General features: G+C 36.1%; 1 protein-coding gene across 5 annotated transcripts; it reads left to right on the top strand.

Annotated features, from left to right (window-relative positions):
* Window positions 1-40,263: 40,263 nt before the first annotated feature.
* On the top strand, window positions 40,264-126,150 carry LOC114275033 (disease resistance protein At4g27190). 5 transcript variants are annotated; one of them, XM_082879350.1, is made up of 13 exons: window positions 40,265-40,407; window positions 40,605-40,729; window positions 40,940-41,013; window positions 52,342-52,406; window positions 56,616-59,374; window positions 78,645-79,031; window positions 79,907-80,293; window positions 81,166-81,552; window positions 82,430-82,816; window positions 89,073-89,459; window positions 122,591-123,307; window positions 123,457-123,535; window positions 125,911-126,150. In XM_082879350.1, the coding sequence occupies exons 5-12, from the start codon at window positions 56,732-56,734 to the stop codon at window positions 123,532-123,534; spliced, it is 5,373 nt and encodes a 1,790-aa protein (XP_082735476.1). In that variant the 5' UTR covers window positions 40,265-40,407; window positions 40,605-40,729; window positions 40,940-41,013; window positions 52,342-52,406; window positions 56,616-56,731; the 3' UTR covers window position 123,535; window positions 125,911-126,150. The 5 variants fall into 5 exon arrangements, with proteins under 5 accessions (XP_082735478.1, XP_082735476.1, XP_082735475.1 ...); XM_082879349.1 differs by having other exon boundaries at window positions 40,868-41,013; XM_082879352.1 differs by lacking the exons at window positions 122,591-123,307; window positions 123,457-123,535; window positions 125,911-126,150 and adding an exon at window positions 118,605-118,863 and having other exon boundaries at window positions 40,264-40,407; window positions 40,868-41,013.
* The last annotated feature ends 18,029 nt before the right edge of the window (window positions 126,151-144,179 follow it).

Below are 144,179 nucleotides of genomic sequence, written 5' to 3'. Positions count from 1 at the left end.
TTTTATTGATACAGCACTAAAATGTGTATCAAACTGGAAGTATGAAGTGTTTGATTTGAGCCTGAGTCTCATCTGTTTGTTGACACGGGATGAATGTGAATATATTATGTATGGTTCACTGTTGTAAGATTGGCCAGGTTCTGAGCCATATTGATAATGTTGGAAAGTAAAACATGTCTTAGACATTAGTGTCATGAAATTGTATAATGATGTAATTGATTATATTGGTTAACCATCTATTGAATACCTTAGCTTTATTCATTGCTTATAATTGGTTTAGTATATTTCTACTGGGCTGTGGCTCACCCTTTATGGGAACATCATTTTCAGGTCCAGGTGATAAGCTGCCTCCAAGGACTTAGCTTGGAAGGATTTGATATTTGGAATTTTGAAGATTTATCTTTAGCTATTTGTTTTATTTTTGTTATTTTGAGATTACATGTAACTATTCAAGCCTGGGGCTTAACTTGTAAATGAGTTAGTACTCATCTTTTTTTTTGTATCCAAGTGCTAGCTTGGAAAGATGTAAGCCCTTAGGGCATTTATTTTGATGTTGCATGTGATGTCTTTCAATAAGAACACTCTGATGTATGGTACAATGGTTGGTTTTCTTGATTAAAGTTATGTATGCAATGGGTTTATTTTGAGGGCGTTACAATATTCGATCAACATGATTTTTTACAGGCATATGATACTCGACGATTTCTACACATTGAACAGTTCTGATTATCAAAATGAGATCCGTTGTCACGACCCAAACCCGGCCCTATGGGTTTAGCACCGTAACCGGCCAGTAATCCGAGATTACCGAAGGCCTGCAGAACAGTAGTACAGTAAAACAGAGTACAGGACCTGGCGGAAGCCAATACAGTAGTTAAACAATGCCCAATGAGCTGTGACAGTCTGTATGCCAAAAAGATTTTTCATGCATATATATAAACAGTACAGAACAGTATGTACAATATTTACATTCATACAAACTAGGGACTCAACCCTAGATAACGGTACAGTGAACAGTCAGTCTATACAAAACAGGGAAGCAGTACAAAAGGGGAAATTCTTAAAACACCCTTAAGCCTTAACAGATAGGCTCAGAACCTCGCAGTGAGGCACATAGGCTGGCTTGACAAAACTGGAGTAACCCCGACGCTCCTAGCCGCGGTCCGGTGCCTGAACACCTACATATATATATAAGCAGTGAGCTAAAGCCCAGTGAATAACATAAAGCGTAAAGGGGTTAGAATGAATGTCCTTACAGTAATGAAAACAGTTCAATTCAATCAGTATTTCAGTTGTTCAGTACAGTAAATAGTCATATGTGGTACATCCATTAGCCTAACAGTAACAGTAGGTCTTAAAAGACCGAACAGTGATGATGGCCATCAGTCAGTAAACAGTAGTGGCTCCACGAGGGAACCGACAGAGATCTCTGTAACAGTAACAGTAAACAGTAGGTGCTAAGGATGCCACAATACAGTTCAGAATATAGGACATACATTCATTCAGTAAACAATATCAGTTCAGTAAACAGTTCAGTTCAGTATTCAGAAGATAATCTTTTTGAACATATCTTTACACAATTGTTACTCACAGAGTTTGGGCTACGGTATGCTAGAGCGTGTCTCTCCAGTCGCCAACCCTACACAGTTAACAGGTTAAACACACTAAGCTACACAGTTGGGAAAATAACATAACTTAATCCCTAATTTGCCTCGGTGTGTTCTATATCGGTATCCTCATTAAGATGTCTTAAACTAGGCCTAAGAATGCCTAGGATGGGATGAGGATGCAAAAATACACTTAGAAAACATTTTGCAAACTTTGCTGAAAATAGGAGCCTCGCTCGAGCGAGACTTTCTTTGCTCGAGCGGGCTTCCAAAATCAAAGGCTTCGCTCGAGCGAGTAATCCTTCGCTCGAGCGGTCTGTCGAAACAGTAAAAATACTGGATGCTGCGATTTTACGCGCGATGGTCGCTCGATGGTCGCTCGAGCGGAGCCCTGGACAAAGGTGCTCGCTCGAGCGGGGAATCCTTCGCTCGAGCGAGGAAACCAAATCTGGAATTTCCAGATTTGCCTCCCAAGCTCAAACCAAGCATTCTACCACTCCAAACTCGACCTCTTGGGCCCAAATTCTGGAAAACATTTATAAACACATAGTATAACATGGTTCAAAGCTCAATTTGAGAAATCAAAGCCCAAGGGTGTTTAATTCAAACTCAATTTCAAATCATTTTCAAGAACAATCTTCAAACATGACATGCATGATCTTTAAATAACTTTCAAGCTTCAAAACATGCTCTAGTGAGCCAATTAATTCACAAACTAGATGAAAACATGGACCATTACAAAATTATGGACATGCATGTGACAATTTGCCATGAATTCAACTCAAAATACAACAATACAACCATGCATGCATGAATTATGTTCTATTTCAGCATGTATGAACTAAAACAAGACTTAGCTCCTTAATTTGACATGAATCATGCAAGAACAAGCTCAAACCACAAGCAAGAGGGGAATTACTCTACCTTAGGTCTTGAATTAGAAGACTAGGAGCTCAATTAGCAATCTACACTTCAATTCTCTTCAAATTCTAAGCAATATGGAGATGAACTCAACTCCTCAAGTCACTCTCTCTCTATGGTCGGCTAAGGGTCTCACAAATAGGCTAAAGAATTGTTTGATTCAATGTATAAGGCTCAAGTGTGTGTGTGAGATAGTGGTCCACTAGGGGTGGCAAATTGGTAATTAAGCCTAACTCTTTAATTAGCTCATTTTAATCTAATTTAATCATACCTAGCCAGTTTTCAGGTAAATACACCATAAAATCACATTAATTACGAGGGTCACGGAACATCAATCGGTTCCTAATTCGGCCGCCGATAAGGCCTTCAATTAGCAGTTTAAACATATAAGCATAAACAGATAATCATACAGTCAAACAGATAGAATGCAATTTAACTAACACATACTCAATCAATTCGGTTCCCAATTTCAGTCAGTCAGTTCAGTACTTTAGTCAGTTCAATTATCAGTCATAACCAATTCAGTTTAACGGTAATCGATCATTAATCGGTAAACAATCAGTCATTAATCAGTAAACAGTACGAGGATTGTTACAGTCTCCCCTCCTTATAAAGAGTTTAGTCCTCTAAACTCGAGTTACCTTCATTCTGGAAGAAAACAGGATTCAGTGGAAACAGTTCAGGATATCGTTTGGCCATGTCATCTTCCCTTTCCCAAGTGGCATACACGCCACCGTGGTTTTGCCAATCAACTTTCACTAACGGGATCTCTTTGTTTCTCAGTTTCTTGATCCGCCTGTTCACAATCTGTATAGGCCGTTCCTCGTAAGTGTAGTCATCACTCAACACTACCCGAGTAGGCTCAATCACATGGAAGGGATCCCGGAGGTAGTCTCTTAACATAGAAATGTGAAAGACGTTATGCATATGCTCCATTTCAGGAGGGAGCGCAACTTGATACGCCACCGGATTGATTTTCTCGATAATCTCATACGGTCCGACATACCTCGGCGCTAACTTGCCTTTGACTCCAAAACGAGTCTGGCCTTTCATTGGTGTCACTTTCACAAAAAACGTGATCACCCACTTCATACTCTCTGTCTCGTCTTCTGACATCTGCATAACTTTTCTGTCTACTCTGTGCAGTTTTCAGTCTTTGCTGTATCAGTTTCACTTTTTCAGTGGTTTCGTAAACAATCTCGGGCCCCAGCAAAGGCCCGTCTCCAACTTCTGCCCAGCAAATCGGAGATCTACATTTTCTGCCATACAATGCCTCGAAGGGTGCCATACCAATACTCGAATGGTAGCTGTTATTGTAGGCGAATTCAGCTAAGGGCAAGTGACTTTCCCAGTTTCCCTGAAAATCAAGGACACACATTCTCAGTAAATCCTCCAAAGTTTGGATGGTCCTTTCTGACTGTCCATCTGTCTGAGGATGATAGGCACTACTCAGCCTCAGTTCGGTACCCAGTGCAGTCTGTAGGCTTTGCCAAAACCTCGATGTAAACTTCGAATCCCTGTCAGAAACAATAGACACAGGCACTCCATGCAGTCTTACAATCTCATCAATATAGATAACAGCCAATTTGTCCGCATTATAGATTGTCTTGACAGGTAAGAAGTGAGCAGATTTGGTTAATCTATCAACAATAACCCAAATTGAATCCATACCTTTACTGGAGCGGGGCAATCCCACTATAAAATCCATGGTGATATGCTCCCATTTCCACTCCGGTATTGGTAAGGGCTGCAATAAGCCTGCGGGTCGTTGATGTTCAGCTTTGACTTGTTGGCAATGAAGACATTTAGATACAAAATCAGCAATTTCTTTCTTCATTCCCGGCCACCAGAAATTCTGTTTCAGATCTTGGTACATCTTCGTATTCCCCGGATGGATAGACAATTTCGAATTGTGGCCTTCTTGCAGAACTCTTCTTTTCAGTTCAATATCATTTGGTACACACAGTCTTTCTTGAAATTTCAGTACATTGTTCTCAAATTTGAATCCCGGTTTCGGTTTAGAGTCTCTTTCTTCGATGATCTTTTTCAAGAAATCATCCAGTTGCTGTTTCTCTTTAATTTCTTCAATCAGTGCCGGTTGAGCAGAAATAGCAGCTAAGGTTCCACCTTGTTCTCTCAAAACAATTTCAATTTCAGATTTTTCAAGGTCACAAAGCAACTCTTTCTGTCCTGTAAGCAAACACGCTAAGTTTCCAATCGATTTCCGGCTCAATGCATCGGCAACGGTATTGGCTTTTCCCGGATGATACAAAATCTGTAGGTCATAGTCTTTAATCAGTTCTAGCCATCTCCGCTGTCTCATGTTCAGTTCTTTCTGTGTGAAGAAATACTTTAAACTCTTGTGGTCGGTGTATACTTCACATGTCACTCCGTACAGATAGTGACGCCAGATTTTTAGTGCAAATACCACTGCAGCAAGTTCCAGGTCATGGGTCGGGTAGTTCTTTTCGTGCGGTCTCAGTTGACGGGAAGCATAGGCAATTACTTTCCCATTCTGCATTAAAACACATCCCAAACCCTTATGAGAAGCATCACTAAACACAGTATAACCATCCGTACCTGATGGTAAGGTCAAAACCGGTGCAGTCACAAGTCGAGTTTTCAACTCTTGGAATGCTGATTCCCTTTGGTCAGTCCAGTCAAATGATGTCCCCTTCTGAGTTAACTGAGTCAACGGTAGGGCAATCTTGGAGAAATCTTTGACAAATCTTCTGTAATATCCGGCCAATCCCAAAAAGCTTCGGACTTCAGTCACATTTGTTGGTCTAGGCCAGCTCACTACAGCTTCAATTTTCTGCGGATCAACAAAAATTCCATCTTTGCTAACAACATGCCCCAAAAACATAACATGGTCAAGCCAAAATTCACATTTAGACAGTTTAGCATACAGTTTCTGTTCTCTTAAGGTTTGTAGGGCAAGTCTCAGATGATGTTCATGTTCTTCTATATTTTTGGAGTAAATCAATATGTCATCAATAAATACAACAATAAAGTCATCGAGGTACGGTTTGAAAATTCTGTTCATGAGGTCCATAAAAGCAGCTGGTGCATTCGTGACTCCAAAAGGCATAACTAAAAATTCGTAATGTCCATACCTCGTTCTAAACGCGGTTTTATCAATGTCTTCCGGTCTAACCTTCAGCTGATGGTATCCCGATCTGAGATCAATCTTGGAAAACACTTGTGCACCCTGTAACTGATCAAATAAGTCATCAATATGTGGCAATGGGTATTTATTTTTCACAGTTACCTTGTTCAATTCGCGGTAGTCAATGCATAGTCTCAGTGAGCCATCTTTCTTCTTTACAAACAAAACTGGTGCTCCCCATGGTGAAGTACTGGGCCTGATAAACTTCTTATCCAGCAGTTCCTGCAATTGTACTTTCAATTCTTTCAGTTTAGTTGGGGCCATTCGGTACGGAGCTTTAGAAACCGGCTGTGTTCTGGGAATCACATCAACGGTAAATTCAATCTCCCTGTCAATCAGATCCCCTGGCAAATTGTCTGGAAAAACATCTGGGAATTCCCTAACTATTGGGATACAATTCACATCAGTCTTAACACTATCATCAGTAGACATAGTCAATACAGAACACAGATATCCCTTACACCCCTTTCTAATCAGTTTAATAGCTTTCACAGATGAAATCAGATACGGGGGAGGTACTACTCCAACCCCATTAAACACAAATTCAGGTAGACCAGGTGGACGGAAAACTACTTGTTTCGTTACACAGTCTATGGTGGCATGATATTTTTGTAACCAATCCATCCCCAATATAACATCAAAATGGTCTATGTTCAATGGCAGTAAATCAATAAACAGATGCATATCCCCAACAACAATTTCACATGCGGGGTACATATAAGCACATGTCATGGATCCCCCTACGGGTGATGATACGGCTAACAGATAGTTCATAGGTTCTAAGGGTCTATTCAATTTCCGTGAGAAAGCATGCGATACATAAGAATGTGTAGACCCCGAATCAATCAATACATATGCATTTTGCGTACAGATAGAAAGGATACCTGACACAACGGTCTCGGTATTCTGCACATCTCCCGGTACTAGTGCGAACACTCGGCCTTGCCTCACAGGCTCTTTCCCGGTAGCTCTGGGGTTAGGCTTTGGTGCTACAGTTGATGCTGCTGTGCTTGGTGCAGCCTTATTACTGGCTTGTGGAGCAGAGGGGCAGTCTTTAACCATGTGGCCCACCTTGCCACACCTATAGCAGGCTCCAGATATTTTGTAGCAAACCCCTTTGTGCTTCTTGCCACACTCGGAACAGGGTGGTATAAATCCACTCCCCTGACTGGGGCTAGTTGTCGACCCCGTATTCTGTTTCTTGTTGGCTGGGTTGTGCTTGCCTTTCTTGAATTTGAAACCCTGCCTTTTACCATGCCATTCAGTTGTTGGTGTTTCAGATTTCAGTGCTTCAATGTTCGACTCGGCCATCAATGCCCGGTCGAGAATGCCCACAAAAGTCGGTAGTTTCAAAACATTTATCCGATCAAGTATTGCAACATTAAGGCCACCTTCAAATTTTCTGGCCTTCTTATACTCAGTATCCACCATATGCGGTGCATAACGGGCAAGTTCAGTAAATTTGGTTTCATATTCGGCAACAGATGTGGTGCCCTGTTTCAGTTGTTCAAATTCAGTCACTTTCCTGTCCCTAACACATTGTGGAAAGTACTTTTCAAAGAAGGACTCCTTGAACTGAGCCCAAGTCATAACAACATTTGTATCACGGATCAACATCCACCACCTTCTAGCCTCTTCTTGTAAGGTAAAGGTAGCTAACAGTACTTTATTCGCTTCTGAGCACGGGAACACTTCAAATAGCTTTTCTGTTTCAAGCACCCAAGCTTCAGCCTTTAATGGTTCGAGGCCTCCCTGAAAGGATGGCGGTTTCATTTTGCTGAACTTCTGGGTTAAAGCAATTATGTCCCCATCATTCACATTAGGTTCCGGCTGTACCGGTGGAGGAGGAGGCTGTTGGTTCTGTTGTTCAAGTCTAGCAGTTATTAGTTCCATCATTCTTTCCATTCTTTCCATTCTTGCCTCAGTAGATGAGGACTCAGGTTCATTTGCATTGTCCATTTTCACTATAAGCAGTTATAACAGTTTCAAACATAAGCAGTCATTTGTTTAACAGTTTACCACATTAGCATGTATTCAGTCATAACATAGCCACACACTTTTCATGCTCATGAGATGCCCTAATTACATTCTAGGACACCCTATAGCTCATTTGGACATGTGTGTGCGGTATAACTCGTGGTTAAGTATCGCTCTGATACCACTCTGTCACGACCCAAACCCGGCCCTATGGGTTTAGCACCGTAACCGGCCAGTAATCCGAGATTACCGAAGGCCTGCAGAACAGTAGTACAGTAAAACAGAGTACAGGGCCTGGCGGAAGCCAATACAGTAGTTAAACAATGCCCAATGAGATGTGACAGTCTGTATGCCAAAAAGATTTTTCATGCATATATATAAACAGTACAGAACAGTATGTACAATATTTACATTCATACAAACTAGGGACTCAACCCTAGATAACGGTACAGTGAACAGTCAGTCTATACAAAACAGGGAAGCAGTACAGAAGGGGAAATTCTTAAAACACCCCTAAGCCTTAACAGATAGGCTCGGAACCTCGCAGTGAGGCACATAGGCTGGCTTGACAAAACTGGAGTAACCCCGACGCTCCTAGCCGCGGTCCGGTGCCTGAACACCTACATATATATATAAGCAGTGAGCTAAAGCCCAGTGAATAACATAAAGCGTAAAGGGGTTAGAATGAATGTCCTTACAGTAATGAAAACAGTTCAATTCAATCAGTATTTCAGTTGTTCAGTACAGTAAACAGTCATATGTGGTACATCCATTAGCCTAACAGTAACAGTAGGTCTTAAAAGACCGAACAGTGATGATGGCCATCAGTCAGTAAACAGTAGTGGCTCCACGAGGAAACCGACAGAGATCTCTGTAACAGTAACAGTAAACAGTAGGTGCTAAGGATGCCACAATACAGTTCAGAATATAGGACATACATTCATTCAGTAAACAATATCAGTTCAGTAAACAGTTCAGTTCAGTATTCAGAAGATAATCTTTTTGAACATATCTTTACACAATTGTTACTCACAGAGTTTGGGCTACGGTATGCTAGAGCGTGTCTCTCCAGTCGCCAACCCTACACAGTTAACAGGTTGAACACACTAAGCTACACAGTTGGGAAAATAACATAACTTAATCCCTAATTTGCCTCGGTGTGTTCTATATCGGTATCCTCATTAAGATGTCTTAAACTAGGCCTAAGAATGCCTAGGATGGGATGAGGATGCAAAAATACACTTAGAAAACATTTTGCAAACTTTGCTGAAAATAGGAGCCTCGCTCGAGCGAGACTTTCTTCGCTCGAGCGGGCTTCCAAAATCAAAGGCTTCGCTCGAGCGAGTAATCCTTCGCTCGAGCGGTCTGTCGAAACAGTAAAAATACTGGATGCTGCGATTTTACGCGCGATGGTCGCTCGATGGTCGCTCGAGCGGAGCCCTGGACAAAGGTGCTCGCTCGAGCGGGGAATCCTTCGCTCGAGCGAGGAAGCCAAATCTGGAATTTCTAGATTTGCCTCCCAAGCTCAAACCAAGCATTCTACCACTCCAAACTCGACCTCTTGGGCCCAAATTCTGGAAAACATTTATAAACACATAGTATAACATGGTTCAAAGCTCAATTTGAGAAATCAAAGCCCAAGGGTGTTTAATTCAAACTCAATTTCAAATCATTTTCAAGAACAATCTTCAAACATGACATGCATGATCTTTAAATAACTTTCAAGCTTCAAAACATGCTCTAGTGAGCCAATTAATTCACAAACTAGATGAAAACATGGACCATTACAAAATTATGGACATGCATGTGACAATTTGCCATGAATTCAACTCAAAATCCAACAATACAACCATGCATGCATGAATTATGTTCTATTTCAGCATGTATGAACTAAAACAAGACTTAGCTCCTTAATTTGACATGAATCATGCAAGAACAAGCTCAAACCACAAGCAAGAGGGGAATTACTCTACCTTAGGTCTTGAATTAGAAGACTAGGAGCTCAATTAGCAATCTACACTTCAATTCTCTTCAAATTCTAAGCAATATGGAGATGAACTCAACTCCTCAAGTCACTCTCTCTCTATGGTCGGCTAAGGGTCTCACAAATAGGCTAAAGAATTGTTTGATTCAATGTATAAGGCTCAAGTGTGTGTGTGAGATAGTGGTCCACTAGGGGTGGCAAATTGGTAATTAAGCCTAACTCTTTAATTAGCTCATTTTAATCTAATTTAATCATACCTAGCCAGTTTTCAGGTAAATACACCATAAAATCACATTAATTACGAGGGTCACGGAACATCAATCGGTTCCTAATTCGGCCGCCGATAAGGCCTTCAATTAACAGTTTAAACATATAAGCATAAACAAATAATCATACAGTCAAACAGATAGAATGCAATTTAACTAACACATACTCAATCAATTCGGTTCCCAATTTCAGTCAGTCAGTTCAGTACTTTAGTCAGTTCAATTATCAGTCATAACCAATTCAGTTTAACAGTAATCGATCATTAATCGGTAAACAATCAGTCATTAATCAGTAAACAGTACGAGGGTTGTTACATCCGTGGTGGACCCCCACAAGCCAAACAGCACCGTCCAATCCGATCTCGAACTGTAGGCAATCTGCTCCTATACATGTTTGCTGCCCACTGTCTGGCTTCCTGAACAGTCCAAGTCAGTAGGCATTTAGATATAGTACGGGTAAAATGATAATTTTGTTATTTTATACAATATTTGAATACATATTTTTTCGTAAAAAGTTAAAAAGTTATTCCAAAAAACCATCTTCTTTCTCTCTACTTTTTTGTTCAAAAAGTCAAAAAGTATACTTATTTAGAACATTCTAAACAACCCCTAAATATAGCTAGTAAATCATAAAATTCTTCCTCCACCAGTCTCAACAAATTATTTATAAATTAACTTTTGGTTGAATTTGCTACAGTAAATTTGTTGAGGTACTATTCATTAGTTATTCAATAGTTTATTTTTTTTTTTAGACAGGTTAATTTATTTTTTATTATATTTTCTCATGCACCAAACGTCCTCCCAAATGTCCACCGGAATGTCCCTACAGAAAAGGAAGTTTTGTTGAATTTTGGCTTGACCGGTCGACCATCCGGCCGGTCGACCGACCCTCAGTGGGTTTGGCTCCTTCGACTGCTGCTATCTGTTGCTGCTATAGTGCATTGGAAAAAATATATTTAAATTGAAAAGAAGAATAAAAATAATATTTTAATAAAATAAAATTTTAGAATAGAGAGTTTGAAGAAGTGTGTATATAAAAAGATGTTAGTTAAAATACAAAAGTGAATTTTGAGTTATAATTTGACTCAAAATTTGCTGAAGCTGATGCGGATACTCTAAGGCACTAGTGTATGACTGTGACTAAAGGTAAGGTACAATTAATAATAAGATCAAAATATAAATAAATATTAAATTATTAAGTTAAAATGTAATATATCTTGTTAAAAAATTGAGATCAAAATATAATTACAGGGTTGGTTTCAACTTTTAAATAAATTTTGTAAAATTAGCCGAGCATAAATGCACAGGCTGCTTATGTGTTGTGGGTTTTGCATAACAAAGTTATGTTAAAAAAAAAAAGAAAAAAAAGAAAAAAAAGAAAAAGAAAAAACAACTCTTCTTTTCAATTTTAAAACGAATCACACTACCCCACCACTATCTCTCGTCTTTCTGTCTCACTTGCCTTGCCTTTCTTTCTCACTTACCTTCTGAAAAGATTCCGTAATAGTAAAACATAAATCACTTTTGTCACTTTTACTTTTTTTTTTTTTTTTTTTTTTTTTTAAACAGAATCTAATTTAAATTTTGAGTTCAAATTTATCCCCCCAAAAAACAACATTTTCCAAAAGAAAGTGGATTTAAAATAAAAACAACATTTAAACCCACTTTTTTTTTTTTTAAATAATGTTACATTTCTTAATAAACAACATTTTTTTTTATATTCTTAAAAATTTTGAATTCAACATTGTCAATCAAAAAATATATATATTTTCCACAAATATTTTTTGATATAATCACATTCACAATTCCATTTTTAAATACTTTTCTTCTCTACATCCCCCCCCCAAAAAAAAAAAAAACATAAAACATTGGACATTGGCTACCAGACTATTTGGTAGTATTTTTTAAAAAAATTTCTTCCCTCAACTTGTTTTTTTTATTTTTGAAAAATATTTTTTCAGCAAGTTGGATGAACTGGAAAAAATTACCTAATCTCGTGTGATATGATATGGGTGTTTAAAAAATTACTATTTTAATAAGTTATCTTAATAGATTAGAAATTTTATGTTTAGAAAGATAATTACAATTTTTTTTTAAGTAAACTATGTGTGCATGGATAAAGTATGTGTATATAAAATAAAAGAAAAATGTTTGGAAGTTCTAAATTGGGAGCATTAAAAGAACTCTAGAGAGTGGGTCCTACTGATTGATGTGATGTTTTGACCTTAAGGTTTTTTTTTTTTTTTTTGAATTTCCACCTTATTAGTGATCCATTAGTGCTCCTAAATTAGTAGGATGTATCATTGTTAAAAATAAAAGTATATATATATGTATATATATAAAATATATATATATTTGTGTGGGTGGGTGGGTGGGTGGGGAGTTGTTGTGTCAAGTGGTCCGCGTGGTACAGAACCCACATGGGTTGTCCAGTGGGTTAATTGACTCATTTTTTGTATTATTATTATTATTTTTCCCATCTTTTCTGCCACTGTCCCCTGCACCTCTGTCTCTCTCTGTGTCTAACGTCTAGAGAGAGAAAATCCAACTCTCACTCTTTGGCAATAAATTTGTGAATTTGTTATTTTATTTATAGAATCATAAAATACAATCTAATCTCTACATTTTTTTAGTTTTTTTTTTTTTTTTTTTTTAATGTTGTGTTTGGTTGGGGATTTAGGAAAAAATTAGAAAAAAAAAAGTAAGTAAAATATAATATTTTACCTAATTTCATACATTTTTTACTTTTCTTTTCAAATTTTTTATCAAATCTCCCAATAAAACACAGCATAAAACTTATAACAGATTACAATAAAAATATAAGGAAAATGTTCTGAATCTCAAATAATTTACAAAATATTTTATTAAATCTCTCACATGGGTGTAGGACCTACACAAATCCACATGTGTGTAAGTCCTATACCCATATAAGTAATTTGATAAAATATTTAATAAATTATTTAGGATTCCTAACATTACTCAAAACATAAATACACACATTAAATGCATCACAAAAATCAAAAGTTGAGAAATCAAAATTGTTAAATCAAAGAAATGGTCCCACCACGGTTCTCACTTTTTTTTTTGCACCCTTTCGGCCATCTCTAACCGTTTACCAAATCCAACATCAAATTCAAATTTGATGAAAAAAGGTTATTTTTTGTGCTCCAACGGTTGCACCAAAACAGTATCAAATTGAGAAAATAACAAACGTTTCACCAGAGGACGGCTTGCTCCTTTCACCAATTCACTGTGCATAGCCGTTAAAGCTGAAATTTGTGAAAATTCTACACTACGGGGTTGACCACCCGGTTGACCAACCGATCGACTGGCTCATGCAAAAATTGGCCTGCGAACTTGTTCAAATGTTTCAAATTACTGGTTCAAACGGTTCAAAAAAAATTTAAACCGGTCGACCCACCGGATGTCCCTTTCCTTTTTTGATGCACACTACAGTAACCATAACCATTGGAGCTACGCGTATTAGATCAAGAAAATCAACTTTTTTTTACTCAGATTTGGTGAAAATTTTGCCAAACCGTTGGAGATGCTTTTAGTGTCTTTGTCTCCCACTCATTCTCTTTCTATCTTCCATCACTCATTCGCCTCGTTTGGAAGTTAGCTATTTTACTAGATTATTTTAATTTTTGACTATTTTAATAGGTTAAAATTTTTATATTTAAAAAGATTGTTGGATTTTTATAATTAGATGTGATATTTATGAGAAAAAATGTAAAATAATTATAAGTTTTATGTGATATTTTATCTTAGATTAAATTACAAATACACCCTTGAGGTTTGCTTAAAGTATTAATTGCCCCATGTGGTTTAGAAAATTACAAATACCTCCTTGTTAGCATTTTTTATTTAACAGAATTAACTAAAAAAAATAAAATTCATAATTGCTCTTCTATACAATAATAAAATTATCTAAATTATTAATTGAAACATATTTCTAACATCATGAAAAGCTGTTAATTGACTTGATGATTTATTAATAAAAGAACCGATTTGATATGGAATTAAAAATCTCAAGGGGTGAAATGTAATTTCCAAAACTATAGAGGTGATTCTTATTTTAATCAAATCTCAAGAGATGTATTCATAATTTACCCTTTATCTTATTAATTATTTTAGCCTATTTTATATTTTTGTAAATTTTAACTTTAAAAAAGTTAAAAATTCACTTCCATTCTCTCTACCTATTATCTATCCATCTTCTCCACTCGTTCTCTCTCGTCTCTCCAGTCTCTCTCTCTCTCTCTCTCTCTGCTCATGCACAAGGGGTGTGCATTACACTTGAAAAATTTTCCGCTTGTATTAATCTGAAAATACGCAACAAAATAGTCCAAAGTACTATCTTGTATTTGTCCTAGGAGTGAGCAGTGAATTTACCGATTTGTCCAAATCGACTGAATCGAATCGAACCGATTTGCCGCACTTTGGATGGATGGGTGATGATGAGCGGACGGATACTGATTGATTTTTTTCCAATTCGCCTAGTTTTGGACAGATGACAGATTTGAGGTTCCTTTGGCCGCAACCGAACCGCCAAACTGAGAGCACCCCTAGTAATTTGTAAGACTTTGTATTTTCAATTTGTTTAGATATTTTGTTTGCGTTTTCAATTGAAAAAGAATTTAAATATTCTGTTGAATATATTTTCATTGAAAAAGAGTTTTCAACTTTAATATATATTTTTTGAATTGAAAAAAATTAATGTATTATTTATCTATATTTTTTAGTTTTTAAATCTAACTCTAAAAATAATAAATAAAAAAGATGGTATATGCTGGTTGGTTTTTGTTTTCAAAAATAGATATAGATGTAACAATACAGAGACATTCAATCTCTACTGCTGCTCTGTTTATGGTTTTGGTGGTTTGAATTGTTTTTATATTTTAAGAACTACAAATTGTAATACTTTATGTAGATGAGGCATGTTGTGATTGTAATATGTGGATGAGTCATGCAGTAATTGTAATATTTTAAAGTTTCAAACTTTCTTTCTTTGGATAAGACATACAGTGATTGTAATATTTTTTTTTTAAGTTATTGACTGTAATATCTTTTTTTTTTTTAGGAAGTGCACAAGTTGAATTATGTTAAAAATTTATAAAATTTTAAATTGTCAAACCGATTCGCATCCATCCTCCAATCTACTCAATCCACATCCATCGGATTGGTCGACGGATACAAATTGATATTTTTTAATCCACAAATCTAATAGATAGATAATGAATTGAAAATTCTGTGACCGCAATCAAATCGCGCCCACCCCTAATTGTCGCGACCCAAATTATTTTAAATATATTAATTTTTTTATCTCATATTTTAACTAAAAAAATTAAAAAATTACTAAGATGGCATGTTTGTAAACGAAGCCTAAGTTAGTTCTCTGGCACCATTATTCAAAAACACTAACATGAATCTATTTTTACATCTAACTTCATAATAAAAAAATATATATTTACAATCAATCTTTTTCATAAATACAAAAGATAAAATTACATACTAGAGTGACCCTGTGCATAATCTCAAATACAAAACGCCCACATTTGATTCTCTAAAAAATCAAAGCTTCCAAATTATGGCGAGCTAGTTATAGTCTAGGATTCTAAAAAAAAAAAATTAATTTAAAAATAATGAGTAGAGTGCAATAAGTATACCAATCTCATGGAGTTATAAAACTTGTTCATTCCAATTGGGGTCAATAATAAGAATAATAAATATAAGAGCTTGATTGGACTGAATACATAGTGAAAAATTCCATAAACCATTATCAAGATTTTTCAAAGAATATAATAATGAGAAAAAATACATTTGAACAAGGAAATCAAAGCAAAAATATAATTTTTCGGTACACTACGTAGCCTTAGGGTCGCTTAGCTCGCGACTTAGATGATGATAGTACCGTTACCCAAAATATATTCATAGGAACATAACTCATGTCATCAAAATATTTCAATTCTTATTTCAATTTTTCGGTCTCCGTGACCCTTTATATACAACAACCCTTATGATCCTTAAAACATTAAGGTTCAAGGACTCCAAAACATTTCGGCTCTTACAACCCCATAGACTATATAATATTTGGTTACATAATTAACAAAAAGAAGTATTTTCGTATAATGTTTCATTACCATTCCATCATCATCATCATAAAATTTGAAAGACTCAACTTAAATAAATTTTCATAGAAAAATTGACGTTTCATTATACAAATGAAATCCTATATTTAAACTCGATTTTTGACCTCATTAAATTGATAGATTTTTCAATACATACTAATATCATGATAACACATGTAATTTAATTCATTCTCAAACTTTGTATTTCAAATAGAGGTAATGTTTTCCATGGTAAAATATATTCTCCTCCAAAATAGCAAAAAGTACAAATTTGAAACTCTATGAGTTAATTCTCAAGAGGCGTAGAGCCGCCTTCCTCCAATCTTAATAATTAGTAAATAAAATCTTAAATTAGGGACATACTTTCAATGAAAACTACAACATCTATCAAATTAATAATTTTTATACATGCAAAAACATCCATAGAAATTAAGAGTGTGTTTGGTATAATGGAATAAAATGAAATAGGAATGGAATGAGAGCGAAAATGGAATACAAGGTTAAATGGAATAGAATGTACATTCTCACTTCATTGTTTGGTTGCCAACATAGAATGATATAGGAATATGATAATAATTCTCATTCTTATGTTTGGTTATGTCTATTATCTCATGGAATGGAATAAGTTTTTATTATTTATTTATTTTTATTTTTTTTAACAAGCTAGTAACAAATAAATTTTATATAGATCATGATAATGTTGATAGTTGTGGAAGTGATGGTGTGAGTTGTAGTGGTGGTAGTGGTAGCGGCGGCATCGGTGGTGGTGATAGCAATGATATAAAGTACAATGGGGCTAGTAGGTTGTTGTGGCCTTAGTGATGGTGGTAAGGTGGTATTATGGTTGCGATGGTGGTGGCAGGGACGGCAACCAATGGTAGTAGAGTGATGGTTATTGCGTGATGGTGATGGTGGTAGCAGAAGTGGTAAGGTAGTAATTGTAGCAGCAGAGACAACAGTAGTAGTGGGGGCGATGGTAGTATAGTGGTGTGGTGGTTGAGGTGGCGACTGTGGTGATAGTAATAGTAGTGTTGTGGTGGCAATAGGGTGGCGGTGACAGTGGCAGTGGTAGTGGTAGGAGAATGAAATTGTGGTAGTAGCAAAATAATAATACATTTTTTAAGTGTCAACAACAAAAAATAAATAAATAAATAAATAAATAAAATATTAATTCCATGATAGAATGGAATGAGCATTCCTTAAATTGGAAGAATGAATAGGTATTTTCACATTTTGTTAGAATAGCCATTCCAATGGAATAACTATTTGCTTAGGGAAAGTGAGTGAGAGCACTAATTAGTGCTACCACTAATGATGTGGCAGTGGACCCTACCATGAATGATTTGATGTTTGGCCTTGGTGTTGTATTTTTTTTCTTTTTTTATTGAGTGTCATGTCATTAGTGGTCTTTTTAGAGCTCCAAAATTAGTTGTATCTATCATTGTTGTTTACTTAGATAAGACATACCAAATAAGGGAAAAAGAATGCAAAGCTAAAATGGGCATTCCATTGTAGCCCATTCTATCGTATCAAATGTGTTCTATTTTGTTCTTTCAAATTAAAATTTTTCTACTTATGTGGAATCATGTTTCTTGCAAGAAATATTTTTTCGGTCTACTATTTATGAAGAAAAATCTTTTTTATTTGATTTTATTCGAAAAAATATTTTTTCATATTTTTGGCCAAAATTTGTTATGATTTTTGTATCTGCCAAAAAATATGTACCCAACTCTTGAATAAAATTAAGAAAATTTGTAAATATTTTTTTTAAAAATCATTGGAAAATATAACTCAATTTTTTTTTTCAAAACTCTTAAGGAAACTTATAACCAAATAAATTTTCTCTTAAAAAATCATTTAAAAACTTATTTTTCAAAACGTAATTCCATACTCAAAATTTCAATTCAAAAACCAAACCGAGCACAAAATATATATATATATATATATAACATATATTTGTTCACTTCAATTATTAATTTTGTATTCCTCGCTTGACATAAAAAAGTTTCTCTATTGGTGTTGTGTTGAGCCCATCCCTCCCTTTACTAATCCATCAATGGTAACTTAAATAAGGGGTAAAGAGGTCATTTTACCAAACTTGTTGTAGACCCCACGTGATTTGAATTTTGTAGATAAGTTTATAGGGAAAAATAGTTAGGCCTCGCTTGGAAACTATGGTCTTGTTTGATTTGTTTTTTAAAAAAATTTTTGAGAAAAATTTTTTACAAATAAATTTTTAAGAGTAATCAAATAAAAAAAAATATTTCAAAAAAAATCTCAAAATTTTGTTTAGTTACCTACTTTTCAAAATCATTCTCTCTGTCATACACATCAAATCAATCAATTTTTTTAAAACTCTCTTCTCAAAACAATTTTTCAAAACCATTTCTGAAAAAAAACAAACCAAATAAGTTTTCGTACTTTTTATCTCAAAAATTACTCTACAAACACAAACCAAACACACCCTATTGTTTTAGTCAAAAAATTAAAAAATTATTATAAATTGTTACATCACTCTCTCTATTTTTTTACACATCTTTTCGTAAAACGTCAAAAAAGTACTAAAATAACTTGTTCCAAACGAGTTCTAAAAGTAGTTTTTTGACTTTAGGCTAAAAAGTTGTATTGTCAAACGAGGCCTTAGAAATTATTTAGAATAATCTAAATAAATATATTTTTTGATTTTTTATGAAAAAATATGTGATCCAAATAAATACATTTATTTAGTTTATGCCAAATAAACCCTTAGGCCCTGTTTGATTGGGGAATATGAAGATTGGAATTGGATATTATATCCGGTGGGGCCCATATATCCCATGTTTGTAATTTTTTTTGAAGGGGATATAATATCCGGTGGGATTGTATATCCCCTAAAAGTGGAGCATATACAATACCACCCCCCATTATATCATATCCCCTTGGTTGGGATATGATGTAAAAAGTCCAATTTACCTTTTTGTCTATCTAACATAATATAATTTAATATATTTTTTTGAATTTAATATAATATAATTATTGAATTTAATTTAATATAATATAATTTAATACAAATTTTGAATTTAATATATTATAATATTATTGAATTTAATTTAATTTAATTTAATATAAATATTATTGAATTTAATTTAAATAATATAATATTATTTAATTTAATTTAATATAATATAATTATTGAATTTAATTTAATATAAATATTATTGAATTTAATTTAATTTAATATAAATATTATTGAATTTAATTTAATTTAATATAAATATTATTTAATTTAATACAAATTTTGAATTTAATATAATATAATATTATTGAATTTAATTTAATATAAATTTTGAATTTAATTTAATTTAATATAAATTTTGAATTTAATATAATATAATATTATTTAATTTAATTTAATATAATATAATATAATATTATGAGGGCAATCTTGGAAATTACTTGTTATATCGCACAATATATTTTGTAAAACAAACATGCATAACATATATCCAATCTTATATATCAAGTCAACAAACATGACTTGGGGGATATACCATCCAATACTTATATTCTATTCATTATATATCCTAACTAAATCTCACATCATATTATATTCTCCATTTTATATCCAGTGAAACAAACGGGGCCTTAGTGTCTTTGTCTCCCACTCATTCTCTCTTCATCTCCCATCACTCATTGGCCTCATCACAAAAGTTAGTTATTTTAATAGGTTATTTTAATTTTTAATTATATTTATTTAAAATTTTTATATTTAAGAAGATAGTTAATTTTTTATAATTAGATGTGATATTTATAAAATAATTATAAATTTAATATAATATTTTATTTTATTAATTATTTTAATTTATTTTATTCTTTTATAAATTTTAACTTAAAAAAATCAAAAATTCATTTCCTAAACAAGGCCATTGTCTCTCTACCTATTATCTCTGGGAAAGGGGTCACTGCTGTGGTGCCTTTGTTTGAGGTGTATTATGGCCTTATTTTTATGATCCAAACCGTTATTTTATAGGGTTTGTTGAGTAATTTATGCCTACAAAAAATCATATTAATCGGATATCAACAACTAAATGATCGATAACTAAAAAAATAAATAATAATTTTTTTTTGAGAAATAACATAAACAATATGCAATCCAAATCATATAGTTATTGATATCCGATTAATATGATTTTTGGTAGGCATGAAGTACTCAACAAACCCTATAAAATAAACGGGTTGGATCATAAAAATAAGGCCATAATACACCTCAAACAAAGGCACCACAGTCACTACTGTGCTTTGAGCACAGCAGTGACCCCTTTCCCATATTTACATCACCAACAGTGTTGAATCTTTCAATCAATCACAATCACCTTATATTAATTGATACATTCAATTATCAAATATAAAAATGACACACACCTCTAATTTAAAAAATTTAAAAGAGTATTGATAATATGAAAAAAAATTAAAAAAAAATTAAAACTAAAATGTCACATCATATGAGACTCACACACTAATTAAAACTGTTCTTAATTTAGAGCTTCTAATCTTTTTTTTTATAAAATATTATCGTGCCACTAAAGTTTCGTTTAACAATTTAATATTTTAATTCAAAAATTAAAAGTCAATAATTTATATTAAAAAGTTAAAATTTTATTTTTATTTTTACTTTTTACACATTTTTTATAAAAAATTAAAAAGTCATTCTATACTATTTTTTTACCTCAAATATTAGCCAAAAAATTAAAAAAAATACTAAAATAGAATGTTCCAGCCAAAGTTAGTTCTCTTGCACCATTATCCAAAAACACTAACATGAATCTATTTTTACATTCGGAAATGAGCCGTAGCTCGAATCCAATGGCTCGAATTGGCTCGAAAGAGGGAGAGAAGAGAGGAGGAAGAAGCAGAGGAGAAAGAAGCAGAGGAGAAAGAGGGAGAGAAGAGAGGAAGAAGAGAGGAGGAAGAACAGAGGAGAAAGAGGGAGAGAGGATCGTCGCTGCTCGCCTCGCCTCGCCTCGCCACCGCCACCGCCACCGCCACCGCCGTCGCCTCGTTGCCGTCGATCGTCGCAGCACCAGCGATCGCTGGCTCTGCCTCGCCTCCGCCCCCCGGCCCCCGCTTCCAGCCCCAAATGTTGGGCCCCCTCCAGTCCCTCCTCCTCCCTCCTTTCTTCTCCTTCCCTCCTCTTCCTCCTCCTCTCCTCCCTCCCCTGCTTCTGGTTCTGCTTCACCTTCATCTCAAAAACGAGGCCATTTTTGAATTCGAGCCATTTCGAGCCGCTCGGTTTCGAGCTACCTATCACTGCTGTTTTACATTTGATCCTCCAGAAAATTAGGAATCTAAAGAAAAAAAAAATTTAAAGCAAAAAAATTTCATAGACCATTATCAAAAATTTTCAAAGAATATAATAATGAGAAAAAATACACTTGAACAAGAAAATTAAAGCAATTTTTTTTTTTTCGACACACTACATAGCCTTAGGATCGCTTACCTCACGACTTAAATGGTAACAGTACCGCTACCCAAAATATATCCATACGAACATAACTCATGTTATCAAATTATTTCAATTCTTATTTCAATATTTTAGTCTCCATGACCCTTTATGTATAACGATCCTTATGGTGCTTAAAACATTTCGGTTCTAGGACTTCAAAACATTTCGGCCCTTGTGGCCCCATATACTACATTTGGTTATATGATCAACAAAAAGAAGTAATTTCGTATAATGGTGCTTTGGGAACATTCCAGAAAACCTAATTTTTTGGCTTTTTAGTTTTTTTTAACTAAAAAAGTCACAAAAAAACCGCAAAAACTAGCCTTTTTAGCACAAAAAAAGCTAAAAAGTTGACTTTTTACCAACTTACCAAAACACCACAATGTTTCATTACCATTCCATCATCATCATCATCATCGTCATCACCATCATAAAATTTGAAAGATTCAACTTAAATAAATTTTCATAGAAAAATTGATGCTTCATTATTCAAATGAAATCCTTTATTTAAACTCGATTTTTGACCTCATTAAATTTATAAATTTTTCAATACATATTAATATCATAATAACACATGTAATTTAATTCATTCTCAAATTTTGTATTTCAAATAGAGGTAATATTTTCCATGTTAAGATATATTCACCTCCAAAATAGAAAAAAAATATAGATTTGAAACTTTACGAGTTAATTCCCAAAAGACGTAGAGACGCCTTCCTCTAATCTTAACAATTAGCAAATAAGATCCAAAATTAGGGAAATACTTTCAATGAAGACTACAACATCCATCAAATTAATAATTTTTATACATGCAAAAATATCTATAGAAACTAAGAACACGTTTGGTATGATGGAATGAAATGAAATAGGAATGGAATGAGAGTGAGAATGGAATACAAGGTTGAATGGAATGAAATGTACATTCTCATTCTATTGTTTGGTTGCCAACATGGAATGATATAGTAATATGATGATAATTGTCATTCTTATGTTTGGTTATGCCTATTATCTCATAGAATGGAATAAGTTTTTATTATTATGATTTTCTTTTTTAACAAGCTAGTAACAAATAAATTTAAAATATATATAGATCATGATAATGTTAATAGTTATGAGAGTGATGGTGTGAGTTGTAGCGATGGTAGTGGTGCAATCGGTGGTGGTGATAGCAATGATAGTAGAATGGTGGTAGTAGGTTGTTGTGGTCTTAGTGGTGGTGGTAAGGTGGTATTATGGCTGCGATGGTGGTGGTAGTGATGGCAACCAACTGTAGTAGAGTGGTGGTTCTCGTGATTAGAGGTGTACGCGGTGCGATTCAAGCGGTTTGAGAGTAAAACTACAAACAGAATTGCGGGTTAGCAAATTAGTGGATTGACAAATTGCGATTTGGGCGATTTTTGACAGATTGGAGGATTGAAAAATATTCTAACTAATTATCAAACATTTGCATAATATATAACACTAATTTGTATAATATTTTTTAGATATATAACACAAAGTAATTTTACATAATATGTTTCATATATATAACCACTAATTTGTAATAAATTTCATATTTTAAATCTCTCTCATACTCATTTTTACATTGATATTTCATTGAAAGTTAAATATATATATATACATATATATCTATTAACTATAGTGGAGTGGAACGGTTCGGTTAGCGAATTATAAATTTTAAAGTTTAAACCACGTTTAGCAGTTAGAGCGATGTAGATTGATGCGGATTGTTTCAATATTAGTGGATTAGGCGGTATCTTGCACAGCCTTACTCGTGATGGTGATGGTGGTGGTGCGATGTTTATGAAAGTGGTAGTAGTAGTGGTAAGGTAGTGGTTGTGGCGGCAGAGGTAGTAGTAATAGGAGGAGCAGTGGTAGTATGGTGGTGTGGTGGTTGAGGTGACGACCGTGGTGATGGTGGTAGTGGTGTTGCGGTGACAGAAATAGTAGCAGTAGTAGGAAAATGGAATGGTGGTAGTAGCTAAATAATAATATATTTTTGAAGTGTCAAAATTATTATTATTATTATTTTTATTAATTTCATGATAGAATGGAATAATTATTCTTTAAATTGGAGGAATGAATAGGCATTCCCACATTTTGTTGCAATAGTCATTCATATTTTCATTTAGATAAGATGTACCAAGTAAGAAAAAGGGAATGCAAAGCTGTAATGGACATTTCATTGCAACCCATTCCATCGTACCGAACTTGCTATTTGTTTGGCATAAACTAAACAAGTGCACTTATTTAGATCACATTACCTCTATACTTTTGTATACATTTTTTTATAAAATGTTAAAAAGTATACTTATTTAGATCATTCCAAATAACTCTTAAAATCTCGTTTGACCACACAACTTTTTAACCTAAAAGTCAAAAAATCACGAAAAAACCAAAAAAGCCTACTATCTTACCCTATAAACCTATTTATAAAATTCAAATCACATGGTGTCTGCAACAAGTTTGATAAAATGACCTTTTTACCCCTTATTTATGTCAAAACCTACAATTGATGGATTGATTTAAGCAGAGTTCAGCTGCAACACTTCAACAAACTTGTTACATGAAACAAGATGAGCAAAGAGAGGGATGGGCTTCATAATTCATTTAACAAGGCAACAAAACACTAATAGAGAAACTCTAGTAGCATTTGGCAGAATTTTCTAAATATAATTTGAGAATACAGTTGTATTTTGAGTTTGTGAGTTTTGTAATTATGATTTGAGTGTAGAAAATTTGTTTGATTATGAGTTTTGAAAAGAGTTTAGAATTGAGTTTTTAATGTTTGATGTGACATGTAAAATAAGAAAATTTGTTTGGTTATGAGTTTTGAAAAGAGTTTTCAAAACTTAACTCAAATTGTCATAATTCATAACCAAACACACTACTTAAAAACTCTATTGAAAATTCTGATCAACATTCATAACCAAACTTTTTTTAAAATTCAATTAAAAAAATTAATTATTAACGAAAAATAACATTAATCAATTTTTTTAATTGAAAATATTAAAAAAGCATCAACATAACCAAAAAATTATAAAATAATTATAATAAATACATATAAGAAAATCATGCATTAACAAAGCTATTTCATTATATTTTTTTATTCAAAATGTTTTTAATTTAATTTAAAAAAAAAATGTTCATCCGATTTCTAGTATTTTGGTCATCCGATCTATACTATATATTAAGCAAAAAGGGGTTTTTAACCCTAAGTCTTGTGGGAGCTCCAATCTCCCAATCTAAATTTCCTAATTTTTTGATTTAAAAAAAAAATCTTAGCATTTATTAACTTCTTCCAACTTCCAAGTCTTACCCTCATAATAACACTTTAATGCATTAAGAACAAGCATAAAAAAAAATATTTGAAATCCAACACATATAAATTTCTTGAAAAGTCCCAACACATATGATTATTATCTCTCATAATAATACTTTAATGCATTAAGAACAAGTATAAAAAAAAAATTCTTGAAAAGTCCAACACATATGATTATTATCAAAATATTAAACTTTAATATAATATAATAAAAAAAAAGACATTTAATTCATTGAAAAGTCCAAAACATATGATTATTATCAAAATATTAAACTTCAATATAATATAAAAAAAAGAAAAAAAGAAGACATTTAAATAAATAAATAAATTTAAAAATCACAATTCACATAGAGCTCCAATCTCCCAACCTTAATTTTCTAAATTTTTTATTTAAAAAAAAAAACTCAGAATTATTGATTTGGTCAAAATCTTCTGATTAGCATTTATTAACTTTTTTTCAATCCACATGTCTTTCCACATATCTGCATTTATTGATTTGGTCAAAATCTCTAATCAGCATTTAAAATCTCCTCATACAAATAATTATAGATACAACCTGTGCATAGTTACTGCAGTAGCCTTTTTAATTTCTCATATACACCATGGTTAGTGATAAGATTGTTAAATTATTTTTATAAAAAAATCTTAAAAAACGTAATTTATATATTAAAAAAAATTTAAAACAAATATAAATATCTATAATTATTTCGTGCATAGCACCGGTGATAGGCTAGTTTCAAATATAAAATTGTGGGCTCTCTGCCCAACAACACACCCATTGTCTCTGACTCTATCTCTCTTCAAAGTGTTGATGTGCTGTTAATATAAGAAAGAGATATATATATACATATATAGAGACAGAGAAACAGAGAGTGCCGAGCTTCTTCAGACAAGGCAAAGTGTAGAGGGGTTTGAAGTTTTCCAAGTACCAGAATAGAAGAAGCGGAGTTGGGTTATGAATGAGTGAGACTTTACACCATTTCTACTACTGTACTCTCTCTCTCTTTTGATGAAAGCTTCAGGGACTGAAGACATGCTTGTTTATCATCTATCAAAGAGTGGCGGTTGATCGGCCGGAAGTCCGCGTGGACGACCGGCTCAGCTATTTTTGCTTAAATCAGAAAACTCATTCCACATTCTTAGTTATTCCACACCAGATCTATTGAAGGATATACGTATCAGCTCTGAAGCATCTTCAACGCGAAGTTTGTTAGAAATGGAGAAGACTAAAGAGAGAGAATATGTACGTTGGGAAGAGTGGAGAAAATAAAACGGAGAGGAATCTGCCAAACGGGAAAGAGAATTACATTTTCAAATGTGTAGTGAAATTACATTTTGAAAACTCTATCCATACATAAAATTGAAATGGAGGGGTGAAAATACATTTACAGAATACAACCAAACACAGTCTCTATTTTTTTTTATAAATTTTTTAATGTCAAAACCAATATAGAGGAATACAAAAATAATAATTAAAGTGAACAAATTATTTATTTATTTATTTATTTATTTTGCTCTCCGTTTGGTTTTTGAATTGAAATTTTGAGTGTGGAGTTATATTTTAAAAGATAATTTTTCAAATGATTTTTTTAAGAGAAAACTTGTTTGATTATAAGTTTCCTCGAGAGTTTTAAAAAAAGTTTTGAATTATATTTTTCAATAATTTTTTTTAAATATTTACAAATTTTCTTAATTTTATTCAAGAGTTGGGTACATATTTTTTGGCTAATACAAAAATCATAACAAATTTTGGCCAAAAATAAGAAAATATTTTTTTTGAATAAAATTAAATAAAAAAGATTTTTCTTCATAAATAGTAGACCAAAAAAATATTTCTTGCAAAAAACAAGATTCCACAAAAGTAGAAAAAAATTAATTTGAAAGAACAAAATTAAAATTATAGTTTTTTTACTTCTTTTTTTTTTTTGGGGGAAAATAGAGTATTGCAGAGAGTTTGGTTATGAGTTTTGAAAAAAGTTTTGGAATGGAGTTTTGAAATATTTATTTTGAATGAAATTTTGAAAAAAATTTAGTTATAAATTTTAAAAAGAATTTTTCAAATAAATTTTGAATAAAATTATTACATTCCAAAAATTGGAACCTGAATAAAATTGTAACACATAAACTGCCTAGGATTTTTTGGGAATAAAAAAATGGCGAAGTCCGATATTTATGGTTTGTCAACAACCGAAGTCCCACTTGATGCATCCCATTTCAGTCTATCTTGTCAATTTACCTATTTTTTGATTTCATAAAATATTTTATTTGACTTTTTTTTTTTAAAAGTTAAAATATTATTTTCAATCATATTAGTGTTTTTTTTATTCTCATATTTTAGTTAAAAAATCAAAAAATTATTAAAATAGCACATTTCAAATGAGGCCTAAATACAAGTATAAAACTCAATAACTAAAACTAAATCACCATAAATCTAGAAATCACCATTTCAAACTCTAAAAATGTAAAACATTAAATTAAACCTTTTAGAGAGATATTCTTACCAATTAAAGGGGTATTTAAGATGATTTAAATAAGTATATTTTTTGATTTTTTACAAAAATATGTGAAGAAAAATAAAGAGGTGATGTGATCCAATAAGTGTAGTTATCTAAATAAATATACTTATATAGTGTATGCCAAATAGCCCCTAAAAACCTCTAATCCCTCAAGAAAAGAAAATTCAAGCTTTGATCCTTCAAGAGGTTAAGAAAATTTTAGAGTTGGAACTTCTATTGTACTATTTTTGAAGAAAGAGAAGTGGTGATTAGAGCTTTTTCCGATGAGGTAACATGGCCGGCCGTGGTAGAAACGGTGGGTTGAGGTGATGGTGTAAGGGTGGAGCAAATGTGGGGTGTTTGGCCAACAAGAAAGTAAGGGAAAATAAGAGAAAGGTAGAGAGAAGTTAGAGAGAGAAGAATGAAGACAAAATAAAATAAAGATCTGCATTTTTTTTTTTTAAAAGGTGGTGTTTGGTCACACCTACAATCAAGTTTGGAATTGAGTTTAGATATCCTAAGTGAAGTTTAACTTAGGAGCGTATTTGGCTTTAGATAAATGTTAAGTATATCATGGTCCCCTTTTTTGGGGTTATAGGAAGTGAGATTGGATTAAGATGGATGTGGGGTCCACTAATATTGTGTTTGTTTACGAAATGGGAAAGGAGATTCACAATACTTTGGGACTATGATAGGTCTCTATGGATGAGATTAATAATTTTTCATGAGAGATGATATTAGAAAAACAATTCCTTGGAATTAGAGGAGGATTTACTATTTTGCTCTCTATTATCCTACCTAATTTACTTACTCTACTTGATTAATTTGGTCTTTTCTTTACTATTTTTTTGTTATTCCACTATTTTTTACTCCATTCTTTATATAAAAAAAATTTTTAATATAAAAATATAATAGTATAAAATAATATTTATACCAAAAAAAATTATATTAAAAAATAATAAAATAGTACCCAAAAAAATATATTTATGAAATATAATTTTTAATATTAAAATATTTAATGCATTTATTAGTTGGTATAAATCCAAATTTGATAATAATACAATAAGGGTATTTTTAAAATTTTACATAATTAATCTTATTCTTATCTCTCAAAATAAATAGAAACTATTATTAATCTACTATTTATCAAATAAACACAATTTTTTTAACCTCTTCCAAACAATCTCAGTCAACCTAAACGTGCGATATAGAGGGTAATTTCTGGGAAAAATTGGGCCGAGCTGCGAGTTGGGCTTTGAGGCTCAAAACGCGAAGGACTAAGTAAAAAGGCCGTAATGGATACTCCAGCCTTGGGGAGACAAAGTTACTCCGACCCAAGGAGGTGAAATTACTCCGGCTCAAGAAGAGATAGTTGCTTCGGCCCAAGGAAGAGTAAAGCTACTCCGGTCCGGAGGCAACTTGGAGTTAGGCCGGTCTCAGAGTTAGTCCGGTCGCAATATGTTCTGGGTAGGCCGGTTTCGGAATTAGTCCGGTCGTGACATACTATGGTTAGGTCGGTCAGAACTTGCTACTTGGAAGTTTGATCTAAACACACCAAGGTTGAACAGGGGCAGCCGAGGTAAGGAGTTAGAGGGGATGACCGAGCTAAGGACAGTTCGGCCCTCTGTGGCTCAGCATAGCCAATTTTACTTCGGTTACATGGAAGTTCGGCCATATAGAAAACCATTCCACTTGGTTTAAGCAGTGGGGGAGGGTGTAAAAGGATAAGCATTATCCTTAGGAGTATGAATCCTAGGAGGACTCTGCATGGAGAAATACAAGTCCTACTAGGATTGTGCCACGGGAAACTTATAAAAGCCCACAAACATCACCTTGGAGGAGGTAATTGAACATAATTCTTTCTGAGAACATTGAGCTTTGTCTATTTGTCAAGTTTTCTGACTTAGGCATCGGAGAGGTTTCCGGCACACACCCGCCGGCTAGCTCACGTTTGTGTTTTCAGGTAGTAAAGCGACGTCGTACGGAGGAGCGTGGACTTGGTCAACAGGATTATACGAGGAGAACTATTTCCTCCCCGTACAATTGGCGCCGTCTGTGGGAAGAACAGACAAGAACAAAAACCTCTTGACTAAGCTTCTCCTTTTTTCTCAAATCAATGGCACACATTGAAGAACTACCGCAGTCCACCGTCGACGGGCTAACTCCAGACGGGGGCGCAAGGCGAGAGGGATTACCCTCTGTCCCTCCTATGGCAGATCTGGAGCCCCAACAACATAACTCCAGGAGGAGTGGCAGGGGAAGGCGGAATAGCAGCCCTCATCACTCTCAAAGTCCTGACAGGCAAGGGAGGAGGATTGATCCTCAAGCCCTGGAAGACCGCGTAAAAGAACAAGATGAATTGATAAGAAAGATGGCGGCGGACATGGAGGCTTTGAAACGCCAGATGAAGAAAAAAGAAGTGGCGACAGGAGAGGGGCGCAAGAACAAAACGCCCCCTCGTCACTCAGAAAACCGTAGTAGGAATACTACACCCTCTCAAGGAGAGAGTAGAAGCCTCAGGACAGGCGACACTCAATCCTGGTCTTCCAGAACTCGTCACTCCAGGCCCGAGAGGACGAGATCTGAAAGGTCATATACAGAAGAAAGCACATATTGGCCCTCGCATTCGCACCAAACCAGATCTAGACAAACAGAATTGCCCCGGTCATCCGACTTACGAACCGTGTTCGAAGAAAAAGCACGATGCAAGGAGGACGCCAGGGCAAGGGATCCACACCGAGTTTCGGCCTTACAACGGTTGGCTCCTCGGACGCATGGAAGCGTCGAGGTTGGAATGCCAATACCGCGACCGGCCTACGAACCAACGGACAAGGCATTGGCAAAACTACAGACTTCGCCGTTTGTTCCAGCAATCGAAAGCGCGCCCCTACCATCAGGCTTCCTTCAGCCGAAATTCACAACATATGAAGGGAAGACGGATCCGTATACACACTTAAGCCACTTTCGCCAAGTCATGGCTGTGTACAGACGAAACGAGGCCTTAATGTGTATACTCTTCCCATCAAGCCTTGGCGACTTGGGCCTGACCTGGTTTGAAAAACTCCCAGAGGGCAGCATAGCCTCTTGGGCTCAATTGGCCGAAGCGTTCGTAACAAGGTTCCGAACAAACACTAAAACACCAGTGGAGATCGACCAGTTGCTCTCCATCGACATGGGAGACAAAGAGACCCTCAGATCCTACAACAGTCGCTACTGGGAGACATTCAATCAAATTGGGGATTGCCCCACCAATCTCGCCATCGCCCAGTATAAAAGAGTCCTTCCAGTCGGGAATAGACTGAGGGACTCAATCACTATGACACCACCCCTCACTATGGAGGCCCTGATGGAAAGAGTACACCAGCACATCAGGGTAGAAGAAGATGGCGCACGTGCCAAAGCAAAGACCAGTGCGACCGCAGTTCCAAATAAGAAAACCTCAGCAAAAGTTAATTCGGTGGATCGTCAGAATAGAAACGGGCGTGGCAAACGAGATAACAGAGAAGACCCAGACAAAAGATGGCTAAGAATCCGCACTGCGATAACAACAGTATTCAAAAAACCAATATATCGGATTCTAAGCGAAATCAGAGATGAGCCTTTCGTAAAGTGGCCAGCCAAACTGGGGAAAGCTCAGAAGGATTATGACGACAGATCAAGGTGCACCTTCCACAAAGAAAAAGGGCATCGAACTGAAAATTGCACTCCGTTGAGACAACACTTAGAAGAACTAGTGGCAGTAGGCCACTTAGACAAATATATTGAAGGAGGGACACAGCCAGCCCCTCAGGATCATAATAACCCCAATGGGATGCCAATCGACGCCCCACCACAAGGCATCATCAATGTAATACATGGAGTTGTAGAACCCGAGCGTGTATGCGAGCTCAAAGGTTCAATCAAAAAGGCTGAGCACTTCAAAGAAGTACGAAGCGCCCAACCAGCCATCAAGAAAGGGAAGACTGAGACAACCAACATAATGTCCTTTTCGGATAAGGACTTGGATCGAATTTACTGCCCCCACAATGATGCCTTGGTCGTCACTCTCCGAGTCAAGGATTTTGATGTCAAGCGGATTCTGATTGACCAAGGTAGTTCATGTGAGATCATGTACTACGAAACATTCAAACAGCTCAAGTTACAAGACAAAGACTTGGCGCCTGCTGTATCTCCCCTGATTGGATTCAACTCCATGCCAGAATGGCCCGTTGGCAAGATAATTCTTCCAGTCAGAGCAGGAAGCGTAACAAAACAAGTAGAGTTCTGGGTATTGAAGGTCCCCTCCACCTACAACATCATCCTGGGCAGAACATGGCTGCATGCCATGAGATCGGTGGCGTCATCTTACCACCAAGTAATGAGATTCCCCAACGACGCTGGTATAATTGAAGAAGTTTATGGGGATCGAGTCATGTCAAAACAATGCTTTGCCACGGCGAATGGCAGCCGTGCTGCTAAAGGATACGTTCATTCAGTGGAAGAACCAGAAAGTAATGAGCTATTCGCAGATGTCGGCAAAGCGGCAGATCAAAAAGCAGTGGAGGACTTGGTGGAAGTAAAAATAGATGAAAAGAACCCGGATAAGTTCTTTTTACTTGGTTCGTCGTTGTCCAGCACTGAGAGGTTAGAGATCTTGGAATTCTTGACCTCTAACATCGAAGTGTTCGCCTGGACGCCCTACGACATGCCAGGCATTAATCCAAACTTCATCTGCCACCAACTCAATGTCCACCCATCCGCCAGACCAGTCATTCAGCGCACTCGCAGATCGGCACTCCACCACGCCGAAATAGTGGCAGAAGAGGTAGGCAACCTGTTGGAGGCAGGAGCAATAAGAGAAGTGCACTACCCAAGATGGATCTCCAACACGGTCGTAGTGCCAAAAAAGAATGGTAAATGGCGAGTCTGCGTCGACTACAAAACAGTCAACAAGGCGTGCCCAAAAGATAGCTTTCCTCTACCCAGGATAGATCAACTGGTGGACCTAACGGCAGGACATAACCGACTTAGCTTTCTGGATGCATACAGAGGCTACCACCAAATCGCCATGCATGAACCAGACCAGGAGGTCACATCCTTCACAACACCAAGGGGGTTATATTGCTACAAGGTCATGCCCTTTGGCCTAAAAAACGCAGGGGCAACATTCCAAAGGATGGTCACCAAGATGTTCGAACCATTGTTAGGCAGAACAATGGAGGCTTACATCGACGACATGGTGGTCAAAAGCAAGGATGAGAATGACCATCTTAAAGATCTAGGCGAGATGTTCCAGATCCTGAAGAAACACAAGTTGCGCCTCAATGCGTCCAAATGCGCATTCGGAGTTGGATCTGGCAAATTCTTGGGCTTCCTGGTGACCAACCGAGGTATAGAAGCAGACCCCTCTCAGATCAAAGCAATCCAGGAGTTGGAGAGACCAAACTCAGTCAAAGAAGTGCAGCATCTCACTGGTATGGCGGCTGCACTCAACCGGTTCATAAGCAGGTCATCAGACAGACTACGACCATTCTTCCAAGCTTTAAAAGCCAAGTTTGAGTGGGATGAAGAATGCGACTGAGCTCTGGAAAGCTTGAAGGAGTACATGTCTTCCCCACCGCTACTTGTTACTCCAGTACCTGGTGAAGAACTCTTTTTGTACTTGGCAGTCTCTCAGCACGCAGTCAGCGCAGTGTTGGTTCGTGCAGAAGGAATACAACACTTGCCCATCTTTTATGTCAGCAAGACATTGTTGGGAGCCGAAACAAGGTACTTGCCCTTGGAGAAACTCGCATTAGCATTAATGATGGCCTCAAGGAAATTGGCACACTACTTTCATGCCCACACCATAGTTGTCCTCACAGTTTTTCCACTAAAAGCTTTGTTTGAGAGGGCGAACTTTTCTGGACGAATCTTGAAGTGGGCAGTAGAGTTGGGACAATTCGACATCAAGTTCCAACCCAGGACCGCAGTAAAAGCCCAATCCTTGGCAGACTTCGTCGCAGAGTTTACTCCTGGCAGCCATCGTGTCTGCCCAATTGATCTAACTGACACAACCGAACTAGGGATAGAAGTTGACGCCGGAATAGCGCAACCCCTAGCAAAAAGCACTCAGTCAGACTCGAAGGCAGACCAGACTAAAAACAGCAAGGAAGGAGCAAAACAAACAAATCAAGATTTACCAACGGTCCAATCAGATGCTGAGGGGCAGACTGCAAGCGTGGACATGGAAGAAAACACCACTCTTGACCCCACGACATCTTCTGATCCCTCCATTTGCTAGAAGTTGTTTGTTGGAGAGATGTGGAAGCTCTTTGTGGATGGAGCATCCAACCGGCATGGTGCAGGACTTGGCATAGTCCTCATCTCTCCAGACGGCCTGGTTGTAGAGCAAGCAATCAACCTTGGCTTCCCAGCATCCAACAATGAAGCGGAGTATGAGGCGCTTCTCGCAGGACTCAAGTCGGCACACTTCATGAAAGCAACCGAACTAATGGTGTACAGTGACTCTCTGCTGGTGGTAAACCAAATTTCTGGCGAATACGAAGCAAAGGACGACAGAATGGCCAAGTACCAAGAGTTAGTCAGAACAGAGATCAAGAAGTTTGATGTGGTAAGGATAGATCAAATTGGCAGGGAGGAAAACAGCCGAGCGGATGAGCTAGCAGGCCTGGCCTCAATGGCAGATACATCAATCCCTCATCCATTACTCATCGACTTCTTACCAAGACCAAGCATAGAAGACCCCGAAGCAGAAGAAGTATGTTGCACAGAATTAGGCCCTTCTTGGATGGATCCCATCATCCTGTTCCTAAAAGACGGCATCCTACCAGAAGAGAAAAAAGAAGCCAACAAAATAAGGGCAAAGTCGCAGCGATTTTGGCTATCTCCATCTTTGGCATTATACAAGAAGTCATTCTCTGGGCCTTACCTCAAGTGCGTTCATCCCAGCAAAGTAGAAGCATTCCTGTTCGAAATACACGAAGGGGTATGTGGAAGTCATCAAGGGGGAAGGTCGCTCGCTTACAGGGCTATTTCGCAAGGATATTGGTGGCCATATATGCAAGCAGACTCAGAGAAATATGTGAAGAAGTGTGAAAAATGCCAGAAATTCGCGCACCAAATACATCAACCAGCAAGGGAACTCCTACCCTTAACTAGCCCATGGCCTTTCGCAATGTGGGGCTTGGACATAGTAGGACCACTTCCAACAGCACCCGGGGGCAGAAAATTCTTTCTCGCAGCAACAGACTACTTCACAAAGTGGGTGGAAGCAGAAGCATTGGCGTCAATCAAAGAAAAAGATGTGAAGAAGTTTGTTTGGCAAAATATTATCACTCGGTTTGGCATACCAAAAGCACTAATCTCAGACAATGGAACTCAGTTCGACGGCAGAATCTTTAGAAGCTTTTGTGAAGAATACAAGATAGAGTTCTACAATTCCACACCGGCATATCCTCAAGCAAATGGGCAGGCTGAAGCATCAAATAAAGTCGTCTTGGATGGACTAAAGAAAAGGCTAGAGAAAGCAAAGGGCAAGTGGGCAGATGAACTTCCTCACGTCTTATGGGCTTACCGCACCACGCCTCGGCGATCAACTGGAGAAACACCATTCTCCTTAGCCTATGGAATGGAAGCAGTGATCCCACTAGAAGTTGGCCTCCCCACAATTCGAAGCGAAAATTTTGATCCAGACTTAAATGGAGAAGCCATAGCCTTAGAACTCAACCTTGCAGAAGAAAGAAGAGAAAGAGCACTAGTCCACATCGCCTCATACCAACGAGAGTTAATCAGAAAATACAGCAAAAAGGTTCATCCAAGGCAATTCAAGATTGGGGATTGGGTACTACGCAAAGTAATGGGAAACACCTTGATCCCAGGAGACGGCAAGTTAGGCCCAAATTGGGAAGGTCCTTATAAGGTGGTTGGGTTAGCAGGCAAAGGGGCATACCACCTAGAAGACAAGGATGGCAAGGCAATCCCTAGGCCATGGAATACGGCCAATCTCAAGTTATTTTACTTTTAGCTTTTCTTTTTCAAACATATGTACTTTTCTCTTCCTTCAATAAAACGAGAAATTCTTTTTAACACAAATTATTCTTTGTAAAAGTTAGCTTTAAAGACTAAGTATATTGCAAGCATTCTATTCTAAGTTAGCTTGAAAAACTAATTCGGAGGTTGGCTGGATTAAACCAACACCCTTCCTAAGCCCAGGATAAGGATCCAGGCTGCAGGACATTTGGTCGGAATAACCAAATACTGTAAGTTAGCTGGAAAAACTAACTTCAATAGTTGGCTGGAATAAACCAACTCTTGTTACTCTTCAGCCGAAGTAAGGGTATGGCTGAAGAGTGGTTGGCTGGAATAAACCAACACTTGTTACTCTTCAGCCGAAGTAAGTGTAATGGCTGAAGAGTGGTTGGCTGGAATAAACCAACTCTTATTACTCTTCAGCCGAAGTAAGTGTATGGCTGAAGAGTGGTTGGCTGGAATAAACCAACTCTTGTTACTCCTCAGCCAAAGTAAGTGCATGGCTGTAGAGTGGTTGGCTGGAATAAACCAACTCTTGTTACTCTTCAGCCGAAGTAAGTGCATGGCTGAAGAGTGATTGGCTGGAATAAACCAAACACTTTGTACTCCTCAGCCGAAGTAAGCATATCGGCTAAGGAGTGGTTGGCTGGCAAGCATAGTTTAGAAAGCCAAAACCGAAATAACAGTTGGAGTAATAGAAGACATTACAAAGCACTGGTATACATATCACAACCGGAATAAGAGAAGTAAAATTTTCATTCAAAAGAGAAGTCTTTACAAAGGGGCTTAGTTCGGTTACAAAGAAAAGAGTACAAAATTAAGAGAAAAGTTCATCTATCTCGGTGTCAAAAGCCGCATCATCACCAACTCAAAGACTGGTCTCAAGAGGAAGCTCACTCTCGGCTGCCATGATTCCTTCGGTTGGAACCACGTCTTCATTCGGCTGCTCGTTAGGAAGGTCCTCTACCATGGGTTCCAACCGAAGTGATGGGTCGGCACCAACAACCGGAATGTCTTCAGGAGCAGAGGAGTCATCAGTATCTGAGTCCTCCAGAAACTCTTGTTGCAAAGCGTCTGCATACGCCGCAAGGGACTTCGGTATAAAGTAAGCTGGAGGGTCGAAGACCTCGGTCTGTTGATCATGATCGAGCTTCTCCACAGCCGCCCTCCAGCCACACTTGAAGAAAAGCTCCTTGGCGGCGTCGCATTGTTTGACATAGGCCTCCTCTGCCTCCTTGTAACCTCGCTTATACCCCTCCTTTTCGGCAGCCTCCATGTTCTTTTTTAGTTCGCTTATTTCGGCGTCTTTTCTCTTCTCAAGCTTCAGCAGCTCACGCAGATACTTGTCTTTCATTACAACGGCCGCTTTTTGCCTCTCTGCTTCAGCCGAACTAACCAGATCGGCAAGCCGGCCGTTCTCAGCTTGCATTTCGGTCAGTTTCCTTTCGGCCTCCGCTAGTTCGGCCGCCTTTGCCTCAGCTTCCGCCATTGCTTGCCTTGTAGTTTTTCTTAGTTCTTGAACTTTCTTGTATGTAATATTGTTCTTTTGTAAGGCCTGGCAAAACAAAGATTTCTTTTCAGCCGAAGTAAAAGTTGGAAAAACTTAGGCAGAAAAGACAGACAGAGCTACTTACCAAGATCATGGACTTAGAAGCAGACCGAATTGACTTCATTTCGGTGTTCAGCTGCTTCAAGTGGTGCTCCATGTCCTTGGGGAGGCACACACTTTTGGCCAGGTTAAAGGCCAATTGGTGGTCTTTTTCAGCCACGACCGAGTCAGTAGCTTTGATGTCTCGGTCATTGAAGGTCAGCGGCGGAGCCCACTTCGGAGATTCAGCTCGGTCAGTTTGCTCCGGTTGAGGGGAAGGTTGAGGACTCTGGGGGATGGATTCAACCTCATCGACAAGTTGCTGTTCGGTCGATGTAGGTCGGGCGCGTTTGGAAGGGCGAGATGAAGAAGGCTGCTGAGAAGGGAGGGCCACAACGGCAAGCTGCGCCTCGATGGATGGCTGTACTTCGGCTCTGGTTGTTGAAGTTAGAAGGGCCCTGACTCTGCTCTTCTTTGCCATTTCTTCCTCAGCAGTTAATGGAACAAGTCTTATTTCGGGCAAAGTTGGGTCCGGTTCTGGTGCTTCCTCAAGCAGGAAATCGGTTACTCTTGCTTTTCGGCGACCGCTATATCGGTAGGTCAGCTCAAAATTTAGAAGCTTGGCCCAACCTCTTTCTTTAACCCGTAGTGTGGCTCACAAAACCCCAAGGTTGGGATAGCTATACAGGGAATGGAGGTGGGCGAAATCTGCAAAAAAGAGAAGTGTTAGTTCGGTCAATAGACTAGAAAACCGAGATAACATACAAGAAAGAAGACCGAAGTTAAATTACCAGGCTCTCCCTTTTTCCAATTGATAGGTCGGCCAGGAATTTGGGCTTGAAAATCCTCAAAATTCCCAGAGACCCAGAAGAAGTCATCATCATTAAGGTCTTTGTCCGGTGTGTGCTTAACTATCTTCTCTCGGCGGCGGCGGATCCTAAGGTAATAGACCCACCCAGCATCTTTCGAGCCGATGGAATATTGATGGAATATTTCGGCAAGGCCAAGGTTTAAACCGGTTTGGTGGTTTAGTGCGGCTATTCCCATAATAATACGGTATGTATTGGTGGACAGTTGGGTGGGGCATAACCTAGTCTGCCTAAGGAATTCGCAGATCAACGGTTGGACAGGGAACCGTAGTCCGGTTTCTATTATTGATTGAAGGGTAAAGGGGACGAAGCCTTCATTTTCCCAAGGAATAACATTTTTCTTGGCCAACACCAGTTGGACATCATCAGGGATCTGGTAATCTTGCCTAAATTCGGCCATGCCACCAGGGGTTTCGACTAAATACCTATACTTACCCATTTGTTGTATAATTTACGAATAAATTATTTCGGTACAAAAATTTGGCTCAGTAGCTCGGTTGAGCACACGCAGGAGTGCCTGGGCAACCTAAGTCTGCAAGGTAGAAAACAAAGGGGTTAAGCACAGATCGTTAGACCGCGCTACAAATTATAAGCAAGATATACAAATCCTACTTCGGCTTAGTGGGCTGGTTCTACCTCGGTTCATCAGAAGGTTTGGTAGCTCGGTTTTGAGCAGATTAGACTGGTTTAACGTCTAGGGGCAGCTTTCTGAGTTCGGTCTAAAAAAACTAAGAAAGCTGGTGCCCATGGCCTAAATTGGTTGCAGTGTGAGGAGAGTTACTTCGGTTGAGCCCCTAGGGGCGGCTTTCTGAGTTCGGTTTAAGAACCAAGAAAGCCGGTTTGGCCCCGAAAGCTTAGCTCGGTTATAGACCGAAGTACCTAGTTCGGTAGGTGCAAGCTTGTTCAGTGATCTTATCTTGGCTAGAGTGGTTCAGAAGAAACTACTGATATTCCTACAAGTTCTAGTTCGGTTATTTTTTTGAATCTATCTACATACATAACACAAACAGTATCCTAGTTCGGTTGGGACGTGATTCTGGATCAAAATCGAGTTTTCTCTAGGGTATATGACATATACTCATGGGCTTTACTGATTTTTCCATAAAAGTACTAGAGTAACATAGAACTGGAAGAAAAATGTTTTGCAAAAGCAAGCAGAGCGTGGAAAACAGAATATGAAAGCAAAACAAAGGAAAGGAAAAAGGATTGCTTACCAGGAAAAGATGAAGCAGAGGGCAGGAGCAACGGCACCAACAAAGAACACAGACTGAGGAGGCTCAGAGGCTGGAGAAGCAGAGGCACAGAGAGAGAAGAAGGTGAATGGTTCAAAGGTAGAATGATCGTTTTGTGGAAGAAGAGAGAAAGGGCGGGAACTGTTCAAAAATTTCGTACTACGAGGGCGGCGTGACAGCTGCTCCCAGCCAATCAGAGCTTGCCACGTGTCATAAGAATGGGAAGCGTTACAGACATTATGATTGAAGAGACGTTTTTGACCGGACAAAACAGGGCCCGGAGTAAAATCAGCTCGGCTTAAAAGTTCGAGAGTTTTTAGCTCGGCTGGAGAGGCTAAAGTATTTTTTAGCTCGACTGGAAAAGCTTAAAACGACGCCAGCCCGGCTGGTGGACTGGTAATCCCAATCATGCTATGCAGATGGAATTAAGGGGCAATTGAGAGGGTAATTTCTGGGAAAAATTGGGCCGAGCTGCGAGTTGGGCTTTGAGGCTCAAAACGCGAAGGACTAAGTAAAAAGGCCGTAATGGATACTCCAGCCTTGGGGAGACAAAGTTACTCCGGCCCAAGGAGGTGAAATTACTCCGGCTCAAGAAGAGATAGTTGCTTCGGCCCAAGGAAGAGTAAAGCTACTCCGGTCCGGAGGCAACTTGGAGTTAGGCCGGTCTCAGAGTTAGTCCGGTCGCAATATGTTCTGGGTAGGCCGGTTTCGGAATTAGTCCGGTCGTGACATACTATGGTTAGGTCGGTCAGAACTTGCTACTTGGAAGTTTGATCTAAACACACCAAGGTTGAACAGGGGCAGCCAAGGTAAGGAGTTAGAGGGGATGACCGAGCTAAGGACAGTTCGGCCCTCTGTGGCTCAGCATAGCCAATTTTACTTCGGTTACATGGAAGTTCGGCCATATAGAAAACCATTCCACTTGGTTTAAGCAGTGGGGGAGGGTGTAAAAGGATAAGCATTATCCTTAGGAGTATAAATCCTAGGAGGACTCTGCATGGAGAAATACAAGTCCTACTAGGATTGTGCCACGGGAAACTTATAAAAGCCCACAAACATCACATTGGAGGAGGTAATTGAACATAATTCTTTCTGAGAACATTGAGCTTTGTCTATTTGTCAAGTTTTCTGACTTAGGCATCGGAGAGGTTTCCGGCACACACCCGCCGGCTAGCTCACGTTTGTGTTTTCAGGTAGTAAAGCGACGTCGTACGGAGGAGCGTGGACTTGGTCAACAGGATTATACGAGGAGAACTATTTCCTCCCCGTACATATATATATATATATATATATATTTCTTCTTCTATTCATTACTTATTTGCAAGATCTGCAGATAGGTGAGCAAAAAGATAAGGTGAGCTATTCTTTGCTTAAATTATTGTTGTTTCGTCTCATCCTTCGTTTAAACAAACCACTACAAACTTTTACATCAAAGCTTTGACTGATAGTTATTGTTTCATTTCTCTGTTTTCATGGGTTTGATCATGTTCTGTTTCAATTTGATAAATACACTTTGCAAAAGCTATAGTTTTCAATTTTTTTATTGTTAAGGTTTGGTAAGACATTAAGCTATGCAAAGCTGAAGAATACTGATTTGGAAATTCTTGTGAATCTTGTTGGTGACAAGGAAAGATATTTAAAATCTCATATGGTGCTAAAATCTTGAGATCTTAGAGGTATTTCTTTTTATTTTGCGGACTTATTTATTTAAATTATGTACTCTTTTCTATGAATATTTTCATAGATCTTCTTGGCATCAATACATGATTAAAGTAAAGTGTTACCTCCTTCATGATTTTTTTATATTTGTGCAGAATTTTCTTTTCTGTACACCCTTCATTCAAAGTTGAATCTCTCTATCTCACCATGACTCAATATGACTCCAGATTGAGCAGGATTGATGGTGTTGGAATTTTGTCATTCATATCTAGATCGGGTTATTCTTGACATCATTTGAGAGGTAAAAATCTACCTAAGTTCCTTTTTCTTTTTCAAATCAATCTCTTTGAATCATAGATTTAGGCATGAATTTAGAAAAAGAAAAAAAAGAAAAAAAGGAAAAGGTGAGACAATTGTTAATAAAATATAAGCTAATTTTTTTTTTTTTTATTTCTCTTTTATTTTCAAATTTCTATTGAAATCTATATCCAAATACAGTGTTATTTCCTTGTTTGAAATTTGCATTCATTCAACGAAAGCTATGTTAGTATATTACATTGATAGTATGAATATGGGTGTCGTTGTGTGTCTGGACCGAATAATACTATAAATATATACTCAAAATTTAGTTGGGAAATTTATTAGGAAATCTTATTTGAAGTATTTGTATTCTAATTAATACATAACATATTCTTGTATTCTAAGTCTTATTATTTGGACATTTGATTCACTAAATCATAATTCTCAAATTTAAGGTATTTTTTGAACAATTGTACACTTGCAAAGATTTTTTAAACCCTTAACAAATTAGTGATGTGAACATTTATATTTGACAGTGTGAATAGTGTGAATATTTACATTACGGTACATTCACACTGTTAACATTAATGCACTTTACCTTATTATTATTAAGAATATTTTAGTAATTATGTCATTCATAAAATTTATTGGAATATAAAAAAATAATTTAAAAAAAATAGATAAAAAAAGAAGTTGTGAATAAATATCTCAATTTTATTCAACATTATTTAAATTTATTTTATGCATGGACCTAAAAAAACACCTCTTGAATCTCCATCGCAGGTTTGATGTATGGACAAATTTCTTTTTACTTTTTTGGACAGTAGCTTTAGTGGTCCTGCATCTCCTCAAATTATGAGATTAAAATATAATTAAAAGTACAATTATTAAATTAAAATGTAATTTATTAAATTCGTTGTTAAAAATTTGAGGTCAAACTAAATATAGATCTTCGACTTTTAAATGAATTTTGTAAAATTACCTGATAAAATGACACCCAATAAAATTAAAGTAAAAATTGAAAAAAAAAATTTATTGTAAAAATGTCTCTCATGGGCTTTTTCACTAAGGTGGATAAAAAAGTTCTGTAAAAAAAAAAAAAAAACTCTTTTTTTAGTCTTTAAACAAATCATGCCACCTTCATTATCTCTCTTTCTCTCTTTCTCTCACTTGCCTTGTGAAAAGATTACATTTTAACAGAACTCAATTTAAATTTTGAGTTCAAATTTGTCTAACCCAAAAAAAAAATATTCTCCAAAAAACAAAAACAAAAAAACATTTTTCACATAATCACTTTTTTTTTTTTTTTTTTGTGAAAATGATAGTTATGTGTTTTAATAAATATAAACATTTCTAATGATGTTACGTTTCTTAATAAATGTAAGCATTTTTTTTCATTTTTTTGTAACTTTGAGTTCAACTTTGACAATCAAAATTTTTTTTTGCCACAAATATTTTTTGACATAAAATTATTATGATTTATGGTGAGATAAAATTATGATTTATGTTATAAAATTTTAGGACATTATAAATTTTATTGTAGCAATTAGTAAATTGAATAAGAAAAATGCTTTACACCTCTAAATTGTGAGCTCTAGAAGTGCTCTAACCTGTGAGCCCCACTGTATGATTTGATGTTTTTGCCTTTGTTTTGTTTTTTTTTTTTTTTTTTAAGTTGCCATGTCACTAGTGCTCTTATTAAAGCTCTATTATTAGAGCTCTTAATCACCACCCATTGAATAATATAACATAAAACATTTTGGAGGGAGACAAACTCCCGTGGGATCTGTCACCCCCACCACACATTGCTCGAAGTCATGCTTGCATTATTGCTTTGGGCTTTGTACATTGAACTCTTTGCTTCCAGCAGAGAGTTGAAGCTTCAACTTTTCAAAAGTTGGTGGGACAAAAGTTGGGGTAAATATGAGGAGACAAAAGTAGGTGAATAATTTGTCCAAAAAAAAAAAAAAAATGGTGGGATAAGGTGATTGAGTTACATACAAGTGGTAATTGCCCGGGTTATAGAAATAAAAATAATGACTCGTGAGAGATGAGTCCGGACCCTCTCTAGCTTTTCTCTCTTACCTCTATGCCGGGCAACGGTCCAGAGTGGACCACAACATCCCATTCAAAATGTGTGAATGAGATTAGCTTAAAAAATAAAAAAACAAATTAACTCACTAACAACATGTCTCACCATTCTCTCACTAACATGTCCCACCATTCTCTCACTAAGAACATGTCCCACCATTTTATTAACCAAACAAGTTTATAATTTTTTTTAAAAGAAATAAAAAAACACACAGATTCAATCTTTGCATAGGTGCAAATCAAATATGTTTTTATTTTCTTTAAAACACAAATTTAATCTATGTATAGGTGCAAATTAAATACACTTTTTCTTTATTGTATATTTTCAATGATACTAATTTTATAAAATTAGAATTTTATATTAAAAATTATATATATATATATGTTTTATGAAAATAAAATGAAAACGATTAAAACGGTTTTTGAATTTTTTATTAGAAATGATAAAAGCAAAATTTCATATTAAAGATTATATATACTCTCTTCGTTCCAAAATAATAGTTACTTTTGAAGAATTTTATTTTTTTTGATAGTACAATTATTGCACTTTAAAAAAATTAATTTTTCAAAATTGCCCTTTGATAGTATAATTTTTTTAGAGAATATTAATTGTCATAATTATACTTTTTATATTATTAATGAATTTAAAAGAATGACAAAATAGAAAATTTATATTATTTTTGTCCTTAATTTTTGAAAATAGACTAATATTTTGAGATAATAAAAAATAAAATAAGGGACTAAATTTTGGGACAAAAGAAGTATATCTTATGAAAACAAAATAAAAAAATTAAAATAGTTTTTTTAATTTTTTATTAGAAATAAGAGAGAGAAAGAGAGAGAGAGAGAGAGAGAGAATGGTGGGACGTGTTGTCAGTGAGTTAATTTTTTTTTTTATAACTAATCTCAGCCGCACATTTTGAATGGGATGTTGTGGCCCAATCTAGACCGTTGCTCGATAGGGAGGCATGAGAGGAAAGCTGGAGAGGATCCGGACTCGTGAGAGATATGCCTAGGTGGGGTGAAGAAAAAAAAAAGAAAAAAGAAAAGGTTGAAATATTAAAAAAGTGTTGTGGGTTTGAAAGAGGTAGCGCATCTCTTGGCGCTTGGGTCTTAACTTGGATAGATAGAAAAAACAAATGACCTGTAAGAGATAATGAGATGAGTGTGGTGGGAGAGAGAATGACATGAGTGTGATTAAAAAAAAAAAAATTGGGAAGGGTGATGGGTTTAATTAATCAATTGTGGAGGACGGGTTGTGATTAAAAAAATAATTATGGATTTGGGAGAATGGAAATTTGAGAGAGAGAAAATGAGATGGGGAGCAAATAAGATGGGTTTAATAAAAAAAATGAAGAGTGGTGATGTATAGGGAGAGAGATTAGATTTCAGAGAGAAAAGAGAGAGAGAATGGGGATGAGGCCATTTTCATTTGGCCGGATGAACAGAGATGAGAGGCGGTGGTGGTGGGGTGGTTGGTGGTTGTGGTAGTTGGTGGGAGCCTCGCAAGAGGAGAGGTAGAGGAGAGAGAGGTTTGGGCTTAGATTTTGAGGTGAGAGAAAGCAAAGAGGTTTTGTAGAGTGATGATTTAAGAGGAGAGAGAGTGAGAGCATTTGGGCGAAAAATAAAGACATCTCAACGATTGAATTTTGGATGAGACAATCTGAATCATTGAAACAAAATATATCTCTGGTACATTTTGGACATTTTCAAAAACTTTCTTGCTATATTAGGTTTTGTTTGAGATGTGGATTGACTTTTTGGCCTCGAGTTAAAAAGTTTAGTTTGGGATGGACTTTTTGATTTTTTTGATTTTTGTGAGAGAAAAAATGAAATGATTATAATTTGGATGTGATATTTTGTTTTATTGATTTTTATAGTCTAATTTTTTTTTTTGGTTTGAGACTATTTTAGCCAAAAATCCAACCCAACTATATGCCAAATGAGTGCTATATAGATTTGAGGTCCTGTTTGTTTTTAGAGATAGAATGGAAGTGATTGATAGTGAGGGGATTAATAATGAATGGATTAAGTAAAATTATGTTTGTTTTGATGGTAGTTGTTAATGTGGGGATTGTTAAATTATTACCCTATAAAAGAAATATAAAATATTAAAACAAATAAAATTATGATTTTTACTTAACAAAAAATACAAAAATATTGAATATTAATGTTTAAAAAAAATGCCCAACATGTAAATAAAAAAATAAAAAATAAAAAAATCAAATTCCATGGGACTAATTTTCTAACATCATCTCCACTTCTTTCATCTCAATCCCAACACCCTAATTTTTAGAGGTAGAATGGAGGAGATTGATAGAGAGGAGATCTATACTATATATATAAACAAATGTAGTGGAGTATGGGAATTCTCCAAACTCTTAATACTAAATTCTTATGGATTCTCTCTCCTACGTGTCACTTCTCAAGTCTCCCCTCCCACTTTTCCTAATTTTTAATCATTTGTCAATTATCTAAATCTCAAAAGCCAAAAGGATTATATATATTTAAATAAAATGATAAATATTTAAATATGAACAACAAAGAGGTAGAGATAAAAAATATAAAATAAATAAAATAAAAAGATAACTATTCAAATTTCAACTACAAAATAATATAAAGAGTCAAATAAAAGGCAAAAAAAAAAAAACTAAAAAAAAAATATTACGAGTCAATTAATTATAAAAATAAAAAGTTAACTATTTATATATGAACAATTAAAAAAAATTTAAATAAAAAAATATTACGAGTCAAATGATTTTTAAAATAAAAAGGTAATTATGTATATATGAATAACAAATAAATATAGATGAAAAAATATACAAAAATAAAAATATAACTATTTAATGAAAATTCAAATAAAAGATAACAAAATATTTATATAAAAAAAAGAATAAGATTGGGATATAAATATCCGAAAAATATGACAATTTTTTTAACGATCCATATTTATCTTTTGTTAGTTTGTTATAGAATTTCTATATATTTCAACTTAATCTTTTTAAAATTTATCTTTAAGTGGAACTTAATATTTTATCATAAAAACTATTACGAGTCAATTAATTATAAAAATAAAAAGTTAACTATTTATATATGAACAATTAAAAAAAATTTAAATAAAAAAATATTACGAGTCAAATGATTTTTAGAATAAAAAAGTAATTATGTATATATGAATAACAAATAAATATAGATGAAAAAATATACAAAAATAAAAATGTAACTATTTAATGAAAATTCAAATAAAAGATAACAAAATATTTAAATAAAAAAAAGAATAAGATTGGGATACAAATATCCCAAAAAGATGATAATTATTTTAACGATCTATATTTATCTTTTGTTAGTTTGTTATAGAATTTCTATATATTTCAACTTAATCTTTTTAAAGTTTATCTTTAAGTGAAACTTAATATTTTATCTTTTAAAATTATCAATTATTTATCCATAAAAATTTTAAACATGATAGAATTCCATATATATTTTTTGTTTAAGCATAATTTTTTTAATATAAAAACAAGCTCCTGCAAAAGAAACCATGAATAGAAAATTGGGGGGGAAAACAATCAACATTGAGTCATTTCTGATCCCTTTTCAGTGCCTAAAAATCTTAAATATTTGTTTTACATTTGAACTGTGTACTTGCATGAGTTTTTACATTTGTAAGAAAGTGAGTTAATATAAATGAATATTATTATTTTTAATTTTTTTTGGTTACAATCTGTATTTTTCCTTATTTTTTTCTTTTTGTTAATAATGTGTCATTTAATTGAGATTTTATTCTTTTTTTTTTATATTTATAAAAGCACTGTAATTATCAATTTGTAACTCTCTCACTTATTGATTATTTGTGTTTAAATTTTTTTTTGGGTGTAGATGTTAGATTGAAAATGAAGAACACATCAAAATTTATTGAATATGGGTTATACTTTAAATGTATTCATCAGTTGATTTTTTATTGTTGATTATCCTATTGAAATAATTTATGATTAAACTTATTTTTAGTAACTCATTTCCTTTGAGAACTAAACCACAAATTTCTTCTCTGCTTAAATTATTTATTTATTTATTTAGATGCAGAGTTTGAGCAAATGGAAGATATCTCATATTTAAAATGTTAATTTTTTTTTCAATAATTTAAATATTTATATTCTTTATGTTTGTCAATTCAAGTATAATGCATTTTCAAACATTTTTTTAAATTTTTTTTATAATCATTCCAAACCTATTTGTGTTTAATGAATCAATATAGCGAAAAAACAAATAGCATGTAAAAAATTTTAACTACTAACTAAATATAGGGGGAATTACAATTAATTTTATTTTAATTTATTATATTATATGAGATGATTAATGTAATATTTACTATTGATTAAGCAAAATTAGTGTTACTTAAATTTAATATATTAGTCATTTTGATTAATTATAATATGCCTTTATTACTCTATTTTTGGTTGTCTGAAGTAATTCTTAGATAAATTAGCTATTATATATGTGATGATTTACTAATGTATGATAGTTTTTTAAAATTTTCAATAATGTGAAATATTAAATATTTTTAATGATGTGAAGTACGATTTATATACACAAACCAAATAAAAATGTTAAAAAATATAAACAAATAGCAAAATTTTTTTTAGTAATTATTGACTTTCTAAAAAGCTGTGCATCGCACGGGTGACCACTAGTTAGTAATGAAGAGATTGTTAGTGAGGGAATTAAGTAAAATTGTGTTTGTTTTGATGGTAGTAAAAAATTTTAACTACTAACTAAATATAGGGGGAATTACAATTAATTTTATTTTAATTTATTATATTATATGAGATGATTAATGTAATATTTACTATTGATTAAGCAAAATTAGTGTTACTTAAATTTAATATATTAGTCATTTTGATTAATTATAATATGCCTTTATTACTCTATTTTTGGTTGTCTGAAGTAATTTTTAGATAAATTAGCTATTATATATGTGATGATTTACTAATGTATGATAGTTTTTTAAAATTTTCAATAATGTGAAATATTAAATATTTTTAATGATGTGAAGTACGATTTATATACACAAACCAAATAAAAATGTTAAAAAATATAAACAAATAGCAAAATTTTTTTTAGTAATTATTGACTTTCTAAAAAGCTGTGCATCGCACGGGTGACCACTAGTTAGTAATGAAGAGATTGTTAGTGAAGGGATTAAGTAAAATTGTGTTTGTTTTGATGGTAGTTGTTAGTGTAGGGATTGTTAAATTATTTTTATATAAAATAAATATAAAATAATAAAACAAATAAAAAATACAAAACATTAAACATTAATTTTTTTAAAAAAATGCCCAACATGTAAAAAATTTTAAAACAATAAAAATAAAATAAAAAATTTCTAGAAAAAAATAAAACAAATAAAATAATGATTTTTACTTAACAAAAAATATAAAAAATTAAACATTAATGTTAAAAAAAAATGCCCGACATGTAAAAAATAAAATAAAAAATAAATAAAAATAAAAAATTTCTAGTCCGCCGGACTATTTTTCTAATACTAAGTCTTGGAGGCCCCTCCAACTCCCCTTGGAGAGCCCAATCCTAATCCGAAGTTCACTATCAATCCCCTCCTCATTTCTCAAAACAAAAACAATATTAGTAGGTCCCACCTCACTACCAATCCCAATTCTCCCTCTAACTCTCCAAGCAAACGGGGCTATAGGATTATGAATTCCCTTTCCATCTCTCAAAACAAATATAACATCTCTCAAAACAAATATAACATATAGTGCGTTTCATTTCCATCTCAATCCCACACTTGTCTCCCAAAACAAATGGGGTCTGAAGACTATCAAGTTTTGGAAGGCCACGATAAGCTCTATGTTTGGGATTCCAAATGTTCACTTTTAAGTATTTTTGTGTAGATAAGTTTTAAAAAAGAAAATAAATTTATTGATAAAACATAGTCACATAATTTCTATATTTTTTTAAAAAATAAATAACAAATATAATTTAAAAAATATATCATTAATTTTTTAAAGATGGATACATTAAAATTATATAATTATATTTATTGAATTAATATGATTTTTTCAAGAATAATCTAAACACAAGTACCTAAAAATAAATAATTCAAATTAAGGAAACGGAAGTTGAGGGGGACTCACAAACCAAAAATTCGACGGTGTAATCCTATAATCCTTTAGATGACTAGAGAGATGTCAAGGGATATGTACAGAAGCATATTTTGAACATTTATTTATATCTTATATTGTAATAGTAACTGCACTCTCTTTTTGAAATTTTCTTTGGTTCTAATTTTTTAAATTCAATTTTTTAGATATTGAGTTTTTTTTTTTTTGTTTTTGTTTTTAATAACTTTTTTTCAATATTTTAAGTAAATTTTTTACTTTTTAGATACACTTAATATAAATACAATTAAAAAGTATAATATTTATGAAAAAAATTATAAAAAATTAATACCAAAAATAAAAAAATACAAAAATTCACAGGTTGTTTGGGATGACCTAAATAAGTGTACTTTTTGTCTTTTTACGAAAAGATGTGCAGAAAAGTAGAGAGATGATGTGATGGAAAAAAGATAAAAAGATAAAAAGTGTGTACTTATTTAGGATAGCCAAACTTGGCCTCAGTATATTTTAATATTTTTATGTATTTATTGATTATTTAAATATTTTCTTACAAATATTTTATTTTTTAGGTGCATCTAATTACCTAAAATATTAAAAAAATTCATTAAAAATAAAAAACACAAAAATAAAAAACTCAATTTAAAAAAAAATTGAATTTAGAAAATTGGAGCTAAACAAATTTGTTAGAATAAATTCATATTAGATCAAGTCCATATAAAAAGATGTTCAAAATTTAAGTCCCTTGGTTATTAAATTGGGAGCTAGTTTCTTTTCCGGTCCATAATTTGGGTTGGAAATCATTGTTCGAGACTACGGATCCCATCTCAACGTCGAACCATTCATTTTATTAGGTACTTCATGTACATTACCCATACAAAAAATTACATCAATTTGATAATTATTTTTTTCGCTTTTGTAATGAATAATTAAAAAAAACAAATGAAGTATTTTAAAAACACAATTGTTGTCTATTTTTTTGTTGACAAACACGATAAATTGAATAAATTACGATTATCGGATTAACTTAATTATTTAAAAAAAAAATGATACAAGAAGTGTCGAACAAAATGAACTATTCGAATAATTGAACCAATACACTTGATACACTTCACAATCTAGACTAGTTCCATACAATCCAAATTATGAACCAGAGAAAATTCATCTCCTTTAAATTTTGAGAGCTGAGATCCACACTTTATACGTCTTTTTTTCTCGCCCCAAACTTATCCCAAATCTTTCCATGAGCCGTCTTGCTAGTCCTGATTAATCCACCAACTCGATCAATGCTCGTACACCTGTCACTCTATATCCAAATTTAAAATGTTAGAAACACTAAATATTTTACTTAATTTTTTACAAAATATTCACATTAGATGGGTTTCACATGAGGGTGGATCTCACCCCCTCATGTGGTTAAATCTTTGGTAAACTTTTTGTATGCCTAACATTGCTCACGGTGCTAAAATCTTGGAATCTCAGTAGTATCATTTTTTTTTTTTTATTCTTCAGACTCATATCTTTAAAAGGAATGATTTGTCTCATGTTTAAATTTCAACTGGATCACATAGTTAAGATTTTTTACCAACCAAAGTTAATCAACGGAGTTCTCTTACTAGTCAGAATTAATGAAAGGATTCAACTAGAGCATGAGTTAGAATACTGGGCCAAGGAATTTCACAATTTCATTAAAAAATCATGTCATTTGGTCCATGGTGGGGAAAATTGCAATTCTATGGTACTGATCTATAATTTTTATGATACTAAAGTACATAGTTGCATTGTCATGAATTTCCTTGGCCTTGACATGTTTCGAAATAGATCTATTCATTATTTTTCTATAGGTTTATTTGTTGTTGTTTTTTTTTAAATTTATTTTTTATTTTTAATATTGATCTTTTTTTTTAAAGATCTTGAAAAGACAAACACAATTGGTTTGTTTTTCAGAAAAATTTTTGGGAAAAATTCTCTACAAACAAATTTTCAAGAGTAATCAAACCAAATAAATTTTTTCAAAAAAAATCTCAAAATTTTGTTTGGTTACCTACTTTTCAAAATCACACTCTCTCTCTCATACACATCAAATCAATCACTTTTTTTAAAACTCTCTCCCCAAAACAATTTTCCAAAACCATTTTTGAAAAAAAGGCAAACCAAATAAGTTTTCGTACTTTTTATCTCAAAAATTACTTTATAAACACAAACCAAACATACCCAAAAATATGATTTTATTAAAAATTGATATATGTAGTTAAAGTTATAACATCTTAAAATTTTATGAACACTACACATAAAAAGGTAAATATGTCAAAAAAATTCTTTGCCATAAAATGTTTAGACTTGCAAATGAGAAAGTGTTGTGCATGTCACCTTCTAACTAAGAAAAACCAAAATTTGGATCTCTGCCACAAAACAATCAATGAGCGGGACTGTTGACCAATTTTTCCTACAATTATTCATTTTTCTTGTGATTGTTTAATAACTAATGTAAGTAAAATTTTCTTTTATAAAAGTTAAATTTATTTTGTTTGATACACTTTTTTTTTTTTTTTTAATCTCGTTTTGCTACACTTATCAGTCTTCTAATAATTTTTTTGACTTCTTCCTTACATCTTAATATATGGACATGAGTACAATAGGGGGTTGAGAATCCATATAACATGGAGCAAAAGTTATAGAATTATGGCTTATCTTCTTTGACATCAAAGATCAAATAACTCAATTTTTTGATTAGCAAAATAAAATCTACATTAATAAAAAATACTCGTATTCTCAAGAAATAATAAAAACTCTCTTATTGTGATTGTTAACATAATAACTCTTAATTTTGTTGCCTTCTACTGCAACAATATTCATGTAGTGAGATTCTGTTTCTGCATTATTTCAAGCTCATTTTTCTATGTTTGTGTAATAGATTTGTGAGCATTTTGGATTTGCTCAATTCTAGTGATATTGAACCATATATGTATTTTTAGGTGATATCTAGGTAGTATGTGGAAATACATTTCACCAAATGCTCCCACATATGTTTTTGTCTCGAGATAGATTGCAAGCTTATCTCATAAAAATGTATCTACTCATTAATTTTTGTTGTTGTGGACAAACAGATCTCTTGCAAGCTTATCTCAATTCATGATTTGGTGAATGTATTCTACAATTTCTTTAAATAAAGGTAACTTCTGTCTACTGTAATCTTCAATTCTTGGTCTCAAACTTAAATGCACAAGTTCTAAACTATGTTTGATCAACTAATTGGATTAAAGACAAAATTCATTTGTATGGTCAGAAAGGTTCTATATGATTTTGGATTAAAATACAATTGTTAATTTTTCCATCCACAGTAACGGAAGGTGTATCACGCACACTGTTTTTTAAAATGACTTGATTATAAAAAAATAAATTGAAATTAACACAATAAAGAGACAATTTTATCTCGATCTTCTCCAAACCTAAAATTAAATTAAGATGTAATTAAAATAAAATAAATATATAATTATGGATTGACCTAAAATATAAAATATAATGAAAGAGTGATTTAAAATATAATTAAATTAACATATAAAATAAATAATTATTAAGGATTGATCTAAAATATAATTAAATTAAAATTAGATTAAGATGTTAGGAATTACAATAAATAATTAAGGATGTATGATTAATTGTGATCTAAACTATAATTAAATTAAAATTAGATAAAAATAGGAATTATAATAAATAATTAAGGATTTTACGATTAATTTTGATTTAAAATATAATTAAATTAAAACTAGAGTAAAAAATTAGGAATTATTATAAATAATTAACAATTTATGATTGATTATGATTTAATTGAATTGATTTTAGAAATTATAAATTATGTACATGAGAGAGGAAAAAAAGAATATATATATAAATTATGTATATGAGAGAGGAAAAAAAGAATATATATATATATAAAAGACATAAGATTTACGATTATTACAATCATTTCATATTTATAATTAATGAAATTAAGGGTTATATGTTGGTCCAAAATTAGATGGGGCCTTACTAACTATATTTTAACAATAGGAGAGCTAAAATGTTTCAATCTCAAATCACGAGGAAGAAAATATAATGTTAATTTGGTAATGACCATAGAATACAAAATTATGAAATATTGGAGTCAATAGATTTTCGGCCAAGAGGGTGAGCAAACCAATTTTAATTTCAAATTGTTCTTTTTTATTTTTTTGGATAAATAATTTCAAATTATTCTATTTTCAATTCGCCAATTAAAAGTTTGTCTTATTTTGTTAGGATTAATAGTGAAAATCACAAAAAATCACGAGTAAATTACACTTTGTATCCCTATACTTTGCACTAAATTTCACTTTGATCCCTGCATATGAAATCGTGACAGTTAACCTCTGTACTTTTTGTCAAATTCTACTTTGGTCCCTATACATGAAATCGTGTCAATCAACTCCCTACACTTGGTCAAGTGTCAATGTCCCATTCTGTTACTATATTGTTTAAGTCTTTAATAGGAATTCAGTCTTATGATAAATATGTGACTACAAAATGAGGATAAGAGAAGAAAATTATCCTTATTTTTCATCAATACATACTTTGTCTCACGTGATAAACATGTAAGAAAATTAGGAAAAAAGTGAAGAAAACATAACTCTTTTCAAATAAATAAAGGTAGCAGAGAAATTAAAAAAGGGAAGAGGAATATTTTATCGTTACTGTGAAAAACAGAGTTTTGTGATTTCTATTTCTACAAAAAATCTTAATATGTCTCTTTAATTGTTCATAATTTATGTTTTGTTTTAATCGAATATAGACAAAATATGATGTAAATTTTGGGATGTGTATAGGCAGGAAATGTGCATGATTTTCCTCCTTTGCTCTTATTTTGTAGTCACATGTTTGTCGCATTACTGACCTTTATTAAAGATTTATATGGTAGAGTAACAAAAGGGAGACATTGATACTTGACTAAAAATGTAAGCGTTGACTATCACGATTTTATGTGTAGGGACCAAAAGATTTGACAAGAAGTGTAATGGCTTGATTGTCATGATTTCATATATAAGGGCCAAAGTGGAATTTGGTGTAAACTGTAGGGGTGCAAATTATAATTTACCTAGGAATTTTTTAAAAATACAAATATTCACACATTCAATAAATTAGAAAAATATAAAATTTTAAGAAGTGAATATTTTTAAATGCATTCATACTAAGTTTCGTACTTTCTAAATAATATTTTAATAATTAAAAGTATAAATGTTCAGATTTACAACTTCCACACTTATTACAAAATTCACACTACTATAATGCAAGGAAGATGAGTCTCATGACAAAATATTTCTCAAAAGTATGAAATTTTATAAGTGAATTTTTTTTCACAATTTCAAATTCTAAAAAAGTGTATTTTTTTTTTTTCATTTTACATAATTTTGTATTTAATTGAGAACGATTTGGCTGAGTAGTTATAAAAAAGGGATTAAATTCATTTTACCTCTTATGATTTAAATATAGTTAGAAAATTCCCAAGTGATTTTGGAGGATTAAAGTGTCGTTAATTTTTTCATTCAAATTGACGGAAGGTGTATTACACACAATATTTTAAAATGGGTTTAGTTTTTTGAAAAAATAACATGAGATTAATACAACAGAAAGATTAATATGTTAATTAAAATAAAATAAAATACAATATAATTAACGATTAATTTAAAATATAAAATATAACTAAATATTTTAAGTAAGAATATAAAATACATAATAATTAGAAATTATTCTAAAATATGATTAAATTAAAATTTAGCAATTACAATAACTAATTGAATATTTAAGATTAATTGTAATTTAAAATATAATTAAATTAAAATTAGAATAAAAAGTTAAGAATTACAATAAATGATTCAGAATATATAATTAATTGTGTTTTAATTGAATTAATGTTTAAACATTATAAACTATGTATATTAAAGGGTATTATAGTGATTTTACATCTCTAATGTTAATGGTTCCACTTTAGTTCAAAATCATATGACGAGATCTTTCCGACTATTTTTGAATTATAAGGGTAAAGTGCTTTAGCCTTAAATCACAAGGGAATAAAATAAATTTTGCCTCATAAAAAATATAAATTATGTAAAAAAATAGATGTACATTTTAAAAGTCGTAAAATTTTAAAGTTTTGAAACATTAAAAAAGAAAAAAAGAAGTCTTTCACATAAGCATGTTAATCAACTAGGCCTAACCCAGTTGGCTACTATGACTTTCTTAAGGGTTTAGTCTCTCGGGGAGGTCATAGGTTTAAATCTCCTTAAGGGAGTTGAATTAAAGAGGCAATCACTTGACTTTGTAAAGAATGCAGAGGCTAACTCTCACAGGTATTAATCTAACAATCAACAATTGACTTTCACCGATCAAAATATATATATATATATATATATATATATATAAGCATGTTGACCAAAATAAGGATAAAATTGTCATAAAAAAATATCTAATTTCTATAAAAGGATTTCTAATATACAATTTCATACATATATAGAATTTATTGGATCACATTTTATTTCCATAATATTTATGGCTAAACAAATTCTTGAAAAGAGGCTTTTCACTGATTTTTCCTACACTTAAATGGATTCTATTTTGTTATGATTATTAACGTACAAATATTTGTGAATGCTTTATGTAGTTTCTATAATTTCCCATCTCTCCTCAAGCGTTTCTCTGGTGTTTATCATATTTTCAGAATTTAAAAAAAAAGAAGAAGTTTTTGGTAGAGAGAGGCTCAAGGTATGATAAACACTGTTTGATTCATAAATTTAGAGAGGGATTTAGAAAGGGAATAAAAAAGGTAAAATATAAATTAAAAACAAAAAACTAAATGTTTTTTTTTTTTGAAAAAATTGAAAAATTAAATTAATTTTTTGGATAAAATTAAAAATTTTGTGTCTATAAAGAAGCATGATGATGGAACATTGATGTGCAAAAAAAAAAAAAAAAAATTTAAAATGAAAAAATTGATAATGTTCTCGATTTTTTTAGATAGTTGAATCAAACTAATAAGTAGAAGGACAAAAATATTTAATCCCATATTCTGTTTTTTTTTTTTTCTCCATTACTATATAAAATTGATAATGTTGTTAGTTTTATAAATTGGGAAAAACTGATAATATTCTTAGTTTTACTAAATAGAATTTATTGATTTAAAAAATCTTAGATAGGACTTGAGTAAGCATAACATTTGTAAATAGTACTTTTAGGTAATTAACTCTTTCCACCTAGTTAATGTTAATTTTTTTTTCCCACTTTTTTTATTTTCCTAATCAGCAAAAGAGAGAATTTTATCTTCACTTTTTATTTCTCTTCTTTGATATCTCTCTTTTTGTTTTACCTGCAGATACAGATTGAGAGAGCTTTATCCTCTGAAATTCGAATCTCAAACTAGTTTCTTCTTCAATATTTGTTTCAAAAAAGAAAAAAAAAAAGAAAAAAAAAAGAGAAGGTGGATTGAAAATGAGTGCCCTGCAAGGTGTATTTTCAATTGTAGGGGCAATTACAGGGAGAATAGTTGAGCCAGTGATCCAATTAGTGGTGCTCCACGTTGGTTTTGTTTTTCAGTACAAGAAGAAGCAGGAGAAACTAGAAGTTGAAACTAAAAACCTTGAAGAGAAGAGAAAACAAATCGAAGAAAAAATCGATGAAGCCATTACTCGTGGTGAAGAAGTTGATGAACCTGTTTCAAACTGGCTAGTAGAGGTGGAAGAAAGACTTCAGAAAATTAAGGATGACAATACTATTAACGAAAACATGCAGTGCTTTAAATTCTCATGTCCGGATTACATCTCGCGATACCGTATGAGCAAGGAAGCCGAAAACAAGATGGAAGAAGTAAGAAATCTCACTCAGAGTGGCAATTTTAGCACAGTTGCACATCCTAAGCCATTTGCTCAAGAACTTCAATTCCCATCATCAAGTGCAAACTATGCAAATTTTGAGTCGCGAAAATCGGTTTGCGAGAACATCATGGCGGCATTACAAGATTCCAATGTTAAAATGATTGGAGTATATGGAACAGGAGGCGTTGGTAAGACGACAATGGTCGAAGAGATTGGCAAACAAGTGAAAAATGTACTTTTTGATGAAGTCGTGGTGGCAGTTGTCTCTCAGGACGCAAATGTGAGTAATATTCAAGGGCAACTCGCTGTCCGCTTAGGTCTGAAACTAATAGAGAAAACTGAAGTGGGAAAAGCAAATGAACTGTGGAATAGATTAAACAATGGGAAGAAAAATCTCATTATATTGGATGATATTTGGCAAGAATTGAACTTGAAGACAATAGGTGTTCCTATCACACATGGAAACAAAGGTTGCAAAATTGTGATAACATCTCGAATCCGAGGTGTGTTGGAGAAGATGGAAGTTGATAGATATTTTCCAATGCAAGTATTATTAGAGAAAGAAGCATGGGCCCTGTTCAAGAAGAAGGTGGGAAATTTTGTTGACTCTCCTGAACTCCATGATATAGCTGATGCAGTTTGTAAAGAGTGTGGAGGCTTGCCGGTTGCTATACTTACAGTTGGAGCCGCATTGAAAGATAAGAAAAAATATGCCTGGGAAGATGTACTTGATCAATTCAAAGATTCCATGCTCAAGAATATTGCGGGAATCGAGCCAAAGGTGTATGCTTCCTTAAAGTTAAGCTATGATCGGTTAGAATCTAGTGATGCAAAATCATGCTTCTTGCTGTGTTGTTTCTTTCCTGAAGATGCTAATATTTCAATTGAAGTGTTGGCGAGACACTGCATAGCAAGAAGTTTGCTTGGACAAAACACAAATACACTAAGAAGAGCAAGCCGTCGAGTACTTACAGTGGTCGATATCCTCAAAGATGCTTGTTTGTTATTAGAAGGTGAAGATGAAAACTTTGTCAAAATGCATGATGTCATTCGAGATGTTGCTCTTTCAATTGCGAAAGATGATGGCAAGGAAATTCTAGTAAAACATGGTGACAAAAAGTGGCCCGAGAAAGATACATGCGAATCTTCCTCAGCAATGTCATTAAGGTTCGACAACACTCTTGAGCTTCCGGATGATTTGGTATGTCCACAACTCCACACCTTGACCATAGCATTGGAATGGGACTGGCATAGAGATGCTTTGCTTAATGTTCCAGATAGGTTTTTCAGTGGAATGGAGAAACTTACAATTTTAGAATTGAATAGAATCTGTATGTTGCCTCCATTATCTCTTGCAAATTTGGTTAACCTTCGGATGTTACGGTTAGAAGGTTGTGAGTTGGGAGACATAGCTATACTCAAGGATCTAAATAATAACCTTGAAATACTTAGCCTTCGAGGTTCTAATATAGAGGTTTTGCCATCAGAGATAGGACAATTGACTCGTCTTCGGTTGTTAGATCTGGGAAATTGTAAAAAGCTCACAGAGATTCCACAAGGTGTCATATCCAATTTGTCTCGCCTGGAAGAATTATACATTTTAGATGATGAGTATATGTTTAGAAAGGAAAGTGCCAAAGTGAATGTTGATGAGTTGGGGAAATTGACGCAATTAACCACTTTAGAGATTCAGATACCAAATGTCATGCTATTGCCCAAGGACTTCTGCTTTGAAAACTTGTTCAGATTTAAAATAGTAATGGGTAAGGAATTTGATTTGTCTGTAGCTTATGATTCTTTTAGAACTTATTCAAAGTCGTGTAAACTTGCGGGTGTTTCCTTAATGGACAAGTTAATCGTTTTGTTGATGAGAGCCGAACAACTACATTTGCGAAAAATTGAAGGTTTACAAGAGGTGCTGCATGACAGAGGTGCTCCATCAGGGTTCTTCAATAATTTAATTGAATTAACAGTTCGAGATTGTAGGTTGAAATATCTCTTCTCCCTATCCTGTGCAAGAGGATTTCCACGACTCCAGAGACTACGAATATTTGATTGTGAGATGATGGAAGCAATAGTTGGAATTGAAGAAGAAAAAGATGAAGATGAACTCTCAAATCAGGTAATTAATTTCAGTCAGTTGGAATATTTGAGTCTCGGGAATCTACCCAAGCTCATAAGCTTCTACCCCAAAGTGGAGAAGATGTCAACATCTGAAGGAAATTCTTCTACCCAGGCACAATTTTTGTTTAATGAGAAGGTATGCTTTATCTATACCCTTTTTATTTGCTTTAATCCATTATGTCTAGTTATTATAAAATGTTTTATGCATTAGGAATAGAATCAAACAGTGCTAGGGTATTTTCAATAAAAATCAAAATTGTTAATCCCTAAAAAAATCACCAAATGGTTGGTCACACCGTGGCAAGCATGAAATAATTACAACAAATTAAGATTTTAAAAATAAAAAATTATGAATAAACTTACTTTTTAAGAACAAAATATTTAAGTTGCTAAAAGTGTCATTGTATGTTTAGCGATGAAATTAGATATTTAGTGATAAATTATTTTTATCGTTTGACCACAATTTATCTAAGAAAGTGAATATTTTATGCCCCAAATTGTTTTCTTTTAAAGTGTATTTTATTAACCACATTTTTTAAATTTTGATACAAAAGTATGTTTTCTGACTTTTTAACAAAAAATAGTCCCTAAATGTTTCTCCCTTCATTTTGGGGACTAAAATTAGATTGCTAAAACTCTTTCTCCTTTCCCTCTATAAATGAAGAGAAATATCAATTATTTCTATTATTTCATTTCCAAGTCAAATTTAATTAATCAAATTTTTTTTTTTTTTTTTTTTTTGTCACCAAGTATTCCAAATGAAGTTTTAGGGATTGGTTTGCTTTTAGATTTGCTCCTAAACAAAACTAATGTGCTCCTAGCCCCCTACCCATAATCTATATGAAGTAAAATTTAGATGAAGCCCCAAAGCAGTAATCTAAATTTTTTATTTTAAATGTTAAAAATACTCATTACATAGAAATATTGGTCCATCTAACTGTATACAATAATGTGACTTTCCAAACTAGTTCAAATTTATGTTGACAGGTAAATTAACCTAGCAAAAAACTTATGCCAGCATGCTTGTGTGATTTTTATTTTTTATTTTTAAATCGATATAAGATTAATTATAATATGAGAAATATTATATCAAACTAGACAATTAAAATTCAACAGTAGACAAAGTCATATATTGTATCAATGGAAAATGCCAACTGGGTTGTGATACACGCAGTAGCTTGAAAATTTCTGAAGTTCTAACGTTTATGCTATAAAAAACTTTTGAGACTCTTAAAAAGGTTCTTTCAATTTGATCAACAATAATGGAATGATCTATTAAGTATCAACAATAGTTGGAATTTAATGTGTTTTTAAGTCAGAAAATTCTACAATACACACCCTTTAAAATGATTATTTTAGTTATGATTTATGAGATCATATGTATCTCTAGTTATGACATTATTTTAGTTCTGACTTGTAAAATCTTTGGTTATACCTTATGTAGTATTTGGTTATAACTTTTATTTATTTATTTATTATTTTATTATTATTATTTTTTCAACTAAATGTTTTAAAATAATAATATCTAAACGGGTATTCAAGAAATATTGTCATGCTAAGAGTGGGAATAGGCCAGATCGGTCAATTGTTTATGGTAATACTTATTATTATTAATAATAATATTTGATATTGTAATAAAACTCAATAAATTATAATAGTTAAATATAATATATAATTTATACAAAAAAATAAAATAAAATCAAAAGTATAAAAGAAAAACCCAAACAAATATACAAGGAATAAGGTTCAAACATTACTAGGACAACTATCTAGATAAGATGCAATATAATATTTGTCAATAGGAGTAAGGACCCCTAAAAAACAACCTTTATTGAGAAGGAAGAGGAGCTCCTTCAGTCCAAATTTTGAATTGGAGTGTGCCGTTTGAGCCCGTGAGGCCCACCACGGGTCTCATTTTGATGATTTGAAAAGTTCATTTTGTCAGGCATTTTGTTTATTTCATCCAAAAAAAAATAAAATAAAATAAAAAAATAGGTCAATCGCCTAACTGTAATTTTTTTAATTTTTCACTAAAAAAAATAGACAACAATTGTGTTTTTAAAAATAAATTATACATTTTTCCAGTGAGAAATGTAATAAAATAAAATAAAATAAAAAAATAGGTCAATCGCATAACTGTAATTTGTTTAATTTTTCACTAAAAAAAAATAGACAACAATTGTGTTTTTTAAAATAAATTATACATTTTTTCAGTGAGAAACGTAATAAATTGAACAAGTTATAAGTATGAGATCGACCAAATTTTTTGTGTGGATGAAATACACGAAGTGCCTGATAAAATAAATGTCACGCCCTCTAAATAAACCCATTTATCATATATTCTTGATATGCTTAGACAAAAGAAAATAAAGCATAATTTCATAAATCAGAGTATTCTTACAAATGTATTACATGTTAACAACAAAAGCAAATGCCCTACGGGCTTACAGCTTTCCAAGTCAACACTTGGTTACAAAAGAAAGAGTACTAACTCTATACAAAATAAGGCATTGACTTGATATACATGTAATACAAGAATGTAATCACAAAAGATGTCCCAGCCACTAAGCCTTTCAAGCTACGTCTTTGGAGGTGGTATGCTACCTGTACTTGAAAATAATGTCCCATATAGGGTGAGCCAACGCCCATTAGAGTTATGCTAAAGACAATATAAGCAATAACTAAGACATTAGCAATCGATAAATGTTTAACTCACATAAATCAATTCATAACCCATTTCAATTACATGACCAAGTGTCCATGTTTTATTCCAGTTCTTATCCAAATTTCCAATCCATAATCCTGGCTCAGAACCTGGCCATATACTTTAACAGAGATTTCATCTCATGTCAACAGTTCTTCCATTTCAATAATTCAAATGAGATAACAACTCACAACAAGATACTTCCATAAGTCTCAACAGATACACATATTTGCTGTATCATTAACACATACAAAACTTCTTTACTTCACAAGTGATACACGGATTTGCTGTATCAACACTTCAATAGATATACAGAATTGCTGTATCAATGGAGTCCATCCCCTATCTCCTCCTACATAACATCCGGTTTAGGAGTCCATCCCCTATCTTCTCCTAAACCGTGGAGTACATCCCCTATCTCCTCCCACACAACACAACGTATATAAACAACTATCATATATATGTTCAATCAATACACAAATTCGATGTATTATTCCAATTGTCGTATTCGATGACATATTCAATTGATTAGTTCCAATTTGCCTAATCATCAAGCATTGTCTACAACAATCACGACTATCCTCCATCGATAGCCCAACGTAATTATTTCTAAACAGATAATAAATGCATTTACAGATAGTTTATCAACATTTTCAAAAGTGAGCGATTAATAAATCCAACTTCACTATTCCATCTCATAATGAACCAATTTCATTATATTCAACTCAATTTCATATTCTCATAACAAATGTCATTAATTACTTAAATGACCCCATTATACCCAAACATGGCATTTTTTTTTCCCTTTTTCCATTATTGACCCAAAGGTCCAAATATCAACAACTAACATCAATAACCTCCTTTTTAGACCCAAAATAATTATATATGAGCCAAAAGAATAAAACCCCTCTTTTCATTATTACATAACTCAAACCCTAACTTCCCAAATCAAACCATCTATACAAATAGCTCAATATCTATGTTAAAGCATATAAGAATGAGTAGGAATCCTTACCTCAAATTCAGAGCTCAAAGGAAGAAGATGAAGAAATTCAAAGTGCACCAAATCCCAAGATTTTCAGATTAAAAGATAGCCCTCAACGATCCACACAATTTTTTCAAAGGCCCAAGGTGAGGAAATCACTCCTACTAGGTCAATCCCTAAAGAGAAGGTAAGGTTTTAGAGTAAGGTGCTCTCCAATGGATGTTTTGAAAAAGTAAGAGAGAGAAAGGAAATCAAAAAGTGACCCAAAAAGTGAAATCCCGGAGTTTTATAAAAATCGCCTCGCTTGAGCGTGGAAACCCCCGCTCGAGCGTCAAACACAGACTCACGCTCGAGCGTCAAAAGTGCCGCTCGAGCGTCGATTGCACACCTGCAGAAGTTTTGTAGACATGGTTCCCGCTCGAGCGTCAAACTCTCCGCTTGAGCGGAGGAACAAAATCAAAAGGGTCACGCTCGAGCGTCAAAACTCCCGCTCGAGCGTTCGAAGACCTGCAGAGAAAAATACTAGGAGATGGATATTCACACTCGAGCGTCAAAACTCCCGCTCGAGCGGAGAAGCAACAACGAAGGGCCCGCTCGAGCGTCAAAAGCTCCCTCGAGCGTGAAGGCCAAATTCTGGGCATCAACCTTTGGTTTCAAAGCACAGCCAACCTGTTTCAAACCTGCCCAACACAACCCAAGACTCAAATACAAGGAGTAAAGGATTCAAATGAGAATGAGACAACAAAACATCCACGGAACCGAGTCTGGAATACAATAAATAAAGAGAGGATAAACCAGGATCGCTATAATAAATGGTTCGGATCTTCGAAACGGGACCCGTGATGGACCTCATGGGCCCAAACAACACCCTCTATCGACATGGAGATGGGCATTGTACCAGGCACCAAATCTATGGAGAATTCTACCTCACAATGGGGTGGTAACTCAGTGAGATCCTCAGGAAAAACATTTGGATACTCACAAACCACTTTAGGAAATATCCCCCAGATTGCACTATCCTCATCAAGAAGAAAACTAAGTTTGCCTTGATGTCGTGGGTCATACAACGGTGACAACCCTCAGTCAACTCTATCCTCCAGAAAATAAAAACAATCCCCGCCAAAGGTGCATACCGTAACCCTTCTGCGATAGCAATTTATGACGGCCCGATAGGAGGATGACCAGTCTATACCAAGAATAACATCAAACTCCGACATTTCCAATATCACCAAATTAAAAGGGCCCACGACACCCTCAATTCAAGACAACTTGACCCCTGATTGGTGACTCAGCCATAAGCGAAGACTCTAGTTATTCTACCGCTAGGCCTAACATGGATGCAAATGTTGATGCGATAAATGAATGAGAAGTTCCCGTGTCTATCAATACGTTGGCCCAAGTGTTATAAATAAGATAAGTACCTTTTATCACTGATGGTCCAGATGATTGTTCAGAAGCAGTGATTGCATAAACTCACCCTTGGGGCCTCTGCTCACCTCTACCTACTCTCAAAACGTTAACCGGTTGTGTTGGCTGTGCTGATGTGGCCCCTTGTACTGCCCTTGATGACTGCCCAGATTGAACTGATTGATAATTCTGTCACTAACCTTGGCCTACCTGATAACTCCCAGAATTTCGGGATCTAGAAGCGCTCCCCATTCCGACTAGCTGTGGGCAAGGCCCCTTCATGTGTCCCGATTGCTTACAATGGTAACATGTAGGCAATTGGCCCTTTCCCTGGGCTTGGCTTTGAGAACGTGTTGGTCGTTGATGACTAGGATTTTGCTTGCACTCTATTGCTATGTGACCTTTCTGGCTACATCGGAAACAAGTAACATTGATAGGACCTGTACTTTTAGAACTTCTCACATAAACGAACCCCGATGACTTGGATTGCTGGGGCGTAGATTGGAAGGAAGATGAAGATGAGCCCCTAGATTTCTTGGAAGATCCGGTATCACTCTTAGATTCAGCATAACTCAACCTCTTATGTCTCTGCCTAGCTTCCTCAGCCTCTAACATAATCTCTACATGGGCAGCGGCCTCCACCAGTCTATCATACTCCCGATACATATTACCCATCACCTTCATTAGAATTTTGGGCCTCAATGTCTTCTCAAATTCCAAACACCGATGCTCCTCAGTTGCCACAAGCTCGGGTGCAAAACCTGCTAGACTAGTAAATGTGGCCTCGAATTCCATCATTGGGGTGTCCAACTGCCGAAGTTCCTCAAATTGCTTTCTCAACCTCTCTTTAGCCGTAGGAGGCAAAAACTTCTCTTGGAAGGCATAGGTGAATGCCTCCCAAGCATGCTCTATTCCATGCTTAACGGACTTCTACCATTGGCTCACCTCATTTTTTAGTTGGTAGGCTACCAATGCTATTGGGAGTTCTCCATCGCGAATGTCTAGAATCTCAAAAGACTTAATAATGTGCTCTTGCCATTCGTCTGCCTTCATTGGATCAGGCCCACCACTGAACTCTGCAGGGTTCGAATGGAAGAATTCCTTCTTCAAGAAAGAGGTTCGAGTTTCCTCCTTTATTGTCCTCGTTGCTTGCTCGGCTCGGAGTATTTCCATGGACTCTCGAAGAGCCCTTGCCATCTCTCGGGCTAATACCTCCATTGCATCTTGGGCCGGAGGGATGGTCGTATCATTTTGCCTTATCCCTTCTTCTTGGGGAGGTAAATCTTGCTGAGCTGGCATATCCCAGCTACCTCGGTGTGGCTTGTCATCACCTTTATCGCGTCCAAACATCCTATATAGAGATAAGGAGAAAGGATTTAACTCACAATTCATACACTATACACGTCACCCACGAGTTAGACACACACCTATGCAGATATCTGTCACATAAGGCACACCACATAGTCATATAAACACATAGAACACATACGAGTTACTCCCTCAAAATTCTGACTAGTCCCATGGCACTCAAGGACCTCCTAGTGGAAAAAGCATTGATCAGGTGCCTTTCCAAAAGAATTTTGATGATTGCAATAGGCACTAATCACATCCTAAGAGATTAACTCCATACCTACATTATCACACAAACAGGTAAGACACATAAGACAAACTAACATCCCTTTCTAACATAATAGCCCTATGCAGTAAAGCCACTTCCCACGAGCTCCAGGTATTCAACTTGGTTAGCTCTGATATCAATACGTAACACCCTGACCAACAACCCTTCCTGTTTCTCTTTCTCATCCGGGCATTACCAATATAGGATGAACAACACAACAAAACAAAATAGAAATGATACTCATTAACGACATTCCTTCCCTTTTGAACTGTTTCCAAATCTCACAACATTTTCTCTTTACATTTGCAAAAGAAAATAAAATAGTTTAACAAGCAAGGATAGAATTAACCAAAAATTTCTTTATCCTTGTTACATCAAAATATCTGACTACACAGTCATTTAGAAACTTGTCTCTAACACACACAAAATATGATTCACCACAAGCTTTCATGTCCAAGAAGTGTTCTTCAAACCAAAACGTTCATTTAGGGAGCACTTTATCTTCACTACCTGAAATGTGGTTAGTTTTGGGGGTGAGCAAAAACTCAGTAGGCAATGAACTTAACAGGTTATAACATTAATCGGAAAACACATGATTATTGTATTATGTATATGTATGAATGCTCTTATGCATGTGTATGCAAATGTAAGTTAAGTACACATTTCTTGAATTCAAACGGGGCGGTAAATATACTATGACCTTCCAAGTATGAGCTGATATTCAAAATACATACATAGATATAGATTTTGTATACTTAAAATAGTCCCACATTTGCCGGCTCCTAGGCACCCAGAAACATTTTTTCCTTCCGCATTTGCTGACTCTAGAAACAGCGGGGCCTCGGACACCTAAAACCATGTTTTTCCACATTCCCTGACTCTAGAAATGGCGGGCTCGTGGACACCCAAAAATATTTTTCCACATTTATTTGGCGATATGCGCAGACAAGGCAATTGGGTACCTTGACTCCCCGCGTGGGTATTAAATGTAATACACAACTCAAAACCACCCGACTCACTACATGGATTCATAGACTATTTACCCCCTTTTTAGCTTTCCACTGTTTGCACCATCCATTGAATCACAAGAGAAATTTAGTAACGCATATGATCCATGAATTCGCAAATACTCCTTTTTCCCTAAAATGATTTTCAATGTACAAAATTTACTATTTCACTTTTCCAATATTAACCATGGTTCATTCAACCATTATCACCAACACAAGATGTATGTAGAAGACAAAAATTTCCAACGTCAAAGCTAAGTAATCACCCCCAATTTCATGTTCTAAGAATCAATTGAATAAAACTCCTCTTTTTAAAACAAGTTTCATAACCAGGGTTTATAAAAAAATTTAGGGATTTCCTCTCTTTCCTGAATTAGAGGCTAAATATCTTCACCAACAACACTAATCATCAAAGCTAAGCATAATTCCATCCTTAATTATAATTCATTACTCATTTCCTTCCAAATCATTGGATAGTGAACACCATCTATATGTATATACATATATATATCCACGAAATGAAAAGCCAATGAAATTACCACATATGAATTCTAAATTAAAGGTATAACAAGTTAAGAACACCCCTATCTCAAAAATAGAAGCTAAAGTGGTGAATCCAAGCAAAACCTCCACCAAATCGCAAAACAATCAGTGAATAGATTGAACTTGACTTATCTTGAAGGATCTTGGGTGAATCTAGGGCACAATGGGCTAGGGTTTTGGAATGGGTAATAGAGAGAGAGAGAGAGAGAGAGAGAGAGAGAGAGAGAGAGAGAGAGAGAGAGAGAGAGAGAAATTGGAAAAAGTGAGGAAAGAATGAGTTAGATCGACTTTTAAGTGAGCTGACCAGAACAGATCGTTCGAGCGAACTTTTCATCGCTCGAGGGAACAACACAAATTCGAGGGGATCACAAAACAATCGGTGGCTTGAACTTGACTTATCTTGAAGGATCTTGGGTGAATCTAGGGCAAAATGCTCAGAAATCAAGTGATTTGCGGGCTAGGGTTTCGGAATGGGTAATAGAGAGAGAGAAATTGGAAAAAGTGAGAAAATAATGAGTTAGATCGACTTTTAAGTGAGCTGACCCGAACAGACCACTCAAGCGAACTTTTCATCGCTTGAGCGAACAACACAAATTCGAAGGGATCGTTCGAGCGACCTTTTTACTAGTTGAACGCAAAATAAGAGGTTCCAGAAGTTTTGCAGAGCCACAGTGAAAATACTGGGAGCTTGAAATTTACACTCAAGCGACCACTTTATCGCTTGAGCTGTCTTGCCTACAAAATGTCAAACTACTAAGAGCTACAAACCTTCACTCGAGTGACCAAATGACCGCTCGAGTGGTCCACCAAAAACAATTGTCACAACGTACATGAGAGATAGTCAAAACCGAACAAAATTACAAAAATAGAAAACAACGTAACAAAGAACCAAACAAGACCCTAGTAAAACAAACTTAAAACATGATGACCAGATTAGTATCCAAAGTAGAGAACAATGCGGGACTTTTGTGGAATGAATGGCTTTTGTGAACAATATCTACGTGTGGGCTTCAAAGTTTCTGACAAATCTAAAAATCCCCGTGATATTGATTTGTGATTATGTTTCAATTTTTAAACAATAAATAACAATCCCAATCAAACAGTCAAAGACAAATTGACACAACAATTTAACATGGAAAAATCACAACTAGAGCACCTTCAATTGTGATAAACAACCACAGGTGAAAGCCACAAAACAATCCACTAAGAAGACAAAAAGGAATTACACAAGTGTACTTTCAATTACCTAACGAATCCACGCCTGAATTGAACCGACCCCAATGTTCTTATTGCACCACCGTGTTCACCTCAGAATTGTCTTGTCCAACGTTGAATCCACAACCCTGATGTTGAATCCATGACGATGAGCCACTTTGGAATCCACCAAAGCTTCAGGGCCCAAGTTATCCGAAATCCACTGAAGAACGCTTGTCTCTTTGTGAACAAAAGAATAAGAACAACCCTTGATGTGTGACAACCTGTAGTTCGTTAATCAATCGATCAACTTCTATACACCAAGGAAACTCATATAAAACACCCTCCAATAGAAAACACTTTGTTTTTTCTTCCTCTCTGAAAATCTGAACGGCTCAAACCTTGAAAATAACGAACAACGCACTTCATAAAAATGAGGATCGCGCAGACCGCTTGAGTGCACATTTCACCACTCGAGTGGTGTGACTAAAGGCGGTGCAAAACATATAGGCTAACTGCTCGAGCGCAACTTTCATTGCTCGAGCGGTAAAATTTTATTCCCAGAAGTTCTGGCGCTCATCAAAACTACTGGATAACTAGGCAGCTCGATCCTCGTACTTAGTCAGCGAAGTGGCAAGCATGGAAGGATTGAGATTACAAACTCCTCTTCATAGACACAATTCGAGTTGGATTCACATCTAAATACTCATAACTTCACTGAAATAAAAGATCGAATAAAATTACAATTGAAAAGAGTTTTGTCAAACAGGATTGCCAATAACAACAACTTAACAGTTTCTTATTTTAATTGCCATTTGAATCACATTGAATGAATGGGGCCATACCTTTTGTATGGCCTAAAGTTATACCTAACATCTCCAAAATACAAACCTAAAATATCTCCAAAAGCACAACAAAATAAAATAAAAATCACTCTAAAAAAAAAAGTTGACCCAAGGCCTATCAAAAGTAAAACTTTTACTTACCCCCCAAAAAAGTAAGACTTTAACTATCCATGGGTTCCAATACTGAAGAATGAAAAAAAAAGCATTCATACACAAAGGTTAAAATAAATAAAAGAAATAAAATCTTATCTAAAGCCAAAACAAATTAGAATCATCATGATGTCCAAACACTCTGTATGTGTAAAGGTTGTCATTCTCATATTAATGGTTAGAATTAGGATTGTAAATCAGTCAAGTCGAGTCATATAATAGGTTGTTCAAATTTAATTTGAAAAACTTAACGAATTTAAAAATATATATAAGTTTGTCTTCTTTACCATTTGATCCGAACCCAAACGAGTTTTAATCGAATGGAGTTTGAGCAACTTGGTATTTTATTGCCCATTTAAGTTTAAAGAACTGAGTTCGAGCTAAACTCAAAAAATTGGTGAATTTCAAAATGTGTTCAACTTTAACTTATTTATATAACAAGTCATTCTTCAATTGCTTTTTATTGAGCCGAATATAAATCGAGTTCAAATAATTTGATTTGTTTTACCATCTTAACTTAAATAGATATGCCAAGAAAATGAATATTAAATTAAATAAGAAATTATCAATATAAAAAATTATCAAGGCACCGTGGTGAATTTTTAAAATAAAATTTTCTTCTCTTTCATAGGTCTAATACTCAGATCTACAACATAATTTTCCTTATCTAAAAAATAACTAATAAGATTATGGAACACAAATTATTAAAGGCAAATAGAAAAATAATGATGAAAGATGGATGTAACGCCCCAAAAATATATACATCTGATAAACCCAATTTAACTCATAACATGATCTAATACTGAATTATTCCATCATTAACATGAGAGAGAGAGAGAGAGAGAGAGAGAGAGAGAGAGAAAGAAAGAGAGAGAGAGAGAATAATAAATACTACATTCATTAATGTAAGGACTAAAACCCCCCTTCTTTTCTATTCATGACTTTCTAGTAAGATTCGTAAAACAAATCACATGCATTCATACATTTACTATTTCTAGAATATGAATCTATGGCATGTAATGACAAAAATTTAAAGCAAGCTAAGTACCAAATAATGCTCTATTAGCTACAAGTTCCAAGGCCTTGCCTGATTACACAAAAGTGGTGTTCACACTTAAACACGAATAGCCCTTTGCTTACAAAAAGAAAAAAATAAAAATAAAAATCGAGCTTCGTGCTCCAAAAGTTCCTCATTGCCTTCACTTCGGTAGAGGCACATCGCAATCACCTGAAAATGGTTTCCACTAAGGGATGAGCATAAAGCCCAGCAACGATAATCTAAATAAAGTGCATGCAGTTTAACAATATCATGAGGTGCAATGCATATGAGATGCCAATGTCAAAAATATAGGTTTTCTCATTCTGAAATTCTTATGCCATGCACTTGTTCAAAAACATAACCAATTTAATCATTCATTTGATAGAACAAGGGGTGGTAAATATGACACTGGTAATCCCTAGGCTGGTGTCTGCAAGTAGGCATAACTAGCACTACCAATCTCCACTTTATTGGCTCCTAACCGGAAGGCACGTGGTACCTACTCTGTGCGTGTTTTCGGTCTTTCACCCTGGACACTTAGGCCAACTTAAACAATACCAATCTACACCCCTTATTCGGACTTACCAAACGTATTTGTCCCATAACTCAACACATTTCAAATATTCCCAATGAATCAATTTGAAAAAAAATCAATTTCTCAAATCCAATGCGAGAATTAAATCATTAGATTATGCAATGTTCAATGCCATGTATGAATTTGCAAATATTTCAATTTATCTATTTCACATGCAATTTCTACAATAACCACTACAACCCCCCACGGTTGCCCAAATAATTATCTCTGTACAAAATATAAATTTCAAGAGATAAATATAACTCATAATGTCATATTTTCAATCATTTCAACACAAGAGTAACAATCACATGTTCAATCTACTCTTTCCCAACTCAATTAAGAATTATAGTATTCTTAAAAGAAATTTCATCAATCTTCCCTTTTTATTCAAACTCAAGAATTCATCTAGAATTTTCATAATGCAAAAAATAACATACGTTCCTTTCAACAATTCTCAATACCTCAACATGATAAATATTTTCATCTTTCTCAAAAGTTCAATATTTTCAAATTTAACAATTTTCAAAGAAAACCTCAATGGTTTTCAATTCCCAACAACATTCTCATCAATCTCATCCCTATAAACATCCACTTTCAAATTCTCATTTGTTTAAATAAACATATGTTTTAACTCTTGTAAGCTTTTCACAAACTCATCCCAAAATCTAAATCTTAATATTTTAAATTTCTAGGGTTTTATTAAAAATTTGGGGATTTCTCATTAAAAAAAAAAAAAAAACATTCAACATCCATGAGTCATACCAAACCCTAATCTTTTCAAATATCACACTATCAAAATAATTTAGAAAATCCCTACCTCAAGTTCCAGAAAAGGAGAAGAAAGAAAATGCCCAAAATTGATGGTGCCAAAAAATTGATCTCCATTGCACAAAACGAAATCCTCGCTAGCTCTTCACTTTGATCTCAAGAACAAGGGTCCAAAACCTAATAGATTTTGGTGGATCAAAGATTTTGTATAATGAATGTTTAAAGAAAAAAAAAATAAGAGAGAGAGTCAGCCAAGAGATAGAGAGCAGAGAGACAGAAGAAGAGATGAAAACAAAGAAGAAGAAAAGAGAAAAAGAAATGAGGGAAAGGAGTGGAAGGGGCAACCTCCGCTTGGGTTGCCTCTCATTTACATAATATATATATATATATATATATCAATTAAAGTATATTTTCACACCGTCATAATATTTTGTAACATAAATGATAAAATGATATTATATTTTCTCACCACAAAATATTTTTTGTTTGATGGTGCACACCATTAATATTTGTAACTCTTTCATGGTAGTAAAATAGATAATAAGGATAATAATAATAACAACAATAATAGGTGATTACAACTAGTCACAATTCAATCAATTAGATCCAAAATGAATCAAATTTAATAATCTAGAATAAATCTCTAACTGAGATTAAACTATAAAATAATCTAAATAGACTCAAGGTTGCCCCCACCATTAACACAATCAAATATGAACTAAAATAATTAAGTTTGGTCTAATAAAATAAGACCCAAAAATGTAACCCGTCGAAATAACTACAATAAATCATCCACAACGATAAGTAAACAACAATATGAATCAAAGTATAATGTCCTTCCATTACATAAGACTCAATTGTACAAAAGGGTGACACATGCGAATATACATTCATAAGTCCTAACCCTAAATATATAGCACGTGTCAACAACAAAGATATGAAATAGAAGTTAAACAGATAATAGAAATGCCCTGAAGGCTACAACTTTCCAAGACTGTACTTGGTTACATCAAAATGGATTTAAATCCAATACAGGTAAAGTCCTAGGTTTGTACAAAATAATTGCAACAAGCAAGCAAAATGAAGCTCTTGCTCCTATCCTCCCAAGCAACTGCCTTGGCGGAGGTATCTCACCAAGACCTAAAAATGGTTTTCCCATATAGGGTGAGCTAAAGCCCAGTAAAAATAATCCAACACAATATATGAATCTTAACAAAGATATAAGGGTGAAATGCATATGGAATACCCATGCCAAAATGTTTTACATTTCTTTTCCAAAGACCATGCCATGCTTAGTTTATATCACCATTGTCAAATCGTGTTCTTTACAATAGAAAACAAGGGGCCAAATCTCAAACCAGTATAACCTTTCACGGATATTTCGTCCATTGGAAATCGTCAAACGGCATCCATGTATACGTAGCCTATACAAGCGACTCTATTGCCATTTTATGGGTATTTCGTTCATGGGAATCGGCATCCATGTATACGTGTGTTTTTCAGGACTTCCACCCTGGACATATAGGCCAACTTAATTTGGTGATACACACTTCTTTCTCACTTTCATCAATTTTTCTCAAAATTATATACATTTGCAATGTATTAAACGAGCAACAATATTCAATGCACATGCATGAGAAATTAGTTTCAATTCACCTAATCCTCATGCAATTTCTACAACAATCAAAGCTATCTTCCATCGATAGCCCAAAATAGATATAAAATCTCCAATACAGACAAAGTTTCTAAAATTCAAGATGTGAGCGATAATACATATCCAACTCCACCATCCATAGCAATATCCATCCAATCTCAATTCCATTTATTTATACAAAATAAATATTTGAGACATTTAGGGAAAAATCCTTTTTCTTCCAAAATTCATTCCAAATATCAAAATCAATAATTTCATCACAACTCAACCTCATTTCCACTCTCACAACCATTTTCAATACATCCATTGGAAACTCTCTTTTTATTTCAAACCAAAACCCTAGGTTTGCTCAAAATCCCCAAAAATCACAAAATTATTTTATAAAAACAAATAGCTAAGTTAAAAATCATAAAAGAGTGTAGAGAATCCTTATCTCGAAGCTAGAAGACCAAGAAGGGAAAGGAGAAACCTCAAAGAAGCCGAAATCCAACTATACTCGGATGAAAATGGAGCTCTAAGTGAGCTCTACCTTTTTCTTAAAGGAAGTAGGGTAGATAAATCAATGAATGCAAGTGTTTTAGAAGAGAGAAAGTGAGTTTTAGAAAGAGAGGGTCTTAACTTAGGGTTTTTAGAAAGTTTAGAGAGAGATATGAAAAAGTGATGTAAAAAGTGATTTTTACAGACTGATATACACGTAGTCTGCTCAAGCGTAGGATGTGATGCTCGAGTGTAGAATACACCCTCCCAGTAGTTTTAAAAACAGAAGGCCAACGCACGAGCGCAAAAAGGGTTACTCGAGCACAACACCACTCGAGCGCAAGAAGCTTCGCTCGAGTGAATAATAACTAGTCCCAATAGTTTTGCAGACCTGCAAAAGTACTGAGAGTTCGTAAAGCCTGCTCGAGCACAAGAAGTGGCGCTCGAGCGTAGAAGCAAAATTTTGGACAACAAAGTTTTTAAAAAACAAGGTACCAACCTGTTCCAAACACAACCAACACATCTCAATAGCCAAATTCAAGGAGGGAAAAGTGGAATAAGACTAGAACAACTGTACAAAACCATGAAACCCGAATCCAGAATATCAAATGGGTCGGGTCTTAAACCAGAATCGCTATAAAAAATTTAATTTATATACAGGTTCAATACCAAAAATCAAGAGTAATTAAGACTCAGGAATTTCCAAGCAGGTCTTACAAAGTCAAAATTGAAGGGTAATATAATATGTTTTTCACAAATTTAAATTGAATGGTCCACTACACAACAACTACAGTAGTAATGACAACGCAATAAAAAAAAAAATTTAAATCCATACTAATCCAATACTAACCAACATCCAAACTCGCAAACGTATTAAGAAGGTTACTAAATAGGTACCAAGAAAATAAATAATTAAATAAATCAAATTTGATTCAACTCGTGACAGTGGAAAACAACGTGAAGAGGTCATGACAAAAATTTGTTTAGTTAATAATTAAGCAATACAATAAATATTTCAAAAGAATATGGAGATATGCAATTATCAATTTGCTTGCCTATTGCTTTTCATTTCCACTCTTACATCATCCGAGCACGCATTTGGAACCTGTTGCAATTATCAATTGTTGTTTATCCACAATTTTGTAACAGTCACTAACTACAAGTGTTGTAAATTACTTTACATGTTGCTTTCCCCGTCTTGGAGGAATTGCCTATGTCACACCTCGAAACAATTATAACAAACCATCCACGATGATAAGTAAATAACAATCTAAATCAGAGTATAATAGCTTTCCATTACATAAGACTCAGTTGTACAAAAGGGTGACACATGCGGATATACATTCATAAGTCCTAACTCTGAATCTATAGCATGTGTCAACAACAAAGATATGAAAATAGAAGTTAAACAGATAATTGAAATGCCCTGAAGGCTACAACTTTTCAAGACTATACTTGGTTACATCAAAATGTATTTAAATCTAACACAGGTAAAGCTCTAGGCTAGTACAAAATAATAACAAGAAGTAAACAAAATGAAGCTCTTGCTCCAATCCTCCCAAGCTACTTCCTTGGCGGAGACATCTCACCAACACCTAAAAATGGTTTTCCCATAGAGGGTGAGTCAAAGAGTAGTAGAAATAATCCAACACAATATATGAATCTTAACAAAGATATAAGGGTGAAATGCATATGCAATGCCCATGTCAAAATGTTTTACATTTCTTTCCCAAAAACCATGCCAGGCTTAGTTTATATCACAATTCTCAAATCATGTCCTTTACCATATAATATAAGGGGGAATTCTCAAACCGGCACAACCTTTCACGTATATTTCGTTCGCGGGAAATCGTCAAATGGCACCCATGTAAATGTAGCCTATACAAGCGCTACTATTACCATTTTACAGGTATTTCATCCGCGGGAATCGACACCCATGTATATGTGCATTTTTTGGGACTTTCGCCCTTGACACACAGGCTAACTTAATTTGGTGATACACACCTCTATCCCACTTTCACCCATTTTTTCAAAATCAAATACATTTGCAATGCATTAAATGAGTAACAATGTTCATGGATGAGAAATTAGTTTCAATTCACCTAATCCTCATGCAATTTTTACAACAATCATAGCCATCCTCCACTAATAGTCCAAAATAGATATTTCTAAATAGATATAAAATCTCCAATACAGATAAACTTTTCAAAATTCAGGATGTGAGTGATAATACATATCCAAGTCCACCATCCATACCAATATCCATCTAATTTCACATTTCCAATCTCAATTCCATTTATTTATAGAAAATAAATATTGGAGACGTTTAGGACAAAATCCATTTTCTTCCAAAATGTATTCCAAGTATCAAAATCAACAATTTTATCACAACTCAACCTTATTTCCACTCACATAACCATTTTCAATAACTCCATTTGAAAACCTCTCTTTTGATTTTAAACCAAAAGCCTAGGTTTTCTCAAAATTTCTCTAAAATCACAAGATTGTTTTATAAAAACAAATAGCGAAGTTAAAAATCATAAATGAGTGTAGAAAATCCCTACCTCGAAGTTAGAAGACCAAGGAGAGAGTGGAGAAACCTCAAGGAAGCCGAAATCTAACTCTATTCGGACGAAAACAAAGCTCTGGGTGAGCTCTACCTTTTTAACAATGGGAGTGGAGTGGAGAACTGGGTAGATCTTGGTGTATTTGTAGAGAGAGAGTAAGTTCTAGAGGGAGATGCACTAGATTTAGGGTTTTGAAATGTTTTAGAGAGAGATGAAAAAGTGATGTAAAAAGTGAATTTTATGGACTGATATACGCACAGTCCGCTCGAGCATCTAGACACAAAAATAATTACCGCTTGAGCTCAAGAAGTGAAGCTCGATTGTAGAATACACACTCCCAGTAGTTTTACAAACAAAAAGCCAACACTCGATCGCAGTAAAGGCCGCTTTAGCCAAGACCGCTCGAGTGCTAAAAGTTCCGCTCGAGCATAGAATATCACTTCCCAGTAGTCTTGCAGACCTGCAAAAGTACTGTGAGTTCACAAAGCCCGCTCGAGCGTAAGAAGTGATGCTTGAGCAAAGGAGCAAAATTCTGTACAACAAAAGTTTGAAAACCAAGCTACCAACCTGTTTCAAACGCAGCCAATACAACTCAATAGCCAAACTCAAGGAGGTATAAGGGAAATAAGACATTAACAATAATACAAAACTATGAAACCTGAATCCAGAGTATCAAATAGGTCGGGTCTTAAACCAGAATTGCTATAGTCTAACATAATACAGATATGGGTTTGAAAGATATCCAGGTTTCTATTGGTGAGAAATTGGTACATGTGGTTCAGTTCGATATGCTCCTACGACTGCAAAATCTAAAAACATACAACGTATATAATTGTCCAAAGATGGAATTGATAGTCACGGAGAAAGAAAAAGAAAAAGGAACCACCAGTAATGATATCATCGCGTTCCCTCAATTAACAACTCTTAATCTTTTGGAGTTGGCGAGCCTTAAAAGTTTTTACACGTGGCCTACAAGATCGGAAGCACAACCATTGTTCAACCACCAGGTTTGATTTTCCTAATTTATTTTCTCAACCCTAGCAATGGGAAAGCGTGCCCAAAAAAAAAATTAAAATTCCTTTTCAATTACAATTTTAAATTTGAAACTTATTTGAATATTCTCTTTCTATCCAAATCAAAATAAAAGTAAAATAATTTGAAGGTGGACATGCTAGGGGCCTACGATGGAAATTACTTTATTACCCAAACAAAAATATGTATGAATTCTAAATTTAACAATATATTTTTATTTTGAATATGAATCTTAATATGATTTTATTTGGCTAAAATTATGTCCAAAATTGTAATTTGCCTAATCTTGGTTTGGGGTTCCTTAAAAAAATATTTAAATATTGGATATCATACTGGATATCATATTTCGAGTTCAAATAATTTGATTTGTTTTACCATCGTAACTTAAATAGATATGCCAAGAAAATGAATATTAAATTAAATAAGAAACTATCAATATAAAAAATTATCAAGGCACCGTGGTGAATTTTTAAAATAAAATTTTCTTCCTTTTCGTAGGTCTAATACTCAGATCTACAGTATAATTTGCCTCATCAAAAAAATAACAAATAAGATTAAGGAACAATAATTATTTAAGGAAAATAGAAAAATAATGATGAATGATGGAAAACACGTGAAGAGGTCATAACAAAAAGGTGCATAGTTAATAATTAAGCAATATAATAAATATTTGAAAACAATATGGAGATATGGAATTATAAATTTGCTTGTCTATTGCTTTTCATTTCCGCTCATGCATGATCAGAGCACGCATTTGGAAACTGTTACAATTATCAATTGTTGCTTATCCACAATTTTGTAACAGTCACTAACTACAAGTGTTGTAAATTACTTTATAGGTTGCTTTCCCCGTCTTGGAGAATTTGATAATTTCGGAATTGCCTAACATTATAGAGATATGGGAGAAGCGATTACTCATAGCCTCAGAAAACGAATCAAAGTCCTGCCGACTGAAAGATATGAGGGTTTATAATTGTGAGAAATTGGTTCATGTGGTTCGGTTCAATATGCTCCCACGACTGCAAAATCTAGAAACATTCATGGTAGACAATTGTCCAAAGATGGAAGCAATAGTCACGGAGAAAGAAAAAGAAACAGGAACCACCAGTAATGATATCATCGTGTTCTCTCAACTAACAACTCTTAGACTTTCAAAGTTGGTGAGCCTTAAAAGTTTCTACAACTGGCCTACAAGATTTGAAGCACAACTCTTGTTCAACGACCAGGTTTGATTTTCGTAATATATTTTATTAACCCTGTCCATGAGAAAGTGTGCACCCAAAAAAAAAAAAAAAAAATTAAAATTCCTTTTCAATTACAATTTTAAATTTGAAACTTATTTGAATATTCTCTTTCTATCCAAATCCAAATAAAAGTAAAATAATTTGAAGGTGGACATGCTGGGGTCCTACGATGGAAATTACAATATTACGCAAACAAAAATATGTATGAATTCTAAATTTAACACTATATTTTTATTTTGAATATGAATCTTAATATGATTTTATTTGGCTAAAATTATGTCCAAAATTGTAATTTGCCTAATCTTGGTTTGGGGTTTCTTAAAAAACTATTTAAATATTGGATATCATATTGGATATCATATTTCGAGTTCAAATAATTTGATTTGTCTTACCATCGTAACTTAAATAGACATCCCAAGAAAATGAATATTAAATTAAATAAGAAACTATCAATATAAAAAATTATCAAGGCGCCATGGTGAATTTTTAAAATAAAATTTTCTTCTTTTTCGTAGGTCTAATGCTCAGATCTACAGTATAATTTGCCTTATCAAAAAAATAACAAATAAGATTAAGGAACACAAATTATTAAAGGCAAATAGAAAAATAATGATGAATGATGGAAAACAATGTGAAGAGGTCATAACAAAAAGGTGCATAGTTAATAATTAAGCAATATAATAATTATTTGAAAACAATATGGAGATATGCAATTGTCAATTTGCTTGTCTATTGCCTTTCATTTCCACTCATGCATGATCAGAGCACGCATTTGGAAACTGTTACAATTATCAATTGTTGCTTATCCACAATTTTGTAACAGTCACTAACTACAAGTGTTGTAAATTACTTTACAGGTTGCTTTCCCCGTCTTGGTGAATTTGGAAATTTCGAAATTGCCTAACATAATAGGGATATGGGAGAAGCCATTACTCATAGCCTTAGAAAACGAATCAAAGTTCTGCCGACTTGAAGATTTGGAGGTTTCTAATTGTGAGAAATTGGTTCATGTGGTTCGGTTCAATATGCTCCCACGATTGCAAAATCTGAAAAGATTCAATGTAGAAAATTGTCCAAAGATGGAAGCAATAGTCGCGGAGAAAGAAAAAGAAAAAGGAACCACCAGTAATGAGATCACCGTGTTCTCTCAACTAACAACTCTTAGACTTTCCGAGTTGGTGAGCCTTAAAAGTTTCTACAACTGGCCTACAAGATTTGAAGCACAACCCTTGTTCAACCACCAGGTTTGATTTTCCTAATTTATTTCATTAACCCTGTCCATGAGAAAGTGTGCTCCAAAAAAAAAAAAAAAAAATTAAAATTCCTTTTCAATTACAATTTTAAATTTGAAACTTATTTGAATATTCTCTTTTTATCCAAATCCAAATAAAAGTAAAATAATTGAAGGTGCACATGCTAGGGGCCTACGATGGAAATTACAATATTACCCAAACAAAAATATGTATGAATTCTAAATTTAACACTATATTTTTATTTTGAATATGAATCTTAATATGATTTTATTTGGCTAAAATTATGTCCGAAATTGTAATTTGCCTAATCTTGGTTTGGGGTTCCTTAAAAAAATATTTAAATATTGGATATCATACTGGATATCATATTTCGAGTTCAAATAATTTGATTTGTTTTACCATTGTAACTTAAATAGATATGCCAAGAAAATGAATATTAAATTAAATATGGAACAATCAATAAAAAAAATTATCAAGGCACCGTGGTGAATTTTTAAAATAAAATTTTCTTCCTTTTTGTAGGTCTAACTCAGATCTACAATATAATTTGCCTTATCAAAAAAAATAACAAATAAGATTAAGGGACACAAATTATTTAAGGCAAGTAGAAAAATAATGATGAACGATGGAAAACAATGTGAAGAGGTCATAACAAAAAGGTGCATAGTTAATAATTAAGCAATATAATAAATATTCGAAAACAATATAGAGATACACAATTATAAATTTGCTTGTCTATTGCTTTTCATTTCCACTCATGCATGATCAGAGCACGCATTTGGAAACTGTTACAATTATCAATTGTTGCTTATCCACAATTTTGTAACAGTCACTAACTACAAGTGTTGTAAATTACTTTACAGGTTGCTTTCCCCGTCTTGGAGAATTTGAAAATTTCGAAATTGCCTAACATAATAGAGATATGGGAGAAGCGATTACTCATAGCCTCAGAAAACGAATCAAAGTTCTGCCGACTTGAAGATTTGGAGGTTTCTAATTGTGAGAAATTGGTTCATGTGGTTCGGTTCAATATGCTCCCACGATTGCAAAATCTGAAAAGATTCAATGTCGTAAATTGTCCAAAGATGGAAGCAATAGTCGCGGAGAAAGAAAAAGAAAAAGGAACCACCAGTAATGATATCATCGTGTTCTCTCAACTAACAACTCTTAGACTTTCCGCGTTGGTGAGCCTTAAAAGTTTCTACAACTGGCCTACAAGATTTGAAGCACAACCCTTGTTCAACCACCAGGTTTGATTTTCCTAATTTATTTTATTAACCTTGTCCATGAGAAAGTGTGCACCCAAAAAAAAAAAAAAAAAAAAATTAAATTTCCTTTTCAATTACAATTTTAAATTTGAAACTTATTTGAATATTCTCTTTCTATCCAAATCCAAAAAATGTAAAATAATTTGAAGGTGGATATGTTAGGGGCCTACGATGGAAATTACATTATTACCCAAACAAAAATACGTATGAATTCTAAATTTAACACTATATTTTTATTTTGAATATGAATCTTAATATGATTTTATTTGGCTAAAATTATGTCCAAAATTGTAATTTGCCTAATCTTGGTTTGGGTTTCCGTAAAAAAATATTTAAATATTGGATATCATACTGGATATCATATTTCGAGTTCAAATAATTTGATTTGTTTTACCATCGTAACTTAAATAGATATGCCAAGAAAATGAATATTAAATTAAATAAGAAACTATCAATATAAAAAATTATCAAGGCACCGTGGTGAATTTTTAAAATAAAATTTTCTTCCTTTTTGTAGGTCTAATACTCAGATCTACAATATAATTTGCCTTATCAAAAAAATAACAAATAAGATTAAGGGACACAAATTATTTAAGGCAAGTAGAAAAATAATGATGAATGATGGAAAACAATGTGAAGAGGTCATAACAAAAAGGTGCATAGTTAATAATTAAGCAATATAATAAATATTCGAAAACAATATGGAGATATGCAATTATAAATTTGCTTGTCTATTGCTTTTCATTTCCACTCATGCATGATCAGAGCACGCATTTGGAAACTGTTACAATTATCAATTGTTGCTTATCCACAATTTTGTAACAGTTACTAACTACAAGTGTTGTAAATTACTTAACAGGTTGCTTTCCCCGTCTTGGAGAATTTGGAAATTTTGAAATTGCCTAACATAATAGAGATATGGGAGAAGCGATTACTCATAGCCTCAGAAAACGAATCAAAGTTCTGCCGACTTGAAGATTTGGAGGTTTTTAATTGTGAGAAATTGGTTCATGTGGTTCGGTTCAATATGCTCCCACGATTGCAAAATCTGAAAAGATTCAATGTAGTAAATTGTCCAAAGATGGAAGCAATAGTCGCGGAGAAAGAAAAAGAAAAAGGAACCACCAGTAATGATATCATCGTGTTCTCTCAACTAACAACTCTTAGACTTTCCGCGTTGGTGAGCCTTAAAAGTTTCTACAACTGGCCTACAAGATTTGAAGCACAACCCTTGTTCAACCACCAGGTTTGATTTTCCTAATTTATTTTATTAACCTTGTCCATGAGAAAGTGTGCACCCAAAAAAAAAAAAAAAAAAAATTAAATTTCCTTTTCAATTACAATTTTAAATTTGAAACTTATTTGAATATTCTCTTTCTATCCAAATCAAAATAAATGTAAAATAATTTGATGGTGGATATGTTAGGGGCCTACGATGGAAATTACATTATTACCCAAACAAAAATATGTATGAATTCTAAATTTAACACTATATTTTTATTTTGAATATGAATCTTAATATGATTTTATTTGGCTAAAATTATGTCCAAAATTGTAATTTGCCTAATCTTGGTTTGGGGTTCCTTAAAAAAATATTTAAATATTGGATATCACACTGGATATCATATTTCGAGTTCAAATAATTTGATTTGTTTTACCATCTTAACTTAAATAGATATGCCAAGAAAATGAATATTAAATTAAATAAGAAACTATCAATATAAAAAATTATCAAGGCACCCTGGTGAATTTTTAAAATAAAATTTTCTTCCTTTTCGTAGGTCTAATACTCAGATCTACAGTATAATTTGCCTCATCAAAAAAATAACAAATAAGATTAAGGAACAATAATTATTTAAGGAAAATAGAAAAATAATGATGAATGATGGAAAACAACGTGAAGAGGTCATAACAAAAAGGTGCATAGTTAATAATTAAGCAATATAATAAATATTTGAAAACAATATGGAGATATGGAATTATAAATTTGCTTGTCTATTGCTTTTCATTTCCGCTCATGCATGATCAGAGCACGCATTTGGAAACTGTTACAATTATCAATTGTTGCTTATCCACAATTTTGTAACAGTCACTAACTACAAGTGTTGTAAATTACTTTATAGGTTGCTTTCCCCGTCTTGGAGAATTTGTGTAACGCCCTCAAAATAAACCCATTATATACATTTCATTGACATGCATTATTCAAAGAAAACAATTTATTAATTCATTCATCAGAGGATTACTAAACGAAAACATTACAGAAAACATCAAATTAAATGCCTTACAGGCTTACATCTTTCCAAGCCAACACTTGGATACAAAAATATGAGTTCTAACTCAATACAAGAAAAGCCCTAGGCTTGAATGTTTACATGTACTAATAAATAAAGACAATTAACTAAGATAGTCTTCTTCATAATCCAGAAGCCAAACCCTCCCAAGCTAAGTCCTTGGAGGTATTTTATCACCTGAACCTGAAAATGATGTTCCCATATAGGGTGAGCCACAGCCCAGTAGAAATATACTAAACCACATATAAGCAATGAATAAAGCAATAGCATTCAACAGATGGTTAACCAAGATAATCAATTACTTCATTTTACAGTCTCATGACACTATTGTCTAACACATGTTTTACTTTCCAATTTTATCAACATGGCTCAGAACCTGGCCAAACTTACAACAGTGAATCACATATATCATGTTCACATCCTTCGAATATCAACAAACACATGAGACTCAAGCTCAAATCAAAACACTTCATACTTCCAGATTGATACACATTTTAGTGCTGTATCAATAAAACACTTCAATATAGATAAGCACACATAAAAGTGATGCTAATGGAGTCCATCCCCTATCTCCTCCCAAACAAAATCCGGTTTAGAGGTCCATCCCCTATCTTCCCCTAAACCGTGGAGTACATCCCCTATCTCCTCCCACACAAAACAATGTATGCAAATGCAATGCTCAATCAATACATGTATTTTCTGTATCTGTAACGCCCTCAAAATAAAAGCATTAAACCCATTAAATAAAACATGCATTGATATTCAAAGTTCCACATTCTTCCATTTACATCAGAATTCTATTACCAAAGTATTACATGTTAACAACAAAAGCAAATGCCTTACAGGCTTACAGCTTTCCAAGTTAACACTTGGTTACATCAAAAGAGTACTAACTCGTACACATTAAGCCCTTGGCTTGTATCTACATGCAACACATCAAAAAGTAAAACGACACCAGTGTGCCCGCCTCTTGCCTCCCAAGCTACGTCCTTGGAGGTGGCATGCTTCCTGTACCTGAAAATGATATTCCCATATAGGGTGAGCCACAGCCCAGTAGAAATACACTAAACCAACCATGAACAATGACTAAAATATTAGCAATTGATAGATGGTCAACACTGATACTTTCACATAAATCACTCATTTATGTCTTACGACTTTGAAGTCCAAATTACTTTTCATTTTCCCTTTTCAACAGATAAGCATATTAGCCATATCCACATTTTACAACAGATATATATATATAACAATAATATCCACAGATAAGCACACAAGCTATATCCACACTCTATAACAGATATGTATAACCACAATATCCACAGATAAGCATATAAGCTATATCCACACTCTACAACAGATATGTATAACCACAATATCCACAGATAAGCATATAAGCTATATCCACACTTCACAAAGATAAGCATATGAGCTCTATCTTCCCTTTTCTAGATAAGCATATGAGCTCTATCTACGGAGTTCATCCCCTATCTTCTCCCAACACTAACCGGTTTAGAGGTACATCCCCTATCTTCCTCTAAACCGCGGAGTACATCCCCCATCTCCTCCTCTACACATAACGTATACAAACACATTGGTTCTATATACAATCACACAATACATACAGTTAATGTATTCTATCAACCGTCAGTCCCATGACACATTCCATTGATTAGTTTCAGTTTGCCTAATCATCATGCATTGTCTACAACAATCACGACTATCCTCCACCGATAGCCCAAAGCAGTTATTTCTAAACAGAAAATAAGTGCACAATGGATATTCAATCAACATTACATTTCTTCATTTCCCAATTAATTATCCCAATTAATCAAACAATGTAATTAGGTCAATTCCATAATTACCATTTCAACCCTTAGGTCCCATTCTATCAATGATTTAACATTTATTCTCTATGCCAAACATGCATCTAGGTTTATTATGAATAAAACCCCAACCTTTGTAAAATTACACAAAAGCCCCAAACTTTCCCAAACTTACCAAACCAACACCAACATCTCAAAATACCAAAATTTAAAGACAGAATTCATAGAGAGGAGTAGGATATCCCTACCTCAAATTCGAAGCTCCAAAGGAGATGAATACCAAAACCAAAACACTCCAAATCTCAAAATTTTCAGATTAAAAGGAAGCCCTCGACGATCAACACAACTTTCGTGAAGACCAAAGGCGAGCAAACAACCCCTACTAGATCGAATCTAAGAGAGAAGGGCCGGTTTAGAGTGAGAAGCTCTGAAAATGACTTTTGGAAAAATAAGAGAGAGAAAAGATCTAGAAAAAGTGATCCAAAAGTCGGATCTCAGACTTATATAAAAGTCTCTCCGCTCGAGCGTCAAAACCCCCGCTCGAGCGTCACTCACAGACCTCCGCTCGAGCGACCAAACTCCAGCTCGAGCGCCGGATACACACTCCCAGCACTTTTACAGAAACAGGTCTCCGCTCGAGCGCCAATTCCCCCGCTCGAGCGTCACACACAACACTCCCGCTCGAGCGGTCAATCCCACGCTCAAGCGTCCAACACTACACAGGAAATACTGGATTGGTGTATTCTCCGCTCGAGCGCCAGAACCCCCGCTCGAGCGTACAGGCCAAAATCTGGGCAACTAGTTTTGGTTTCTAGACTTAACCAACTTGCAACACACCTGCCCAACACATCCTATAACTCAAACACAAAGTAAAAAGGATGTAAACAAGATAATAATCAAACTCCCAACATCTACGGACACATGTCCGGATCACTGCTCAACAAGGGGTAAACCCGGGATCGCTATAGTATCAATGCAATAGTCAAAATTAATGACTCAACTAATTGTGATTAGTTTTAGTTATTCCTAATCCACATGCAATGTCTACAACAATCACGACTATCCTCCACCGATAGCCCAAAACAGTTATTTCTAAACTGAAAATAACTATTGTCAACAATTCAATAGATAAATGATTCAAATTATCCAACTACGCCATTTAATCAATGAGTTCCCCAATTCCATGAATTTAACCATCTTTTCCCAGTTCCATGAATTAATTATACAAATTAATTTAATAATACAACTAGGGTTTTTCCCAAAATTTACCAACGTATCCCCAACATATCAAAAGACCAAGGCTTAGAACAAAACCTATAAAATGGAGTAGGAAATCCCTACCTCGAAGAGAACAACCCAGATGGAGAAGACAAAGACGAATACCCAAATACCAAAGTGCTCCAAATCGCCAAATGTTCAGATTAGATGGAAGCCCTCGACTCACTCTATCTTTTTAATGAAGGATCTATGGTAGAAACACACCCTAAGTGGATCAAATCTAAGAGAGAAGGTATGTATAGGGAGAGAAAACTCGTAACTAGGGTTTTGGAATATGAAAGTGTATGAAAAACAGATCTGAAACACGTTGCTGCCTATTTAAACCTGACAGGCTCGCTCGAGCGAAGACTTGGTCGCTCGAGCGACCAGACACAGAAAAGATACGCTCGAGCCAAGAAAACCTTGCTCGAGCCAACAACCCACAAGCTCGCTCGAGCGAAAGAAAACTCGATCGAGCGAAGAACTCAAACCCTCAGGTCTGTAACCAGACTCACGCTCGAGCGAAGAAACTATTGCTCGAGCGAAGAACGAACTAACTCGCTCGAGCGAAGAAAATCTCGCTCGAGCCAAGAATGCACAGCTACATGTCCAAGTCAGACGCAACCTCTCGCTCGAGCTACCAAACCCCGGCTCAAGCGAAAAACCAAAAATAACGTCTCGCTCGAGCGACAAACTCCGCGCTCGAGCGAAGACCCAAAATTCTGGACAGCAACACTTGGTTTCTAAACCCAACCAACCTGAAACAAACCTGCCCAACACATCCTATAAGTCCAAATGAGCAAATAAGGAACGGCAATAACAACAATACAATGACAGAATCTACGGAACCTAAGTCCGGATACAATAATCAAATGGGAGAAGACCGGGGTCGCTATAATTTGATAATTTCAGAATTGCCTAACATTATAGAGATATGGGAGAAGCGATTACTCATAGCCTCAGAAAACGAATCAAAGTCCTGCCGACTGAAAGATATGATGGTTTATAATTGTGAGAAATTGGTTCATGTGGTTCGGTTCAATATGCTCCCACGACTGCAAAATCTAGAAACATTCATGGTAGACAATTGTCCAAAGATGGAAGCAATAGTCACGGAGAAAGAAAAAGAAACAGGAACCACCAGTAATGATATCATCGTGTTCTCTCAACTAACAACTCTTAGACTTTCAAAGTTGGTGAGCCTTAAAAGTTTCTACAACTGGCCTACAAGATTTGAAGCACAACTCTTGTTCAACGACCAGGTTTGATTTTCGTAATATATTTTATTAACCCTGTCCATGAGAAAGTGTGCACCCAAAAAAAAAAAAAAATTAAAATTCCTTTTCAATTACAATTTTAAATTCGAAACTTATTTGAATATTCTCTTTCTATCCAAATCCAAATAAAAGTAAAATAATTTGAAGGTGGACATGCTGGGGTCCTACGATGGAAATTACAATATTACGCAAACAAAAATATGTATGAATTCTAAATTTAACACTCTATTTTTATTTTGAATATGAATCTTAATATGATTTTATTTGGCTAAAATTATGTCCAAAATTGTAATTTGCCTAATCTTGGTTTGGGGTTCCTTAAAAAAATATTTAAATATTGGATATCATATTGGATATCATATTTCGAGTTCAAATAATTTGATTTGTTTTACCATCGTAACTTAAATAGATATCCCAAGAAAATGAATAAATTAAATAAGAAACTATCAATATAAAAAATTATCAAGGCGCCATGGTGAATTTTTAAAATAAAATTTTCTTCTTTTTCGTAGGTCTAATGCTCAGATCTACAGTATAATTTGCCTTATCAAAAAAATAACAAATAGGATTAAGGAACACAAATTATTTAAGGCAAATAGAAAAATAATGATGAATGATGGAAAACAATGTGAAGAGGTCATAACAAAAAGGTGCATAGTTAATAATTAAGCAATATAATAATTATTTGAAAACAATATGGAGATATGCAATTGTCAATTTGCTTGTCTATTGCCTTTCATTTCCACTCATGCATGATCAGAGCACGCATTTGGAAACTGTTACAATTATCAATTGTTGCTTATCCACAATTTTGTAACAGTCACTAACTACAAGTGTTGTAAATTACTTTACAGGTTGCTTTCCCCGTCTTGGAGAATTTGGAAATTTCGAAATTGCCTAACATAATAGGGATATGGGAGAAGCGATTACTCATAGCCTCAGAAAACGAATCAAAGTTCTGCCGACTTGAAGATTTGGAGGTTTCTAATTGTGAGAAATTGGTTCATGTGGTTCGGTTCAATATGCTCCCACGATTGCAAAATCTGAAAAGATTCAATGTCGAAAATTGTCCAAAGATGGAAGCAATAGTCGCGGAGAAAGAAAAAGAAAAAGGAACCACCAGTAATGAGATCATCGTGTTCTCTCAACTAACAACTCTTAGACTTTCTGAGTTGGTGAGCCTTAAAAGTTTCTACAACTGGCCTACAAGATTTGAAGCACAACCCTTGTTCAACCACCAGGTTTGATTTGCCTAATTTATTTTATTAACCTTGTCCATGAGAAAGTGTGCACCCATAAAAAAAAAAAATTAAAATTACTTTTCATTTACAATTTTAAATTCGAAACTTATTTGAATCTTCTTTTTCTATCCAAATCCAAATAAAAGTAAAATAATTTGATGGCGGACATGCTAGGGGCCTACGATGGAAATTATAATATTACGCAAACAAAAATATGTATGAATTCTTAATTTAACACTATATTTTTATTTTGAATATGAATCTTAATATGATTTTATTTGGCTAAAATTTTGTCCAAAATTGTAATTTGCTTAATCTTGATTTGGAGTTCATTAAAAAATTATTTAAATTTTGAATATGTAAAAAAATATTTAAATATTGGATATCATATTTCGAGTTCAAATAATTTGATTTGTTTTACCATCTTAACTTAAATAGACATGCCCAGAAAATGAATATTAAATAGATATGCCTAGAAAATGAAGATAAACTAAATAAGAAATTAACTATAACGGTTCTAGTTTAGACCTGACCTGTTTATAGTTTGGATCCGGGATTCTTTTTCTTGAATAGTTGTTCATATCTTCATTCATTCTATTTTTTCTTGAGTTTGGTTGTTTGGATGTTGTTATTGCATCTGGCGTTGGTTGGAAGTTGTTTTTTTTCAATAGAACTGTTGGCCAGATTTTGGTCAGTTATCTCGAGCAGTGCTTTGTTCGCTTGAGCTGTCTTTGAGAACTTCCCGTATTAGTCAGCAAAGATACTGGGAGGGTAGTGTTTGTTGCTTGAGCGGTGTTTGTTACACTCGAGCGGTCTTGGCTCGAGCGATCCTTCTTGTTAGGTCCTTGAGTCTTGTCAATCCTGCGAACAAACTTATGATTGTGTTTTAAATTTCTGTGCTGTTTTGTCTTGCTCGCTCGAGCGAAAGAGTCCTCGCTCAAGCGAAGATTGCGTTTGGCAAAAACCTGAAAGGGATGAATGTGCGCTCGAGCAAAGAAGTGCGTCTGCATAAAAACCTGAAAGAGTTGATTGTACGCTCGAGCGTAGGTTGTGTGGCTCGTGCGAAGCCACTTATAGAAATCACGCGAGATAAGGTTCTTGCTCGAGCGAGAGAAGCTTCGCTCGAGCGAGCTTCACAGTCTAGGATTTCTATAAGTATTTGTTTTACTCCAAAACTAGAATTAGGTTTTTTAGATCTACTTTGAGGTTTTCTAAGGTTTTCTTCTGGAGTATTTTTGTGAGTTTTCCTTGTTAAATTGAGTGAGTATTAAACTCATGAATTGACAAGCACATATCAAGGAGATTGATTGAATACATACAAGATTGTTATTCTTCGGTGGATTCCGAAGATTCAAACATGGAGTTTCAAAGGAGTTTGATTCTGTACGTAGTTGTTGATTTGACAAGTGAAGTTGTGGATTCAAACTTCAGATTAATCAGTTCCGAGACGAAGGCTTGGTGAAAGAGTTACAGAAGGCTTGAAGACAAATTGACTGAGTTGGGTAATTTGTGTGTTATCTTTGTAATCTTTCTTTCTTCAGTAGTGGATTGATTAGTGGCGTTTTGCCCGTGTTTTTTAATTTCAATTGAAGGTTCTTCAATTGTGGTTTTTTCACGTAAAAATCGTTTGTGTCGATTTATTGTTTATTTCGAAAACAACAGTCTAAATCACTTTCGTAAGTGCTTGATGATTTAGATTGTGTGTTTTGAATAATTGAGAATTGAAATATTTTAATCTTGATCTAGTCACGAATCACTTAGGATTTTCAATTGGTATCAAAGCAGGTCACTCTTTGTTTTTATCAAAACTTTAGGAGTGTGATTTTTTTGTGACTAGTGATATGGATTCAATTCGTGAAGGTTACTCGACCCATAGACCTCCTTTACTCGACGGTACAAACTATTCTTATTAGAAAGCTCGTATGAGAGCGTTTTTAAAATCCATCGATGAGAAAGTTTGGCACTGCGTGATCTATGGGTGGAGTGAACCTATTGTCACCGTTGATGGTATTGATATTCCTAAACCCCTTGATAAATGGGACATTACCGATTACCAAAACTCGAGTTGGAATAGTAAGGCTCTCAATTCCTTTTTTTGCTCCGTCACACCTGAAGAATTTCGTCGTATTTGCACATGTGAGGTAGCAAAAGAGGCTTGGGACATTCTTGAAACGATTCACGAAGGTACTACTTCTGTCAAAAGGTCAAAACTTCAACGTCTCACCTCCGCCTTTGAAACTCTTTTTATGCGTGATGGTGAGACGTTTGATGACTTCTATGCAAAACTTAGTGACATCGTGAATTCCTGTTTCACACCCGGTGAAAAAATCCCTGAAGCTAAAGTTGTTGGAAAAATTTTGAGGTCTTTACCCGAGAGGTTCCGCTCAAAAGTGACAGCTATTAAGGAGGCTCAGAATGTTGATACCCTCAAGCTTGATCAGTTGGTTGGAAACTTACAGACTTATGAAGCCCATCAGATTTCAAAGAAAAAACAAAAAGATAGTGTGGCTTTCACTAGTGCTCATGAGACTGCAAAAACTTCGGAGATTGAGTTTGATTTAGAGTCTGAGATGACGGCTATATTTACTAAACAGTTTAAAAAATTTCTGAAGAAAAAGAAGCCTAATCTCAGAGACTCTATTTCAAAAGACAAGAGTAATGAAAAACCCAAAACTTTTCCACCAAAACTTGCTTCAAAAACTGAAAAGAAGATTGTAAAGGGGCAAGGGGTCAAGTGCTATGAATGTCAAGGGTTTGGCCATATTGCCACTGAATGTCCTTCGAAAAAGAATCGAAAGAAAGTCTACACAGTGACTTGGGATGATGAAAGCGGGTCGGAGCAAGAACCTGAAGAACCTGAATCCGGTGAAGACGGGGATAGTGCTTTCATGGCATTTTGGTCCACTTTCACTCAACCTCTTCCAAAGCCAGCAGAATTAGCTCGTGGTCAGAACCTGCATCATGCTCCCACCTTTGATGGGAGTAACTACTTGTATTGGAAGATTAGAATGAGGGCGCTTCTGAGAGCTTTCGATCTAGAAGGATGGCAAACCATTGAAGAGGATGTTGAAAGTGTTGACAATCCAAGCAATCAGAGAGTTTTGACTACTATTCATGGAGCAATTTCTGATGAAGAACATCAACGGGTTGCTCACTGCACAAAGGCTAAAGATGCATGGGAAATTCTGAGCCAATTTCATGAAAGAGGAGATTCATCTTCACCGCCATCTATCACCTTTCCTGCCTTACTTGCTGGACTGGATGAGGTCAAGGAGAATGAGGAACAAAAAGAAGATGATGAAACATCAGAAGACAATGATGAGATTAATGGTGATGAACTACAACAAGCTTACGAAAAGCTTTACGAGGAATCTCTAAATTTGTCCAAAATCAATGACAAACTCTCTCTTAAGCTCAAAGCATGTGAAAGTGAGAATGTCAAGCTAAAAGGAGAACTTGCAACAGCAAAGCAGAATGTCATAGAGATCTCTAGTGACAGGCAAGACCTATGTGGGAAACTCCTATCTTGTGAAACTAAAAGGAATGAACTCCTGAAAGTGTATTCTACATATGAAGAGAAGCTTGAAAGTCTTGAGATGTCACAAGCTACAATTGAAGAGTTAGTTTGTCAGAAAGATGAAGAACTCCGAATTGCTAGAGCCAAAATTGCCATATGGAACAAAGGTTCCAAATCATTAGAAGACATCCCCGGGTCTCAACAAATGGGTTGTGACAAAAGTGGGCTAGGCTATGGTGCAACAGCTCACAAGGGACAGGCCTCTACATCACATGACCTGAAGACTCAAGCAAAGGGAAAGTTGAAGGTAGACCAGCGTGATCCCTCTCTTCATCCACCTAAAGGGGGTAAGATCAACAAAAGGGAGGTAAAACCTGTTTTTATTTGTCATCACTGTGGTAGGTATGGCCACATTTGTCCGTATTGCTTTGAATTGTTTGGTAAGGTGTCTCAAAAGGGTAGAAATTTGAATACTTTTTTGGGCTAGAAGACAACCTTACATGTCTAGGCGGAATACCAAGATTCATGAGGGTGTTCACAACGCCAAGACATTTACCAAGACCATAAGACCTGATTTTATTAAGACCAAAAAGATTTGGGTGAGAAAAGATGATTTGACCTGTTTAGTTGTTCACACTGCTCTAAACGCACGCGACTTACACATGTGGTATCATGATAGTGGGTGCTCTCGTCACATGTATGGTAACAAATCCTACTTCACCTCTCTTGACAAATATGAAGGTGGAATTGTTACCTTTGGAGATAGTGGCACTTCTAGAGTCATTGGTAAGGGCTCTATAAGTGTACCTGGTCTTCCCAAGCTTGAAAATGCTTTACTTGTTAATGGTCTTAAAGCAAATCTTTTGAGCATTAGTCAAATGTGTGATTCCCATCATGAAGTATTGTTTTCAAAAAATAAATGTGAAATTTTGGATAAAAAGGGAAATACTGTCTTGCATGGGGTTTGCACATCTGATAATTGCTATGAGATTGTTATTACTAATGATCTCACTTGTCACTCAGCCATCATAAGTAACATTGATTTGTGGCATCAAAGATTAAGTCACATGAATTTCAAAGACCTAACTAAGATAGCCAACAAAGAGCTTGTGAGAGGAGTACCTAAATTGGGTAAGAATTTGAATCATGTGTGTGGACCATGTCAACTTAGGAAACAAACCCGTGCCCCTCATAAAAAGGTGAACAACTTTACAACCAAACGTCCTCTTGAATTGGTTCACATGGATTTAATGGGTCCTACTCGCACTGAAAGCATCGGAGGTAAAAGATATATTTTTTTAACTGTAGATGATTTTACTCGATTTTTGTAGGTAAATTTTTTAAGGGAAAAATCTGATACGTTTGATGCTTTCTAGGCTCTAGTTCTTAAAATCCAAAATGAACAGGGTGTTTCCATTGGGCATATCATAAGAATCCAAACTGATCATGGTCGTGAGTTTGAAAATAGTTCGTTTTCGGATTTTTGTGATATGCGTGGAATTAAGCATGAATTTTCTACACCTATTACTCCACAACAAAATAGAGTTGTTGAGAGGAAGAACAGGGTTGTTTAAGAGATGGCTAGGGTCATGCTCCTTAGTAAGAAACTTCCTCCAAAGTTATGGGCTAAAGCCCTAAATATTGTTGTTTATGTCATAAATCGCGTGTATTTAAGGCCCAACACTTTACAAACTCCATATGAATTGTGGGAGGGATTGAAACGTAATGTAAAATACTTCAAAACTTTTGGGAGTAAGTGTTAGATTTTCAAAGATAGAGAGCCTTTGGGTAAATTTGACTCTCGAAGTGATGAAGGTATTTTTCTAGGGTATTCAACCACTAGTAGGGCTTTTCGAGTCTATAACCTACGAACTTCTTCTTTAATGGAATCAATCAATGTGGTTATAGATGACACAGGTCTCCCTACTCTAGCAACAAATGAGGATGACAATGGTGAGTCTCCAATCTTGGATACTGAACCACAAAGTCAAAGAGAAGCTGAGGTCCAAGCACATGAAGTTGAGACAACACCATCCTCACAGGCAAGTAAAAGTCCAAAGAGTGCACAAAGGGACATCACTCCTGACGCTTCTGTCGCCGCAAGTCCTGAGTTCAAACCATCACCAAGGGTGAAACTGAATCATCCAGCTCAACAGGTGATTGGAAGTGTATCGGATCGAATGAAAACCCGAAGACAGATTCGGGATGAGGTATCACATATGTGTTATGTTTCATTAATTGAACCTAAGAATTTTAAAGAGGCCTTGCTAGATGATAGTTAGGTCAATGCTATGCATGAAGAATTAGGCCAATTTGAACGTAACAATGTTTGAACTCTAGTTCCTAGACCTAGAGACATGAATGTGATAGGTACCAAGTGGATCTTTAAAAATAAATCTGATGAGAATGGTATTGTGGTTAGGAATAAAGCCAGGTTGGTTGCTCAAGGCTACACATAAGTAGAGGGTGTTGACTATGATGAGACGTTTGCCCCAGTTGCACGTCTCGAATCTATTCGTATTTTACTTGGTGTTGCATGTTTCCTTGGCTTCAAATTGTATCAAATGGATGTGAAAAGTGCCTTTCTGAATGGGTACTTGAAAGAAGAGGCATATGTTGAGCAACCAAAAGGGTTTGAGGACCCTAAATGTCCAAATCATGTCTACAAGTTAGACAAGGCTTTGTATGGGTTGAAACAAGCCCCTCGGGCTTGGTATGATAGACTTACTACCTTTCTTCTTGATAATGACTTTCAAAGGGGTAGTATGGATAAGACTCTATTTGTGAAACATACTAAGTCTCATATTCTTGTTGCTCAGATTTATGTTGATGATATTGTATTTGGATCCATCGCTGATCATCTTGTGAAATATTTTTCAGATTTCATGACACATGAGTTTGAGATGAGCATGATGGGAGAGTTGTCTTATTTCTTGGGTCTTCAAATTAAACAGTCTCTTTCGGGTATGTTTGTTTCTCAGACTAAGTATGCTAAAATTCTTATGTCAAAGTTTGGTCTGGAGTCTGCCAAACATGCTCTCACTCCCATGAGCACCAGTCTTCACCTTTCCAAAGATTCATCTGGTATTGATGTTGATCCTACGCTTTATAGGAGTATGATAGGGAGTCTTCTTTACCTCACAGCCAGTCGTCCTGATATTGCCTTCAGTGTAGGTGTTTGTGCCTGTTACCAAGCCAGTCCTAAAGAGTCTCATCTTTTTGCGGTCAAACGCATCATCAAATATGTGAATGGGACATTGGGGTATGGGGTTTGGTTTTCTACTGATACTACAGTTGAAATTACTTGTTTTTCTGATGCCGACTGGGCAGGGTGTGCTGATGATAAGAAGAGTACATTCGGGGGTTGATTTTACCTTGGGAATAATTTGGTTTCCTGGCATAGTAAAAAGCAAAATGCCGTCTCTCTTTCGACTGCTGAGGCTGAGTACATAGCTGCAGAGAGTTGTTGTGCACAAATGCTATGGATGAAGCAAATGCTTCATGATTATGGGATAGAATAGAACACTCTCACACTTTTCTGTGATAACACAAGTGCCATAACATTTCAAAAAATCCTGTCCAACACTCTCGTGCCAAACACATTGACATTCGTCATCATTTTATTCGAGAGTTAGTAAAAGAGGGCCTTGTTGTTCTTGAATATGTTCCCACTGAGCATCAAAAAATTGATATTTTTACAAAACCCCTTGATCTTCTTTGGTTTGAGTTCCTTGGAAAGACCTTGGGTGTCATGCTCGATCACTAGAGTGTTACTTGTTTCTTGAGTAGGTGTGAGTGTTTGGCTTTATGTGTGCTTGGATGCTATAATCTCTTTGTCATTGATCCCTATTTTTCTTGCATCCAACTTTATATGTACACTACTCATGCTGCTTACAAGATCACATTGTTCTTTGTTCATAGCTCATTTTGAATGTCCATGCTCATTAACCTTATGATCTCATTCTGTACACATCCTTGAGATAAATTGTTGCAGGGGTTTCCGCACAAGTGATCAAAGTTCTCTATGGACTACTAACAGTGTTTCTTATACTTTTACAGTGGAATTGACCGATACTAGTATATCATGGGTGATGTTGAGTCTCATAACCATCTACCATCATTTTTCACTTCCATGGTTTCTTCCTCAGTTCCTTGAAGTCCGGGCATTAGGAAAAGGCTACCTCAGAGGCACGATCCAGGCCATCCTTTTTGATTTCATTCTTCTTTGGTTTGGTTTTCATACTCTTGAGCGTGAATGCTACCAGTGAGTGCCCACAAGAAAGAAAAGTTAGAAAAAAGAAAAGAAAAATAAGGGACTCATTGTTTGAGGGGGAGCCTCCATTTTTACTCAACAAATACCCCGTGATTCTTAGTGGTTTGACTTTTCTCTGTAATGTTTAGTTACTCTTGGCAGAGGTCCAGCCATCCAATCACTACGAGGATTAACTCTAGTTCAGTGGCCTCTCAAGGGCTGCACACACACACTTTCATTTTGTGAGCTCTCATGTTGATTTTTGAGTTGTACATTCTCATGAAGCTTATGATCATTGATTATATTTTATCTTCTTTGCTCAAGATCACAAGTGTCATATTGTCACAATTGCAAGTCTGCAGGTTTCATGGTTTGTAGATTATTTCATTTTAGTATGATTTTTGGCTAAATTTGATAATTTACTTGTGTTGCAGGTCTCGCTTCATGATATTGAGTATCTTATTTTTTTTGTTTTAGAAAAAAAAAAGTAGTTTTTTTTTTTGGGTTTTGTTTTTTTTCTCTTCTTCGCTCGAGCGATGGAGTCCTCGCTCGAGCGTACTTCTGCTGCTGCGTTAGACCTGAGAGCGTGCATTTTTGGCGAGAGCGACAAGTTCTTGGCTCGAGTGACCCTTTTTGCACATAATTGTCCTCACTCGAGCGAGAGAGCCTTCGCTCGAGCGACCTGTCAAGGTTTAAATACTACTACTGTGTCTCTTCGTTTCATTTTTTACCCTCTTGAGTTTTGTTTGTTGTCTCTATCACTCCCATCGGGCGTTTACTCTTCCATTGTTGCTTCATCACTTGGATTTCCCTCACTTTGGGGGTGTTTGTCTTCATTTGTCCTGCATCTTCATTACTAGGAAGTTTTTTTTGGTTTTTGTTTTATTTGTTATTTTGTTCTCAGTATATCACTGTGTCTGTTTTGTTTTTGACTTAATGTCTAGGGTTCTTCATTATTGTTTTTGGTTATTTCATCATGGTTTCGTGTCTCTCTCTTGCATCTAGGGTTCCTGATTTGGCGCATTTTGCTAGTTTTTTTTTAGGGTTTAAATTAGGGATTTTTTTTTCCTAAATATATTGACCTGTGATAATGTGCTCTATTTGCATTGCATTGCTGATTGCGTCTTTTCATCTACTGTTAATGGTTTTCATACATTGCTCCATCTGTGCTTGTTAGCTGTTTTTCTAACTCTGGTTATCATTTCATTTATATTATGCTAAGGTTATGAGTTCCCCTTCTTTTCTAACCATGTTGGACTAATGTGTTTTGTTGACTACTTCTGTTTTTTCTTGGGGGTTTTCTGATATGGTTATTGGGTGTCTTGTGTTGTGGGTTACTGGGTTCTGTGATTGTCTTGTTTTTTTTGGGTTGTCTAGTCATGGCTGAGCCCTCCAAGCATCGTAAAACCACAGTGTCTCGCCCCAGTTTCAATACTGAAAACTTTGAGTCCAAAGAAAAGTCCAGACAGTTTAAGGAATTTTATGTCTCCAGGAAAGTTCATCTGGAAAGGAATGTCTTGTCTAGTGTCTTTGAGTTGCTCCCTATCCGCTCTTTGTTTGACTCACAAGGGGGTGATCAAGTTTTGGTCTTTTCCGGGCCCCAAAATCTGAGTTTAGTTCGTGAATTTTATTGCAACATACATTCTATTCGCAAAGAAATTCCTTCCCCCTTTCGCACTTAGGTGAGGAAGAAACCTATAGACATCACCTGTGACGTTTTTTGGTCATTTCTTGATCTTCCCGAAGTCCCAGATTTTTGGTTTCCTCTCCTTACTCGTTTTGGTATTGACTTTGATCAAGTTGCATCTGAACTTTGTGGTTGTAACCGGACTTGGTTCGCCGGGGCACTCATTCAACAGAATGAGCTTATTCCTCGGTTTCGTCTCCTTAATATCATTGTGTGTGCTAATCTTCATGTCACCACCCATTCTTCACACATTACCCAAGATCAGGGTTATGTGTTGTATTGCATCGATCACAGGCTTCCCATTGATCTCCCGGCCATGATAATTTCCAAAATGATTGCGGTTTATGAGGGTCGTAAGTCTTTGGGTCTTCTATATGGGTGTTTCCTTGCTCATTTTCTCTCTTCTCTTGGTGTTCCCACTCTTGATGATGATGAGTTTGCTCATTCTATTAAACCCATCACCAAGTTAACCGTTTCTCAGTGTCAAACACATGTAAAAGGGGGTGTGTCGGGGGTTGGGATATCTGATACAGGCGATGATCCACTCGTAGAGGAGGAGGAGGTTGATGCAGACACAGCAGGTGCACCTGATGTACCTGAGATGCGTCCTCGTTCATTTCGTGGCCAGCTGCAGTGGTTTGAGCAGTTCGTCACTCGTTGCCTTGATCAATTGGATGCCCGACTCGATACTCTTGACGGCCGACTTGATTAGCAGAGTACCATGCTTGCTCAGATTCTTTCCATACTTCAGTTACAGCAGCCATCTTCCTCTCATTCTTAGTTTTTGGCCTATGATTTTCTGGATAGTTTTGGTTTATTTACTTGGATAGTTTTTGTGAAGGTGCATATGACTGTTTTTTTTGGGTCACTCCTGGACCAAAAAAGGGGAGTATGATTTTTGGGGTATATGTTTGGGGGGTATATATGTTTGGGATACTTATATGCTTTTGCAGGCAGGATTTATCTTTTTGGGGTGATGTATATGGGATACTCATGATGTTTTTGCAGGCAGCACTTGGACTTATGGGCAACATGTTATATTGTTTATATTGGAATTTAAGTTGTTAGATGTAGATAGTTATGTTTGCTAAGTCTTGATGGTTTCTTATGATGAATAACAATTCTCTCCAAGTTTATGTTGTGCAGATTGTTTATTTTGTGCAGATTGTTTTCCCATCAAGATTGGTTTGGTAGTTGTTTCCTTTTCTGGTTTTATAGTTGGTTTGTTTAGTTTCTTCATTTGTTTAGGACATTGTGTTAGAAAGTTTTGTCCGGGTATTGACAAAGGGGGAGATTGTTAGGTCCCTGAGTCTTGTCAATCCCGCGAACAAACCTGTATGATTGAGTTGTAAATTTCTGTGCTGTTTTGTCTTGCTCGCTCGAGCGAAGACTGCGTCTGGCAAAAACTTGAAAGTGATGAATATGCGCTCAAGCGAAGCTTGTGTGGCTCGAGCAAAAAAGTGCGTCTACATAAAAACCTGAAAGAGTTGATTGTACGCTCGAGCGTAGGTTGCGTGGCTCGTGCAAAGCCACTTATAGAAATCACGCGAGATAAGGTTCTCGCTCGAGCAAGCTTCACAGTCCAGGATTTCTATAAGTATTTGTTTTACTTCAAAACTAGGATTAGGTTTTTTAGATCTACTTTGAGGTTTTCTAAGGTTTTCTTCTGGAGTATTTTTGTGAGTTTTCCTTGTTAAATTGAGTGAGTATTAAACTCATGAATTGACAAGCACATATCAAGGAGATTGATTGAATACATACAAGATTGTTATTCTTCAGTGGATTCCAAAGATTCAAACGTGGAGTTTCAAAGGAGTTTGATTCTGTACGTAGTCGTTGATTTGACAAGTGAAGTTGTGGATTCAAACTTCAGATTAATCAGTTCTGAGACGAAGGCTTGGTGAAAGAGTTATAGAAGGTTTGAAGACAAATTGACTGAGTTGGGTAATTTGTGTGTTATCTTTGTAGTCTTTCTTTCTTCAGTAGTGGATTGATTAGTGGCGTTTCGCCCATGGTTTTTGATTACAATTGAAGGTTCTTCAATGGTGGTTTTTCCACGTAAAAATCGTTTGTGTCGATTTATTGTTTATTCCGAAAACAACAGTCTAAATCACTTTCGTAAGTTCTTGATGATTTAGATTGTGTGTTTTGAACAATTGGGAATTGAAATATTTTAATCTTGATGTAATCACGAATCACTTAGGATTTTCACTTCTTATGCTTGAGCGGTTAGCCTCTGTCTGCAAAACTTTTGAGAGGGTGTCATTGTTCGCTGGAGCGGTAACTTGCTCTGCCGAACAGTCTCACTTTTTGTGTTTGGTTGCTCGAGCGATGTTTTGGTTGCTCGAGCTATCTGCGCGTATATCAGTCTGTAAAAGTCACTTTTTGGATCACTTTTTCATCTCTTTCTCTCTCTAAACATTTCGAAAACCTAGATCTACTCTCTCTCTCTCTCTCTCTTTAAAACTCACCTTTAAACCTCAAATACACCCTCGCCCTTTGATCTCTTCACCATTGTCCTTTGGAGAAAAAGGTAGAGCTCACTTAGGGCTTTATTTTAATCTGAAAAGTTTGTGTTTTTGTCAACGTTGAGTTTTGGGGCGTTTGGGCTTTCTCCTCTTCTGGAGTTGAGGTAGGGATTTTCTTAACGGTCTGCATGTTGTTTAGCTTCATTATATGTTATTTTTGTTAGTTATGAGTTTTCAAAAAAAAAAATGGACTTGGATATATATATATATATATATATATATATTTATTAATGCACAAATTTGGGAAATAAACACTTATTTTCAGTTGTGGCTTTGGATTGATAACCTAGTGGTTGTTGTGTTATGTATTTTTGAAGAAAATGTTTGGTTTTAATGGGTTTTCAAAGGTTAATAAAAAAACTAGGGTTTTTGATGCTTTTATGAAAATGAATGGAATTAGAATCGTTATGGGATTTTGGTTGAAATGAGGTTTGGTTGAGAAAAGTTTTGGAATCATGAGACACATGAGGAGTGTGAATGATGTTTTTGGAATCATGAGATTTTTGTATAAATTATTGGGATTCCGATTTGGTTATGATTTTGGAATATTATTATTGTTGTTATCTTTTAATTAGAGATAATTGTTTTGGCAACTGGTGGAGGGTTGTATTGATAGTTGTAGAAATTGCATGTGGATTAGGGAATGGAAATATTTACAAATCATACATTGCATTGTACATATCATGAATTTGCAATTGAAGATTTCAATGTTTCGAAAAATGTATTATTGTTTTGAGATACATGTATTGTATCATTGAAAGGGGAAATAAAATGGTGAAGCTATGAGGGGGTGTTAAAGTAGAATTAAGTTGGCTTGTGTGTCCTTTGTGTAAGACCTAAAATCCGTGTGGTAGGTGTCGAGCCTTCTGGTTAATACCGATAAAAATGGCAAAGTGACTTGTATAGTTACTATTATGAACACTGGCTCTGGAGATTTATTCATTATATTTACCACTTGATTGTTTGGAAAGAATATTGTTGATTTGGAAAGATGTTTTGGAAATCTTGCATTACATTGTTTCAAAGAGGGAAAATTGCATGTTTTATCATGACATTTCATACATCTTATGACATTGTTATGCTTCTTTTATGTCATTAAGTTTATTTCTATTGGACTTTATGCTTACCCTACGAGGGAAACCACTTTTAGGTGAACTGGTGTGCCTCTGCCAAGGTGATGTCTTGGGAGGGCCTTGGAGCTTGAGGCTCGTATTCATTGCTTTCTTGGTTATTGTTGTAATTTAAGCCACGGGCTTCTTTGTATTGAGTTGCAACTCATTTGCTGTAATAGGGCAACGCCCTAGAAATGTGTAGGCTTTAAGGCATTAACTTCTAATAATTTAGTTTTATTCATTATGGGTGCAATTCATGTTGTAGAACTAAAAGAATGTATTGAGGCATGTGTTGGGAGCGATGTTGTATAATCATGTTGTTGTTGTGTTCTGCATGTTAGCAATTTTATAATGGAGTGGAATGTCTATTTATTTTGGGACATTACAACTTGGTATTAGAGCGTGTCGGGTTAGAATACTTAGGGTACGTGGGAAGTGGTTCTTACCACAACTGGTTTGTGGCTAAGCACTTATGTGGAATGCATTGTGTTTTTAATGCTAGAGTGTATGAGATTTTGTTGGGGGGCACCATTAGAAGTGTGCTAAATTTGTTATGTTTGTTTTGATTAGGATGTTTAGGCAAGGAAGTGACGACTTTCCTCCTTCCACCCAGGAAGAATTGAGGAAGCAATTTCTGGAGTTGCGCCAAGGTATTACACCTTTGGCACAATTTGAGGCATGGTTTACCAAACTATCGCGGTTTGCTCCGGAGTTGGTAGAAACTGAGGAGCTCTATTGTGCAGAGTTTGAGAGTAAGTTATGTGATGATGTTTAGGGAATGATTGTCGGGTCTTGGCATAGGAATTATCGTGTGCTTGTGGAAACGGCGGCCCACTTGAAGGCCTCAGTCCTGGTCATGGGGCACGGTGGGGAGGAGGCCACATCAGCAACTCCTACAATTTGGAGTCGTGGTAGACCTAATAAGAACCAAAGGAGAAGGGAAAAGTTGTTGCCCTAACCAATAGTTACACTAACGAGATCATCTAGCCAACTAGGACTTGGGGTGATCGAGTGCTCACAAGAGGAGCAGTCATTGGGATCCTTAACAGTTCAGACTTCGAACCAGACACGTATTCGGGGACCACCTATTTGCTATGCGTGTAATCAATCAGGTCATACTAGGCATTTTTGTACGCAATCATGGACTTCTTTGGGTGTTTCGCAATCTAGTCGGGTTCAACCTTATCTGTCCAGGCAGGGGCGATGCCAATACCAAAATTGAGTAAGCCAGTTTTCAAGAGCCTTTGGATGGTCGAACTTTTATCCTCAGAGTGGGAAGATTCCTGTTTGTTTCAAGTGTGGCCAGCTGGGTCACGTCTATTGCTCTTGTTCTTGGCGTCAGAATTCTGGAAGTGTTTCGAGGGTTGAGAATGACCAGTCTCGACAGTCTGGTTAGAAAGGTGATAGTGGTGTTGGCGGAGGGATGGCTGTTTTGGGTAGTTAGTTTTGGTTATACCTTGTTTTGTGACTGGAGGGCAAATGGTTGTAAGTATTATGTGATCGTTTTGTTTTGTAACCCGTAAAGTGTGGAATGTTGTAATATTACGACTTTTGTTTATATACGTATGTATGGTGGGTTGTTTATTTTTATGAGTTAGGTAGTGAGTTTGAGTTTTCCTTAATGTGATGAGTTGTGGAATTTGGAAATCTTCATATTGATGGGTATGAACTATTGCATTTTGACTTGGGAATGTGATGGTCAGAGAGCCTTATTTTGACTAGAGATTGTTTGCTATGTTAAATAATTTGTGTTTGGTTGAAATTGATTTAGAATAGGTGGACGTTAGAGTTGGTTATGGAAGACGGGTATTTTGAGGGTCATTGTGACTAGTTGGGACATTGTGAGGGTGGAGTTATACCAGTGAGTATGTTCAGTTTAGTTGATGTTGGCTATTGGCTTAGGATAAAAGTATGAGTTTTAATTTATTACAGTGAAGGCTTCTTGGGAGAGTAGGATGGTTGTGTCTTGTAGTGACAGGAGCAGTGTTACTGTCAGATGCATGTGGATTGGTGTGGGTAGTGAGCCTATCATGAACCTTATTGGTCTTCAGTGTGGTGTGGTGTGGCTGTATGTGATTTGCGTTGGAGGGTGTATATTGTTCTGCGAAGGGGAGTTGTTTGTTTTGGCCTCGATAAGTCCACTTCGAACTTAAGAGGGTGTGGGAGAGGTGGTAGAACCACATATAGGAGTGTTTGGTGTTGTAATATTGTTGTTTTGGTGCTAAGAGAGGAGAGTGGTTGCATAGATTAAGTGTTTGAGTCTAATGGGTCGGTGTAGGGTAAGGTGTTGTTGTTATCATACCAAGAAGTGAGTTAGATGAATCAGTGTCCTTAGTACATCTTTAAGAATTCCTTATCAGGTCATTAGGAGTTGGTAGTATTGGTGATTGACTTGAAGGTGTCTTGAGTTTCATTTTTGGAAATTTCTTCCTAGTCTATTAAGGGCAGTTAGTTTCGTTTTGTGGTAGTTATCATATATTGGCAGTATGCGAGAGTGTGTTGATGTGGTTGGTTGTGTGTTTCTTGTACTAAATGTAGAGTCCTTTTTGCAAGCTTTTTCTGTGGAATATGAGTACTTTGTATCTGTGCAGTGAGGGTTGTGATCCCGGGATGTTGACTCCTTGTTTGATTAGAATCAAGTGGTATGATAGTTCGTAGTAGAGCAGTTCATATCATAGGTATATTTTGAGTTGGGTGGTAGTGAGACACTAGGAGAATTAAGGGAAGTATTAAAAGAAATTATAAGAGCTGAGTACGTGTTAAAGTGACCTTTTGTCCTAGGTTAACAGGATCCTTTGTAAGTTCGAGATTGAGTGCAAACTCCTTTCTTTGGCTTGGTTAAGTTGTCATTTCTTTATAAGAACGTGTGGATGGTTTGTTAGTATTTGAGCGTTTAAACCCCTTCATGATTAGTTAAGTTTGAGAAGTGTGAATTTTAGGTTCATGAGGTGAAATTCTAAGAGGCGTTGGATTTGAGGGAAGGCGGTGAGTTGAGGTAGTGGATGATAAGGAGTTCAAGTGTGTTGTTATTGAGGAAAGTCAATGTAGTGACCGATACCTAGGGTAGAAATTTGGCACAGTGCATAGTGAGTGTAGTCCTTTCTTGGTATTCTCATGAAGCGGGGCGAATTAATCCTCAGGTGTTTTTAATCTTGTGTATATCTTAAGATCATTTGTTCAGAGTGTTATCCGCGTATGCGTTTTGATCAGTGTTGTTAGTCCTTAGGTGGAGACGATTGTGGCAGCTTGTTTTGCTAGAAAGGGTGTAGTTACGGGTGGTTGATGGATATCATCGTTGTGGTAATGGAATGTAATTTTCGGGTGATTTTCTATTGTTGTTTAACTTTTTGTTGTCATGTTTGATGTGTTCTATTTCTATGTCGTAACAAGATTACCATTTTATTTTTGAAATGATTGTGTCATTGGTCGAGTGATGGTTGGGAGTGTTATCAATTGAAGTCTTTTGGAAAGTAAATTGGGAACTAAAACTTTTCTTGTTGGAAATTTAGTTATTTTAAACTGGTAGTGGGTTTGTGTAATGCACCTAGGTAAAAAGGAGATTTTGAATTTGTGTGGGCGGGTAGCCCGAGGTTGGTTTCGGGAGTTGTCTTGTAGATGTTGTGGTTTGGGTCTTGGCGTAACTGTGGTGTTGTTTTTGTGGCAAACAAGACAAACAGGAACAAAAGTTTATGATGGGTCTTGGTTGTTTTCAATTCCAGAATTTTGGTGTGCCTGTTGTGGCAAGCTTTGTTTATATAGTAAAAGTTGTAACTTAGAATTCATGATGGGTACTAGGAATGGTTTTATTCTCTTTTGTGTGTGGTTGTGTTCCTCGGCGTAGTTGGGTTATTGTGGGTTAAAATTTTTCCTTTTGAGAGGTTTTGCTTTGGAAATGTCTACGTCGTCATGTGAACGGAAAGATGATGATTTTGAGTGAATATAGTATTTAGGGTGGTTTTATGAGTGGAGGTGCTTTTGGGTTTGAAATAACTGAGTGTGATGTGTGTTTGAATTTCCTCGCTCGAAGTGTTATTTGTACCTTGTTACGTGTTAGCGTCGTAAGTGATTTTGATGAGTTTCCTTGCGTGGTTATAGCTTGAATTTCATTTTACTTTATCGCATTTTACTTTATCGCATTACTATTGAGAAGGAGGTGGTCATGGTTGAGTAGTTTGTGGGGTTATGGCTTTTGGGAAGCATTGTTATGGTTGTGATTGTGTATGTGCGTGTTGTGGCGTTGTTTAAATTTCAAGGACGAAATTCCTTAAAGGTGGAAGGTTATAATGATTTTGGTTTAGACTCAACTCGTTTATTGTTTTGGATCTAGGATTCCTATTCTTGAATGGTTGTTCATATCTTTATTCATTCTATTTCTTGTTGAGTTTGGTTGTTTAGATGTCATTGTTGTGTTTGGAGCAGGTTGTGAGTTGTTTTTTTCAATAGAATTGTTGCCTAGATTTTGGTCAGTTTGCTTGAGCGGTCCTTTGTTTGCTCAAGCGGTCTTTGAGAACTTTCAGTATTTTTGCAGTTTGCAAAGATACTGGAAGGGTAGCCATTAAGATTAATGAATCTACCCTTGCCCCGTTATGAACTAGAACGCTGAATGTCAGTGGCCTATGGAGTGCGGGCATTGATGAGGTCGCCTCGGGAGTGCGGTGCAGTCCTGAGTGATTAAAAATGGATTAGGAGATTCCAATTGTGTGTCAAAAAGTAACTCAACTCTGTCCGTCAGACGTGGCCGGAGGAGTGTGAATGTCAACTAGACTATTCTTTCACAGTAAGGGAGTGGGTAGAATGCTGGCTGAGCTGGACTCAGTAATGAATCGAGGTGGCGACCTCCCCGTATAGGAGGTAGGGCATCTGCAGCATGTGAGAAACGCCACTCTCCATGTCGACGAAGCAGGTCATCGAGGAAGGAGAAGCGCCAACGGGAGAGCTCCTTTCGTTCGCGAAGTCAGGCCAGTGAACCACCACGCCCATTGAGCTTTTCAGTTTTCGTCAAGAACAAACCGATGACGGAGGCAGACTCCATCATCTGCGATCCGAACGTGGCAGTTGAATTCACACGACTGAATTTTCCGCCAGAAGTCCAGTAGTCGATGGTTGGTCGACCTGACTTCGAGGTGTTTCGAGAGGGCCTTTATGGAGCGGTGTAAGGGCTGTACACCGCCTATGAAATCGGCATGCGCCTTTATGCTGCGCGGCGTGAAATAGAGAAGAAAGATGAACGTATTCGAAATTTAGAAGCTCGTGCGGAAACGGCTGAGCGTGAGTTGAGGAAGGTCAAAGCCGCTCAGACACAACCAACCGGACAAGCTAACCTGATTGTGGAAGAAAGGGTGACTCAACGGCTTATCAGTTATGCACTTGCCGACCGTGATACGGTGAGCATGTTTGCGATGGAGGTCGTAAAGGGCAGGGCTTATGAAAAAGGCTTCCATGATGGCCGGAAAGTTGGGATAGAGAAGACTAAGAAAAGCTCACCACGGCAGAGGCTCTCCGAGAAAAAGGTGTTGATTCGGTGTCGACATTATATCAGAGTTGTCACTTTCCCTTTGAGGCTTTTGAAATTGAGAAGAGCGATGACGAAGGGGAAGCCAAATAGAATTTAAACATATTGTAATGCTCTATCATAGAGTAGTAGCGAATTATGCATTATTAATCTAATAAAGCGAATTATTTGACATGTTGGCATGTTATTTCATTTAATGTGTAAACATATTATCAATCTTTTTCTATCTTCCATCAAATGCGTTTATGCTTGTTAATTACATAGTGTAGACACCCCATTTTTGACCGTCCTCAAGACTTGGACGTCACCGTTTGAACACTCGGTGATCATCCATGTTTGTGTTCGTTTGGAGTTCCCGGAGGTCTCGGCTACGCGCCTTGCCTCAGGATCTCCGAACTTGACCGTTTAGTGTCTGGTTTTGCACGAAACACTTGTGTTTTGCCTTGGAAGGGCAGGGAATGCCTTGTGAGGCATCCCCACACACCACCGGTTATGGCCAAAGGCCACCGGCTGGTTTTTGCTGCCACCGGCAATGTATATTGCCGGCCGGCACTATTTGTTGCCGGTCAGCACTGTTTAATGCCGGTCGGCACTCTTTTTTGCCAAAATGGCATCTTTGGCCGGCCGACTACTGTGCATCTGCTTTTGCAGGTATTTTAAGACAGCTGTCTTGCTTTTTGCTCCCCTCCATACACGTGTATGGAGGGATCTCCCTCTTTAGAAGCTTGTCTTGTAAGCTTTACAAGACAAAAGCCTCTATAAAGAGAGGTCTTCTCTCTTGTTGCAAGGGTTAGACACTTGAGACACTTGAGAGAGTTTAGACAGCCATTTTTAGGGTTTTGAGTTCTAGGGTTAGAAACCATACACTTTCTATCTCTATATCTCCCTCTTGTGTGTGTTTTAGTGTGTTTGTGTCTTACTATTGCACACAAACACATAGTGTTTCACCTTCACTTAGCTACTGAGGTTCTAGGAGGTTGGTTTTGAAGTTTTGGAGCTGTTTTCAACCTAAAAGGGGCTGTTGGAGCATCATTTGTGAAGGTGGTCTACAAGGGTGAGAAACTTCCCTTTTATTTCCCATTTTTGCATTGCTTTTCTACTTGCTTTAAAATCGTTTTTGAGCTTAGTGTATAATACAAAAAAGTTCTGTTTTTAGGCCCTCTAAATTGTTTGTTTAGAGTGTTTTGTGGTTTGAGGTTGTTTGACCCCTCTTAGGCCTTGAAAGGCCCCATTTTGTGTTATTTTATGCAAGTTTCGAGACTTTGGTGTTTGGGCCTCTTCACCACTGAAATCTTGAGGGATTTCAGTGGTGAAGATGGTGCCTTGAAGCCTCCAAAAGGGGAGGGCCATCCCTCTCCTTGTTGTCCTTGAAATGGACCATTTTTGGCCTCTTGAGGGAGCATCTAGCTAAGCTTCATGTTGACCATGCCTTGGCTATTTTTTGTGCCTATTATATCATAATATGCCTCTGTTTATTGTTGGTTTTGGTACACCATGCATGCTTAGCATACCTACCATGTAATGCCTTGTTATTGCCTTAACATGCTTTAGGTTGTTAGCCCTTGTTCAAGCATGTTTTAGGCTTAGTCTTGTGAAGCTTTTGTACATATTTTGCCATGTTTTAGGTCTGTCCATGGTTGTTTGGGTCGGATTTGGCATGCCTAGTATAGCCCCCTTGTATTCGAGCTTGTATGCTTCAAGTATGTGAATGTATAGCATGACATTTTCGCATTGATTTGGTGATTTGGAACCATCCACCATATCATTTCAGTCCCATTTGCATGCCTATATGTTTACCTTGGACGTATCTTTAATGCTTTAAAAGCTTGTGTAGTATGCTCCATGTTTTGGCCATTGCACATGCCTTTGAATTTGAGCCACTTAGATGCCATCTAAGAGTCCATTTTGCATGGTCTAGGTCTGTCTTGAACCTATTTTAAGTCCTCTTAGCCTTGTGAGGCTTGGTTGGCTTGGTCATGGTTCAAGTCCCTTTGACTTGGTTCAAGTACTTGGACCATTTGCATGCTAATGTTTAGCCTATCTTGTTGCTTGGTTTGACACCATCTTAACATGATTTTCAATGCTTACTTTGCATGCCTTTAGTCCACATTATGCCTCTTTCAATTGTGTTTGAGAGTTGTCTCATTTGTGCCTAAGCATTGGGCCTTAACATGTGCATGCGTATGTGTGTATTTGGTCCCTTGTTCTGGTCCTTTTGGCTACTGTTTTGGGCCTATTTAGAGCTGCCCAAATCATGTATAAGTCCATCTTTTCATCCATTTGCATTGCCTCATGTTTGCTTGTATGCTTGCATAAGTGTCTTGCCATGCCATGTTGCATCCTTATCTTGTATGCCTAGGTTGCATAGCATCTCGCATGCATGCCTTGTTCCTTGACTTGGTGATAGGAATTGGGCCTTGGTTTGTTTGTTTGGTTTGCATTTCATTTGACATGAAAGTTGCATACTTGATCACTTGGGCCATCATGCATGGAAATGCGTGATTGGTGGTCCGAGAATCGAGACACATGCCCCTTTGAGTCATTACCATGATAAGGGACATGATTGGTGCATATATGCCTTGAATTGTGCTGCCATGCTTTGCCTTGCCCTCTGTTGCTGTCAATTGCAGATTCTGCAGGAACACTTTGCCGACCGGTAGTTCCCAGTGCCGACCGGCAATCCTTTCTCTGCCGATGGCTTCACCAATGGCCGGTGACCACATGCCACTGTCGGTGGCAATCCCATTCAGCCGGTGGTGTTCCCCAATGTCCAAGGAAGAAGTCCTGAGGTTTTGGCAGCCTCCAGAGGAGTAAAGGAAGGAAAACAGAGGCAGCCTATGCATGGCGGTGTATTTCCGAGCAGGATCGAGCATGCATTGCATCGAGCTCTTTCCCTGGGGCGGTTTATCTATTTTCCTAGCTTAAGTTAATTTGCTTAGCTGATTAGGAAGTTTGTAATATTTAATTAGCTTGCGTAGTTAATTAATTTGTATTATTTATTTGGTCCCTCCGAGCGAGGGAAAATTTGTAATAAGTGTGTGTGAGTGGTGTGTATGTCCTCCAATCCCCACTTCTTTCTTCCCTTTTACTTACCTGCTTTGATGGTTAGTATTAGGGCACGCTTAAATTAGCATACCTCATGCAATGCATGCGTGCATTCATTCATTTGTCTTACATGCATTAGGCTCGGTACATCACGCTAACTGCATTTGTACTTCAATTCGAAATTGAATACGTGATAGTTGATCGCATTTCACATGCCATGCTTAGGTTAGCCGGGCCTACTCGAATTGCATTTTTGCATGCGATGCATTAGCCATTTTTAACATGAACTAGGACATGCATGTTTGCTAACTAGTTTATTGTTTTGGCACGGAGTACTATGTAAGTATTTTCCTGCTTTAGCATCTCGCATGAGTGTGAATGCTATCATGACAGCATGTTTACCATGTGGCTAAATGCTTATGTGATAAATTGTTTGAATGCCTGTGGGTGAAGGTTGGATTGTTTGAGTTGGAAAAACTCGTTGAAATCTGCGTTTTAGCCTACTTACGAGTAGCAAATTCCAAAGCGCTTTTCAAAACAAACGGATATGCAATGCTTGTTTCCAAATTAGGCAATCTAGTCTATACTTGTTTGCTGTGTGTATAACATAGTAATTCTAGGCTAATCACCAGAATAAGAACACATAACGTTTTCAAAATCGGATATCATGGTTAGTAGAGGCCGGTCTTCGGACCGGGCGAGAGGGGGTGCTCATAGCTGACTTTCCCCGATCGTACCCATGCTCCCGAGCCGAGATAACTCCGGTGATGACGGACATGTGGCCTTCGGCACCGAGTCAGGGTTTCCTAAATTCCCCCCATTTTAAAATATTTAGGTGGCGACTCTGTATCTGGCAAAGTAGTCCATGTTTGGCACTACTTTTCAAAAAATCAGTTTCTCAAAACGATTTGCCAGATTTGGACTCTTTGGTTCAGATTAAGAACCGTGACACAAATCGAGTCCGAACTGTAGCGGGGGCCCCTCGCGGGCGCGTCTACACATAGGACACGTGTGTCGAATTATAATGACAACTCGACCCAAAAGTGTCGTTCAGTGATGAGGCTCCGAATTCGAAGTCATTTTAACTCGGCCAGTCATGAAATCCACGACGGGCATCTGAATTCGGTGCAAACGTGACCTGCACGGATGGGGCTTCGAATTCAGAGGCTTTTTTGTCTTGGCCACTCGTGACATGCACGGAGGGCGCTCCGAATCCGGAGTCTTATTCAGCCCAAACGTGACCTGCATGGATGGGGCTTCGAATTCAGAGGCTTTTTAATCTTGGCCAATCGTGACATGCATGAAGGGCGCTCCAAATCCGGAGTCTTGTTCGGCCCAAACGTGACCTGCATGGATGGGGTTATGAATTTGGAGACTTTTTAATCTTGGCCAATCGTGTCATGCACGAAGGGCGCTTCGAATCCGGAGTCTTGTTCGACCCAAACGTGACCTACAAGGATGGCGCTCCGAATTCGGAGGCTTTTTAATCTTGGCCAATCGCGTCATGCACGAAGGGCGCTCCAAATCCGGAGTCTTATTCGGCCCAAACGTGACCTGCACGGATGGGGCTCCGAATTAGGAGGCTTTTTAATCTTGGCCAATCGTGTCATGCACGAAGGGCGCTCCGAATCCGGAGTCTTATTCAGCCCAAATGTGACCTGCATGCACGAAGGGCACTCCGAATCCGGAGTCTTGCTCGGCCCAAACGTGACCTGCATGGATGGGGCTCCGAATTTGGAGGCTTTTTAATCTTGGCCAATCATGTCATACACGATGGGCGCTCTGAATCCGGAGTCTTGTTCGGCCCAAACGTGACCTGCACGGATGGGGCTCCGAATTCGGAGGCTTTTTTGTCTTGGCCACTCATGACATGCACGAAGGGCGCTCCGAATTCGGAGTCTTATTCGGCCCAAACGTGACCTGCACGGATGGGGCTCTGAATTCAGAGGCTTTTTAATCTTGGCCAATCGTGTCATGCACGAAGGGCGCTCCGAATCTGGAGTCTTATTCGGCCCAAACGTGACCTGCACGGATGGGGCTCCAAATTTGGAGGCTTTTTAATCTTGGCCAATCGTGTCATGCATGAAGGGCGCTCCGAATCTGGAGTCTTATTCGGCGCAAACTTGACCTGCACGGATGGGGCTCTGAATTTGGAGGCTTTTTAATCTTGGCCAATCGTGTCATGCACGAAAGGCGCTTCGAATCTGGAGTCTTGTTCGGCCCAAACGTGACCTACACAGATGGGTCTCCGAATTTGGAGGCTTTTTAATCTTGGCCAATCGTGTCATGCATGAAGGGCGCTCCGAATCTGGAGCCTTATTCGGCCCAAACGTGACCTGCACAGATAGGCTCCAAATTCGGAGGCTTTTTAATCTTGGCCAATTGTGTCATGCACGATGGGCGCTCCGAATCCGTAGTCTTGTTCCGCCAAAACGTGACCTACATGGATGGGGCGCCGAATTCGGAGGCTTTTTAATCTTGGCCAATCGTGTCATGCACAAAGGGCGCCCCGAATCCGGAGTCCTTATTTGGTAGACTTTTGAATTGAGTTTCACAATGAGTAAATAGCAAACTTTGTATTGCAAAAGCGAAATGTATACATGGTGAATCACTCAAAACAGGTATCATGCCCCACAAGTTGGGTTCAATGATAGAATTTATGCAAATGCGAGGAATTCCAAGGGCGTGGCAGATTCCTCCTAGACATGTCTTTGAGCCGATATGCCCCTGTTCCCGTGATTGAGTCGATCTGATAGAGGTCGTCCTAGTTGGGACCCAATTTTCCATCAGCCGGATTCCTGGCAACTGGAAGCACTTTCTTCAGGACCAATTCGCCTGGTACATAGAGGCGTAGCTGAACTCGTTGTTTATACGACTTAGCGAGCTGCTGCTGGTATCGTGCCATAGACGCAAGGGCACGGTCTCTTCGTTTTTCAATCAGAGTTAGATCCAATGCCAACATCATGTCATTTCGGCCCATATCAAAAGCTTTTGATTTCAAGGTTGGGAGGCTGATCTCCATGGGGATGATTGCTTGATTTCCAAAGCACAAAGCGAATGGCGTTTCCCCAGTGAACCGTATCAGAGTAGTGCGATGAGCCCACAATACACTCGGCAATTGTTCGACCCATCTGCCTTTAGCTTTCTCCAGCCTCTTCTTGATGCCATCCAAAATGGCTTTGTTGGAGGCTTCGGCTTGGCCATTACTCTGTGGATAAGCCAGGGTGGAGAAATAGGGCCGAATTCTGTACTTACTGCAAAGCTCTCAGTAGACACCACGATCAAACTGGGTACCGTTGTCAGAAATAAGTTCCCTTGGAATGCCGAATCATGTTATGGTATTTCTCTATACAAAACGCTTCACATTGTTATCTCGAATGTGTGTCAATGCCTCCGCTTTGACCCATTTTGGGAAATAATCCGTCGCGACAATCAAAAATCGCTTGTTGCCCGGGGTGCGAAGCAATGGTTCGACGATGTCAAGTCCCCATTGGACGAATGACCAAGGACTGGTTATAGAGCTTAACTCTTTAGCAGGCAAATGGGTTAAAGGGGAAAACTTCTAGTATTGTTCACATTTCTTGACATAACATTCGGCTTCAGCTTTCATTTTCGGCCAATAATACCCCTGAGTCACAGCCCGATGAGCCAAAGAGCGCCTGCCAGAATGGGCACTGCAACTTCTTTCATGTATTTCAGCTAGGAGTTCCTCGACTTTATCTGGATGGACGAATTCTAGGTATGGACCGGAGAGTGATTTTTTGTAGAGCTTTCCTCGCGGATCCAAGTAGTATTGCAGTGCTTTGTTTCGCAGCTTGTGCGCTTCTTTCTTATCCGGCGGGAGTTGTTCGGAAGATAGGAATGCAGCGATAGGGTCCATCCAACTCGGACCTAATTCTATGACATTGACCTGGACAGCCTCAGAAGGGCCAATACTCAGCTCAGGGATGAATCCCACTTCAATTGTCCATTTAATCTCTGAGTTAATGGCAGAGGCTAGGCAAGCCAGGGCGTTTACATGTGTGTTTTGATCACGGGTTATTTGGTTCAATTCATGATGGTCAAATTTGGCTAGCTAGGAATTTGCCGTTTTCATGTAAGCTGCCATACGGTCGTTTTTGGCCGCATACTCTCCCTTCAATTGATTGATGACCAACTTTGAGTCGTAAAAGACAAGCAACCACTGAGCACCAAGGAGATGTGCATTTCGTAAGACGATTAGCAAGGCTTCATATTCGGCCTCGTTTTTTGATGCTTCAAAGTCGAGTTTGACTGCCTGTTCAATTATTGACCCGTCGGGAGCCATGATCACAACACCGGCCCCACAACTACGTTGGTTGGATGCCCTGTCATAGTATAGTTTCCATAAGTCCCCGACGTATAACCTCCAATTCGGCTTAGGTTGAATTTGATCAGACTGAAATTCGGCAAGGCTTCCAGTGAATTCGGCGACAAAGTCGGCAAGCACTTGTCCCTTGATTGAGGTCCTCGGCAGAAATTGAATATCGTACTGGCCGAGTTTGAGAGCCCACTTCGAAATGCACCCTGACACCTCTGCACTTCGAAGTACTGACCGAAGAGGTTAATCCGTTGATACCCCAATGGTATGCCCCTGAAAGTAATGCATCAGTTTTCTTCCTGCCATGACGAGAGCAAGGATGAGTTTTTCCAATGGAAGGTAACGTGTTTCAGCGTCAACCATTGCTTTGCTTACATAATACACTGGCCTTTGCTCCCCAAGTTCTTCCTTTAATAGTACGGCGTTGACGGCCCAATCAAAACCTGCCAGATATAACATGAGAGGATCACCTGCCGAAGGTGTTGTCCAAAGTGGAACTGATTGGAGGTAAGTCTTCAAACCGCTCAAAGCGGCTTCGCACTCGGAGGTCCATTCGAAAGCTTTGGTTTGCCGAAGGGTATGAAAGAATTGTCGGCAGCGATCTGTGGATCAACTGATGAACCTGTTGAGTACGGTAGCCATCCCCATCAGCTTTTGAACCTCCTTGATCGACCGAGGAGAGCCGAGTTCTAGAATTGCTGTGATTTGCCTCGAGTTGGCTTCGATTCCGCGGTGGTTAACAATGTAGCCAGGGAATTTGCCAGATCCGATCCCAAATGCACACTTGGAGGCATTTAGCTTCGTTTTGTACTTGCGCAGAATACCAAGTGTCTCTTCCAAGTCGGCTAGATAAGTTTTTTCTTCTTTGGACTTGACCACCATATCGTCAATGTACACCTCCATAGTATGGTTGAGTTGCTCTTTGAACATGGCAGTGACCAATCTTTGGTAAGTTGCCCCTGCATTCTTCAGGCCGAAAGGCATAACCTTATAGCAGTAGGTTCCTCTTGGGGTGAGGAATGCAGTCTTTTCTTGATCCTCCAGATGCATGGCAATTTGATGGTAGCCCCTGTAGGCATCTAGGAAGCTCATACGTTGATGGTGTGCCGTGGCATCCACAAGTTGGTCTATTCTGGGGAGGGGAAAGCAGTCCTTGGGGCAAGCTTTGTTTAAATCCGTGAAATCCACACAAACGTGCCAAGTCCCATTTTTTTTCTTTACCACCATTGTGTTTGACAGCCATGTAGGAGAGGTCACTTCCCAGATTGCTCCGGCATCAAGCAACCGGTCAACTTCTTCAACAACGGCAGCAGCATGCTCTACGGCTGACCGCCAACTTTTCTGAATAATCGGTTTACATTTGGGGTCAACATTTATATAGCGATCCCGGGTTTACCCCTTGTTGAGCAGTGATCCGGACATGTGTCCGTAGATGTTGGGAGTTTGATTATTATCTTGTTTACATCCTTTTTACTTTGTGTTTGAGTTATAGGATGTGTTGGGCAGGTGTGTTGCAAGTTGGTTAAGTCTAGAAACCAAAACTAGTTGCCCAGATTTTGGCCTGTACGCTCGAGCGGGGGTTCTGGCGCTCGAGCGGAGAATACACCAATCCAGTATTTCCTGTGTAGTGTTGGACGCTTGAGCGTGGGATTGACCGCTCGAGCGGGAGTGTTGTGTGTGACGCTCGAGCGGGGGAATTGGCGCTCGAGCGGAGACCTGTTTCTGTAAAAGTGCTGGGAGTGTGTATCCGGCGCTCGAGCTGGAGTTTGGTCGCTCGAGCGGAGGTCTGTGAGTGACGCTCGAGCGGGGGTTTTGGCGCTCGAGCGGAGAGACTTTTATATAAGTCTGAGATCCGACTTTTGGATCACTTTTTCTAGATCTTTTCTCTCTCTTATTTTTCCAAAAGTCATTTTCAGAGCTTCTCACTCTAAACCGGCCCTTCTCTCTTAGATTCGATCTAGTAGGGGTTGTTTGCTCGCCTTTGGTCTTCACGAAAGTTGTGTTGATCGTCGAGGGCTTCCTTTTAATCTGAAAATTTTGAGATTTGGAGCGTTTTGGTTTTGGTATTCATCTCCTTTGGAGCTTCGAATTTGAGGTAGGGATATCCTACTCCTCTCTATGAATTCTGTCTTTAAACTTTGGTATTTTGAGATGTTGGTGTTGGTTTGGTAAGTTTGGGAAAGTTTGGGGCTTTTGTGTAATTTTACAAAGGTTGGGGTTTTATTCATAATAAACCTAGATGCATGTTTGGCATAGAGAATAAATGTTAAATCATTGATAGAATGGGACCTAAGGGTTGAAATGGTAATTATGGAATTGACCTAATTACATTGTTTGATTAATTGGGATAATTAATTGGGAAATGAAGAAATGTAATGTTGATTGAATATCCATTGTGCACTTATTTTCTGTTTAGAAATAACTGCTTTGGGCTATCGGTGGAGGATAGTCGTGATTGTTGTAGACAATGCATGATGATTAGGCAAACTGAAACTAATCAATGGAATGTGTCATGGGACTTGACGGTTGATAGAATACATTAACTGTATGTATTGTGTGATTGTATATAGAACCAATGTGTTTGTATACGTTATGTGTAGAGGAGGAGATGGGGGATGTACTCCGCGGTTTAGAGGAAGATAGGGGATGTACCTCTAAACCGGTTAGTGTTGGGAGAAGATAGGGGATGAACTCCGTAGATAGAGCTCATATGCTTATCTAGAAAAGGGAAGATAGAGCTCATATGCTTATCTTTGTGAAGTGTGGATATAGCTTATATGCTTATCTGTGGATATTGTGGTTATACATATCTGTTGTAGAGTGTGGATATAGCTTATATGCTTATCTGTGGATATTGTGGTTATACATATCTGTTGTAGAGTGTGGATATAGCTTGTGTGCTTATCTGTGGATATTATTGTTATATATATATATCTGTTGTAGAATGTGGATATGGCTAATATGCTTATCTGTTGAAAAGGGAAAATGAAAAGTAATTTGGACTTCAAAGTCGTAAGACATAAATGAGTGATTTATGTGAAAGTATCAGTGTTGACCATCTATCAATTGCTAATATTTTAGTCATTGTTCATGGTTGGTTTAGTGTATTTCTACTGGGCTGTGGCTCACCCTATATGGGAATATCATTTTCAGGTACAGGAAGCATGCCACCTCCAAGGACGTAGCTTGGGAGGCAAGAGGCGGGCACACTGGTGTCGTTTTACTTTTTGATGTGTTACATGTAGATACAAGCCAAGGGCTTAATGTGTACGAGTTAGTACTCTTTTGATGTAACCAAGTGTTAACTTGGAAAGCTGTAAGCCTGTAAGGCATTTGCTTTTGTTGTTAACATGTAATACTTTGGTAATAGAATTCTGATGTAAATGGAAGAATGTGGAACTTTGAATATCAATGCATGTTTTATTTAATGGGTTTTATGCTTTTATTTTGAGGGCGTGACAATTTAAACGGTGCTGAGAGACGGATGGATCCACCCCCGGCATATCATACGGTGACCATGCAAATACATCCAAGTTGCCGAGTAAGTAGGAAATCAGCTGTTGCCTGTCAGCTTTATTTAGGGAGGCGCCGACCATGAAGAACCTGTCAGGGTTCCTATCAATTTTAACTCGGTCCAAGGCTTCTGTTGCCTTTTCACTTGGGAGCCGCCCAACATTGTCGAGGCTCTCCCGATTTGGTACCTCAATAGAATTCATTTCTAGCTCTCTTGGTGTTTTTGTGGCAAGAAGATAACACCCTTGTGCCGATTTTTGGGAACCACGAATTTGTTCAATGCTGTGTTCAGTAGGGAAGCGAAGTAGTTGGTGGTAGGTGCTTGGAATAGATTGCATGATGTGCAGCCAGGTTCGTCCCATGATGAGATTATACGGCGAGGGATGCTTGACAACTAAAAATTCAACATCCACTGATCGGGAGCCCGCCTGAACTGGTAATGTGATTTTGCCCAACGGGTATTCTGAATTAGCATTGAAACCGAATAACGGGTAACGAGCCGGGGACAGGTCTGAGTTAGTGAAGCCGAGTTTGATGAAAGTCTTGTAGTACATAACTTTTGAAGTACTCCCCTGATCAATGAGAACACGTTCAATGGTGAATCGGTTTACGCGTAGTTCGATGACCAAGGGATCAATGTGTGGGAGCGTTATGCCGACCAAATCAACATCATCAAAAGAAACACTCAGTGCTTCATGGGGCCATTTCGCTAGTGTGAGTTGCCTCTGGCGGTCGGGATGTGACTGAATTGTACGCACCGCGGAAGCTGTTGGCAGGGTGTAAATCATATGGATTACGCCGAGTGGAGGTGATTCTTGTCGTAAAGCAATCGTCTTGGTGGAACTGTTCTTCCGGACGTGTTGCTTAAGCCGACCGTCTTGTACCAAGTCCTCAAGATGATCTTTCAAGGCATAGCACCTGTCGGTATCATGTCCGTGGTCTTTATGATATTCGCACCATCAATCCCGTCTCCTCGTGTCAGGTGGTCCGACCATCTTGGATGGCCATTTGAAGAACGAAAGATGTTGAATTTTAGACATAATCGTGCTAATCGGCTCCGACAACTCCGTATATTTCTTCTCCGCGCGCCTGGTGCGCCTGCTATCCACTTGAAGTTGTTCACTAGCCCGTGGCGGACATTGTTCGTTTGATCGGCGTGAATCTCGTCTTCTGTCACGTTTAGACCGACTCCGTCGTTCAGGGCTCTGCGAGGGTACAGAACTTATCAGCTGAACGATCTCAGATGGGGCCGTCTTGATTGCCTTGTGCCCGGCTTTAACCCGCAGGGCGTCATCCTCCACTTTGCAGTATTTCTCTACTTTCTTCATTAGCGACCAGACTGTTTTTGGGGGCCTTCTGGTCAAGGAGCTACGGAGGGCACTATCAGGGTGTAACCCCATTTTAAAGGCGGTGATGGCCATGGAGTCGTTGCATGGATTATCTACGAGATTAAAGCATTCCCAATAGTGCGCCGAATAAGCACGTAGGGTCTCCCCTGATTGAATTTGCATTGCCCAGAGAGAATCGGCATGCTTCAGCTGGACCTCATTGGTGATAAACCTTGCTTTGAAGGATTTTTGGAGCTAGTGGAAGCTCCTAATGGATGCCGTCTCCAATTTATAATATCATCTGACGGCCAATGGTCCCAAATTGCTGGGAAATATTCTACACATGAGGGCCTCGTCGTCTGCATACAGTGTCGTGGCTTGCTTGTAATGACGGATATGATCGGTGGGGTCTGATTTGCCATCATACAGGGTGAACGATGGAGCTTTGAACTTTTTGGGTAGTACCGCCCTTGCGATCCGTCGCACAAAGGGGTCATGTTGATCCTCTTCGTCTGAATCATTTCTTCTTTGTTTAGTCCTTGGACGCGGACTCCCCTCGGAAGAACTGGAGACCACGACCCGTCATTTCTTTTTGGATTCTGGGGATGACGAGTCAGAATCAGTGCTACTGTCTTGTCTTTGAATTTGAGGTCGTCGACGATCCTTTCTCAGAGGTCGTTCCGGATCTTGGCGCACAACCTGTTGGGATTTTGCCACCTCCAGGGCTAAATCTTGTCGAAGGCGCTCATTCTCCGCCATCATGTTCTCCAACCTCTGTTCGTTTTGCTTCGCTTGATCCATAATTGCTTTCATTGTCTCACGTGCTGATGTCGAGGGTGACGTCGGGGCAGCTGAGTCAAAGTTCAAAGCTCTTCGTGCGTTAACGTTTTCTAGTCCAAGCAGGTTGCTTGGAGTGGTATCAACTTGTGGTGTAAGGTCGTCAGCGACTACCAGAGGATCTTCCTTCACGCCCGCCATGGATGTGCTGGAGTAATTCCCACAGATGGCGCCAATTGTGGTGATGTGGTTTGGAAATACTCTTTGAATCCAATGTGACACTCGAGATCCTCAGCCAATCACCTGAAAAGGAATGAACAGTCCGGTCGGTGGTGCCAGAATTAGCACCCCGATGGATAAGTCAGTATATATCTCACGTTTGCTTAAGTCTTAAGTTTCTTGGATTTTTTCACTCATACCTCTATTTTGGTTGTCCTTCCTTTACATATACTTGTTCTGTGGGCCTCAGGGTCTGGCCCACTTTCAATCCACCCTGTGAATGTTCACTCGGCTTCTTCTGTCATGAATCAATTCCCACTCGGCTCCTTGCTTAACTAGTTCTGTGACCGACTAGGATGTTCGGCTTCCGAGTGATACAAGATAGGGCGAATGAGATGTTCACATAATAAGCTTCCAAGTATGTACTTGGCCTTTCTGCAATCGTCAAAACTCGGCTCCCACACAATGTTTTAGGAGACAAAAGGTTAAGTTTAATCTATAAATGGAAAAAAGCAATAATACTAAAAAAACTAAACATATAATGAAATATAGATATCTTACAAAGGGTGAGATCCCCAAGGATGGATCTAGGGGGTGTAGAGGGAGGCGACCACACTCCCAAAAATTTAGAAAATATCATATATTATGTTAGAAAATTTAAAATAATTAAAAATAATAAGGATTTACACCTCCAAATATACGTGAGACCTACCTTTTATGAGATATCTGTATCTCATTTTTTGTCTTGTTTAGTCAAGCCTTCACGTCATGCTGTGGTAGCTTTATCTAGCCTAAAATTAAAAAAAAATTGTAATTCAAAAGCATGATCCAGGTTTGATCCCAAGACTTTAAGTTTCATTAAGAACAATCTTACCACTTAGGCAACATAAATATTATGATATTAATTTTTTTATTATTTATTTTTATTCTTACTTATCTGAATTGCATACGCATTGCGTGTGTCACTTGCTAATCATTATTTACATGATTTATCATTTTTAATATGCAAATATATATATATATATATATATATATTTATTTATTTTGAACATTTTGATCATAAATTTGGATAGAAATTTGGAAAGACAATGGGAAATAAAAAAAAAATAATTTATATTTTGTTGACATTGCTTTTACAATTTTTTTTTAATCTTTTCTTAAATTCATAATCCACACATAAAATAAAATTTTGGCTCATCAATATGGGAAACATGTCTCATCAATCATCACTGACGTTGAATTCCAATATACAAGCCTATTTCATTCTGTAATAAAACAAGATGACTAAATGAATCTTTGCAGGTTTCTTTCCCAAAGTTGAAGACACTGGTTCTCGATAATTGTGTAAACTCAAGAGAGATACATCCTTGGAATCTTCAGGCTAGCAAAATAAGTTTAAAATTCTTGGACGTAGCGAATCTGGACAAGTTAATTGTGAGAAATTGTAGTGAGGTGGCAGAGGTTTTTCAACTTGAGGGGCTAAATGTTGGAGAAGGACAACATGTTAGGCCATTAATTGAAGTAAGAATGATGGAGTTGGATGGATTACCTCAATTGACATGTTTGTGGAACAAGGATCCCCATGGAATTCTGGGCCTTCAAAGCCTACAATACCTAACAATTAAGAAATGTTCCCTCTTGAGAAATCTATTCACATGTTCCACCGCCATGGCTCTTCAACAACTTAAAGTACTTTATTTGGAGTCTTGTCCAGTGATGGAAGAAGTTATTGCAGCAACAGAGGATGGGCTCAAGGAAGTGATTGATGTGATTGAATTCCCAAAGTTGGAGTGGCTAATACTGAAAGATCTACCAAACCTCAACAGTTTTTGTAATGCAAACTATAATTTTAATTTGCCATCATTAAACATAGTTGTTCTGAAGAGGTGTCCGGATATGCACAACTTTACTTTGGGACAAGTACGCATGTCACAGATATTTGTAAGTACACGTGGCAATGAAGGCCTTTGGACAGAAGATCTCAATAAGTATTTAGAGGAACGACTTCTGAAAGGAGAGGTAGACTTTCTTTTTCAACTTGATTTACAGTTAATTATTTTTGTCAGTTGATGAACTCTTTTATCTTTGAACATTTACAAGAGACTACTAAACTGGAGTGCTTCATATGTATTTTTTGTTTATATGTATTTTACTTTCTTTTCTTTTAGGAATTCGCAACCGTGGATGAAAGTGATTTTGACATCGAAGAAGAAGAGTTCTCTAACCTTTATTGGCTAGATGAGTAAAGTAAGTTGATCATCCTTTATTATATATATATATATATATATATATATGTATATGTATACATTTCATAATATTTATAAGAAAATTTTATAATAAACACGTTAAAAAAAAAGTGTATCATATGTCTAGTTATGATTTTATAAGCTGAATGTAATAAGTTGATATCCTCCTTTATTTAAAAAATAAAATAAAATAAAATTACGATGGTGGTCCCTATATTTTACTTGTGTCATTTTGGTCTATACGCTTTCAATTACCTCAATTTTAACTCCTAATTTTAAATTTTATTTTAATTTGGTCCAATGAATAATATTGTTAGTTTTTTTTTTGTTTTTTTTTTATAAGGAAAATCACTAAATTGATTGAGATTAATTAAATGAGTTGAGTAAGTTTATAATTTTATCCTTAAGAATATGGCACATGATACTTATATGTGTATTTTTCATTAAAAAATGCTAAGAGTTGTAATTGAATCAAATTGAGATAAAATCATAAATTTAGGGTCAAAATTGAGCCAATTGAAAATACAAAGACTAAAATGACGCAAGAGGTAAAGTACAGGGACTACCGTCTTAATTTACCCAATATATATATATATATATATATAGGGTAATGCTACCATAAACAAGTTATGTTATTTGTGAGTTTGATTATCACAAATGACATAACTCAATACTATGGGAATCATATATATATAAAAAATAAATAAATAAAAACTTTTGAGTTATAACCAAACATCACATTAGGTATAACCAAACAACTCTTAAATCTTCACCGAAATAATTGCATAACCAATATCACAATGTGTCATAACTAACAAGATAACAGGTCATAATCAAAGACACAAAAGTGTAAACCAAAGCATAGAATTTCCGAATATTATATATATATATATATATACATATTTCATAATATTTATAAGGGAATTCTATATAACACTTTAACAAATGATGTATTATATGCCTGACTTTTTGTAGTCATTAGTTATGACTTATTTAATTATAATTAATTATAGATGTTATTTTGGTTATAACTGAAGAAATTTTTGATAATACCTCAAGTGATATTAGATTATGATGTCTTTTGGTGTTGGTTATAACTCGTTGTAATGTTGGCTATAATTTAATTATGACTTACTCTAATTGTTATTTTGGTTTAACCGGAGAATTTATTGGTTATATCTAAAGTGATATTTAATTATGATTTATTGTGGTCCTTCTGCTTATGACTGAAAGTTGTATTAAAATCACAAAAAATAACTTAACTTGCATGTGGTGCACTCCAAAATAGGAGTTTTGTAGAAGCTCCTTTTATTCTGTATGTTTGGTGTAACTGGTAAGCTAAATGTTGATAACAAAAAAAATAAAAAAATAAAAAAGCACTCCCTCTTCCATCTCCTAAATAGTCTTCTTTCGCTTTTAGTTTATTTAAATTATTTTGGTTTTGTAATATATATAAATAAAAGGTTCACTAAATAATCTATCACATTTTTAAAATAAAAAATATGTATATTGCAAATAACTCAAATAATCTGTATCAAATACCCTATTATAATATTGCTAAATTCCTAACACTAACAACTTTTTAATGTATATTTATATATATCTAGACAAGTAATTGGTAGAATCATTGGTAGGCAACAAACCATTTTCCTATTAGGACACTCTCTGCTACCTTGGTGCAACTTGAGTTCAGGTTTAACTCTCTTAGTGTAGGCTATGTTAAAAAATCATGAATTTGTGGAGGGATTGTGTATTCAAATAAAAAGAAAATGAAAAAAAATGAAGAAAATGAAGTAAAATAAACTAAATTTATTTAATCTATTTTTTTTTCTCTTGAGAAATATGCTATGTAGAAATTTAATCATTCCAATCATTAAAAAATAAAAAAATAATAAAGAAGAAGAAGTAGTAGTAGTAGTAGTAGTAAGAAAACAAAACAAAACACATAACGTAAGATAGACATGATATGTTCTAGTTCTTTCCCTTCATAAAAAAACTCTTGACAATAAATCTGAACATGTAGTAAAAAATAATAGATACCTCACAACAAAATTCAAAATCCAAACATAATGTTAAGATTTGAGTCCCTTTCCTAAAAATTTTTTGAAAAGGAAAACTAATCAAAAGGTACCTGCACATATTAATTCAATAAGAGAAATTATTTGTATTTTTATTTTATTCATTAGTCTCTTTCACAAATCGCTTCTCAAATGAAAAATCTAAAAGTCCATATCAAAAATTTTGAATTTTGTTTTCTTAAATGATTAAATTCAAAATGTTTTTGTAATTATAAAATCTCCATGCATCTTCCAACAATTTTTTCTAAGGAATTGTATATTTTGTTTTACTTTGACTTCATCAATATTTTGTGTGCAGTTAGATATGATCGAGTTCAAGTTGCTGAGATTGGAGTATGCTGGATTACCCTCCTACAGTCAATGGCAAACTTATTGTTTCTTCCAATAAGTTAAAAAATAAAAAATAAATTTTTAGATGATTTCTAATTTCCGTCATTTGTGTCTACGTTGTCATATACTACTACATTAGAGTGTTTATTGCAAAACTATTCAGCTACCTATAGTTTTATCAGAAATGATATATATATATATATATATACATGTGTGTGTGTGTGTGTGTGTGTGTGTGGTAGTAATAAACCAAAATGCAATGTCATATTACTCTATCTTGGTTCTTGGACTTGTTGATGAGATAGAATTTGTATGATTTTAGATGCTAGGTATGCTAATTATGTAGGATATACACTTGCAGGGTATTTATTTATTTATTTATCAGCAAATACACAAGCTATTTTGTTGGGATTTCATAATCATAATTCTTTTGAAAGAAACATGGATGAATAGGCTTTATAATTAGGCTGGTTAAACTAGCCAGGCCAGGGAGAAATATTGTCAGTCCATGTTAGTTGAGACTCAACATGGAGATTGACGACAAATTTAGCCATAAAAAAGGTACTTGCATAGAAAGAGATCCTAGAATGTGTTAGTGAATATGATATATATATATATATATATAGTCACTATATATGGGGAGTGTTGGAGGCTTATTGTGTGCTTGGAACCTTGAAGTTTTTATGATGTCAGAGTGCTGCTGCAGCAAGCATTTCATAGTGCTCTTAGGTATGACTTCTGATCTTTTTGAGTGTGCGACTTCAAATATTTACGCACCCAATGATGTTGATAGTAGAGGTAAGTTGTGGGATACACTTGTAAGGATTAAAAATGATTTCCAAAAGCCTTGGTGTGCTGGAGGGGATTTTAATGAAATCAGGTATTTATCTGAGGGAAAAGGAGTATCTAGAAGGGATAAAGGGATGAGAGAGTCTCGTAACTTCATTGAAAAAATGGAATTGGATGATTTACCAATGGTAGGGAGAAGCTTTACAAGGTGCAATTCACTTGATGGGGAGAGGTGGAGTAGGATTGACAGATTCTTAATTGATCCAAGGTGGTTGGAGAAGTTTAAGTTTCAATTGTGGGGTTTACCTAGGGATGTATCAATTCATTACCTTATATTACTTAGGAAGGATGGTAGGAATTGGGGTCCTAGACCATTTAGATTCTTGAATGCTTGGACCCTATAACCTAATTTCCTTAAAACAATGTAGAAATCTTAGGCAAACTCAAAGATTGATGGTTGGGTTAGGTATAGATTTGTCAGCAAACTGAACTCTTCGAAGAGTGATCTAAAAAAATGAAATCAGGATTTGGAAATGTGGATCACTAGCTTAAGATGACATAGGATGAATTACGTGATTTTGATTTGAGACCTGAATGAAGAGAATTACTACCACAAGAGGTGTCAATGAGAAGGGAGGTTAGAAGGTTGGTTTGGAATTTGAGGAAGAAAAATGAGTGGGTATGGTTGCAGAAGTCAAGATTGTAATGGACAGTAAATGGGGATAAAAACACAAGGTTTTTTTTTTTTTCCATCTAATGGCCAACAAAAGATTCACCAAAAATATAGTGGATTCACTAGAGGTTGATGGGGTTAGAGTTGAGGGGCCTGATCAAGTGAAACAGGAAATGTTAGGGCACTTTTCTATGTTGTTGAAAGAAGATTAGGCATCAAGGCCAAAGTTAGTAGGTTCTATTCCAATAGTGTGTAGATCAAAGGTTGTGGAGATACTTGAAGCTGAGTTCTTTGATACGGAAGTTTGGGAAGCAGTTACGGATTGCGATGGAAACAAAGCACGTGGGCTAGATGGGTTTAATTTGTCATGCATTCAACAGTGCTGGAAGTTCATGAAGGGTGGGTTGATTCAACTTGTGAAGGAATTTCATTCTAATGGGAAAATTGTGAAGGCTTGAATTGTTCATTTACAACTTTGATTCCTAAAAGGATAGTCCCAATGGTTTGAGTTATTATGGGTAGATTAGTTTGGTTAGTTCTGCTTATAAAATATTGGCTAAATTGCTCTCAAGAAGAATTAGAAAGGTATTACCAGATGTTATTGGTAAAGTACAATCAACATTTCTTGGAGATAGAAATATTTTTTATTGGATGATGATAGCAAATGAGGTGGTTGATTGGTGAAAGAATACAAAAAAGAAGGGAGTTGTCTTGAAAGTTGACTTTGAGAAGGCCTATGACTCTGTGAACTGGAACTATCTATTTTATATGATGTCCAACATTGGGTTAGGTGATAAATGGAAGAAATGGATGGTTTCTTGTGTAACCAAGGCAAGAGTTTAAGTATTAGTGAATGGGTCTCCAACATATGCGTTTTCTCCTCAAAAAGGGATTAGGTAAGGTGATCCCCTGTCACCTTTTCTTTTCAACATAGCAGCTGAAGGGCTCAACATTCTATTAGAAAGGGTAAAGGAGATAGACCAGTTAAAGGGTGCTTCTATTGGGCCATTTGAGTTGAAGCTTTCTCATCTTTAGTTTGCAAACAATAGTATAATCTTTTGTGAAGTTGTGGTGGAGGAAATTATAGTTATTAAAAGGATGCTTAGATGTTTTGAAGTGATATCAGGGCTTAAGATTAATTTTCACAAGAGTGTAGTGTGTGGTGTGGGAATCTATGATAAGAAGATCTAGGAGTTTGCCTCTATTCTAAATTGTACAAGTCAAAAGCTACCTCTAAAGTATTTAGGTTTTCCTCTTGGTGCTAGCCCAAAAAGCAAGAGATGTGGAATCTAGTGGTTGATAAGATCAGGTTCAAGTTGGCATCATGGAAATTTTTTTTGTCTTTTCCTGGTAGGTTGACTTTGATATGGTCGGTATTGTCAAATTTACCATGTTATTATCTGTCTTTATATTTAATTCCAAAAGGAGTGGCCAAGGTGATCGATAGGTTGCAAGCTTCTTTTCTTTCTGCCCGGGGGGGGGGGGGGGAGGGGGGAAGAGAGTCAAATCTAAAGAGAAAGGTGCATATGGTTAAATAGGGGGATGTGTCAATGTCAAAAGAGCAAGGAGGGTTAGGCATTAGGAGAATTAAGGAGGTGAATGAGGTTTTGTTATTGAAATGGTGGTGGAGGTATAGGGTGGATAACAAAGCTTTGTCAAAACAAGTGTTAATTAGCAAGTATGGATCACAAGGGGGAAGATGGTTACCTGATTGGAATTTTGAAGAAGATAGGAAGGTATCTAGGATTTGGAGTGAAATATTGCAAGTAGTGAGGTCTAACTATTCCCTTCATGATTTTTATGTAAGTCATATAAAGATAGGGATTGGGGATGGTTGTAGAATTCATTTATGGTCTGACATGTGGCATATGAACATTCAAACTAAGGAGGAATTTCTTAGGTTGTATAGCTTATCTGTGGATAAAGAAGGAACCTTGAAGGATTTTGTTCGAAGAAGATAGAGATCTAGAGGTTGGGTGTTTAATTTTAGGACTCTTCTAGCTTGGGAAGAGGAGGAGGTTGCTAGATTACAAGGCTGGCTATCAAAAGCACCAGATCTTAGTTTAAATAGCCTTGATAACTTGTCTTGGGAGGCTGCTTCTTCAGGTCTTTTTTCTATTACATCAGTCACGAATTTGTGTGAAGCCAAATGTGGACCTAGGCTAAAAGTAGCCAAGTGGATGTGGCAAAATGCAGCTCCACTAAAAGCACAATTCTTTGGTTGGTTAGCTTGGAAAGGTAGGGTCAAAGCAACAGGTTTCTTACCCAACATTAGGGTCATTAGATGTAGTGAAGATAGCATGTGCCCTTTTTGCAAATCTGAGGTGGAAACAAGATCTCATGTGCTGATTCACTACCCCCAAGTATGGAAGATGTGGTCAACCCTATTGGATTGGTGGGAAATTAGTTGGGTACCACCTGCAAATGTGGAGGGCCTGTTGAATTGGTGGATGAGGGTGAAGTTTAGAAAATTGGAATTATAGATTTTGAAGATATTACCTTTTGCCATGTTGTGGTCTATTTGGAATGTAAGGAATGAGTATGTATTTAATGACCATATACCAAACTTTGCTAAAGTTGAGGAGCTTGTGAAGGTAAGGGTGGCAATGTGGGCGAAATCAAGTTTGAAAGGTGTCCATTTTTCTGTTCATGACCTTGTCTCAAACATTAGGGAGGTCAGATTTTGCTTGTAATGGTTGGTGTTGATTTTGTCTGACTGAGGAAAGGTGGGTAAGTTTTGTTCTGTAGTTGTTGTGGTTGTTGCCCTGTTGGTATTTTACTAGCAGTGGGTAGCTGCGGTGCATATGAGTTGGTGTGCCTTGCAGTGTTAACATTGTTGTGATCTGTAGTGGCTTGCTGTGATGCTTGTGCAGTTATTTTTGTTTTTCCTTTATTGATGTATTTTGTACTCTTGTATGGTTTTCACCATCAATGAAGTTTCTTTGGTTGATAAAAAAAAAAAAAAAAAATTCACTATATATGTTAGATGTTGTAGTTAGGTTTTACCGTATTAGGATATTTCCATAATTTTCTTGTTGCCCACTCTTACATAACCTATATGTAGGTATCTTCATTGTATTGTAAGATACATAATATTAAGTATACACATAATATACATATAATATTCTCTTTCTCTCTCTTTTAGATTTTGTAAGACCATCTCCAATGGTTAACCAACTGTTTCATCAAATCTAAATTTGATGAAAAAACTTACTTTCTGCCGCTCCAATAGTTCACCAAATCTTTCAACAAATCTAGGATTTCTCAAATCTTTCATTAGATTGAGGATGGATGTGCCTAAAAACAAATCACTATTCATAGCCGTTAGATTTTCACCACTGGATGTCCCCTCGGATGACCACCTCAAGGCAAAAAATTGTGAAAAATTTACACTGGCTGGACATCCGCTCGATTGTCCCCCTAGATGACCACCTCAAGGCAAAAATTTTTGCAAAATTTACATTGGCCAGTCAACTGACTGAACATCCTCCCAGTCGTTTGCCCGGTAGACCGGTGTTCTGATGAAGCTTCAAAAACCTCCGTTGGAGCACTTTTTTGATCAGCAAAGAAAAATTTCATTAACAACATGAAATTAAAGGTATAGGAAGATGACACGCATCGAGAGAGATTTGGAAAGTACAAAATACCCTTACTAGTGCTACTCACACCCATACAACCAACCCCTTGGCCTCACAATTTTTTCTTTTAAACAAAAATGTTAAGAAAGACTTAACTAAACGATTTTTTCTTTTAAACAAAAAAGTTAAGAAGGACTTAACTAAAAAAAAAATCCCCACAAAAACAACCCACACAACCCAAAAAACGAAAAACCAACACCAAACACCCAAGCTGCTACACACCTCTTAACAACACCTAAGAGCTAACTCTTCTTAACAACAAACCACACTACTAATCAACCCGAATATTTTATTCACCCATTCTGCTGCCCACCAAAACCAAGTCCCATGCCACCAAAAACAAATCTTATCAACAGCCCACCTGACAACACTCTACTAAGGCATGAAAAGCACTCTACACCACCCAAACCAAAGCTTTTCAGCAGCCCACACCTGACAACACTCTACCGAGACAGTTCCTTGGCTGGAAAACTCCATAGCCAACAGCTCCAAGGCTGGAGAAACTCCACACGCAGCTTCACTTCCATGGTCGGGACCGGGCACTCCTTGCAACCGAACACACCCAAGGATGATCAAGACTCACGACCATCACCACAGCCGACCAAGACCCACTGCCATCTCCACTTCTATGGTCGGACACAGTTTTCCGGCTCCAAACTCCGAACACGCCCACTGCAAAAGCCCCGGTGTTGACAACCCAAAACATCGAACAACTGCCGAGACATCACCAAACATCTGGATGAAGTTCACCCCTCAAACTCCGACTCGAAAAGGAGCGCTCGAATGAAATCTTAGACAGATCCAGATCAACTACAACACCCTTGTTCCCTCTAACCAAAGCACCGAAGCAACTCCATAGATCCGAAACCGAGCTCATCCCTCAAACTCTCACTCACAAAAGAGCGCCCGAATGAAGATCCAACAAGATCTGACCATCCTCTATTCCGGTCCAAAACCGACCTCTTTCTACTCTGTTTAGACCCTTAAACCAAGCACCCCCAGTTGAAACAAAACATGCAACCCCAAGGTTGAGACAAAAACAGACAACAAAATAAACAACCCCCTGATGATACAAAATAAACAAACCGAAGCACCCCCTGATGAAACAAAAAAGGACACCAAAGTGGAAAGAAATTGTGGGAATTAAGTTTGTTGAAAGCAGAAACCAGCACACAAACACAAAAGAGAGCTGGGCCAGCCGACCACCATAGCGAAAGGCGGTGGTCGGCCGGCCAAAAGTGAGGCCCGGGGGTGGAGGTTTTTAGAGAGAGAGAGAGAGAGACCTACAAAAACTCTTGATGTAATTTTTAATAGATAGATACCTCCGTTGGAGCACTTGATATCAATTGAACCTTTTACTCAAATTTGGTGAAAATTTCGATGCACTGTTGGAGATGCTCTAACATGGCATCAGAGTTATAGGTTATGTTCTTCGTGTTCTTTGCCTTATTGGCGGTCAGTAACCTTCCCTTGGCCGTCTGCTGGACCTTAACCCATTCCGCTGCCATATTTTCCTTTCAATATCACTTCGTGGTAATCTCCTTCTCTGTTTGTTGGTTTTTCTATGTTCCTTCATCACTGGCCAAAGTTCCTTAAAGTTCCTCTTCAGTTCTTCACTCTGTTTGTCCCTCTGCTTCAACTTCAAATAGGTTTCTATCTTTAAACCTATTTGAGTTTGAGGGAGGGTATTATACCTATATCATGGTGAGCATGGTCATACCATGCGAACAACACGAACCACCTAAGTCACCCCCTTGACGCACTCCCTAAACTGCTCCCTTGGCGCACTACCTAAGCCTCCTTCTAGCACACATGGTTCTTTTCCGGTTCAAACTTCTGCTATCGGCTTCTTCTTCAACGGTCTGGCACCTCACCAAAAACTATTTTCTGTCTCCTGGCATTAGCTCTGGTCCTGCTCCTACAATGGTCCGGCATGATCAAAAATTGTCTTCCGGCATTAGTCTCGATTGCTTCTACAATGGTTTGGCATAACCATAAACTGTTTTTCAACATTATTATTTTTATTCTATTTTATTTTCTCTAGTTTTTCTTTCCAAACTCTAGTTGGTCTCTTTGCAAGCACTTTGAGTTTGAGGAAGGCTGTTAGTGAATATGATACACATATATATATATACATATATTATATTCACTATATAATATATATGATCTATTATATTCACTATATATATATATATTAGATGTTGTAACCAAGTTTATCATATTAGGATATTTTTCATAGCTTTCTTGTTGCTCACTCTTACCTTGCCTATATATAGGCATCTTCATTGTATTGTAAGATACATGATATTAAATATACACAATATAATATCTTCTTTTTCTCTCTCTTAGATATTGCAACAAAATGAATCACATAATACTTGAAAATAAGATACATGATATTAAATATACACAATATAATATCTTCTTTTTCTCTCTCTTAGATATTGCAACAAAATGAATCACATAATACTTGAAAATAATAAGTGCCATTGTGAGATAAACACCCTTATGAGTATTATGTGACCTATTATGAGATTTAATTTTTTTTTTGTACATATAGAATTGTTGTTTAGTTGTTTAGGACTAGTTTGACAATTATTTTTTTAGTAACTCCTTTACCTTTTTAGAATAAAGTTGTTGCTAAAAAAATTAATGCGTTTGAATTGAAAATTAAAATTCTTCACTAAAGACAAAATAAAGTAGGATATGGCATTTTTAGCAATTGTGAAATAGGGATTTCCCCCTTTTTTTTTTTATTTGTCATCGAAATAAAATGAAATCAAAAGATAATTTTTTTAGCTTAAATAGCCAAAAGTAACTTTTCTAGCAATAATTTTAAAAAAAATCAATAAATTTAACTTAGGTACTTACCCAAAAAAAAAAAAAAAAAAAAACAGTTGATCCAAATTCAACTATTATATAATTCTAACTACTTTTTTACAATAATTAAAAAATTATAACTAAAATTATAAGAGACATCATTCAAAGAATCAAGGACCAACGGGTCTACTTTGAGGCTAATAAGTGACCAAGTCAAGCCATAGTAGAAAAACAGCAATCCATGTTAGAAAGTTCACAGCATTACACAGAGCATACTAAAGAAAACTCATGAGCACACATTACAAATAAATAAATCAACATACTATACATAAATATGAACTCATTATTTATACATAACCATTTGAAACAAAACAACTAAAATTTCAGATGTATTTATTAATATGAATTCATTACTAGTATATATCTCTAGTAATGAAAATTAATAAAAATCTAATGCTACTGATGAAATCCCTGGTCTGTCCATTACTGACCACTAAGTAGCTTACCTATTGTATAAGGGAGCTTACATTTAAAATGAATTTACATCATATATTACTTTCCTTGATATTTTTATACTTGTGTTATTCTTCTTTAAAGTATTTTTGTGCTATAGTCAAACCATGGCTCAATTGCTATTGGTTAAGATTTAAATAATGTTTTAAAAAAAAAAAATTAAAACTTTGATATATATTTCACATATTTTCATGTCATTTCTATATTTTTAAGAGAGGCACATACTATGTGCACCCAAAACCAAACCAACTAAATCTTTTTAGTCAAATATATATATTCTTGCCATTCCAAATTATTTAACTAACATGACAAATAAGAACCAAAAAATTAATGTATTCTTGTAATGATTTTTTGTTTTTAATTCTTTTCATCTATTAAAAGATATTTTCAACTACTTTTAGTTTGTGAAAAAAAAAATTGCATAAAATTTATATTATTTTTAATTTTTTGTTTTTGGTAGTGGACAAACAATTTGTGACGGAGATAGGATTAACTCTAGTGGTTGTGGACATTCAACGATCACACACACTCACTGTCTTTGTGAGACATCATGTTCTCCTTTGAGTGTTGCATTCATTTGTTGCCTATGTCATTCACTACATTCTTACCTTGCTTGATAATGATCTCATGTTCATATTGTCTATCTCACAAGTTTGAGGTTTCATGATGTGTAAATTATTTCATCTTAGTATCACATTATTGCTATCTTACTCATACATCTCTGTTTCAGGTGATACTCTGTTTTTTGGGTGTTTTTGGATGCTCAGAGGTGTTTTTGAGGATTTTGGGGACTTTACTTTATTGTTGGCACCGCTCGAGCAGTGTTTTGTGCACTCGAGTGGTGAATGGCCTCATCTAGTACTTGTGTTTGCAGACTGAACATCTGAGAGTTTCTCTTTAGCGCTCGAGTGACGAAGTCTTCAGTCAAGTGGTCCACAATGTCTTAGTAAGTTCACTGGGGGCAATGAAGTGGTCGCTTGAGCAGTCTTTGCGAGTTTTAATAGTCCCATCCATCCTTTCATTTCCATTTTTCCCCAAATCTATTCGTGCGCTCTCCACCTAAGGTGACTTCACCTCCTATTGTGGATTTCGTGCTTCATCTTCTGTATTTCCCTTTGATTTGTGCCTTCCCAAGTTATTTTCCTCACTTTTTGGTGAGTTTGTTCTCTCTTCTCTCTTTATTTTTCTTTTCTTTCTTTTTTGTCTTCTCTCCTCATTCTAGGGTTTTAACTTTTCTTTTTCTTTCTCTTTTTGTTTATTTTTGTTAATTTTACATTCCATTAGTTGATTTGTATGCATCCATCTAGGGTTTCTATATCTTGATTGATTTATTTATTTTTTAATTTTTTAATTAGTTGCTTATTTGTTTTGCTTTTTGCTCTCTCTCTCTCTCTCTCTCTCTCTCTCTCTCTCTCGCGCGCGCGCGCGCGCGTATATAATGCTCTAGTTTCATTTTTTTTTATTTATTTCTTAGTTCACTAACCTTTTGTTTATATTGTTGGTTACTAATGGTGTTTGTTGATTGGTGGTGTGTTGGTTGGGGTTTATTGGATTGGGGCTTTTGGGTGTGCCTTGGTGGGTGATTGATGGGTTTTGTCTTGTCCATATTTGTGGGATTGTTGTGTTCCTCCAGGTCTTACCATGTCTCAATCCTCAAAGCATCAAAAGGCTACAGCTCATTGCCTGTCATTTAACCATGAGAAGTTCGCCTCCAAAGATAAAGCCAAGTCGTTTAGGGAGTCCTATGAGTCTAGAACTGTCCACCTTCAGCATAATGTTCAACCAAACACTTTTAAGTCCAATCCCATTCACCATTTGTTCAATCCCTTGAGTGGTAACCGGGTTCTACTAATTTCGAGTACTAAAAATCTTAGTTGGGTCGCGAGTTCTATTGCAATATTATCTCTGTCAATGAGTGCGACCCTTCTTTCAAAATTTGGGTTCGATCTAAGAAAATTACTGTCACCGAGGAGTTGATTCGGACCTTTCTTGGGATCCCTCCAATTGTCGACAGCCATTACCTTTTTCTTGCATCTCCCAATGCTGATTTTAACATGGTTGCTACCGAACTTTGTGGCACAACCTGAAATTGGGTCCTTGGGGCACTTCTCAAGCAAAATGAACTTTTTCCTCGGTTTTGCCTCCTAAATATCACAGTTTGTGCTAATCTTCATGTCACCACCCATAGCTCAAACATCAATCAAGAGCAAGGATATGTCCTGTATTGCATACATCGCCTTCTTGAAATTGATCTTCCCACCATGATTGTGCAAAAAATAATTTTTGGGTTTAAGGGCAAGAAAAGCTTAGGTCTTCCATATAGGAGTTTAATCAATCGTATTCGTCTCCCAAAGTAGGGCACATGTTAAGGAGGAGTCTTCCAGGGCGGGTCCTTCTGGTGTTGGTGAGGAACAGATGGAAGAGGAAGCTAAGCTTGATGCTGTGGGCTACCAATGAAGAAGAGCAGCCAGTTCATCCTCGCACCATTCAAGGTCAGCTTTAACAAGCGATTTGATTAACTAGATGCTCGGGTGGATGCCTTTGATGACCGTCTCTCTTTATTGGAGGCCACTACTGGCCACATATTGTTACCTTGATGGATCAGTCCTCCTACTAGCTTGTCCAGATCCTCTCATATCTTTAGATACAGCAACCTCCACCTCCTTCACCTTTATCTTAGTGCTACTTCTCTCTTAGGCATGTTTTGGATATCTATTTTATACTTCTCTCTTAATGGTTTTGTAATATTTGTTATTCTTGGAAATGTTTTATTTGTCGGTTGTTGGATGTGTTGATGTTTTGGACATAGTTTGTTTATGGTTGATCATCTTTTGGATAGTTTTTGGATATACCAGGTTGTGTTGGTGTTCTTGGTTATCAATTGGATATTGGGACATGCTTTGGCTATTAGTTGAGGTTCAGCCATTATTTTGCATGTTGTCCCTTTGTCTCTCCTAGTAAAAAATGTGGAGTAATGTTGATGATATTAGCATTGTTGATTATTCATTACGGTCTATCTATTCATTACTAATCATCTTTTGTCTATCTATCTATCTCTTGTGCCAGTGTTGTTCTTATTATGATCTTTGAAGGTGTTTCATACACAAGTTGTTTAGAGTGTTAATGTTATGTCTAGAGTGTGTATTGTTAGGGCCTCGTTATTAGAAGTGTTTTGGCCAGGAATTGACAAAGGGGGAGATTGTTAGGTTCCTTGTGTTGTCAATTTTGCAAACAAACATATTTGAGTTGTATTATTGTTTGTGGTTGGCTTGATGGTTTGTCGGTGCGTCAATCTACAAGGATGGCATAAGCGGTGAGTTCTTGGTTCGAGTGAAGAAATGATCCTTCCAGTAGTTTAGGTCTATTTTGAGATACTGAAAGGATTCATTCACTGCTTGAGCCAACTTTTTACCGCTCGAATGGAGGCACTTTTGTTCCACTGCCTCTTAGACACACCACTCGAGAGGTCTTCGCGACCCTGTTTTGTTTAAAGTTCCGTAAGTTGCATATTTTAGGGTTATAGCTTCTAGATCTAAGACTTGAGACTTGAGAACTTTTGTGTATTCATCTGGAGATCCTAGCTATTGTTTTCCTTAATGATTTCATGAGTTTGTCACCTCACATGGATTGAATTGCACATATCAAGGGGCTTGTTTTGATTCAACCTTCTCAGAGCTTTAATCGGTGGATTTCGTAAGATTTGAGCTTGGATGCTTTGAAGGAGTTTGAAGCAACTCATCGTTATGGATTCAACATAGGTGTTGTGGATTCAACACCGGACTAATCAATTCTGAGGTGAAGATGTTAATGGAAGAGACACAAGGAGTGGAAGTCAATTCTAGAGAGTGTTGGGTAATTGCTTGTACTCTTGTGTAATTTCATTATCTTCATAGTGGATTGTGTAGTAGTGTTTAGCCTGTGATTTTTTTATCACAATTGGAGGTGCTTCAATTGTGATTTTTTTCACGTTAAATCTTTTGTGTTAATTTATCAATTGTGAAACAAGTTAAATCACTTTCGTACGTGCTAAATGATTTAGATTGTTTGTTTTGTGTGTTTGGGTTTTGTTGTAATTGAATCTATTTCGAATCATGAGTCACATAGGGTTTTTCAATTGGTATCAGAGTAGGTCACTCATTCTTTAATTGATCCTTTTTTTTAAAGCTATAAGAGTGTGATTTTGTGTGATTTGTGTTAATGAATTCGATTCACGAAGTTAACTTGACTCATAGACCTCAATTATTTGATGGAACAAACTACTTATATTGCAAAGCTCGTATAAGGGTATTTTTAAAATCTATTGATGAAAAACTTTGGCATTCCGTCATCTATAGGTGGAGTGAACCAGTTGTGATCATTGATGGTGTTGATATTCTTAAGCCAATTGATAAATGGGATACAAGTGATTATCAAAATGCGAGTTGGGATAGTAAAGCGCTCAATTCCGTCCAATCCCTTTGGGATTCGGCTGTTGGAAACGAATCGTGCTAAGAAGGCCTCAGAGAGCTAAGCCCAATCATAGATGGATTGGGGGAGGGAGTTTGTCGTACAGTCGAAGGCCGTACTCAACGAGGTTAGAGGCGAACACCTTACACATGAATACGTCATTCTAATTCCAGAGTGACATCATTTGGTGGTAGTGGCTAATGTGATTCAGGGGATCTAACTTTCCAACATAGAGGATGAATTTTGGTGGACTGTACTTCCAGGGAGCTTCCACTACTTCAATCTCAGAGCAAAGGGGGGCAAGAGACTAGTCGGTCTAGAGCACGACGCTCCGTCTGATGATTAGACCGATATAGATACTCATTCGCCCTTTTCGGTTGCCGTACTTCTACTTTGTTCAATAGTCCATTGGCCCCCCCGATTGTCATTCAACCAAGTCCTTAAGTCACGCGGTCGCTCATCATGACGGCATAGAGGATGAGGAACTACCAAATGATGACTGATGATCTTTTGTCTCTTGCGAGAGTCTTCTCAGAGATTCTCCAATCTGGAATTGTCTATCCTACTGCTAGTCCCCTCGCTATGTACTAGAATCGGCCGGCTACGCTTACCGCGAGCAGGTCCTGGATTGGACAGTTCCCTTCGCGGAGGCGAATGTGGAGTGCATCTCTTTTGCTGTGACGACCCTCCTCCAAACCTCCTAGGTTGCTCTTGAGGCACCATCTAGTTCCTTATCTGAGTACATAGCTCCTCAATCTCCAGACATATCGAGTCGATGATGCGGTCACGGTGGTCCTTCTCAACAAATTGATGTTGAGATGATTGTTAGGCAGTGACATGCCGTTGCTCCGTTGTATCAAGGGTCAGACCGTCGTGGTCCATTAGGTCGTTGTTCCCAGTAGGGAAGGCCAAACCCTTATCTTTGGTTCTCTCTATTGCCAGAGTCTTCTCTTTAATCCCAAGTTACGAGGTTCCTTCAATACCCATTGCCGGTGTTCGTCACAAAGCAATCAAAGAATGATTCCTACATACGACGCCAAATGTGTGAACTAGTTTCCATAATAGAGTAAGATGGAACTTCGTAGACAAACCCTGGTGCATCGATATGAGAAAGCCTGCATAAGGAATAGATGGTTAGGCTGCCCAACTAGGGGTCAGTCAAAAACACCTCCGACAGTCAAGTTAGTACCAGAGTTTGGTGGAGAGAAGGTAGAGAAGACGAGTGTGTATAAAGTGTAAAGAGATCGATCTTTTGCAAAGGGAGGTAAGGTTACCGTTTATAGAGAAGGCTTAACTTGCTCATCAAGTTTCTCTCTCTGTTACCTGGCACTTATTTGTTATGCTAGGTCACTCCTCATTGGAAGAGAGCAAGACTCTGTTGAGCAGTTCCCTCATTCGTAGGCACTACGCGCCCTTTACTCACATGGTATTAGTTGATCTATTAGAGCTCAAGTGTCTTAGAGTAAGAGTCTTGGAGCCCAAGTTATGGACTAACCCACTTCGGAGTAGGGATGGGTGCTAGGGCTAGGCCCATGGCCCTGCCCACTTTAGAGTGGAAAAAAGGCCAAGGTCGAACCCTTAACTCGACCCACATCAGAGTGAAGAAATGAGCTTGGGCTAAGACCATGGCCTTTCCCACTTCGGAGTGGGGAATGGGCCAAGACTGAACCCTTAGCTCAGCCCACCATAGAGTAGGGGAGGGAGCCCACTTCGGAATGGGGACCTTCGTCTAGCCTAGCTAGCTTCCATACAAATAGGCTTGAATAAGTATGCCACCTTTATATATATATATATATATATCTACATCTATATATATGCATACATATATCTCTTACCATCTTCATTCATTCTCTAAAAGCTCTCTCTTGACCCTCTCTTTCGGTTCTCTTTCTCTCTATCGGTTCTCCATCACACACACTCTCTCTCTATCAAGTTATATACATCATTTTCACTTCATCAACACCATTACCACCGACTTTACCTCCACCACATGAGCACCATCTCACCGCCACCCTTCACCACCAAACTCATCTTTTCACCACCTTCACCAAACCTCCATACGCACTACGTTGATCACCATTACTCCATTAATATTATATCCATTAACCACAAACTTCTCCACCACCGTTGCTACTGTTGGACCACCACTACCACCATTGCATAATTTCGTTACCACCTAAAACCACTCTCCACATCGTGTTATAGGTGAAGAAAGACAAGAAGAAGGATAATGGAGGAGAAAGAAACAAGAGAGGTGTTTTGAAATATTTGAAATTAATTTTCAGACAAATTTTGGCATACCAAAATCACCCATTACACGATGAAATGAGAAATCGAGATAACACATGATGAAGTACGATGTAAAGTAAAGAGAATGGCGAAAGAATGAAGTAAAACCGTTAAGAATCGAGAATGTTATGAGTCTAAAAGATGGTTCGAAGAAAAGTCGAAAAAGGAAAGAAAATTCTTATTTTGGGTCAACTTTCAAAGCTCCGATGGCACTCGAAAAGGGAAGGAACCAAGTATATGAAGCATGTTGCTAAAACTAGGCCGTGAGGTGAATCTATTGACGTAAAAATGAGGCAAAACAAAATTACAATGAAGAAAATACAAGTACTTGAATTGGTGGGTTTGAAACTAAATTTTTGGGTCTCTGTTCATGCGTGTGTGCTGTTAGAGAAGATGAAGCCGGATTTTATTCAATATTTCTCGGCCCATGGTGCTACAATGCATCCAGGTTAATCGGGTGGTTTGATGACTTCGGGGATGATCACCGTAAGGTTTTTCAACACGTAGAAACCATTTTTGAGGTCAGATTCTGCAAATTTCGAGTCAAAAATAGTGATAAACAATTGACAAATTGGGAGGCATCAAATGGAAGATCAACGGTGAGATCATGTCTAATAGACATGAAATTTCAGTAGGATGATCATGAAGTTAGGACGATCATATCTTATGGTCAGAATCATAAACCAAAGTTGGAAAGTAAACTATTAACAACCTAATCATCGTAAGAACGCCCTTAAACCTTTCATTTCTCCTCTTTTTGTTCCACCATATTTTGTTCTTTTACTTTATTATGTAGATGATGATATATGCGACATTATATATAGGTTAGATAGTATAATCATGTAATGCATGAGATTGGTGATTATAACATGATTTCTTATTTTATTCGATAAGTTGTCCCTACTATTTCAGAATTAAATAAAATAACAGTCAATTATGAAATCAAAATCTATTTAAATAGAGTATTATTTGGTGTACGTATAACATCTGTGATTTTTGATAAAGTCTAAAAATATGTGTTTTAATTGTCTAAATAATTCGTTAAAAACTACATGAAATTATGAATGAAGGTGCTCTTTGTGGATTATCATCTTTATGTCATATCTCTCATGTGTTTTAGTTTTGTGATATCTTATATGTTGTCTTATAAACTTATTTTATCATGCCTTAGTTCTCTCATGTTTAGCTTTGGATAACCCTGTTGTGATTAATAGTTGTTCTAACTAAATTTCATAATAAACCTAAGAAAAGGGAAACTAAATGAGATGGTAATGGATTTGTGCTCACTTGTTATATTATGGAAAGATATTTGTAATTCTTGATTTAGTGATCAAAGGATTTCAGTATTGAATTGATGGTGGGACGTGTTCCCTTTGAGTTAAATCTTATGCAAGTGTCACGGTACCCTAGAATGAAACGGACATATTCGGACTCTATGCGGCGGTTTGATTTGGTGAGATAAGGTTGGGTCCAGATGGGACATTGAGGAGGATAAAACTTTTTTGTTTTAGAGGGATAAGGTTGGGTTTAGGATAATAAAACCATATTCTTTTGGTCGTGCCTTTTGAGGTTCACTGATAGAGTTGCGCGGTGTATGATCATTGCAAGCATCTATGATAAGGTCTGCAAAGCAGCAAAAGGGGGATTTTTGAATAGTCTAGTGTCCAATTCTAGTGGTTGGGTGGATGGGTCTCTTTGGGGAACTCTAGTGGCCTTGATTGTAACGCCCTAAATTTCTAGCCCCAATGATAATGCAACAATATAAATTGAATATAAATCTCCAAACTTACATTACATGATATAATAGTTCTTCATACAACAATACATTAATCCAACAACAAGTAAATAAACAAATAAATACCTCCAAGGGTTTACAAGTTTCCAAGGCTTGAGCCTGGTTACACAAAACAATTATTCAAACCCACACACATACAGCCCTTGGCTTACACACAGAGTCACAGCAAAATGAGAGTCTCGTACTCTCAACACACATTTCTTCGCCTTTAGTTAGGTGGCATCACCACATCTTTTTCTGCACAAAATCCCGTACGGTGAGCATAAAGCCCAGTAGGAAATCCTTAACAAAGTATATACATTTTATACAAATCTCAAGAGATGAAATGCACATGCCATGCTATGCCCTTTTGAAAGAAAATCACATCTTCATCTTTGAAAACCATCATGCTCAATGATGTCATGCAATTTCAATTCTTCAAAACTTAACAATTCATTTCAAGAGCGGTAAATATGACTCTGGTAATCCCTAGGTCGGTGTCTGCAAGTAGACTATACAAGTACTACCAATTTGTTATTTTTACCGGTATTAACCGAAAGGCTCAATATCTATCCGTACGGGTTTTCAGTCTTTCACCCTGGACTCTCAGGCCAACTTATTCAATATCATCTACACCACTTATCAAGACTTACCAACGTATTCATTGAAAACTTGTTTCTCAACATTCTTTTCTCATTGTAAGTTTTCAAATCAACTTTTAAAGTTTAATGCAATCAAATGAATTAATATGCCAATAACACAAGATGAATATAAATACTGTTATTTCAATTCATCATCCAAGGAATAACACAATTCCCTCTTCTCAAGTATCCTCAACAATTAGTCATTTCAAGACTATTTCAACGTTTTGAACAATAATTTCCAAAATGAACAATAATTCTTGTATTCCCTGAAATTCATCATTTATATAAACATAAATAAGAAATTTTCCAAACATCCATTTATTTTGACACACAAAATAAAAATAACAATATCATTCATGGATTTTCAGTCTCTAAAACAAAATCTCCAAAGTCTAGGTTTTCTCACCAAAACTATACCACTCAAATCTTTTGAAAGAAAACTTTTCAAAATCATATTTTCTTCAATCAACGAAGATCAAAACCCATAAGATCATTTTAAAAGAACAAGAGACAAACCCACTTTCAAAATCGCTCAACTTCTTGAATCAACAATCAATTTTCATAGCTATCGAAAGATGATTTCGAAAATCATATAGATCTTGCAAAAATATATATATAACTCTAAGAAAATCCCTACCTCAAGTTTTGAAG

Source organism: Camellia sinensis, chromosome 7 (genome assembly GCF_055761805.1).
Source record: "Camellia sinensis isolate YWXY chromosome 7, ASM5576180v1, whole genome shotgun sequence".
In the NCBI taxonomy this organism is placed as follows: Eukaryota; Viridiplantae; Streptophyta; class Magnoliopsida; order Ericales; family Theaceae; genus Camellia; species Camellia sinensis.
The sequence above is the reverse complement of the archived record's forward strand: the minus strand, read 5'-3'. Positions and strand labels throughout refer to the sequence as shown.

Excerpts from the sequence above, each read along its gene's own strand:
- LOC114275033 (XM_082879350.1), top strand. The coding sequence starts at position 56,732 with ATGAGTGCCCTGCAAGGTGTATTTTCAATTGTAGGGGCAATTACAGGG. Across the intron at positions 59,375-78,644 it reads AATTTTTGTTTAATGAGAAG|GTTGCTTTCCCCGTCTTGGA; the intron begins GTATGCTTTATC and ends ATTACTTTATAG. Across the intron at positions 82,817-89,072 it reads AACCCTTGTTCAACCACCAG|GTTGCTTTCCCCGTCTTGGA; the intron begins GTTTGATTTTCC and ends ATTACTTTACAG.